This window comes from Beta vulgaris, chromosome 4, assembly GCF_026745355.1.
Source record: "Beta vulgaris subsp. vulgaris cultivar EL10 chromosome 4, EL10.2, whole genome shotgun sequence".
Taxonomy (NCBI): domain Eukaryota; kingdom Viridiplantae; phylum Streptophyta; class Magnoliopsida; order Caryophyllales; family Amaranthaceae; genus Beta; species Beta vulgaris.
The window spans coordinates 736,821-858,716 of NC_079205.1; the positions used below are offsets into that span (position 1 = coordinate 736,821).

Here is a 121,896-nt window from a genome sequence, read left to right on the forward strand (position 1 = left end):
TCAATAACTCAGAATTGAACAAAGCAACAATTACAAGAATCAAAGCATCAAAAAAAAAAGAAAAAAAAACGCACAAAGAATTGAAATTGCAATTGATAGATTTGAGCCAAAAAACAAGAATATTACAACTGCAATTGATGTTCAAAAACCAAGTAGCTTATTTCTTCAAATTTCTGGACTGCTAAATAACAAAGTCACTTAATAAATTGCGAAATAGATGGAGGAAGATTCAAGATCTGTTATGTGTTGATGTGCTTTGAAGAAATTGCAGTGATGATTGTAGAATTTGCAAAAAAAAATTGCATCAGTGATTGAAAGAGAAAGCACCGAAATTGAGAGAGAAATGAGGGAGAGAGGTGAGCGTGATAAATGGAGCTACTGATTTAATGAGCTAATTTGGGCTATAAATATGCTGATGTAGCAAATTATTGGAGCAGACGAGCAGTGATGGGTATCTATTTCGGGTGGGATTTATCCATTTAGTTGGGCCTGGGCTGGTCTAATTTTAACTTATAATTAGACCAGTCTTTCCTAATAATTAGTGAAGCATGAAACACTCCCTCACAATCCTCTATTCCTCTTAGACCTTGTCCTCTATGCCTCACCACATATACATACATAAATTATAATTTATAGATACACTAAACACATGATCATTATTCCCTAGATTATTCAAATCCAATGACTCTATGAAGTGGCTAAACAACTTAGGAAAACAATTCCTTCACCCCCACACGCATGGAAGAATTAAGAATAGTCAGTAATGTGCACAAACAAAAGCAACAACAGTAAACCCACCTACAAAACCTTGCTCATTTCTTTGATTCTCTCCTTTTTTTTTTCCACTTTTACGCGTCGCAACAATTTTCAAAAACCCCCATTTCAATTTCAACCACCATTTTCATATGCTTGTAAAAATCTTCAATTCATCGTGTACACTACTTAACCTAAAGAAGTTTTCAAATTTAGCTGAATTTCTCACCGGATTTTTCGCCGGGATTTCTGGAGCTCTACCCTAATTTTCAGCTGGGTAGTTTTGGTAAGGTATGTATGTTTTATAGTATAGAATTTGATGATTATTAACTTGAATTAGTGATGTTGTTTTATGCTGCTTAATTGATCTCTAGTTAGGAAATAAAAATGAATAACTTTAGTTTATGATGTTATTTGTTTAGCTGATGTTGTATTTTTTTTTTGATTGATTGTATATATCTTTTATTGGTATTGTGATTTGAGGTTTTTGAGTTTATGGGTAGTTACTAAATTTGATTTGTTTATGTGGGTTGGATTTTGTTTTTGATTGGGGGTTTTACTAATCAAGTGGGTAGTGTGAGAGATTTTTGTTTTCTTTTGTGAGTTTTTATGAAGATATTTATTGCCTATTTTGGTTGGAATGAGAAGTGAACATTTTGATTTGTGAAACTATCAAGACTTTGTTGGTTTTATGTGTTATGGATCACGATAGCTGGCTAAGCAAGGAAATGGGTATGGACATGATGGTATTGTGTCCCAGACATGCACTTGGCAATCGACGAAAATTCGCAGTTGGGTACTAGTGCAGTTGTTCACTTGTTGCTTTATTTGCTTGGTTGATCTGTAACAAACACTTGGCAATGAGTATCGTCAAACATCATCAGAAGTTAGACATTTTAAGCTTAAATAACTTGGTGATTGGAGTGTACCTGCTCAACTCGACTCTTATGCCTAAGGTCCAATTTACAAATTAGTTCCATTTCATTGATATTATACATCGTTGGACTAAATACTAGCTGTTATATTAGATAAATGTACTAGTAGAAACAAACTGTACTAGCTGTTAGTGGTTTGGTTTCAAGGTAGCTGAACTTTTTCGTACAAGTAGCTGACACGTCTGTTATCTATTTAAGAATCTTCAATTGTAGATTTTGTGAAAAGTTTAAGGGCGAATTGTGAAGAAAATAAACAAAGCTAACCCCCCAAAACAAGCGAACCTACCAAAAACAGCAACCATCTAACATAGAGTTTTCATACTGATGACAATATTTTGAGGCTAGTAGTGTTTTGACCACCCGTTCTAGACACTAACATCCACATGGCTGTTAAAACACTAACATCTACCTTAACGTTGTTTCTGAAAGGGATCTTAGTATCCATTAAAATTGAAGCTGGAATGGCTACAATGAGATCATTTTTCTAGAGTAAAGTGGAGAAATGTCGACATTAGGAAAAGGAGCATTCTAGAACCCAAACACGATGACACTCAGAATATGAACACTGACCAAAAACAATGAAATAGACAAACTCTAATTAGCTATAGGCACAACTCAAACTTGAGCACGAACAATATGATTGATCGCGGTTCTCTTTCCTTCCTCTTCCCTCACCCCCACTTCTATACCTTCCATTTTTGCTAACTATGTATCTAGAGGCTGACTGATTTTATAAGGAATTACACATTTTGAGGAATGGAAGTTAGACTACCTCCATCTTACTAAGATTTTTTTGATTAAATTATCCCACATAACACATTCTCTTTACCTTAAACAGAAATTTATTAACTCATACCAGATTATATTTATCCCCAAGGCCCAAACTAGCCTTTTATCAACTGTTTTTTTCCAGACCAATTGGCCTGTTACATTTATTTATCATTAAGAGTATGTGCGTAAACAGAATCTAGCAAGACCAATTACTTCTCAACTGAGTCCAATGCTCAGTGGAAATTGGAAATCCAGAGTTCCTTTGTCAGTAAAGGCCTCATTCTCGATATTTATGTCGTGTTGGAGATGCAATAAATCTGGTTTGCACCTTTTTCTTCATTGCGATGTGGCTTATTCCTTTTGACAAAGGCTGATTGGGATTCCAATTTCCACATGACTACCTTGAGCAGTGGGTATGTCCTTGTTCACTAATGGACTTCCCTTTGACAGAGGCTGATTGGCATTCCACATGAGTAGTGGTTATGTCCTTGTTCACTAGTGGACTTCCTTAAGATCTGTTGGTTTCAAGGGGGGTAAAGAAGAGAAGATGTCGATGGCTATGTTCTGGTGCCTTTGATTGGAGTGGAACTCTCGCATCTGTTGCGAGCTTCCTCACCTGATTGATTATATTTGGGGTTGGGTAGTATTCTAAGCTGCTTTGTGGGCCAAAGCGGCCAGGGCTTTTATGGATACTCTAATTACCTTACGTCAACATAGTTGGACTCACTTATAATTTGGAGTTTAGAGGATTTGTTGTCCTCTGACGTTCCTTCGTCGTTTTTAATAACAATTTATCTAAAAATAAATAGATTTGAAGTGAATCTTTCTGGTACGAATTTCAAATAAAAACTAAGACGTTCTTAGTGAGATGAAGCAAGTATGTCTTGACGAATAGTAGGTTAAGATAAGTGTTATTTACGAATAGTAGGTTAAGATAAGTGTTATAACATCTTTAAAGTGGAAGAACACTCATTTTGCGTGGCAGGAGAAGATTCTCGAGATTATCACCTTAAACTATAAAAGTGTTTGGCCCAGCACCCCTGACTCCTGAGTTACCTGTGTATACTTTTATAAAGTTGATTACAATGGTGAATAATCTATAGTAATGATAAATAATAATGATAGATGTAAACTATAATCACCCAACTTTTGGGTCAATGGAAGTATTTTACATAAATTACTAAATAGCAAAAAGGGAAAAAGGAAAAGTGTTGCATAAACACATACTACCTCCGTTTCAAATTAATAGTTACACTTTGACATTTTACACTATTCACAATTGCATTTTGACCCTCGTTTGTGATTTATACGTGAATAAAAACATAGTCATGTGGGATCTTGTTAGATTCGTATTAGTATGTATTTTATTAATATGTACTTTTTATAATTTTCACACATACAAAACTAAAGATATATGTCCTCAAAGTTCTGCATTGGCATGCGTGAAAAGTGTAAGTGTAACTATTAATTTGAAACAGAGGTAGTACATGAAAAGGGATTCAAGTATGGAAAACCATATATATCATTTGATACTCAAATTTGGAATGTCATATACCGAAGACCTCAACCTTATAAATTTATATATTATTGGACTAACCAACTATATACTCAACCCAAATAGATTTTTATATTTTTTAATCTAAAATATTGATCTCCCAGTTATATGGTATTGTGTTTTATGGAACACCTCTGGAGTTTCCCTGGTAAAAAGATTTCAAATAATCTTATTCTGTACTATATTGTATCTCTACATGTCCATCTCTCTTGTGGTATTAGTTCCTAATTTATTAGGATTACACCTCAACCTCGGTTTATAAGCTACTATTCTACACCATCTCTCTGAAATGCTACTTTGGGCTAAATACCTTGTAACCAATCATCAGTTGGACACTTAAAGAATCACATAAGACTAAAAGGGTTTCGTAGAGATGTACTTTCATGAAGTTTATAAGGACACATTAGCGTTGCATGTGTGCCTTCGTCAAAAGGGATATAAGGGTTTCCTATTATTGATACTAATAGTAAAGCGTGCTTAATGGATTCTTGATGGAGTTGTTTTTCACACAATTTGCATTCAAATTCTTTAACTTACAATTTTGAAGTCGCTTATTTATGTGAAGCAGCAGATGGTGTTTGCAATTAAGATTTAAGGGTCACCTGGAAACAGCCTCTTTGTTATTAAAAGGGTAAGGCTGCGTACATCTGAACTTCCTTACCATGCCTAGGCGTGAGCCACGTTGTGGCATTGGGGTAATGTAATGTATAGCTTAGACAATAGGCGATAATTGTCAGTTGGGTAGTGCAGCTTGTGAGTTGTGACTTAGTTTGGTTGAGCCGTAGCGAACACTTGTGGAAGCAATAATATTATCAACCAGCATGATGAATCAGAGGTACCCAGCTTAAATTTCCTGGTAGTTGCACTATACTTGTCTAAGTTGTCCCTGGTGCCCATGGCCCAATTTACTGCATATTATATCCATAATATATTTATTTGTATTAACTAGCATCGAAACCAATCGTCTTCAGATTAGAGCTTATGTATACAACTCTACATAGTATCTGTAAAAATTTAAAAAATTTATTGCAGGCCTGCGGCGAAGCCGTAATTAATAAAGACAAAGTGGAAAAAATATTGGGAGGAAAGGAAAGAGTTCTAGAGATCAAAGATTCTAAGAATATGATTGATAATCTAAAACCATGAAAAATACAGAAGTCTCCAGCTTAAGACACTAGTTCTATTTCATGAGCACCTTTAAAACTAATTGAAATGATTATGTGATCAATGTCTGAGACCAACTCTCTCTCTCTTCCCCTCCATTCTCAATCATGTTGTAAGAGGGCTGTTGAACTTTGAATAAAAAATGTGACAGGTTATGATATTCTTTATGGGTTGTCATCATGTCATGTATGCTCATAATATTGTACCGTCTTTTTGGGCAGCTCTTGAGATCTCTTGGAGATGCCAAATTCAATGGAGCTAACTAAGCATGACATAGATGTTGGGCCTGCTATGCAAGACGACAGTGAATTTGTTAGTCTGGTGACATCTGCTATTACAAAGAGGCCTGAAGCTTCAACCTTACATTCTCAGGCTGAAACAAGATCAGAATCCTTCATCTGGTGGATCAAAATCTTGATCTCCTCCATTAGTGCTGTAGCAGTTGTCCTCGTACTGTTAAAATGGGGAGTTCCTTTCCTTTTTGAGAAGGTATGTTCTGCACCATTTTCTGGAGTTTGTTCTGCACTTTCCTGTTTTGTGGTTTAAGCTGTTTCAGTGTGAAAACATTTTTAAATCAGTCTCTTGTAGAACTACAGCTACACAAATTCAACCTACCAGATGACACCAAAGAGGCATAGACTAGCCTGGCTGAATTTGGTTGGTTCAATGCAAGCAGCCTCAAGGCTATCAATCTAAAAGTTCAATTACATTTACAACTATGAGCTATCTTAATTTTTCTATGCAGTCTTTTTTCACAACAACTCCACTAAAAGATAACTAATATGGATCCCTTCGATCACAGAGTATGTGCGCGAGCTTAAGAGAATATGTAATAAGAAACGTAATATAAGTTCTAAGCTGACATATATGAAATATCTCTAAGAACAACAGTAACAAGAGAGGTGGGTAGGGTTGGTAATGACTAATTGACTAGTAGTGATTGTTAAGATAAAAACTTAGGGGCACAAACAATACACACACTCAAGTGGGAGGGAGAGACACACCAGCACACCGCATCGCCTGAGAAACCTAGAATACAAATGATTAAAGATGGTCCTTGACATGACTCATGAGAGCCTGAGATATAAGTCTTGGAGCACCACAGTTCCTGTGAAGGGTCGTATACTTTCTGAGTGCATGCCAGGGCGACCTGTTCTTCTTTTGCAATCCTTTGTGTAATATAACTCTAAAGTACCTGGAAATGAGAGGTAAAAGAACTGAGTGACAACCCCAAATCATCAGGAAAAAGGGGAAGAGGAGAAATAAGAAGCAGTTTAAGGCTAAACTGTTGTTGAGTATTCTCCTTGCCTACCAATAATAAAAAGCAACCAAAATACTTGTCATCTAGGTTTTTAAGAAGTTATAACGTTATTCATACTTTATCCATTATTTCCTGTTATGCAGCAGAGCACCATATGGCACGGTCTGTTTTTCTGAGCTCCCTAAATGCCTATTTATTCATATCTTCTCCAGTTGTATCCCAAATTCCGAATACAAATTTACAATATATCTGTTCTAAGCATCAAAGTAGTTCTTTCTGTATTTGTCCTGAAACAGTGAACTTTTGTTCAGAAAACATGATAATTTGTGATGAATTGACATATTGTAGAAATCAATTTGTAATAGACTGAAATCTGGAGTAGAAACTAAGGCAAGTGGATGAAGATTTGGATGGATGATCTGGAAATAGTTGTGATTGTAAGAAGATGAATATGGATAAGAAGAGAAATGAGTTAATTGTAATATTGATGCAATTAGATCATGAACAATGGTGTTTACAGTCCCAAGACATTCGAGTGGCTGGACACTCCCAACCTAAGCAACTAAAACCAAAGTTAACTCAATAATTTTGTGATTATCCTTCTATCCCTCCTCTCCTCACTTTATAGCAGATTTTCATACTCTTTCCTCTAACTTAATTGCTTCCTTATTCCTCAAGCTACTACTAAGTAATTAACTAATTATGCAATACCAAGAGTAGCCCTCTCCTTAGCCCGATTCATAACAAAATATGCTTATAATAAGTATCTAAAGTTCACCTTTGGGAAACAAAGAGGACACCTAGTTTCGTTTCTCAACTTTAATTGGAAGTGATGTCTAGTTAGATCGAATGCGGACCTTGAAACTCAGAACTCTCATATAATAATATGATCAGCTTTTATGAAAGAAGCTTCGCGTGACAATACAAGTCACCATTCTTATATCCAAGGGTTTAGCAAAAGAATCAAATACTATTTTCCTCTTTTACTGACCTGTTTTACAATCTGAGGCTCTGAGCACTCATAATGGAATAGCCCTAATTGGGTGTATCGATTGCATTTGCTTGGCAGAATATCCACACGGGGGTACTTTTAAAAGGAATACTTTTGTATGTCAAGGGACTTAGACTCTTAGAGTTAAGAGATTGTCGTGCTAGATGATGCCAGTGATAATTTGTATTGGTCATTGGACTCCTTGTAGGTTCATTATTGAGTCCGAGTGCTGTTGTTTGCCTTATTACGCTAGCAGTTGCCAATAAGTTAATATCCGTAAGTAGTTGAATGGACAATGTTTTGTCCTTTAATTGTTGCTGTAAATGAGCGAAGTGACTCTTTAAGCGAACAAATCTGATTCGAGCTTGGTAAAAGCTGCTTTTTGTTTGTCATTTAGCATGGACACGGATACAAAAAGTAGACTTTGGCAAAACAGACTTAGATATATTGGACCTGGAAGGATTAACCCGATTTGGACCTGATCCTCGACATAACCTGAATCAAACCAAACCCGAGTTGAATTAGTTTGACTAATAATGATTGTATATTGCTAACATATGTTTAATCAACCTGACTTGAAACTGAACAATTAGACCTGTCTGCCATGTCTAGCAACGTGGTCACCAGACATGAAAACACGTGATTTTGGGAATCAGATCAAGACATGGTATGGAGGACATATTAGCAGATATTTTTTTTATAGTCAAGGAATTAACACCCTTGTCGATGAACAACTAACTATGTTCGTGGATACTAGCTCGATTAAAGCTTGTTCATTAAAAAAGATTGTGTAGAGCTTGTTCATTACTCATGTATAACTGCCCAAAAGAAATCCTATCAAAAATTATAGTATTAAGCTTTTGATTTTGTTAAATAAGTTTAGCCTAATGAAAGCTTGTTTATGAGCCTGGTTCCATTAACAAATGAAGCAAATACCAACCAGCTTCAACAAACTAATTCTGAATGAGCCAAGTATTACATTTTTTAGCGCAACTGAAACCTTGAGATTGAACTTGATTACTTGATTATCTTGAATGAGCTTAAATATTAGACCCCTAAGTGTCATCTGCCAAATAATAGTGTTGTCTAACTTGCATCATACCATGCCATCAGAATGAGACAGAGGCCTAGATGTATGTGACCTTGGCTTTTTGATTGCGGAGAAGATGTTTATGTTAGATCCTTGACGAGTATTGGAGACTAGCTCCCGATGTTCCAGTCGATGGAAAGCTTAGTGATACATCCGAATTAGTTCCTTATATAATCAAATAGCTGATTTTTCCTTTTCTCATGAAATTTACTGCATGCCAAACCCGGATAATAGAAAGTATTGATATTAAAGTCTTCTGAACTGATGACTCTTTAATTTTTTGAGGGACTCCTAGAATGTTTTATTTGGTTGACTGCCACTAGATATTTTTATGCGTACTTCAAACACAAGGGAATTTTTTCAATAGTAGCCTTACCATATGCGAAAACTTCTGTCGGAAGGCATGAATATTATGCTATACTTATGTCACTATGATTTATGAAAGTTCCAACAAAATCTAGCTATGGTGTGAGAACTTATAAATCAATCTGGGGGTCCATGTTATTGTCCCAAAAGTCAAGAGATGGGCCTGTGCTTATAGTTGCATTGTTCTCCGTATTTCCAATCTATAAGCCATTCTGCACGGAATGCCTTCGCTGTACTACTTTTTGCAATATACAAGCAGGAAATTTTTGCCTCAAAGTTTTTGGTACTTTCTCTGCAGGTTCTTGTTCCAATGATGCAATGGGAAGCCACTGCCTTTGGCCGTCCGGTTCTTGCTGTGGTCCTTGTTACTTCCCTAGCAATCTTCCCTGTATTTCTGATTCCTTCTGGCCCATCCATGTGGCTTGCAGGCATGATCTTTGGTTATGGTCTTGGTTTTGTGATAATCATGGTTGGAACTACTATTGGAATGATTCTTCCCTATTTACTTGGATTGCTCTTCCGGGATAGAATCCATGTAAGAAATATGTTCCCTGCTTACATTTGATTTATTGATTATCTAATGTTGATTTTAATTTAACTTTCTTGTCTAATTAAGTCCACAATGTTTATGTTTTTGTACCTTGTTAGCAATGGTTGCAAAGATGGCCGGATAAGGCTGCTATGCTTAGGCTTGCTGCCGAAGGTAGCTGGTTTCATCAGTTCCGTGTGGTGGCACTCTTTAGGGTTTCACCATTTCCCTATACTATCTTCAACTACGCAGTTGTGGTGACAAGTATGACGTTTTGGCCTTATCTATGGGGATCAATTGCAGGGATGGTGCCAGAAGCTTTTCTTTACATCTACACGTAAGTTCACAGAAACTTCCACTCTGTTCTAATGCAAGGGTCTGTGGATGTCGATTCCATTGCCAATGAGGTCATCTTTATCTTAGAAGGGATTTTTAATGCTTCCCCCAATCACGTATAAAAGTATTACTGAATTGACCTTTTGCATTCTTCAAAACAATTACTTCATTTGTCTACCCCATTCTATTTTCTGCAGTTATACATTAGAGAAACTATACTCTTATAAAAGTTCTTTTAAATCTATCAGTGATAGTTTCACATTATCAATCGTTATTTTTAGTAACAAATATATGGTCAAAGATATCTGTTTTTGGCAATTCAATAGTTAAATGAGTTGGTATCTCGAATATTGACGCTGATAGCATTCATTTGCAGTGGGAGACTGATAAGGACGTTTGCAGATGTCAAGTATGGGAATCATCATCTAACATGGGTGGAGATTGTGTACAATGTTATTTCATTCATCGTGGCAATAATTACCATTGTTGCGTTTACTGTATATGCCAAGAGAGCCTTCGAAGAACTTAAGAGGGCAGAAGCTAAGGAGGATCGAGAAGAAGAAACCTCTGTTACCCGGATACAGATGGAGACGCTTTCCCTCGAGAGACCACCCAGATACATGGTGGTCTGATTAACTTTAACCTGATTTAGGTTTAGTGCTGTAAATAAGTTGTTGCTGTTCCTAGGTGGTATCATTTAGGTTACCTAATTGGAGTAGAAAAGGTTTGTACATCATCATATTCATAGGATTTTATGATCATATATCCTTGCTTGCTTCCACCCTCTTGGCCTCCTTGTTCAGATGAAAACCTGGAAGTTTTTTGCTTTTCCATACATAATAATTTGATCATTTTTTTCACCATATACCCTGATAATTTTTTTTTGCACCGTATACTCTTTCAAGTTTTCAAATTCATCATATATCCTTTGATCATATGCCAAATATGCAACTGAAGTTAAACTTCAAAGCTGTTACACCAGGTGGAAGAAAGAAAAGCAAAATCTTATCAATTTGCTGCTTGGTCTTATTGTTTGGGTATCATCATCTGAAACTACAAACTAATAGAAGCAGAAATGTGTTATTGGATGATATTAGAAAAAAGAAGCAAAAATTAACACATTATGCCGTCTACATTATGTAAAAGTTCCTGGGTCTGCTATTGTTTGATTATTTGCTCTAGTTTTTATGTCACTAGGAAAAGTATTTGAGCAATTTATTTTTGAAAATTTGACAACAACAAAATAGTAAAAGAGACAATATTTGCTCTAGTTTAAAATGTAAATGCTCACATATTGAAAAATTGATTAATGAACATACAAATATAGAATAGCAAGTCTGAACAACGAATTTTCCAAGATAATTAAATATGTACGAGCTAGGCCATCCCTTAATATTAATGAGGGGACTTGGGTAATATTTATGTTGTACGGCACCTTTTAGTTTTTATGTTATAATCGAATCTTTTTTTATGTTAACACAATTACTTCTAAACTTACATTTTTAATGTCCAACTACATCATATGTCATTAATTTTTTTTAATCTAACTTATACAAACTTTTAACTTTTGGAGAAAATTTTTGCAGTTCAGATTATTATTTTGGTCTTTACTCTTATGAACCAACCAAAGACCTATGATTTGATACAGAAGAAATTGGCCAAGTATTGTGCATAATAAAATTACTCTTAAATCTAGATCTATACAAATATATTAAAAGACGTGTGTGATAATGTATACGCGCCACATGTCACCTCTGTTACTCCACTATAATTGTCCAATGTGTACATAAGTCATGTCAATTAATAAAAGTAAAATTAGCTTGTAACAAGATTTGAACCCGTGACCTCTTGCTATTATAACATCAGACAAATGGGGTGTACACCTAGGGACATGGGAGGTCATTGGAAAGGAGCCATGTGGCTTGGAATGAATATGTCGATGCCTTTACGTTCATTTCGAGGCAATTTTGGGTTTCTCAAGAAATGAACAAATGGGGGTGTTCAATGGCTTTTTGAGGCAACACAATTGCGCCAAGCACCCGCGCGACGTTACAAGTCACGTCGGCACTCCTAGTAATGTTTCGGAAGATAATATGCCCAGTCCCGGAGAAGTCAAATAATGTCTTAAAAACAACCAAAATTGAAGGTTATAATACACGCTTTCAGACTTTACCGGGGACTGAGCTCCAAACGCCACAAGATGACTCCTAGGGGCCTGGAAGGTCATTGGAAAGGAGTCATGTGGCTTGGAACGAATATGTGGATGCATTTACGTTCATTTCGAGGCAGTTTTAGGTTTCACGAGAAATGAACAAATGGGGTGGTTAAAGGCTTTTCGAGGCAACACTAATGGTGCCAAACACCCGTGCAATGTTACAACTCACTTCGGCTTTCCAAGGAACGTTTCGGGAGAAAATATGGCCAGGCCCGGAGAAGCCCAAAAATGTCCCAGAAACAACCAAAATTGAAGGTTACAATACACGCTTTCGGACTTTCCCAGTGTTCGAGCTCCGAATGCCATGGGATGCCTCCTAGGGACATGGGAGGTCATTGGAAAAGAGTCATGTGGCATGGAACGAATATGTGGATGCCTTTACGTTCATTTCGAGGTAATTTTGGGTTTCCCGAGAAATGAACAAATGGGGTGTTTAGAGTCTTTTTGAGGCAATGGAAATTGTGCCAAGCACTCGAGCAATGTTACAAGTCAAGTCGGCAATCCTTGGAATGTTTCGGCACAAAATATGACCAAGCCAAGAGACGTCAAAAAATGACCCAAAAACAGCCAAAATTGAAGGTTATAATACACGCTTTCGGACTTTCCCAGGGTCCGAGCTCCGAATGCCACGGGATGCCTCCTAGGGACATGGGAGAGAATTGGAAACGAGTCATGTGGCTTGGAACAAATATGTGGATGCCTTTACGTTCATTTCGAGGCAATTTTGGGTTTCACGAGAAATGAACAAATGTGGTGTTCAAAGGCTTTTCGAGGTAACACAAATGGTGCCAAGCACCCGCACGACGTTACAAGTCACGTCGGCACTCGAAGTATTGTTTCGGGAGAAAATATGACCAGTCCCGGAGAAGTAAAAAATTGTCTCAAAAACAGCCAAAATTGAAGGTTATAATACACACTTTCATACATTTCCCTGGCCCGAATTATGGACGACAAGCAGTGCCTTCTAAGGACATAGAATGTCATTGGATAAGAGTCAAGTGGCTTGGAAAAAATTTATGGATGCATTTACGTTCATTTTGAGGTAATTATGGGTTTCACGAGAAATGAACAAATGTGGTGTTCAGAGGTTTTTCGAGGCAAGGCAAATGGTTCCATGTACCCGCGCAACGTTACAACTCACGTCACCTTTTCTACGAACATTTCGAGAGAAAATATGAACGAACCGAAAAAGTCCAAGTGTCCCAAAAACAGCCAAAAGTGAAGGTTATAATACAAGCTTTCGGACTTTCTCGGGGCCCGATCTCCGGACGACATGGGGTGCTTTCTAGGGACATGGGAGGTCAGTGGAAAGGAGTCATGTGGCATGAAACGAATATATGGATGCCTTTACGTTCATTTCGAGGCAGTTTTGGGTGTCACGAGAAATGAACAAATGCGGTGTTTAAAGGTTTTTCGAGGCAATGCAAATTGTGCCAAGCACCCACGCAACATTACAAGTCACGTCGGTAGTCCTACAAATGTTTCGAGAGAAAATATGACCAGCCCAGAGAAGTCAAAAAATGTTCCAAAAACAGCAAAAATTGAAGGTCATAATACACGGTTTCGGACATTCTCGGGGGCCCGAGCTCCGGATCCGAATGCCACGGGACGACTCCTAGGGGCTTGGGAGGTCATTGGAAAGGAGTCATGTGTGGCTTGGAATGAATATGTGAATGTCTTTACGTTCATTTCGAGGCAATTTTGGATTTCACGAGAAATGAACAAATGTGGTGCTCAAAGACTTTTCGAGGCAAGGAAAATGGTGCCAAGTACCCACGCTTTACAAGTCACATCGCCTAACCTAGGAATGTTTCGGGAGAAAATATGAACACGCTTGAAAAAGGCCAAAAATGTCCCAAAAATAGCCAAAATTGAAGGTTATAACACAGGCTTTCGGACTTTCCCGAGGCCCGCTCGCCGAACACCACATGATGCATGCCTCCTAAGGATATGGGAGGTCATTGGAAAGAAATCATGTGGCTTGCAACGAATACATGGATGCATTTATGTTCATTTCGGGACAATTTTGGGTTTCACGAAAAATGAACAAATGGGGTGTTTAAAGGCTTTTTAAGGCAACACATATGGTGCCAAGCACCCGCGTAACAACGTTACTAGTCTCGTCGGATTTTGTAGGAATGCTTCGGAAGATAATATGACCAGGCCGGTGAAGTCCAAACATGTCCCAAAAACAGCCAAAATTGAAGGTTATAGTACACGTTTTTGGACTTTCGTGGGGTCCGAGCTACGGACTCTATGGGAGGTCATTGGAAATGAGTTATGTGGCTTGGAACGAATATGTGGAGCCTTTACGTTTTTTTCGAGGCAATTTTGGATTTCACGAGAAATGAACAAATGGGGTGTCAGAGGCTTTTCGAGGCAATGCAAATTGTGCCAAGCACCCGTGCAACGTTACAACTTACAAGTCACATTGACAATCCTATGAATGTTTCGAGAGAAAATATGACAAGGCCCGGAGAAGTAAAAAATTTCCCAAAAAACAGCCAAAATTGAAAGTTATAATACACGCTTTCGGACTTTCCGGGGGTCCGAGCTTCGAACGCCACGGGATGCCTTCTAAGGACATGGTCACATGGGAGGTCATTGGAAAGGAGTCATGTGGCTTGGAATAAATATATGGATATCTTTTCGTTTATTGCGAGGTAATTTTGGGTTTCAGGAGAAAGGAATAAATGGGGTATTCAGAGGCTTTTCGAGGCAACACAAATGGTGCCAAGCACCCGCACAACTTCACAAGTCACTTCGACTTTCCTCGAAATATTTCGGGAGAAAATATGACCAGGCTCGGAGAAGTAAAAAATGTCACAAAAAGCAGCCAAAATTGAAGGTTATAAGTAGTAAAAACTAAGGGGGAGTTTGGTTGTAAAGGGGTAAAGGGAATGGAATCAAGAAAGGGGTAGATGGAGAAAGGAAACCAAAACCCTTAGATTTAATGTGCTGTTTGGTTAGTACATTGTCTTTCCTCTTTCTTCTTCTTGCTTCCACCATAACACCACCATATCCCCCCTCTCTTGATATCCCCCGCCACCTCTCCCACACCCTAGTGCCGCCGCTACCCCTCTCCACCCCAGTTCCACTGCCGCTGCCCCTCCCCTTGCGGTTACGACGTCTCCATCCCCTCCCCTTGTTGCTGCAACCCCGTCAATTCCACCTTAGCCCTTTGCCGACGCGACGTTTCCCCTCCCTTTGCCGCTGCGAAGTTCCCTCTCCCCTTGCCGTCACATCCTCCCCCTCCCCTTCTAGTCGCTGCATCTTTTCTCTCCCCTCCCTTTCTCTCAATTCTTCCATTTTTTCTAGGGTTTGTGGGTGGGTGGTTTTCACGTGTGTGGGTAGCTTGGTACAATTTCTGGTGCCGGTTGGGTGGCTTGGTTGGGCGGTTATGGTGCCGGTTGGGTGGCTTGATTGGGCGACGGTTGGGCAGTTCTGGTGCCGATTGGTGGGCAGGTGGAGGGTTGGGTGGTAATATGGTTGGGTTAGGTGTTAGGTGATTAGGTGGTCAAGGTGGTGGTAGTTGGGTGGTCAAAGATATGGTCAATGATGAATCAAGAAAGGGTAAGTGAAACCTTGGGGGGTGGGGGGAATGAGAGTAAAGGACTTTGGGAGTAAGGGGTGGGTAAAGGGAATCATTAAATTGAGCAAACAAACAACAAGTAAGGGAATTAAGTAAGTTGATTCCCTTACCGTTTCCAGAATACCCCTAACCAAACGCCCCCTAAAGGTGACCTAATCCGATCAAAATTTATTCAAACTAATAGTACCTCTGTTCTTTTTATATTACAACAATGCGTTTGGACACAATTTTTAAGGATTTGGAACAAATGAGCAGTTTAGCACAAAAGTAACTCTTTAATTAACTAGAATAGGAGAGAAATTATCCTTAGAAAATAAAAGCAATTTTATAAGAGAAAGTGAGTAATTAATGATGGTTTTAATAAGATAAAGTAAGGGCAATATTGTCAATTATTAAAGTTGCTTTCTATAACAAAATTGGAATTGTTACAATAGATGTGAAACTACTTAAAATAGTAATTATTGTAATATAAAAAGAACGGAGAAAGTATATTGTAACCTTGTCTCATGTACGAATCTATACTATGTAAGCTTCTGTGTATTATAGGAGCTTTAGTACTTTACCATTTAATACTACCATACATCATCTATTCTAAAATAAGTAAGATGTTGATGGAGAGTTGGAGACTGTAGAATTAAAGAAAGCAGAGAGATAGAAACAAAAAAATTGTGACCTATGTGCAGAAAGTGCCGATTTTATAAAAGATCGTCTAATTTTAATTTAAAATTAGACATTTTTTTTTGTCAGATGAAAAGGACTCATTTGAGAGGAGGATATGGGAAATTACTCAAATGAGTCCTATGAGGTTTGATCCTTATATCTCAGGGATAACAGATTGGAAGCGATACCACTACTCCACCACCTCAACCTCAATTAGGCAACCTCTTACTATTATAACATGACACAATTACCATCTCAATCAACTTTTAATCATGTTTTAAGTGTCCATATTATTATATTTGTATCTTTTAAATGTTGAGTTTTCCTTTATATATTTTAGCGGGAATGGGAAAAACTGCACATCATGTTCGGAAACACAATACCAACCCGGAGCAACGCCCGGGCCCAAATACTAGTTAATATATTAAAAGACGTTCCTAAGCAAGGAACTGCGCCACGTGGTACTATCCCTTACAGTGTTTAGTTTATGTAAACACGCATACAATAAAAAAAAGAAATAGATATACACTAAAGTCTTAACCAGCAAACCAAATAATGCTTAGTATTATATTTATAAAATAAAATGTTACTAATAAATGAATATTATAAATATCTAGGATATAACCCGGACTTAAAAACTAGTTAAGGATATTAATTTTGACTCTACATTATAAGCATTTTGAAGGGCCAAAAACCTGTACTAGAACGAAGTGCCAGCAAGAAATAAAATTCCTTATTATTTTCAAACTTTCGGTATCACACTTCTACTATTTATCCTCCATCACATCATTTACTCTGCCTTCTCCAACATTTTGTCTCGCTTTCTTTCCCTCTATGCATTTGGAATTTTTTTATTCTAAAGCTTAGCAACATCTCTTGACCTTAATGCCAATCTCAAGCGTGAAAGATCATTTTGAGCGGAGGGACTAATATTAAACAAAAACAAACCATACAAAAAATATATATAAGATAAAAGAAGCACAAGAGACATAAAAAATCTTTGAATAAAATACAAATCTTGAACAAGCTAATTTTTTTATTATTATGAATTGAGACACTAATAGTAATGCTAAACTTTGGAAAACAAGGTCACACTCATGCATATTACTCAATTTTTTTGTTTTTTTGGTTTTGATGCTCTTCATCGGCTAACAAATTGTTGGTCAGAAAAAACCAATCAATATTGATTCCATTTTGCTAGCCATCTTGATAAACCAAAAGGGCTTTCCCACTGAAAACATATAGTATCCCCAAGCCAACCCAACTAGTACACCACTGCCAAACCCCATAACTACGATTTCGGACATCGACAACATTCGTTCATTATCATTTTTAGGAACATCTTGATTATTAGTGGTGCTTTTTGCCCTTCTTTCTCCACACTCAGGTAATGGTTTTCCACACAATCCGACATTCCCCTGGTATGAATTATTCGAGAATGTATTGAAGTTGTTACCAATAGGTATAGGCCCCTCCAATAGATTGTTCGAAACATTGAAGCTCCCAAGAAATGTTAAACTAACTAATTCTTGAGGGATACGACCAATAAGTCTGTTTGATGAAAGGTCCAAATCCTGAAGCAAAGACAATTTTGCAATTGATGGAGGAATGTTCCCGGTTAAGACATTATGCGAGAGATTAAGGTTACGAAGTGAGTGTAATCCCCCTATAACATATGGAATCTGTCCAGTAAAGTTGTTGTTGGATATATCAAAGGTCGACATCGTCACAATAAGCTTTTCATATTTTTGTTGTAACCCATTGAATGTCAATACCATAGAGTACGGACTATATGAGTCCTCCAGGTACTGTGGATCCCCAACACCAGACTCATTCATATTGCGCATGGTTGCAAAATTTTTGATATATCTTCTTGGCAACTTGCCACAAAACTCATTGTTAGATAGGTCGATAATTTGTAGCATAGGAAATGGGTGATTAACCTTTGATGAGCTAGTTATAGGACCGTAGAAGGCATTGAAACGCACACTGAAAACTTGGAGATGTGGGAGGTTGTCTAGCCATGAGGGAAATTTATCTCTTAGCCTGTTGTTCCCGACATTTAGGAGTTTCAAATTTTGACATTTGGACAATGACTTAGGTAGAACTCCTTCGAGTTGATTGTCACTAAGATCTAGATACATCAATGAATCACATAACTTTGAGAAGTTTGCGGGTATGGTACCGTTCAGTTTGTTTGATTGAAGAAATAATGTTTCGAGTTGAGTACTAGTATTTCCAAGACAACGAGGGATTTCACCGGTCAAAATATTGTTTGATAAATCAAGTAATTTAATTTCTTCAAAATTGCAAATGGTTTTGTTTCCTGCAGAAAATAATTGTTCGTTAGATGGTATAGAAGATATCGAGATATGAAATTCTTTGACAAGAAATAATAGCATGAAGCTTCTATCAAACAACATACCCAATGCTCATAGAGTTTTTTGGTGTATCAATTGTAATTTATTATTAGTTAAAATGTGAAAACACAACATGATTAAGTATGGACAAGAAATAATAATTTTATGCAGAGTCTTAGGATGAGGATAAACAGCGGGGCATGATTTTTATCATATTAGTATTGAAGTTAATTTCATTGAAGATATTTGTATATTTTGGTTAATCGTGTGGGTCCTTTATGAGGTGTGTCATAAGTATGTAAATGGGCTATAGACCAAGAAATAAAAAGTAAATAGATAAATTAAAAGTGTTGCCATTAATATGAGGCAAAGATATAAAAAGTGTTGTGATAAATACAAAGAAGAAGAATATATAGTTTATAAAAATAAGAAAAGTGTTATGTACAATAATCTTCATATATGATACTTCCTCCGTTTCTAAATAAGTGCAACATTTCTTGTTTGCACGTTTGCCAATGCATTATTTTAACCATTAATATCTTCAATTGTCAATAAGTAAAAATTATAAAAAGTTGATATTAAAAAAATTCACATTCAGACGAATCTAATAAGATCCCACATGACTATGTTTTTCCTAAAATGTAAATCACCAAAGCTAATTAAAGTTTAAACTGTGAATAGTAAACACTATGTAAATGTTGCACTTATTTAGAAACGGAGGAAGTATATTACAAAAATACTATTGTCAAGTTGGATATCTCCATAATGCAAAAGTCATAGTAAAATACCTAAAACCCTTAGTGAATATGATAAATAAAGTTATATATCTCCACACATTTACTATTTCACACAATTATATTATTTTTCACAACAAATTAGTTAGATTGTACATTATTTTGCACATACAAAAATAATTCATATTATTTTGAGCAAGATTCTTTTATATAATTACATTTACTTTTTTAGGGATATATTTCAATAATGCAAAAGTGAGAATGGACCAACTGAAAGAAAACTAGAGCGAATATTTTCAAAAGTAACAAGTTTAATATACTTTCTTACCTGTAATATCATTGGGTATCACACCAGAGAACTGATTTTGGCTGAGATCGAGGGCCCGTAGCTGCTTACACTTGCTAATCTCTTGAGGGATACTTCCGGTGAAGTTATTCTGATTAAGCATCAACAACTGAAGATTAGAACAGTTTCCAATAGTCGCAGGTAACTTCCCTGATAGCTTATTATTAGAGAGATCAATGTTGAAAAGATTAACACAATCACCAAATTTCTCATCGAGACCTCCGCTAAGAAGATTGTCATTGAGTGAAACATCAATAATGTTTGGGAGGCCAAACAAGCCCTTAGGAATCGACCCGTTAAAGAAATTATTTCCCATGTTCACTTCTTCAAGTGACTTGCAACTTCCCAAACTCTCAGGAATTGGCCCAACCAACAAATTATCGGATACTCCCAAATGTTGGAGTTTGTCTCCTTTGCAAAGACTTGCTGGCAAACTCCCACTAAAATTGTTGTTACTTATATCTAGATATTGCAACTTCCCGTTTGTACCTAACTTTTGTGGGATACTCCCTGTGAAGTTATTCGAGTCTAATAAAAGTGATTCCAACTCCGGAAAATCTCCAATATAATCAGGTATACTCCCATATAAATTGTTTATACTAAGATCAATATATTTCAAACTCTTTAATGAACCCAACTCAAATGGAAGACCCCCAGAAAGATAGTTGTTACCAAGATCCAATGTTTGAAGCTTCTTAAGTTTCCCAAACTCCGGTGGAATCTCACCGTAGAAAGAGTTATACTTAAGGTTAAGGTACCTGAGTTCCGACATCTCAACGACCGATAAGGGAAGAGTGCCATTTAGATTGTTGTAGGAAACGTCTAGATAGCGGAGTTGGGTGAGGAGAGAGAGAAAAGATGGGATTGGACCTGTGAAACTGTTGTCGGAAACGTCGAGATAGCGGAGTTGGGTGAGGAGAGAGAGAGAAGATGGGATTGGACCTGTGAAACTGTTTTGGGAAACGTCGAGATAGCGGAGTTGGGTGAGGAGAGAGAGAGAAGATGGGATTGGACCTGTGAAACTGTTGAAGGAAACGTCGAGATGGCGGAGTTGGGTGAGGAGAGAGAGAGAAGATGGGATTGGACCTGTGAAATTGTTGTAGGAAACGTCGAGATGGCGGAGTTGGGTGAGGAGAGAGAGAGAAGTGGGGAGGGGGCCAGAAAAATCGTTCCATTGAATAGTGAGGTTTTGGAGGTTGGTGAGGAAGCCTATATCAGGGGAGAGAATTCCGGTGAGCTCTAAGTAGGAGATATCGAGAGAAATGACAGAAGAAGAAGAGGAGGAGCAAGTGATGTATGGCCAACTGCAGTGGTGTGTTGTGTTTTTCCATAAGGAGAGATAGCTATTCGTATCATTAGTAATGGCAGATTTGATACTTAGTAAAGCTTGATGTTCTGTTAGTGTTCTGCCATTGATGAAGTAGTGGAGGTGATGAAGGAAGACAAACAAAAGGAGGATTTTCATGTTCATTATTGTTTATGTTGTGTTATTGTCGTGTGTATGTTTGTTTTTCACTAATATAATAAGTAGAGCTCTTGAGTCTGTCCTGGGTTTATAAATACTTTGTGAAATTTCACTATTATTACTTTTATAATGTCATGAACATGAACCTTCCAACACGTTCACTCTATTAGTCTCTAGCTAAGAAGACTTCAAAGTTGACTTGGATAAAATGTGTAATGAACCTTCCAACACGCCAAGTCTTTGCGTCAAATATCAACTCAACCAAGTGTTGTCTGTTGTCTCTCAGTCATCAGTCATCACCCCATGTTCATCTTTTATCTTTCTTTTTTCACTAGAATTCTAGGAATAATTAGAGCAACCTTATTAGTGATCTTAAAATAATGGTCTTTGTTACACAATAATTTAATGGTGCTCTTATTGAAATAAAGATGGGAGGGGGTTGGCAGTTTGGCACTTAGGAGAGAGAAGGGGAAAACCTAATGATATTAGGGTATTGTTCATAGTAAGGGTATTTTGAGCCTAAACAAAAACCTCAGGGTATTTGAGAAATTCCTCAAATTTGAGGGGTAATTTGGAAATTACGCCAAACCTCAGGGGGTACATGAGGAAATTTCTCAATAAAAATTGTAATGGATCTTGGTACTATTTCTAGATTATATGTTAGACAATAATCTAGTAGTTTTACTAAAAACTACTGGAGTTAATTTGTTACGTATATTCATATATTGAGAAAAAAAAGGTATAATATAACTGATTTTTTTCCTTGAATAATGCAAAAGTGGGTTTTAATTCCCAAAATATGCCCAAAAATAAAAAATTCCCTGCGTACCGTCCACGTAGGACGGCACGCAAGAAACTAGTTTTTTTTTTGTTTTTGCCCAGGTAAACCGCTACTCAGAATAGCGGTTTATATTTATAATAAACCGCTACTCTAAGTAGCGGTTTATACACATAAACCGCTATCTCAAGTAGCGGTTTACCTGGGCAAAATTCTGGAGTTGGGGATAATACTACAAGAAAATACGTATCAACGACGGCTAAAAGCCGTCGCTAATGACAAAAAACAGTCGCTGAAATCACCGACGGCTAAAAGCCGTCGCTAATGACAAAAAACAGTCGTTGTTGTAGGAGTAGCGTTTATCACAATAAACCGCTACTTGAAGTAGCGGTTTATAAAAAAAAAATCAGTAAACCGCTACTTCAAGTAGCAGTTTTGTTGGAAGTAGAAAAAAAAAAATTCTCGCGCACCGTCCTACGTGGACGGTATGCAGGGAATTTTTTTATTTTTGGACATATTTTGGGAATTAAAACCCACTTTTGCATTATTTAAGGAAAAAATTCTAATATAACTTGTCATTTTCATGCGTATTATTAGTTGCTATCTCTATTTTTGCAAAATTTGTTACGTATATTCATATTAAAAAGATATAGATAAAAATGTTACTCATTGTCCCTAGTTTTTTTTTTTTGTTTTTGCTCCATTTCTTCTTTTTGGGTCAAAGTTCACCAACTTTGACTGTAAAAATTCATTAATATAGGAAAAAAAGAACATAAAATATATTGTTTTTGTTAAATTTATCGTAATTTTCTTTTAATATATATCATTAGTTTTAGTTTAAATATATTAATGGTCAAACATGGGTCTTTTGAACCCGCTAAAAAAGCAAATGATTAGGAACAGAGGGAGTGATAGAGAAGAGCAACCCTTATGTGTACGTGTATCTCGATGTTGTTTCCAATTGTCTAACTTAGAATAATGGCCTTTTAATCTAGCTTCCATGGCTTTTGCACTCACTATGTTCATTGTTAATACAGAAACACAGAGGCAAATTAAACTATTAGATACATGGATCTTGATGTGCCTTATCAGAATGAATCGGAGTACGTGAATGAGGAAGTGTGGGCAAATGTTACCACGGTAATTTTCATGTACAAGTCTTAATACGGATTTGTTAGTACATTCCAAAAATGCCTTACTTCTGTTGCCTACAAAAGTTCCACATAGCACTTTTTTGTTATAGTTTGTTCCTTGGTTCAGAATTGGCGTGTTCGGCACAAGCTTTTTAAGTAGCTTTTAGTGTCTTGATTAGGTCAAAACACTAATTAGAAAAAATAAGAGCGTTTGGCAAGATAGTGGTGTAAGTAGCTTTTAGTGGTACAAGTAGTGTTTTAGTAGTGTTTGTCAAAAGCTACAATTTGTAGCTTTTGGGTAGATTGTAGCTTTTGGGTAGATTGTAGCTTTTGGGTAGCTTTTAGTGGTGTATAAATTATATATTAAAGATTTATTTGAATTTATAACTAGTTATTCTTAAACAGCTACTTTGACAGCTTCTTTTATCGAACATCAATATTTTACACCGCTACTTGGACATCTAACAGCTAACAGTTACACACCAACCACTAAAAGCTAACAGCACAGCTAACAACTATTCTCACAGCTAAAAACTATCACCACAGTTACTGTTGCCGAACACGCCCTAATTAGTAATCACATGTCTTATTTTAAAATGCTTGGAAAAAGTTGGAACATTTCCATTACCTGCAGTGTTTTTGTGATTGGATTCCCACCATTCAACTACATGAAATTTACACTATGAAAAGGTAATCATGAGGGCTTGGAACCTATATAGCGTGGTTAATTTTTCTAAGTCACAGCTGGTACGCGTATGAGTACTCAATATGATACGTATCATGTTTAAATAAATACACGTATAAATCTCAACGTTCACCTTTTCAACCCAGTATCCTTATCCGTCACTGTACAACCTAGCTTGGAACTACTCCATATGTGACTTTACTTCAAACGCACGGAGTACTAATCAACATTTGAGTAAGTACTCTGATATAGTGTAACTTCAGCTCTCCAAACTTGCATCATGACTTTATTTCGATTTCGATTCTTGGATTATTTCCTATATTTTCGCTGAAAAGCGGATTTTTGATTTTTTTTTTTTTTTTTGGAGTTGAATATTTGAATTTGGCATAGCAGCAGGACTTACTGCTTTTGAAGGTTTTGGACGGCTTCATGTACCATGTACCAACAACCTGCATGGATATTTATTAGTTTACCCGTATTCCTTTTTGGGATGTCCCTTATTAATTTACCTTTTTTTTTTCTATTTTGAAATGGGACCACTAACTTTTCATCACACATACATTCAACTTTAACATAAAATAATAGTTTCTCTTTCCTTCTATGACCCACAATATTATTTCTCCTATAACTCTGTACAAAAGAAAGGATTAAACTAATAAAGACCGGAGGGAGTAATACCAATTTATACCATGTACCATCAACCTGCAAACCAGGCTGTTATTCATGTTACAAGATACTACGTAGGATGGCATATAGAAACTACGTCATGATTATATGACTCTCTTTACTGAGCCATGTTGCGATATATACTTGGAGTTGGGTTTGATACTCCAAAATATGTCATTAATGGCAGAGAAGTGACAAACTGGGGACATTGCCCGGACGGATATCGAGGTATCGAAGGGCTAGGACATAGGGTTGCCAAGCGTAAGTGTCGTAGTGACAAACGACAGTGGTCTGGATGGCGTTACTGGAGGTTGGGCTAACTAAAGTGGAGGAATGATAAACCTCTTTTTGCTAGATGTTTGCAAACATCTAGCAGGGGTAAAACTGTCAATATATATAGGAAATAGTTGTCAGTCAAACAAAAAAGTTATCTCGAAAATTGCAAAGTGTCAGTTAAACCAAAAAGTAGTCGCGAAGATTCCGATGCTGAAAAATAGTGTTCATGCTACTAAAACTAGTGTTCGTGTAACTAAAAATATTGTTCATGCAACTAACAAATAGTGTTCATGAAATATAAATCTTCTATTTCATGGGACCCATATCACCAAAAAGTTATCTCGAAAATTGCAGAGTGTCAGTCAAACCAAAAAGTAGTCGCGAAAATTCCGATGCTAAAAAATAGTGTTCATGATGCTACTAAAACTAGTGTTCGTGTAACTAAAAATAGTGTCCATGCAACTAACAAATAGTGTTCATGAAATATAAATAGTGTTTTATTCCTCTTTATCTGCTAGATGTTTGCAAATATCTAGCAAAAAGAGGTTTATCATTCCTCAACTAAAGTGATGTCGTAATGACCAATGTCTTGTTGGTGGTGACAATAGTTCACAACATAAGGGTATGGTAGCTCATCCTATATATGGCTTGCCGCTGCTGTATTGCCTGGTACAACCAACTTCTTCACCTTTGTTACCACATAATCTTGTATGCCATTAGGTACCTCAATGTTGTTCCTCATCATTCTTAATTCAACATCATTTGTCCCTAACTCCTTTACAACAAAATCTACAATATCATCCATGGATTGTGCACAAGTCCTGTACGTTTAATATAAATATGCATAATTTGATCTTAATAAATTAATAATTTCAAGGTTGATGCATACCTGATTAAACATTATTTATCGTACCTTTTAAAGTAAAGTCTATAATATCTTTGTGGGTGGAGAAAACTTGGATTCAACGATCAAACCATCAATAAGTTAAGCAAAAGTAGTTATAGCGACAGAAAAAAGGAATAGGTTAAATAGTTATATCCAACTAATTAATTTATTTTGTGCGTTTTTGGTAATTCTTTTACCACTTTTTACTTAATTAATTGACGGTATGACAAAAATGGCTTTCAAGGCAATCGACTTCTGTTTGGACAAGTCACCATTCTCAGTGTCCAAGTGTAGCTCGTGAGTCATAAGGGAGCCAGTAAGTTGTTCCGGATTGAACTTCGTAAAATCCTTAGTTTCTTGTAAGGTCGTAACCTTAGCCATCCAACGATCCTTAGGACCTTTCATACCTATTCCTCATATGTAATTTCTTTTCCAAGAGAGGTTAGCTCGTTAATAATATTAGTAAAGCGTGTAAACATCTCTTGAGTGGATTCCTTTATATTTCATTTGAAAAAGTTCATATTGATTCATTAAAAGATCGATTTTTTATCTCTTAACTTCACTCATACCTTCATGAGTGACTTCAAGAAGATCCCAAATTATTTTGTGGTTTTGCATCCCATGGCATGATTGTGTTTATGAGGTCTAAGACCACAATGAAGCAGTTTAATAGCAAGAGCATTAATTTCCATTTTCTCGAAATATACGTTGTCGAAATCAGTTGTGGATTTAGGAATTACATCATATTCGTCGTAGTGGTAGTGACTTCAAAATTGCCTACCTCTATGACTCTACGTACTTGATAGTTGTCGGCTTTGATGAAGATCTCCATTCTGTTCTTCCAGTAGGTATAGAATTTGCCATTGAACATCGGTGGTCTCTGAGTAGAGTACATTTCTTCCAGTTTTTCTGTAGTATTCATATTTTCCAAGATCTTGAACTCAACATGGTTTCTGTATTTTTAGAGTTCCTGCTTTGATATCAATTGTTGTATAATATGAGCACTATAAGAGGGGGGTGAATTATAGTGAGAGAATAAACGTAACTTTTTGCGGAATTGAAAGCTAGCTAGGGAACACAGGAGATTTTAGCGAGGAAAAACTTCCTAGGCCCAATAAGAAGAAACGGAATCGGCCACAATGGATTTTGACTCAAACTTTCCACTATAATAGGCCAACGACTCTGTTACAAACCTATTAATTCTCTCGGACTACAACCTGAGCTCCTAAACTCAAGTTCCCAACAACAGTTCCCACTAACTGTTGTTTCTCTCAAACTTCACTCGAAGTTCCTTTCTTCTCTCTTTCTCTTGCTTCACTCAAAACTTTCTCATACTTATAGGAATTCACTCAAACCCTTACCCAAATAAATACATTTTCTGTTAACAATGGAAGAGTAAAAACCAAAGATAGTAAGTATGATATCTCTTAGAAACAAGACACCGACATTTTAAACAACTTACGATTTTAAGCTAGGTCAAACACACATAAGTATTGGATGTACTAAACGTTAACGTAATCTAATACTAGTATTATTCCTTTGTTTTTTTAAAAAAAGGTTGAAACATATTGAATAGTTATTTAAATGTCCAAAAATTAAAATTAACCGAACATCTTTCTCTGTTTTAGCGTTATCTGCTAAAAAAAACTAGTCCAGTGAAATATTTGCAGAAAGCTCACTTCACCGGCAACAATGGAGGCAATCATCACTACTTTCCATCCACTCTCTCTCTTCTCTGACATCGACCCTTCTTCTTCTTTCTACTTTTCCTCAAAACCCAATTTCACAAAGCACTCATTTACCACTTTCCCACTTTCATTTCCAGCAATGATCACTCATGCGCACAAATACAACAACTCTCATTTTTCTTCGTCTAAACCCAAAACGAAGGATGCTCTTCCTCCCAGAAAAAATGGTAAAAAAAGGATTGTGCTTTAAATTGCTCTCTTTTGATTTTAATTATCAATCTTTTCTTTTTAATTTTATTTATAATTTTTTTTAATTGCTGGTTATTGTGCTTGATATTTCAGAGAAAACCCAGAAGCTGAATTTGCAGGTTTCGCCTCATAGAGCTGGTAAATTTACTTTTTTTCCCCCTGTATTTTGATTTTTTTTTCTATTTTATCTTTGAAATTTTGCTGTTTTTTTTTTCTTTATATTTTTTTTTGTTTGGGCGGGAGTTGAAATTTTATTATGTGGTGTTTGTGATTGATATTCTTTGATGTGAAGCTACTGCACTCACTTGTTTTAGTGTTTTTGGTTGACATAATTTGGGTGTAAAAGAGAGATAACTGTGTTGGATAAATGTGGATGGAAATTTTCTTTGGATAGTGTGATTCTCATTATTTGATTTTGTGCTTGTAATTTTAGTGCATATGTTGGCTTGAATTTTTGGATTTTCTTCCTCTTTTTTTTGTTGGGTCATTTGGAATTAGTGCTGCCTAATTTGCTGTACATTATGGTAATAACATAATTTACCACCTAGTATTGTTAGATTAGTCCAAAAGCGAACAGTTGTACCATGAACCATTTACCAAATTGCTTCTTTGGCTTGTGGCTTGTGAGGGTTAGCGAATCAGGTAACATTGCTTGCAATCATGAGGTAGCCTTAGAATGTTCAAATCTTTTATGTTCTGAATTATCTGAAGTAACTGTTGATTCAAATGCTGAGCACCTTGAAATTGCATATTCAGTTCCTTTATCTTCCTTATTTAAGTCGCAGTTTGCAGTTATCCACAGTGCTGATAGGTTGAAATCTAACATTGTTCACGCATTAAGCTTAGCCTAAGCCTCTTGTTTCCTAGCTATACGATCTTGTTTGTTGATACATAAATTAGAACTTGTCAAATCACTAATGAGCTGATGCAAATTCAGTTGGTTGAAGTAAACATTTTTGTTTGTCTGGATTAAGAAACCACTTTTATGCAGTGGTCCATGTAAGTTGCTGTTCAATTGAAAACAGCCGCTCATTTTAGGCTGAACACAATGGTTGATGCTAGTGAGTAGGCTATCAGGAAGTTTGTTGTGATTTTTATGGTTCTCCTGGTTTGCTTTCATGTGTAAATCCAGTGGCTGCTGTGAGATTGATGCGGATAGAGTTTGGTGGTGCCTTCGCTGATCTTCTAAATGAGAGAGGAAAGGGTTCAGGGAACAATGAGATGGAATATGTTGAGAGGACTCTTGGATTTCGCACCAGAGACCTGGATGAAAGAGATCTCAGATTGGTCTTTTACTCTTGTTCTCTTTCTTCCCAAGCTTCAAATCGTACCTTTTTCTTAAGCAATAACTGTAGAAATATAGTCGTAATCTGATTTAATATCCCAGAGGCAATTGCTAAATAGTCTCAAGCTTGCATCCTAGGTTAGTGGATATCTGTCCTGGATAAAGTTGAGGTGTTGCTTCTTTCTTCAGTTTTCCGTGACATAGATGCAATCAATGAAGTGAAGCTACTGTATTGGTGCATTTTGCATTGTCCCATTGCTTGGTAACATGTTCCTTCATGGGTGCCTCCCCCATCTGAGGAATCCCCTCCAAAAGAACCTAAGAAGGACCAGTGACAATGTCTTAATGATGCTTATTGTTTTGGTGCAAGTAGTAGTAGGAAAAATGTAACTTGTGGGACCTTTCAGGACTCAAATGAGTTCTCCGATATACTACACTGTGCACTATGCTAAGAAATCACTTAGCTTGGACAAATCATAGTGCTAAAATGGAGAAATTAAAGGAAGAAAATGAACTTTGGTTGATTAATAAGAGTAAAAACAACAAATGTAAATGATATTCAAGCTTTCAAGAGGCTTAATTCTCTCCCAAAGTCCAAATTGAACTACTATGAGCTCACCCAATTTCTCATCTATTTTCAACATAACCACCCTTCTTACAAAAGCTCTATATATATGTTGTACTTCTTCCCTCTAACTAACCCTTTAACTTATTCCCCAAGACACCCATACTAACTTATAAAGCTATTCATGAAATGCCCCTGCTCCATAAATCATTACATAGCACACTATTCCTATAAGAGTCCAGAAAAAATGACTGATAATGTGACTCCAAAAAAGTAGATTTGGGAGTTGGGACTCAAGCGAGTTCTCTTTGTGGAGATACTCTATCATCAAGCTTCCACCCAAAATCTGTAGATATTTATTATTCTGTTCTGAATAATGCTGATATAATACAGCATTACAGCTACTTGCTTTTCTTGCATCTGGACCTTTTTTGCCAATCAGATGAACCTAAGGACTAAAGGTTTTATGATGTAAAGCAGTAGTAGCTTTTGTATTGGTCTACAGAAGTGAAATGACGCTTCAAAAGTTTTAAGTTGACAACTTGTCTTTGTAGGTCACTGACATTGTTGGTGGTTCAATTCGTTGGAGAAAATATCTGGATTATCTTATTGTTTCTTCATGCCATGATGAAAGCTCCTTTAGGAACATGGAACCTCTCCTGCTACAGGTATATTGCCCAATAACATTTTGCGTGGCAATTTAGAGCTAAAGATATGAAATCTGGCATATACTGGAATGTCGGAGTTCCTTATTGTCTCAAAGGCTGTTATCTGTTCAAATGTAGTTGCTATACTTGTTATATACGCTCCGACCCATATCATATGTTGTGTATTGATTTATCTTTAATTTTAGATCCTCAGGATTGGATGCTATGAGATTGTGAAACTGGAAATGCCACCATATGCTGTTGTTGACGAGGTTAGTTCTTACTCATTCACGGTACTTGGATATTTAGTTGCATATTGTTGGACTCATAGAGAGTTTCTGGCTGAAGACTTCCTTGCGCTTATTGCTTTTCCATACGCTTGTAATTTGTATGTCCATGTAGACAGTGCGTATTTGTTGTAGCCTAAAAACATGCTAAAGTTGAGCAAGGGGATGTCAAATGGCAATTAAAGCTTTAATAACACCTTTAAGATGACTTGTGCAGTATGCACACATGAAGTCTTATAACTGCAGAATATTGCACTATCTAATTTTAAATTGTCAAATGAGATAAGATCTAATTTTACTTGTTCTATAGGTTCAGAGACTTGAGTCTAAATCCATGTCGTGTTCTTACTGTTGGATTATATTGCAGAATGTGAATCTTGCCAAGTATGCTCTTAGACCAGGCGCAGGAAACATGGTGAATGGGATCCTCCGAAAGCTAGTTTTCCTTAAGGTTCAAAGCTTTCTTGTCATTAAATCTATATTTGCAAATAAATGAGATTTTTTTTCTTCAATCAGAAAATACTTATCAGTAGTATATATCTTGTTCCCAGTAGGTGTGTGCATGTGTATTGTTGTTGTTTATAGTTTAATAAACTGTTTGTCTTGATATGGTTGAAAACAAAAGCTGTTTCTCTTTATAGGATAATGACTCCCTTCCTGTACCCAAATTGGAGGGTGATGATCGTTCACAAGCACGTGCCCTTGCTACAACTTATTCCCATCCCGTGGTGAGTTTCTCAAGAAATACTGCTATTTAATGTTACATATACTTGTATACATGAGAATACGAGGCAATAATCATGCAGTATTGTCTGTGCTCATGATCCCGACTGTCCAGAAAGTATGGTTCTATTTGTAGATGTGGTATTTATTTACGTTGACTGATGCCTGAAGATGGTGCTATACTTCTAAAATTTAAGATGTACAATTTTCTATGCTGACGAGTCTTTTCTCCCTTTTAATACCTTCCTTTCAGTGGATGGTAAGACGGTGGACCAAGTATCTTGGGCAAGAAGGAGCTATCAAATTGATGATGTGGAACAATAGTGTTCCGAGTTTCAGCTTGAGGTTTGGGGGTTTTATTCTCTCTAATTGCCAACTGCTTACCTAAGTCATAAAGATCCCTATGCCACTTTTCTCTTGTTAATACATATGGTTTTCTTGGTACTAGGGCCAATATTGCAAAAGGATTAACTCGAGATGACCTTGTTGTGAAGCTCAACATGCTGAAGGTTACTGAATCTTATCTCATTAGTGCTATACAGGGCCTTCTTTCGATATCTATGCGCATCACAACACTTTGTCCGCAGGTCCCGCATGAGCCTTCCTTGCATTTGGATGACTTTGTCTGCATCAGAAGTGGGATGCAGGTGCTGTCTTGTAATAATAACTTTTATGTTTATTATGAAATGATTGATATCTTAGGAGCAATTACATCTTGAGTTGTTTTCTCATATCCTAGATTGTGATACAAACTGGACTTCTAAAAGAAGGTTTATGCTCAGTCCAGGATGAGAGTGCAGGTCAGCACATCTCTGTCCCATTATGTCCTACATTTTCAAAGATAGTGCTTTTGACCTTGTAGTAATGTGATGCCGAAACACATTCAATTTTTTTCATGCAGTAAAACCATCTAATCTGATGCCATTTTTCTCACGTTTATAGAAATCCCAACCATTTCTCCTCAGTTTTGAAAGAATAGAAAGGAAGATAAGATGTGAAAAAATGTGACAGCCCAACCCAAGTTTACATCTATACTTCGCTGCAGGTCTAGCTGTTTCTGTTCTGGATCCACAGCCTGGTGATCACATCATTGATTGCTGTGCTGCTCCTGGAGGGAAGACACTCTTCATGGCATCTCGCTTGAATGGCCAAGGTATAGTGATAACTTAACTACCAATGATGCTGGTTCTGCATTCTAAATGTGTAGCTTTTCAGGTATGATATCAGCAATGGACATAAATAAAGGTCGGTTACGGATACTTGAAGAAACAGCCAAGCTGCAGCGTGTTGATAATGTGATCACTTGCATCCATGCTGATCTTCGCTCCTTTTCAGTAAGTCATTGCAAAATGCGTACTAGCTTTGCTTTCTGCCTCTTCTTCTTTGTTGAAGCAGTTACTTTCTATTCTTTTCAGGACAGCAACACTTCGAAGTTTGATAAAGTTCTTTTAGATGTTCCTTGTTCGGGCCTGGGTGTACTATCAAAAGTAGGTGGTTGCTATTTTGTTGCTCATATTATCTAAATATTTTCTTTTTCTTTTTGTTTGAGAAGTCTGTTGGCCATCATGTAGAAAAAAAAAAAGTCAGTATCTAAAAGAGGAACTCGTGGTCTCTATCTACAAATACATTTTTACAGAGAAAATTAGATATGGTAGATAGTACCATAAATACATAAAATTTTCTTATGGCACCATGAACCATTTTGATGGTACTATAAAACCTATAGATGGTGTACTAAAAAGTGTAGCAATAAACCTTCTAGCAGTACCATTGAAAGGGTTCTTAGTATTTTATTGATATACATGCTCATGTTTAGAATTTGTCATTGTGCCCTTGATAGAGTCCATTATATGTCGAAGGTTTTTCAGTTCTTGTATCTAAGAGCCTTGTTCCAACTTTATATTTTTGCTGAAGAGGCCGGATTTGCGTTGGAATAGAAAGTCAGAGGATATGGAAGAGCTAAAGAAGTTGCAGGACGAGCTGTTCGATGCTGCTTGCAAGTGAGATTAAGAGCTATCTTTGTTTTTGAAGAGCTTGAGTTTGACAGTCCTAGAATTATTGGTTATTTCCCCCTGTTGACTTGTTTCACTCATATTATTCCCTTTTGTCTGTGGGATTGTTTAACATCTACAGGCTGGTCAAACCAGATGGCGTGCTTGTGTACAGTACCTGCTCCATTGATCTTGAAGAAAACGAAGATAGGGTTTCTGCCTTCCTTCTTAGACATCCGGTAGGAGCTACTGCACTGGCTTTATATAGTACTCCTAGTTTCCACCTCATATGGATGCTGACAGATAGATACGTTCTTTTCTCCTTCTCTATTTTAATATATTCTTTGTTGGGTGATAGGACTTCCAAAGAGATTCTGTAAGCAGATATGTTCCATCTGACTTTTTAACTGAAGATGGGTTTTATCGCTCATGCCCAGTGAAGCATTCAATGGATGGAGCTTTTGCTGCACGTCTAGTTCGACGGCAGAAAGCATATGAAACGCCATGTGATGTGGTAGCTCCATAGACGAGTAAAGAGATAGAGAGATAGAGAGAAAGGAAAATCAGCTGATGAGGTAATTCCAGAGCCATTCAATTTTGATCATTTCTTAAGCATTCTTTTGCTATTTATCTGTCATCAGTTGTCTTGAAAGTTATGCTTCTGCATCTGGTGCAGCTTTGCTCTTTTATTTTGGAGTGATTCTATATGGAAAATGATTCCTGTGAACAGATGAGAGGGCCGCAATTAGGCAACTTCACTTGATGTGGCCTCAGGCCAACACCGGTCTATTGTTCATTGATGAACTTGCTTTGCATTCAGCCTTTTTCTTTAGTTTGCAACTTTGAGCAAAAGTCGAATTGGTTTGAGAGGTTTTTCTTCAGTTTGCAACGTCAGCCGAGCTTTCGCTTGTGCGAGTGTAAAATGATCAAGTTTCCACTTCCACTGTTAGCTAGCGGCTGCACTTTACATAGCACATTATTGTCTTCATATCTTCAAACAATGGAGCAAGACTTGTGAATTCTACACTAACTACTCAGAAAAACAACTGTTTGTGAGTTTTCAATCTAATTTTCAGTTGCAATTTAGATTTTCACAGCGACTTTCTCATTGAATATTGTGCGCATTGCAGAGAATGCTCGAAGCTTAGGGTGACCATCCACCAGAAGGCAGGGACCGTGAAGCTAACTTGGGTTCATAGGAAGTACTAAACTTCGAAGTTTGCTTATGCTGTATAATTCGACCCGGCAAAATCCAGAGGACTATACAAGAGATTTGGTGATTAACTGATTACAATGACAATTGAATTGATATAATTAGCAATTACTAGTAGAGAAAAGAAATGTTAGAGCCTACGTTTTGATTTATTCTCACTCTTGTATCCATGAAAACCACAATATGTTTCCCTAGGAATTAATTGCTTGTATCATCTTTTTTCAATGTTTGAAATCATCAGAACTTGAGATGAAATATGTGACTATGTGAGATGGAATTCAGTGCTCCATTGACCATTATACTCATTAAAATAACTCCTGTCAATAGTTTCAAATTGGTATATTAACCACTCGAATCGAAAAATGTTTGAGTAACTCTTAGAGTTATCAATCTTTTTATACACATTAGAATAAGAGGGTTGACAACCCTTAGAGTCACAGCGGTCACTCATTCAATCTCTACTCGAATCATTAGCATATTGGACTTGTTTAGTTTTTCAGAATGACTTTTGGATTATCATCACATCCTATCTAGATTTTAGAATTGTAACGATGTCCTTTTTCCTTTACCATAATTATTGATGAACTTCCCTTCAACCTCTTTTTTTCCCGAATATATCTATCCGAAAGTAATTTCGAGTGTGCTCTAAGAAAAATGCATATATACTTCTATAAAATAAAAACTAGAGCCAATCCGTTCTAATCACATATACATTTGAGGTCTAACAAATTCAAGCGAAAAGCACGTAACCTTACCTAATACTCTCTTTATTTCAAAATATAAGTCATTCAATTTACGAAAATTATCTTTCACCACAAATATGTCTTTGTTGCGAAACAGAAAATTATAGAGTACAAGATAACAGTGGACTGATTTCAATTTTACTAGTTGTTGTGTATTACTACTTATGGCCAAAGCCATATTTATACTACAAGAATTATATACTTCAAGTCAACATATGTACGTTACCCTAGTATACAGATTTAGGAAAAACTTACCATGCATTAAATACATGACATCCACTTTTTGACTTCATAAAAGTCTTATTATAATATGCCACATATAAATTATAGAGATTATACCGTTAGATTATCTTGAAGAATGTTCAAAATTCGACCCTAAATATCGTGTGTGCGGCGTGCTTCATATTTTGAAACGGAGGGATACATATAAAGTGGGCCAAAATTACAAAATTTGGGTTCAATATTTGCTTTGTTCATCTTCCTTTTAAAAAAAAAAAATGGCGCAGTGACTGAAAACAGAGCTAAGGAAGAAGAACAAAATGAAGAAGCTCATCAGAGTGACGCCATTTTCTCTCTCGTCCACCTTACTACGAACCCTAACTACTTATCATCATTATTCAACATCAACAACAACTAATTTCTCTTTGAAAAATGTAACAAAATCAAACTTCGAAGAAACCCTAATTGACCTCACTACGCATGTAAAATCTGCCGATTTTGTCGCCATTGATCTCGAAATGACTGGAATTACAAGCTCACCTTGGCGCGAATCGTTCGAGTTTGATCGGCACGATGTTCGATACCTTAAAATGAAAGATTCTGCTGAGAAATTCGCCGTTGTTCAATTTGGTGTTTGTCCATTTCGATGGGATTCTTCGAAGAATTCCTTCGTTGCTCATCCGTTAGTTTTTCTTCTCATCTTTATCTCTCTTTTTAACTTAGAAGATTGTTTTGATTGTTGAAATTGCGATGGAATTTTTGTTGGTTTTTTTTGTGAATTTTTAGTGGTTTTTGTTTTTTTGGTGTGCTATGTGTGAGAGTAATTGCATGCTTTGTGCTTTGTTTGCTGAGCTAAAGCTATGAAGAAGTGAATTTTTTGCTGCTGTGTGAATTTGAACTAAAGAAAGAAGTGTATGAAAATGCTGTCTTTTCTCTCTTGTACTGTGCTGGAATGAAAGATAGTTTATGAGCAAGCGAAAAACTTCGATTTTATGAATATCCACAGTCCCATATTGATATTGGTTAATGACTAAGTTAGCATTGTGACAATGTGTTTTGCCTAGTGTAAAGGGGTAATAGTCATACTTGCTCTCCAATACTATAATGACATAGATTTTGCTCTAATATAGTAATGGATTATGATTTGATTTCTTCAAATGCAATGCTTTGGATTCAATGATGAGAAGATTGTGGAAATACCCGAGTACTAGTATTGTAAAGGGTCTTTTAGGATTACTTTGTTGTATCCTAAATTATGAGGGGTTCAGGCAGCTTGACAATTGCTTTTGGATGGGGGGAGTATGATTTATATATTAGAGTTCATAAATTTGCTAAAGAGAATGGATGATGAATCTCAACTTTCTTGGACGTTTCTGATCCTGGGATGGTTATTGTCTGCATTCGCACTTCTAATTCCGGTTCTAAGTATGCAGATATTGCACTTTTGAAGGATACCTTCATGCTCAGGGTTGTATTTTTGTTTCTTTACTTTTAGAGGTATATCTGATATTTCCATTTCGTAACTAGGTGTTTATATTAGTGCCTTTGATATAAATTGCTGGTTATTTAAGGACTGAAGTAAAGTGATATCCATAAGTAAGTGCAGCAGAAAGCAAGTCTAAATTACTAATTAATTTAAGTAATTGTTAAAAGCTCAATTGGCTGTAAACAATAAATAGAGATACTCCATCTAATAATTTTACAATGGTTCATTGTCAGGCATAATTTTTATATATTTCCACGTCAAGTGCTTCCCGCTGATGGCCCATCATATGAATTCCTGTGCCAAACAACTTCGATTGACTTCTTGGCAAAATACCAGTTTGACTTCAATGCATGCATACATGAAGGTAATGTAGAAGATGTCAATTTTAGTTGGAAAAAAGCATGAAGGTTTTGTTCAATTTCCTATTCATAGAAATTTCAGATAACATGACTTTATTAGAACTATTTGTTTGAGATTTTGTCAGTATGATGTCATTATTGTGGTAAATTTACACATTGTATAATCTCAGGCGTGTCTTATTTATCTAGACGACAGGAAGGCGAGGCTTTGAGTCGCTTGAATTCAGTATATAACGGGAAATGGGCAAATTCTAATGAAGTTAGAGATTTACCTTTGGGCAATGTAGCTGATATTTTATTCTCCGAACGGAATAAATTCGGCTCAGTGATTGGCATGATATGTTGCTACAGAACAGAAATGCCGAGCTTCCAAGTGCTGTTGAATCTAAACAACAATTTGAAACCATATTTTTTAGTATGCGTCCTGCTCTTCGATTGAATGGATTTACTTCTCATCAGCTGAAGTTGATTGAATTGGTAATCTTTTGAATGTTATGTGCCTGATGCTTCATGTCTTGTTAGGCTTTCTTGTCAATGTATCGTTTGTATGCTTAATATATATCAAGCTGAACCAAATTTCAGCATTTGACCTTTGATATGTCAATGTAATAGCAATTATGTGACGACTTTCTTATAAAATCCGACTTTTAAGCCATCTTTTAGATGCTTGTCCTTTTTGAGCAGTACATAAATTGGCAGTTAGCCGTTGCCAGTTGGTACTTAGGATTTCTGATATGAAATATATTTATGTTCTCCTGGAGTATTTGCTCTTATTAAACTCTGAAGTGTCTATGCTCTATTGCTCTATGCCTTAAGCATGACTTTTATTGTTTTAGATGCTGCTTTTCAATAAATTTATAACATCTTGAATATGTAGTAATGATCTGCAATTACAGGTTACAAGGAAGCACTTCAAGGATCTTGTTTTTGTGTGTGCTCATGACGGCAGTGCCATCTTGCAGAAGCTTATTGTTTTTGTAGAATCTGACAATGATAAGATCAACCTTCTGGTGAGGAACTTCCTTCATTGTTTGTAGAGATAAGTTACTTTCAGTGTTTAGCAGACAGCAACTTGGTATGTGGGGAACTTTCTGCTTTCTGCATGTGTAATTGTTCTGTTTGTTCTTGTAGGAGGAGGTGAAGTATGGGTCTCACCAGCAAGCAACTCGGAAAATAAAAGCAGCTGCAGGTTTCCGGCATGTCCTTGACCTTCTCGCTGCTGAAAAGAAGCTAATTGTAGGTCACAATTGCTTTTTAGGTACGTCTTCTTCTTGTTGGTCACTGAAAGGAGAAGTTATTGCATGGTCCGGGACACTTGGTAACCACCATTCACATAATTTAGTAATTATCCTTCGAAGCACTTGGTAACCAACATAATTGTGGGAGCATCGGTCGTCCAGCACCATGATATAATTTTTGTACTTGAAGGCCTTCCTAGTATCTTTTCTTGTCATCTTATCCATTATAATTTTTTGCAGATATGGCACATATTTACCATAAATTTTTTGGTCCTCTTCCATCAACTGTTGAAGAGTTTGTTCTCGAGATCCACAAGTATTTTCCTCATGTTGTCGACACGAAAATACTTTTAAATGCAGACACGAGCCTTCAAAAATTCTTGAATAAAGCCAGCACGTCATTGGCCTCAGCATTTTCTCTGTTGTGCCCTGAGATAGCCTCCGGACAATCCTCTAATGGTGGTGTACATCCATGTGTGAAGGTGGAGGTCCAGGTTGATGACATGAGGTTTGGCACTTAATGCCTTGTACCTTTTAGATTTGTTTGAATTTATTGCTCCTTTGGCAAAGGTGAGCCTAATTCTGAGGGTAATTTGTAAACTATATTGGCAAGGGGGCTGCTTCTGTATACTCCCTGTCCCGTAATTATTTCACACATTGGATTTTCTTGGAGATTAAGAATAGTTATCAAATGTAGGAGGACAAAAATGGATAGTGGGTAGAGAGAGAAAAAGAAAACGATGTTGGAGAAGAGAGAAAAGATTGGTCGCTTGGAGAGAGAAGGTAAACAGAAGAGTGTATCTTTTTGGGGCACCCTAAATAAAGGGGAAACTTAATTTGAAGCTGAGTGAGTGAATTAATTCGTGAAATTAGATTGTTTTCGCCAGTGTTCACTGCACTTCTACACATGTTTTATGTGAAACCATCTTACTCCCATGTTTTCTTGCAGGTCCTCAAATTGGAACTCTGGGGCTAAGCATGAAGCTGGCTATGATGCATTCATGACTGGGTGTGTCTTTGCACAAGCATGTCATAATCTTGGTGTTGATTTTTCTTCTGAGAATTTAATAGCCAGTGAGAATATTCATAAGTATGCCAATCTGCTCTATCTTAGTTGGAACAGTGGAGACGTGATCAATCTAAGCACTGGTGATATGAATGAAATTCCCGTTATCAGTTCAGCTAAAAGGAGGTTTCTTAACATTTTGCATCCTAACATAGTTTTGATTTGGGGATTCTCCCCAAAACTCAAGGCAAGTGACATAAAACAATGCATCTGTAAAGTGTTCGGTATATACTCAGTTGCTTGCATCTATAACTTGGATGAAACTGCAGTATTTGTTCAGTTTAGTAAGGCAGACTTGGCTGTTAACTTCCTTGCCTTGAAGGATAGGTTAGAAACGAGTGATGATTCTATCTCTCTCCTACATCCTTTATCAAAGTTGTTGGAAGGTGGGAAAACCTGTGCTGCTGGTTATGAAGTTTATAAGGATATCTGCAGCTCCTCGATTTCAAAGGTCTTGTTTGCAGAGCAAGCTGAGGCTATTGGAATTAATTGGAAGACCAGATTAATGGAGCCGGGGATAGATGGACAGAACCAAGATCCAGAAGAATTGACCGAGAAAACAGCAATGTCAATCCTATCACCGGGGGCTTCCAAATCGAAAAAAGATGATCGAAAAAGCTCCTCTAAGCAGAGTTTGTTTGACAAGATATCATACACTTCTGGTTCTGAAGCCGACAGAGAGATGAAAGTAATTAATTCTTGTAATTTGTAGGGCTTAGTACAATCATTGGAAGCTTAGCCAATTTGATTAGATTTCTCAAATTCATACTCGAGTAAAATATACCCCTGTATCATTTCAACAGTTGTATTCTTGGCAATAATAGAAGAAAATTTTGATAGTTCCTATATTGATTTATTCATGTTCCAGTTGCCTGTTGAAATTTAGCAACTTATTCATGTAAATTGTTGTATTTAGATGGATTTTATGGTATAAGTTCATCCACCATATAAACTGTCAGCTCTGTTTGCAGGAAATATAAGCAGAAATGCAGAGAAGGGAATCAGTTAAAAAAGAGACAATAACAAGCATTAAAATCATTATCAAAGTTCAATGGTACTAAATCAAAACAAATTTCCTCAATCTAAGAACAACATGAATCAAAGAAAACTGAAAATATACCCTAAAGTTCTAAAGCAATAAAAATTAACCCTAACTGCTAAAAACTTCCTTAATCCATGAATAGGTAAAGCACGACCACGACACCCATGAACATCGTCAGAAAACAAGATGTGACAGACAGCATATCACTGGAGTTGGTAGCGCTGGGTCCCCATGAGTCGGTAATCATCCCATCTCCGCCATCACGGCCTCCACTCGGTCCTTCAACAGAGGGTGCAGGGGTACTTGCAGTGGGGTGATGAGCAGCAGATTGCACCATGACACGAATGATCATCTTCTGACCTGCTTGACAGTGGCTTGTTTTCCCACTTATGAAGTAGACAAAACCCGAATTATCAAACTCAAAAACTGTGTTTCCATCATTGAATTTCAAGATTGGGTTGTGCACATCACAATCCTCATACGCATCTCTTTCAACCAGGAGCACAGAGTCATTTGTGTACTTGAAATCTAACAGTAAAACAAACAAACAAACAAACAATATAAGTTTCACAAACTGTAATTCATTGAATAGTATCATATCAGAGAAAAAGTACTACAAAACTTATAAATGCAAGAAACTAACATCTCAAAAACAACCAAATTGACCTTAAATTCATAAAAGTCAGATCCTTTTAAGTAACTTTCTTATGAGAACTTACTAATAGTGTCTCCAATGTGAAACCTGTTTTGCTCTGCCCATTCATTGTAAGTCTCGAACTCGCTTCCATCGGGCTTAATCCATCCTCTTTTACCTCCTACTTCGTACTGAAAGCAGGAGACATGCAAGGTAACCAAAGAGCTGAAAAGGATGAACAAAATGAAGGAAAAGTTGAAAGGTTTGATTGCTGAAAATGAGGCCATTTTCTTTCTTTTTTGCTTATAAGATCAGAAGATTTTTAGAGCAGAAAATTCAGAGTTTAGAGCAGAAGAAGTGAAGGGAGTAAAGCAGCAAATGTTAGTGTGAGTTAAGGTTTGAAGTTTATATAGAGGAAAGAAAATGGCGGTTAAGGTAGTTATTTTTACTGGTGTTATGGTCAAAGTATGAGGAAGTGGAGGGAAAGTGGGGAGAGTTAAGAGGGGAAGTTTTTTAAGCTCATTGACACGTTGTTTGGACTAATTACATAGGGTTTGAACGTGATCATGGTCAAAATATATTGTTTTTGAAGGTTTTTTTTTGGTATCTTTGAATATAATCGATATTTTTTCATAAATTTCCATATAGTAATTACTTTGAAATCACATACTTAAATCTTTAAAAAAAACAACAAAAAGTTACTTAGATTTTAATAAATGTAAATACAATTAATTTTATTTTATATTACATATATAAATGTAAATACAATTAATTTTAGATTCTATATATAAAGTTTCCCTTAATTTTTTTTAAAATAATAAAGTTTTCCTTAACTTTAATATAGTATATACTAGCCTTATAATACGTGTGAAAATATGTAATATAAAATAAAATTAATTGTATTTACATTTATTAATAAGAGATTTTTAATTAGTTTATCCCAATAAATAAGAATATATTTATTTTTTTTCAAAAATTTAGCTTAGAGAGAAGTAAGTGACTCTGTTGTGATTTTTCATTGTTTTCAATTTGTTGTGCCTTTTTTATTTTTTTTAAATTAATTAGATAGTTACATATTTTTTGTTTTTATTTTTTTATTTTTTCTGTCCCATTCCCCATATATAAACTTATTTTTATAGAAAAACCCAAAGTTATGTTAAATATCAAAAAACAATTATCTCAATGTAAAACTTAAACTAAAATTAAAAAAAAAAAAACTTAATTGGGAAGAGATATAAAGCATTTATTTTGTGTATTAAGTCTATTGACAAGCGTGAGAAATCAAAGTGCGGCTTGTAATGGGTATGTGGGTGGAGAGCCTTATGCAAGGGCAGTCCAGAAAAGTTCTTACCTATTTTCATTATATGGTTGGGCCTGATATGCAAAGAACCAAACCCGACTTGAAAAGTGAACAGACGGTTGGGCATATACAAAGAACCAAACCCGGCTTGCAACCGGTCCTATCTGACATGTGTCACATCCGAAATAAAAAGACCTGAACCGACATGAACCTAACTTGTGAAGAACCCAAAATCAATTCGACTCGAAAATAATGATATGACCACCTATAATGATCCCGGAATTTAATTTCTTAATTCACCTGACTTGCTATCGACCCGACTAGTTGCCCACTCGACCTCATGTAACCCATAACCTAAATATATCCAACTCATTAATTATAACCCGACCTGGGACAAAATAGCTTATTACTCGAATGTTTTAAGATTGAAAACAAATTCGATATTTATAGAACATTAGGCTATTTAGTTATGAGTTTGTCTTCTAAGAGACCGCATATTTTAAAATTAAAACTAGGCAATGATATGCCCAATGTTTAAAACAGAATTAGCTTAATAGTGACTAGGTTAATTTTATATTAAAATTAGACCCGTCTCTTTTATATTATTAGACCTGTCTCTTTTAATAATTTTTGTTTAGTTATTTGAGAGTTTTAAATACAACTATGTACTCCCTCCGTCCCAATTTATTTGCTACATTCACTTTATCACAAAGACCAAGGAGGGAGTGGGGACCATTGCCATAATAAGAATTAACAAAAAAGCAAATAGGTAAATTGTGGGACCTATGTACTATATATGGAAATATTTACAAAAACCAAGGAGGGAGTGATGGCAAATTTGTAAATAAAGTGTGGGACCTATGTACTACTTATGGAAATATTTGCAAATGTAGCAAATAAAATAGGACACACCTAAATGGCAAAATGTAGCAAATAAATTAGGACGGAGGGAGTAATTCTATGGCATGAGCAACATACATAGATTACGTATTCCTAATGCAAAACCATTACTCTTTTTAGGCAACTTAAATTTGAGTCCCGTACAATAGCAAGAGAGCCAATTTTACTCATAAATTATTTATGACTTTCACCAATATAGATTGGTATATTTATTACAGATGAGGTTTTCTAAATAGAATTTGTAATTGATGTTACCTTGTTACATCTTTGTCCAAATTTAGAGGTTCCTTGGAATTATAAAACACTACCAAAATTTGGCAAAACATGACTTTTTTCTAATTTATTTTGGACCACTAACTACAACATTAGATGATCAGCCTTTTGTCCTTGTATAATATTAATAAGCTTTTATCTCCTTCATGATTTTATAATTCCTAAACTTCTTTCTAAACCCAACTTTTGAAGTCCTCGAGAGGAAGATGCATCTTGAGTTGATGTATTGTGCGACTTATCAGATATATTATGTCATATAGTATTTTTCCGTTCTCTTTTCCGATTGAGATATCTCCTTCCGCCCAAAAAAGATTAAGTTATATATGCTACTCAAACTCTGACTATACAAGGGATTCACTAGTGATCATATTTAAAGGATCACGTGTAATACAATGCAGACAACAACAGGTCCAAGTAATATAATGGGTACGTTATAATAATTTTCCCTACATTTCAACTTGATCCTTGTTTGAGATTTTCTATATCTTATGTGACAATTTTTTTTTATAATATGGTGGAGCTAGTATTTTTATAATCATATCTACTTTCATGAAGATAGCCTTTTGATATGGATGATCTTTGCAAAAATGTAAGGCTTTAGATACGGTTGACTTAAGAAGCCTTTTAATTAAGAATGGATTCATTTGTTTGTATCTGAGTACAATCACAAAAACATACAATCATGTTAAGATTATTATTCTCGGAGTAATTTGAGTGTATGCGAGCTAGTTTATTTGGTAAAGTTTTGTGAGAATATTACTAAATATATATATCACTTCTCGTTTATGTCATTGTCCTTTGTAGCTCTTTACACCTGAAAAATAAAATAAAATTTTTTTTATCATGATTCATATACTAGTTTGGATCTTTGTTGATTTTATCTTGAATCATTGCTTTGTTAGCCATCATTCTGATAAAAGATTACCCCAAGATATTGTTGATTTCAGGATTTTTTTGGGTAAGCATATATATGTGTAGAAGATTTCACACACTTACATGTAACATATATATATACTCATGTATTTTAGGGAAATACACTTAGCCAAAGATAGTACAACTTTTAAGTTAGTCTTATTATGAGAAAGATTTTTCAAAAATTTTAGTTGGTAATAAGTTCATTATTGTTTTACTTTTTGTTGTTGCTGTTGTAGTTATTAAGATCACTAGTGACCTAGAGATCTGGCATGTTACAAGAACACAAGTTACGAAACTACAATTATCCGATATGGATACATGTCCAAGTGATACTCCGCGGTTTTCCTAATATTTTGCCTGATCAAAATAAACATTATAGTTCTCATTCTCATGATTCTGACACAACACCTCTTGCTTATTTGAGGTGAAATGAAAAGTTCATAAATCATAGATAATCTGTTTCTTATTTTCTGTGTTCATAACAATTGTTTTATTATGATTATTTACAGATATAGATATAGATATAGATATAGATAGACTTGTGATATTAATTATATGGTGATGCTTAACTATGCATGTTAATGATAATTTGTGTACTTATTACTCTTTTAATGCCCGTCGAAATTCATAAAAATCTTATGTACACTTTGTTTTCTTGTTTGAGGTTATTCTGATCATGATGAAGACACAAGGAGCTAAGCTAAACAAGTACATGATTCTATCAGCTCTGGTTGATGGAAGTGTTGACAGAAGAGAGAGAGCACAACCCAGCATAAGCTAAAGAAAAGCCTTTGCATGTGTTGGGAGTGTGCTTTCTCGTCTTCTGTCAACAACATCATTGTCATCTTATGCATATGCTTGGAGATCAATGTATGACTCTCTCTAAAACTTATAGTATACTCCATCATATCATATATATGTTACTTGGACTCGCGTACTCATGTCAGACATAGCCACATAGGTATGTGTTTAAAAGTCCGAATTTGCTATTTTCTGAAAACTTTGCATGATTTTGGCCTATTAGAATATGTAAGGAATGCAAACAAAAGATTGTTTACATTCTTTACAATATGGTCAAGGCCATAATTTTCTATTAGATCATACCTAAAATTTTAGTGTTTATGCTCTAGAATCTTGAAAGTGCACATTTCAGAAAGAATTAATATATTTCACTGCAGCAAACAACTCAATGTAGCAAAAAAATTTTAGCAATTGTATAGAAAGAGAAGTGTAGTCATCTTTTCATTTTATTGAGTTACTGTGAATGTTGTGTACAATTGTATCTAATGAGAGTTCATACTGACAAAACTAAGAAATGTGCAACATAGTTCAACAGAAATCTTGAACTCAAAATACTATTAATCTTTGATTACAAGACTTACAGCTTTGATCAAACTATGCAGCAAAAAGTATAAGTAGAAAAAAGAATTGAAAGAATGAATCTAAAAAGTGGTATGTTATTTCAACAAATCTCTTTCAAGTCCTGACTAGACTGAACTGTAATCTGAAACCGATCTTCTGAACTCTTGCTATCTTCTTCATCATCAGAAAATATATCTGCTAAACTGAGTGGAAGGCTGCTCGAGAAGATCAACGTGGGCTTCGACTTAGGAACGAGCATAGGATCAGCCTCGTTGTTAAGAATTTGAAGCACCCTCCTCATGTTAGGCCTCTCCAAGCAATCAGGATTAGCACAGCTTAGCCCAACAAGCAATAACTTCTTCATTTCTTCCTGATCAAACTCCCCTTGCAATCTCGGATCAGCAGCTTCAATGAGCCTTCCTTCAGAATGCAAACCCCATACCCAATCCACTAAGTTAATCATCTTCTGATCATCATTTTCTCTCTCTATTGGCTGTCTCCCACAAGCCACTTCAAGAGCCACAACACCATAACTGAAAACATCAGTTTTTTCAGTAGCTTTCCCATACTGCAGATACTCAGGAGCCAAGTACCCCATTGTTCCGGCTGTTAAGGTTGAAACCGGGCTTTTATCATGCTCCATAAGCCTAGCTAACCCAAAATCACCTAGTTTAGGGTTGAAATTCCCATCTAACATCACATTGCTAGCCTTGATATCTCTGTGTATGACTTGCTGCTCACACTCCTGGTGCAAGTATGTCAGAACTGAGGCTAAACCCACTGCTATATTGTATCTTTGAGGCCATGGGAGTGGGTTAGTATCAATTATTATCTCAGGATATAGCACTTTGTCAAGGCTTCCATTCGACATAAAGTCATAAACAAGCAACAATTCACCTTTTTCTACACACCATCCTTGAAGTTGAAGCAAGTTTTTGTGCCTCAAACAAGCGATAATCGATAATTCAGCTAGAAACTCAGTTTTACCTTCATGGGTATGTTTTGATCTTTTTACAGCTGCAACATTTCCTGAAGTTGTGAAATATGCTTTATAAACTGTCCCAAATGCTCCATTTCCTAGAATTCTACTTGAATGAAACCCTCTTGTAGCTAATTTCAGCTCTCTATAACTAAACTCCTTAGGACCAGTTACCATTTCTGCCTTCAAACTCTTCTGTTTCTTGATTGTCTTCCATTTCTTGATTGAAAAAAACCCAAACACAACCAGAACAACACAGCAGAATACAGGACCAGATATTACCAGGCCTAAACCTATCCTCTTTCGAAGATTTTTCGAGCTCGATCCAAGGCTTGGAGCAGGAGCAATTATCACAGAACTATCAGACACATTATGAGTCCTAAACTTAGGTCTCCTTGGCAAAAAACCAAAAGTTTGGAAATCAAAACTCTCAATCAGATGAACTTCAGTACTTCCCTCAGTAGAACCTGAAAATCCCACATACATATACTCCTTCAAATACTCAGAAAGATCGATTTCCACCTCTAAAACCGGGTTTAAAGGCCTAGTACTAGAGTAACCCATATATATTTCAACCAATTTTTCCTCATTCTTGTAATCAACCCACACATTAATCAAATCCCCACTCTTGAGATCAATCCCCTTTGACACTACATTAGTAGTTTTGATTGAAATTAAGCTATTAACATCAAAACCCACATGATTATCATTGGGATCATTTAGAAAAGGATCAAGTTTTGTATCGAATTCGATCGCAATGAATCGGTTCTTGGTTAACTCAGTGGAGTTTACAAGACCCAAGTACCCACCTGGGCTACCAAGAGTCTGATTATCAGGAGAGAGAAAGAAGGCTAACCCATCACCAGAAGATGAAGTAGGATTAACATTACTCACAGAAAATGAGAATTTAGCAGAGAAAGAAGCAGTTATATTTGTCTCAGAATCATAAAATGGAATTGGGTTGTTGTAAATTATTGACCCAGAACTTGTAGTTGGAACAGTAACTTCTCTAGTTAAACCCACTACTCCATTTTTAAGATAAGAATCACCCAACAAAGTGAAATTTCTTGGGTTGAATGATAAAAAATGGAAACTTACTGAACTAGCTGAAGTTGGAATTGTAAGAAGAAAGAAAATAAGTGTGATAATGACAAAAAGAAGGTTTATTGGAGATGAAATCATGGTTTCTGTGATGAAATTTGAAGTGGGTATTTCAATTTGTTCAAGAAATTGGATGAATTTTGTGAAGGAACCTGGTTTTCTTGGAGAAATTTATCATTTCAGAGACTGAAAAACAGGGGAAAACAGGTTTTTTTTAGAGAGAGAAAGAGTTCGTGGGGAAGCAAGGTTTAATTGATGATTTTTTTGTGATGAAATTTGAAGTGGGTGTTTTAAATTTGTTCAAGAAATTGAATGAATTTTGTGAATAAATCTTCAGAGAATGAAAAACAGGGGAAAAACAGAGTTTTTAGAGAGAGAAAGTGTTGGTGGGGGAAGAAAATGGGGTTTAAACGGTTGGAAAATGGGCGCGTGGGGGTGTCGGTTAAAAGAGAAAAAAATAAGTAATGGTAGATTTTTGTGTATGTGATTTTTGGACTTTTTGGCAAGAAGAAAAATGTGTAACGGTCGTTTAAGAACTTTTTTGGCGTAATTTGATGGTATAAAATTAGAAGAGATTGACGTTTTTGTTTGATTATTACACCACTAGTATTAATTTTTTTGATGATAGGATGAGGATCGATCCCATAATCACTTAAAATCAGGAAAAACGAAGGCAGTATAAAGTATAAAGAAAGGGAGGAGGTCTAAACCTATAATATATCATTTACAGCACTTCCATCTTAACCACTAAGCCAAAACATCCTTAATAGAATAAAATTCTAACTAATTGAGCTGTCGCTCACTTTCACACCACTAGTATTATGATTGGTGATGTGAAAAGAAGGTGGGTCCAAAGTTGCATGAAATTCTGTATAGTTTAGAATCTAAATTAAATGATTGAAATGCATGGATTTGTGTATTTGACCAATAAATTAATGCACCAATGACCAAACTAATTATGCCAGCTTATGGCAGGAGCTGCTATGTCGATGATATAATACTTTATGGTTAGGGCCACAGTAATGGTAATGTTGGTGCAATGTTATCCTAATTTCAACAAAAACATAATGTAGTTAAGATTAGTTGTCAACTTGTGGTTGGTGGGTATGAGATTTTTTTTGCAAGGTATGAGATAGTTTATATGAATTAAGTTTGTAAACCTGCTTGAAAAGGAAATGAAATCGAATTAGGTCTATATTGTTGTTTTTTGCAACTTTTTTATGTAATAAAAAAAATTAATTTAGATATAATTTAATCTCAAGTTTTAAATATAAAAATATAAATGTAGAAGTATATTTGATATTATGAAAAAGCTTGTAATTATACAGGTGTATTGCATTACACATTTAAGCATAGCTTGATGGTTATGCGTGATATACACACTTCGTCGTGTGTCATACATATATTCTTAAATGTTTATGAATTTGTGAATGAAGGAAAATTATAAGCCCTACATTTGAAAGTTTTTTAACATGTTTAACTTGAATTAGTTGTATTTATTACACCATTTTTTAGAGTTTTGATTAACTTAATTTTATATAGGACAGTTTCATATCCTAATAAATACAATATACTTGATTCTTTTTTTTTTTTTTAATTGCACCATTTCGTTTTTGGCACTATCGATCGTCGAATTTTGTTAAAGTATCTGGCATCATTGTTTGAGGAAAAAACATAATCAAGTGGGATCTTTTATTTGATTTTGGGAGATAGAAGAGAGAAAATTGTTTCAGTACATGGGCTAGGGTATTATCTAATACCAAGTAATCATAAGCCACTAACCTACAAGTTCATTCATCATAGACTCAGGTGTACCATGTGCATAGTACATCCAAGACTAATTTTTGTTCATTTGAATCTCTCCTTTTTATTACTTTGGCTAATTTTTATTATTTTAATATTCATAAACTAATTTTCTAACTAAAAAACAAAATTTAGTTATCTAATCTAATACTACCTCTGTTTTTATTTAGTTGCAACACTTTCTACTTTTAGGTGTTTTTTATTAGTTGCAACATTTCCCTTTTTAAGAAAGCTTTTGGGATAATTTGTCTATATTACCCCCTCTCTCTCTCTCTCCCCATTTAATTAAAGTACTAGTAGTATGGACAAGTGGGTCAATTATACTCTCTTTTTTCATTTCTTAAAGTTTGTGTAAAAATGTGAATCTTGCAACTAAATAAAGACAGAGGTAGTATAACTAGTTAACATCAGAAGTACGATTTTATGACAATATTTTTATGGATGAGATGGAAAAAGAATCAGGTAGCTTTGGGGCCCGAGCTGAGGGTAAGAGATCGGCAAAATGAGAAGTGAGTCAGTGAGATTATGAAGTGGTCAACAATTACAAAAACTGACATGGGCGCCAAGGTGAAGGTCCCTCATGTGAACCACATAAATAGTTAAATACAGCTAATGTAGATTTAATCAACTAGTCGTTGTAATCTGGAAATTAAAATCTATACATATGCCATTTTTCTCAATTCATTTCATGACTTATTTTGTTGGTGCATTCATTTCATGACTTTCACAGTTAATATTGGAAATTTGGGATAATTATGTACTCTCTCAGTTTCATTTTAATTGTTACATTTTGATATTTTACACTATTCATAAATTTCACTTTGACCATCATTTTTTATTTATATGCGAATGAAAATAGTCATGTGGAATCTTGTTAGATTTGTCATAACATGTATTTTATTAATATGTACTTTTTATAATTTTAACAAATACAAAACTAAAGATATATGTCCTCAAAGTTTTGCATTGACATGTGTGAAAAGTGTAAGTGTGTAGATTAAAATGAAAAGGAGAGAGTATATAAAAGCCGCGCGACTTGGTGGAGCAGGACCAGCGGGTCATGCATCGAGAAAATTGAACAGTCTCACCCTATATTATAATTTGTAAAGGCAAGTCAAGTTGAGAATCATGTCAATTTAGGCCGTTCAGGGCCTTTACACTTAACTTATACTTCTATTAGGTTATTCATATCAATCAAGTGGTATTTTATTTAATTCTTCTTAATGTATAGTACTTTTTGTGCAATTCAAACTAGTATATCGAATGGCGTGTACTACACAAATGTTGCATCCAACTTCAGAAAAGTCAAAATTAATTGAATAGCATATACTCTTAATACTTCATGTCAACTAACCCAAGGACACAACACATAATTAAGGTTAAGTAATCACCAATGAATACAGAAGGTCCAACGCTAATTTGACATTTACAAGTTACTAATCTCCATTCATAATACTCCGTGTCACCTTAAAACAGTACACTCTAAGGGAGATATAAGGTGTTCAAGACAAAAACTTCAATTTACACAAGAAACAATTCAATTGCTGATTCATTCCTAATTTTCCTATTATCTGAGCATTGGTTGCTAACTTGCTAGTTGCTACAGTTAATGGCTTCCTTCAAAGTTCAAAAGCAACAAAATTTCGGCTTCAGATCTTCAGACCGGAAATATTACACGCACCAGAGGAATCTAACCATAGCTCCTAATGAAGGTTACATTACTAAGCTACTAAGGGTCTTTAGAGTATGACCAGTGTATATAAATAAGACATATATACAGCTATAAACCGAATCCCCCTGATGCATTTCTTTGTGAGAAGTTATCTTCCAGCTAACACGTAGCGATGTCTGGGTTCATCAGAAAGTGCCCTTCGAGACCTGCTGAACCAAACAAGCAGTTAACTCTAATCGACAGCAGCAGATGAACTATATAAGGCCTGCTGCCGGACATTTATGACATAAACAAAGATAGATTTCACAAGATAGAAACAGAGAAATTGTTGATGGCCATGTTAAGATTAACTCGAAACAGCTTTTTAGATTAGACATGTAATTAGTACGCCAAACTTTACTGGTCCTTCTACAATAAAATGCCAACAGTGCAGCCAAATTTAAGCTTGGCTGAGCCAAGACTGAGCTCCAGCATATTCCGAGTTTACTTAAAAGGAAAGAAAGCTGAGCAGTCTATTTAGAATAGGGTTAGTTATCAGAGAAGCAAAATTGGAACGATATTTACCTGCACCCAAAGCGAAAAGCAAATCCTTTGCCAACTCTTGCTGATCAAAATTTCTCATTTACACATGGACTTCTCTTATTTTTGTGGTAATCTTCGAGGCAGAAGAGCTGGAGGAGAAGATAGATGTTCTTAGCGTGTGAAATAGCTCAAACTGTTGGAGCATATGCAAATTTACCTTCATCTAAACTGCAAAAGCTTCCAGGCGGAAATATCACATCTGGATCCAAGTGTTGCAAAGATGATAAAGCCAATGCCACTGAGCTTTTACTGCAAAAAGTAAGCAATAGCTCAGAATTCACAACTTTTGCTGAATTAACTGATATACAATAATAGCATATGCGTGAAGCGTAATTATTACCATTGCAATAAACTAAACAGCAAAATGCAGCAGATAGACCAAAAGTCCAAATCGCATATAAACGCTTCGCATATAAACGCCTCAACCATTACTTCATTACAATTTAGAGAAACCAATGTCAAAGACAGATAGAGGCAAAGAGCTACTAACCTGGCCCAGGTCGGTATAAACTTCTTGTTTGGAACTTCATCTTCTTCTTCCTCTTCATCATCTGAACAATGGTATGGCGAGATATCATATGACTGTTCAATGCTGGATCGGTCGGCTGGCTTGACGTTTTTATCAACATTAGGTGTTGAACTCTCAGCCATGTCAGCGGTGCCTAACTGTAAACACAATCACAACTTTTTAAAAGCGACATTTCACCAGATACAAAGGGATAACAAAGGCAGATTATTATTCATCTATGCCCAATAAGGCATCTGTTAACCCATCCCTATAGCCCCCTGCACCAGCATCTGCCTTTTTTTTGACCCAAATCTATTTCGTCATTTACCCCTTTGGTCAGCATTTAGATTTTCATAATTTCATCTCACCCAAAATCACAATACACGATCTCACTTTCATGGACCATCACATGCCAAATCCCACTTTTGTGGTACTTAAAAATTGATTTGCAAGAGTCACATATAACATAATAGAGCAAAGAGGCATGATTTTACCTTTCCAATGGCAGAGGATTCCATTGACATATGGTGATTATTTAAGGTCGCATGTACACCATCATCTTCCATTATATGATCCCCTAACACAACTGAATCATTCACTGGCTGCCCTGAATTAGAGTCCTTTATTGGATGCGCATTTTTATCCTATAAAGATTGCAATGTTTAGACCAGTACGAACGGCCAAAATAAAACTTATTTCTGACGAACATATTATAGAAGGACATGGACGTACCTCTGCTACACATCTTGATTCCTCTCTCCAATCCTGAAGTTTTTGCTCAGCTTGCTTGTGCTGTAACCGTGCCTCTTCAACACGCCTTCTTTTCCTTTCCTTTTCTTTCTTTTCTTCTTCTTCTCTCTGCCTCTTCTTGGCTGCATTTTCAGCCTCTCTTTTCTTTCTTTCTTCCTCTTTCATTTTTTTCTTCCTTTCCAGCTCCTTCATATTTTCTTGCTCCACTCTAGCTCGTTCAAGCTTCATTGCCTCTTTCTTCTGGTTGCGTTCATTTTCTCTCTTTTCAGCAGCACGTTTGGCAGCCTCTGCAGCTTGGAGAGCCTTGACTTTGACGTCTCTCTTCTCTGCACAACCACAAAGAGATCCATATAGGAAGACCTTCAAAAATTATAGAATGCCTAACTTCAAAATGTTGATAGTTCAGAACAATTTTAAAAACGGATATATCAACAGCTTGTAGAAATGCAGCTAACAAAGGAAAGCTCTTCAAGATAGTACAGTAATTCTCATAATTGCACATCTGTAAAAAGATGATGATGCCACAGTTAATCAACATAGAAACACTTTGGCAGTCAACATAGACAAGGATTTCTAGCCGAAAAGATAAGAACAAGAGAAACAGACTTGCAATAAATAACAGAAACTGGCATTTGTCCGTTGCTGATTCTACCAAATTCCCAGTACGACGTAAGCAATATGAAAAAGGAGTCCACCATCGTTTGAAAACCTAAAAAAAATTAGAGTACCAAGAAATAAAGAATAGTTGTATTACCAGGGATGACTGCAGCTGCTTGCTTTTGTTGAACAAGTGGCAGGAAGGATTTCATGTTAGACACAATGTTACTTAGCTTCTGTTCCTTCTCTGACAGACTTTGCCCTCTGCTTCTTAAACTTGATTTTCCCGATAATTTGGGTTTGCTGAACCTGCTGCTCTGTGTTTTGGTGTGCTTCTTGCTGCTGTTAGCACCAACTGAGTACTTCTCGTTTTCCTTCCCCAACCTTGTCCGCCTGCTTTTCCTCTGAGCCATGCCACTCTTCTTACTGTCATTATGCATCTCATGGATGTTGCCGTCGGTGCTTATAGGTCCTAAACTACACTCAACTACGTGATCTGGAGCTAAAGAGCTTTTATATGGCATAGAAATATCACCAAGCGGTTCTTTGTTGCCACTATTTCTTGTACTTGAACAGGCTATCTTATCTTCACCCACAGATTCTAAACTACCATTCTCAACTGCATGATCTAGAGCCATACAGCTCAACTTCTGCACATTGATATCAAAAGGTGGTTCCCTGCCGGCACTATTTCTCATACTCAGATCTGTCATTTTCACACAATTGTCAACAGCATCATCTAAATCTTCCTCGCTGCTTTCAGGATCCTCCAGAATGGGGAAGCAAGTAAGCTCCAGATTACTACTAACTAGCTTATCTGAACCACCAGATTTTGATGTGATACCTTCAAAACCATTCCCCACCGGTGACAGAAAAGGTTTCCTGATATCCCATCCATGTTGATTACCAGAGAAAGAAAAGAGATCGGAATGAGACTTCCTCAGTAAAGCCCTTTCACTGTATAGCAGGTTGCTTCGTGGGTCAATGTTTTCCAGAAGCCCGTTAGGAATTGAGGAGTACATACCTGGTGCTAAGTACAATTTGCAGGCAGTAGGAAAGGGAGATACAGGAGTTTTCAAGGATGCAGAATTGCATATAAGCTCAGGCAAGCTGGTCTTGTCCAATATGTTATCTCCAGAATTTTGTGCATCAACTGTATTCTCACCTATAACAAAACCCTCAAACTCTGGTCTAGTTTGATCTGCTTCAGCTACATTCATATACTCCATGAGTGGGGAACCAATGGAATATTTGAACCCATCCACTCCCTCAGGAGATTTACATCGATCCACAGCCATCACAGGATCCATGACCTTTCCTGCAGTATTCTTGTCGACCACTTTTAGGTCATTCACCAATAAGTCAGACACCCTACCACTGCAAAAAACAGCACTTAGTGAATTTTTCTTCACTTTTCCATCCTCAGCCAAAGAAGCTGATGGCTCTGGGATTAAACTTTGATTCACATCTGAAACATCAGATTTTGATAATCGTAAGATATCAGAATGAGACTTCCTCTGTAAAGCCCTTCCACTGAATAGCGGCTTGCTTTGTAGTTCGATGTTTTCTAGAAGCCCGTTAGGTATTGAGGAGTACATTTTTGGTGCTAAGTACAATTTGCGGGCAGTAGGAAACAGTGATACAGGAGTGCTCAAGGATTCAGAATTGCAAATTAGTTCAGGCAAGCTGGTATTTTCCAAGATGTTATCTCCAGCATTTTGTGCATCAACTGTATTCTCACCTGTAACAGAACCATCAAACTCTTGTATAGTTTGATCGGCTTCAGATACATTCATATACTCCACGAGTGGGGAAACAATGGAATATTTAAACCCATCCGTCCTCTGAGGAGATTTACATTGATCCACAGCCATCACAGTATCCATAATGTTTCCTGCAGTATTCTCATAGACCAGTTTTTGGTCATTCACCAATATGTCAGACACCCTTCCGCTGCAAAAAACAGCAGTTGGTAAATTTGTCTTCACTTCTCCATCCTCGGCCAAAGAATCTAATGGCTCTGGGATTAAAATCTCATTCACATCTGAAACATCAGATTTTGATAATTGTTGTTCACATGTGCTGGACATGACATTTCTCCCTAAGCTAATTTCAACCTGTCCAGATAAACATGAATGATTTTTAGATTTTTGGCCGCCAGAAGAACTACCAACATCATTTTCCATCCCAAAACGGCTTTGAGCACTTGCTTTTCCACTACTCCGAAACTCCAGTGCCTTTTGACGGGATCTGGACCTCTGTATCCTTGCTAATGACTGCTCTTGTTTATGAGAATTTGAGAGACTCGTGTCAGTCTGGTCTTCAGGTGACATAGGGATATAATTAAATCCCATGCTGCCATCAACATGAGACGGAGAAATGATGCCAGCCATATTTTCAGTGCCGTCAAGATGAGATGGAAGGACAGTGTCAGCCATATCTTCAGTGCCATCAGCATGACATAGAGGAGCGACACCGGGCTCATCTTCATCAATACCACTACTAGAGGCACAGTTTACAGCACAAGTTTCATCTGATATCCTTGCCAGTAACTCCTCTTGTTTATGAGAATTTGAGAGCCTTGTGTCAGTCTGGTCTTCAGGTGACATGGGGACATAATTGAATCCCATACTGCCATCAGCATGAGAAGGAGAAATGATGCCAGCCATATTTTCAGTGCCGTCAAGATGAGATGGAGGGACAGCATCAACCATATCTTCAGTGTCATCAGCATGACATAGAGGAGCGACACCAGGCTCATCTTCATCAATATCACTGCTAGAGGCAGTTACGGCACAAGTTTCATCTGGTATCCTTGCTAGTGACTTCTCTTGTTTATGAGAATTTGAGAGCCTTGTGTGAGTCTGGTCTTCTGATGACATGGTGACATAATTGAACCCCATACTGCCATCAACATGAGAAGGCGAAATGATGCCAGCCATATTCCCAGTGCTGTCAAGATGAGATGGAGGGACAGCGTCAATCATATTAGCAGTGCCATCAGCATGACATAGAGGAGCGACACCAGGCTCATCTTCATAAATGCCACTGCTAGAGGCACAGTTTACATCACAAGTTTCATCTGGTATTCTTGCTAGTGACTGCTCTTGTTTATGAATATTTGAGAGCCTCGTGTCAGTCTGGTCTTCAGGTGACACAGGGATATAATTGAATCCCATACTGCCATCAACATGATACGGAGAACGGATGCCAGCCATATTTCCAGCGCCGTCAAGATGAGATGGAGAGACAGCGTCAACCACATCTGCAGTGCCATCAGCATGACATAGAGGAGCGACACCACGCTCATCTTCATCAATACCACTGCTAGAAGCACAGTTTAAAGCACAAGTTTCATCTGGTATTCTTGCTAGTGACTGCTCTTGTTTATGAGAAATTGAGAGCCTCGTCTCAGTCTGGTCATCAGGTGACACAGGGACATAATTAAATCCCATACTGCCATCAACATGATACGGAGAAATGATGCCTGCCATATTTTCAGTGCCGTCAAGATTAGATGGAGGGACAGTGTCAACCATATCTTCTGAGCCATCAGCATGACATAGAGGAGCGACACCAGGCTCATTTTCATCAATACCATTGCTAGAGGCACAGTTTACAGCACACGTTTCATCTTGTATAGCACTGTTAGCTGCTTTTATAATTGGCTTATCATATAAAAAGCAAGGACCGCTAGGATAAGAGGGAAATGGTCCAGGTCTTGGAAGCAATAATCCCGATATGAGCTCTTCCTTGTTTAGACCTGAGCAGAAATCAAGCAAACTAAGATAACCAACCAAAAAAATTCTTTATAATGTAACCAATTGATATGGTTAGAACTAGCTCCAATAATTCATAATTCCAAGAGCACGTGTTGCAACAAAATGATTCTTCACTCACGTTCTCAATTCTGATTACCAACACTCCAGCATAGCAATGCGTGATACAATAATCTTACTATAACGACAATGATACACCTTTCCTACCAGCTGCCTAATATGGTTAAAATCACACTAGAACACTTCATCATTTACAATTAGGTGTTGAACTTAAGCTTGCTAAAACCTAACATTGCACTGTGGAAGTAACTAATTACTGTTTCAAAACAATTCTTCCACTTTACTTTGATTTGTCAACTTCACCAGAAAATTCATCACTAGTTCTTGTTAACTCTTGTAAACTTTTGTGCAAAGCCAACACAGAAGAGCTGTCACAAAATATGTGCAAAGACATCAATTGATCACTATGAATAGAAGATGTCGATTTGCATTTGCTCGAATACGAAACTCTTTTTTCATACAAAATGTAACATATATCATATCCACCAAATCAAGTATACACTGCAAATTGCCTTTATAGAAGCAGGATAAGCGACAATCGACTCGACATAAAACCCTAGCTGCACTGATGTAAGGAAAGACCTTTTATACTCAGAGAACTAACTACATTTCCATTATCTTATCAAACGAACAAAAAACAGCAATTCAAAAAGTGAAGAAAACGCGACAAAGTTATGCCAATTGAACAAGCATAAACTTCAATCAACGAGCAACAATTCTAACATCAGCGAGAACTATTCTTACAATTCTTTAATCGTACTCGAAATATTAAACATTTTACCTTAATTGATCCACAAATCCCCAAATTTAAAGCAAAAACACCATAAATTTCTGCAAAAACTAAAGAAAATGAAAAAATACCAGTGAGATCTGAGGTTGAAGATTGAAAATCGGAGTTGAGGAGCCAAGGAGGAGGAGGAATGCCTTGAATTAAGAGCTTGGAAAGAAGATTTTGTTCGTACAATTGTTTCTGGTGCTTCAATTGCTCGATAATCTGCCTTTTTCGATCGAAGATTTGCACTAATAGCTTCTCAATCGTCGCCATTCTTGAGTTATTTTACTGAAACTCCATGGAAATTCGTGAATTTTGATGAAGATTAGGGCTTATTTCGGTGTTGTTTGTGGAGGAGAGAGAAAGAAGTGAAAAGCGCGGAGAGAAATTTGAATTTTCATATAGAGCAACAAAAGCTGGTGAAAATTTTGTCAAAAGGAAGAATTTATTATTGTTATCGGTTAAATTCTTGAAGAGTGAAAAGTAAAAATGTTTGTTTACATTTTTTTTTGCCATAAGTGAAACATATGATTTTGAAGATAACCTAATGCATAGTCTTGGCCACTTTTATCCAATTTATTTTCAGTTCAATTCAGTTAAATTCAATTCCTCAGTTCATCAGTTCAATTCAATTAAATTCAGTTCCTAATTTATTTAATAGCATTACTATTAGTTATAATTTTAATTCAATTTAGTTGCAACCAGTTCAGTTGTTTTATGCCGAATATAACAGACATCAAATAAAGATAAACTTTGTCTATCTAGTGGATAATCTAACTATTACAATTAGAAATTAATTACTAATATAGTACGACTCAAAAATGTTGTTTTATATGCATAAATGCATCAGACGAGCAAGCATTGTGCCTAGCTACATTATTCACAAATCGCAATGGGCTTTTTACTAAGATAGTAGTGACAGATCTACAAGTATTTTGTTTATAAACTAGGCAATACTTGAGTAATGCTCAGTTTTTTTACATTATTCATGATAAAAAAAAATTATCTCCTGATCAAATCATTTCAAAGATCCCTGCTAATTAAAAATAGAATCAAAAATAAGGCAAAATCATTTATTAATTGATATCTATATCAATGTTGCATCTATTGAAGTTTGATGCATTTAGGAGAGATTTTTGAAGGAATCTCATTAAGGGAACTTTGAGAGGGAAAAAACTTTAGTGTCTTTTATAATTTAGTATCACCCTTAAATTTTTTCCTGATGTAGTATGTGATTCAATCCATTCATTTATCATCTTTTGGATTATCCCTGAACTCTATTATCTTCAAAATAGTTGACATACATCTTGCATTTCTCACTCAGTTGAATGGAGTAAAACATTTTTAAAAAATTTATTGAGTCTTTCAAACAATCTTAAATTTTGAACATGATATGACTATATGAGTACAAAATATTTTCTCTTGTTGTGTTATATTTAATGGCCCAAATTTATGTAGCCCAAGTAAAGAACAAACTTTTATAAACTATACTCTCTTTGCTACCCTCTTGTTGGAGTATTAAGGAATGTCTTTGTTCTTATCTTAAGTTTGAACAACGTATATTAAGTCAACTTATATGGGTTAGAATTCTCTTGAGAATTCCTTAATTAACTGACTGAATTTATTATAGATGACGTTTGACTTTCAATTAATGAAATTTCTCTTTTAAAAAGAAAAACTGACTTAATGTATGCAAAGCTTAAGTAGTACCGACATTACTTGCTCAATAGCAATGCTGGATTGTTGGGCATCATTATGAGATAATCAACCAAGATCAATGTAACTATTCAACACAAGAAGCTATATATAATACACTAGCCTTCCTACATTCATCCTTGCAGTACTAAACTTTCTTAATCCACTATTTCGATCTCTTCGTATTACTCCTCTATGAGTTTATTATATAGTGAAAGTTTTATTAGAGTACTCACCCTGATAATATCTAGGGGTTTTGTACCTTGTTATTTATATAGTGGTTTTTTGACTGCACGTCGTCCATCAATTTTTAATTTCTACTTGAAGATTTTTCCCACGTTAGATATTGTGTGCTCATTTACATTACTTTTCTTGCCATGTATTCCGATCTTTATTATTTTCTCAATCTCATTTTTACTTCCGCTTGCACTCACTACCCTAAGTCCTTACACCTCTATTTTAGAATATACTCAGGGTAGTGAGTGCGAGTGGAAGTAAAAATGAACACGTTAATTAAAATAATTTTGATACTTATAAGAGTATTAATCAGGTCAAAGTAAACATAATGATATAAAACTTAAATGTAGTTTTTTCTATTTCTAGCAATCTCTTCCAATGCCTTGTGTATTGATTTTTGAAGAAATAAGATCACATTCTTCATCAACATCTCCAAAGTATTACACTACAAATAAAGTTGGAACAAGTTTTTGATCAATTGTATATTTATTCATAATAATGGTAATTCAAACAAAGTTGATCACTTGAATTGAGCAAAAGGATCAAAACAATCTACCTCTTGAGCACCACCCTCAAAAGTATCACTAGAAGAAGTTGAAACTCCAATAGTAGAAGAAGAAGCAACAAGAGGCAGATCAAAAGCATGATCATCAAACTCTAAGATATCATCATTGCTACAACTCCCAACATCAAAACTCATGCTATTATTAGTTGGACTAAACCCATGCTCACTACTACCACCAACACTAATATTCTTTTCAAAAGTACTAGCAGTCGCAGTAGCAGTAGTAATAGTAGTAGTATTTGTTGCTTCATGGTTAATCCCAAATCCTACTCCAACAGGAGGAGGGTTGGGACCTACCATGGTTGGCCTCATCATCACTGTAGGACTCACTAATGAGTGCCTTGGAAAAAGAGTTTGTGGGACCCTTTGACGGTCCCCACCTTCCAGCATTTCGCGGTACCTATTAAGGTACCGCGAAAGTGGACCAACATAGTTATCAAACCCTAGCCTAGACATGGCCCATATTATATCATCAGCCGTGATTGTCTTACGTTGCTCGGTGTGGCACCGGTCGTTGGCCTCCTCGGTGACAAAGCTTATAAACTCGGACACACATTCTTGGACCGTTTCCTTGGCCTCGTCAGCTATTTTGGCGTGCGAGGGAAGCATGCGACGCATCACACGGATAATGTTGGCAATGGGCATGTAACGGTCTTGTTCCCGGTATTCGATTCGTGGCGTCGGTGGTGGTGGACGTGGGGGACGACCAGCTGATGCACTAGGAAGAGTGCAAGTATAGGCAGCTTGTTGGTTGGGGTTGCTAGGAAGTACGTTGGTTCCCCTAGTTGGTGATGTTGGGGCTACATATATGAGAGATCATATAATTAGTTAGATTACATATAGGAATAATGTTGATGGAAAACAATAATATGATGGCTAAATTGCCAAATATATGCCAAATGTATTGTTTTGAATTTACAACTTAATTATATTTAGAGTTCTCTTTCATTTCTCTAACTTTTCAATTCCACCTTTTTACTTTTGCTAGTTTTGTTATTTGGTTGATTAGTCCCATTTTATTCAGGAAATGGGCTGGATTGGGTATCAGTATAAATACAACAAACATTCTATTAGATCTAATAAGTACCTTCTATCAAAATTGAGAAATTAATTATATGGCTGGAATCGTTAGTATTATTCTTTTCTTTATTACCCATGTCTACTATTTATGCAAAATATCATCACCTATTTCTACTAAGAAACTGACTGAAACCCCAGAAACGAAGGAGACTAAACAGGCCGAAGGAGAGGGATTCACCAAAGAGTCTTTAACACACATATTGACCATACATTGATGCCTTTTACATATTTGTAAAAAATACAAAAAGTTAATTAGTATTCAAGAAATACATGTTGAAACAAATTTAACGAGATATCTCGTTTTGTTACATATAAATTACTGTAGATTTGGTTAAACTACATATAAAAACCGTTGTATAAACATATATATATATATATATATATATATATATATATAATATATATATATATATATTTATATATATTATATATATATATATATATATATATATAATATTATAAAATAATGAATAAAATTTTGACTAAATGTTGATTAAAGGTATCAAAATTTAAAGCTATATATTGGCTAATGTGAAGGTTAAACTAAAAGACTATCAAAGAACTAGAAAAGTATAATGTATATTGACTAATCTTTGAAAAGTATAATGTAGTATATTGACTATTGGGTGTTTTGACTGTTGAGTTAGTTTGAAGGAAAAGGAGTTGACAACAAATTGAAGGCAAAAAAGTGAAAAAGCAAAGTGTTGAAGTCAAAAAAAATCAGTACAAAATTTATGGACCAGTTTTTCTTTACCCTTTCTCCCATGCAAAATTCGCCTGAAAACTATGCCTATTTTTCTCCATATAATTACTCCACAAACCAAAAAAGAAGAAGAAAATGAACATATGCAGAGAAAATAATAAAAAAGAACTAGTAAACTGGAGTAAATAATTAATAAAATCTTAATTCACATGTAAATTAATCATCTAGTTAATAAAATCGAAATTAATAACAAGAAAGATATACTAACTTTCATTAAAAAAAAATCCAGAAAAGACTACAAACCAATTAAAGGTACTTTGAATTATTTTATAGTACATTGTTTATTCTAAAAATAAAATATTTTTACTTGTTTTTGTTTTTTAAAATTTTTATTCTACTTGTTATACATCACGTTATGTATGTCATTTTGTAATACAAAAAATAAGTTGTAAAATAAACTTCATTAAGAAAATAAAGCAAAGAAAACAACAAAAAAAGCATACAAACAACAAAAGAAAATTTGGAAATGAACCATATAATAATCAACTGATTTTGTTTACCAGTTGGTTTTGATACTTTGGAGATGTTCATCATGGTGAGATAATTGTTGTTGTTGTTGTTGTTGTTGTTGTTGTTGTTGTTGTTTGAGTTTCCACCCTGCATCTCTTTCAGTTTTCTCTTCTCTAAGAAATGCTCTTTAGTAGACTTTTTTTTTTTTTTGGATGTGTGTATGTGTGTATGTGTGTTAGTATTTATAGAATTATTACATTATTTGGCACCTAGTGCTAAAGGGCCGTTTTATAAAGGGGAGGGGGATTAATCTTGTGATTCATGGCCATGTATACATACATGACCCTAGAAAATTGTGGATGATTTTAGTCTAAAGCATAGGAAATGAGGTTATTATTCTAAGATTATTGCAATAATAAGGACATTTTAAAACCTTTTGGATCGAATTTATATATCCTAGGTAACACAGACGTAAATGAGACAATATAACACGTTTATTTTACCAAAGTCATAGTTGTATGCTTATATTTTTCAGTATATATATAATTCATTTTTAATCATGTAAGTTTCAATAAGTATATTAAAATATTATGATCGCAAAAAATAATGTATATTTTTAGTCCACAAAATTACTAAAAGTTTCATTATGAGGAATAATGCAAGGGCTCTTTTGACTTTTGAGTTCGAAGTTTTTTTTAGGACTAGCATATAATAGTTGATGCAAAATGACATATTCTTAAAAACTAATGCCATTTAGTCTTATAATTATTTTTCTCCTTTTTAGTCATTTATATGAATTTTATTTGTTTATTAATATCAGCGTACATATAAATTACCAATAAAATATAATTAAAAATATTATATATTTACGTATATGCTAACAAATTTCTCATGATTGGAAGTTGGATTATATTCCAATGTTATGATTTATTTCCGTTTGTATAGTAATATGTAACTGAATAATACTGGTAAATTAGTATTAAAAACATATTTTATGTCAATTTCAGTGAGGATTCATTTGTTGTCATATAGGTATAGAATACATAATGTGGTTCGGGTTTTCTAAAACATACATGTTTTTATGCATTAATATCACGATACTTAATGTATATTAGCTCGTTTTGAATTAAACATGACTAGAATGATTCAAATTAGGTCATAACGAACATATTACAATAATTGTCTTTTCTAAATATAACCAAAGAAAACAAAAATAAAGTGTGTATATTAGACAAAAAATATTCAAATCAAACCACACCTATCAAACCTTCAAGTTTAATTAACATACAAATGCGATCATCTTATTTCAAGTGAAAAAAACTGACATGATTTAAAGTAAGTGTTAAAATTCATTCATGCTGATTTTACTATCAAAAATTTAGAAAGATATAATTTGCACCATAAAATCCAAGTTGAAGATAGTTGAACTTGTATTTATATTTTCTATAACAAAAGATGATTACATACTTCTTGCTAATGATCACATGTGAACAGTTTGCATGCATGCATGGTTTAAAAAATTAGCTGCGTACGTCCTTTGACTGTACTACACTGCCCTCTACATATGATCTGAAACTCATCGACGGCCATATATCGGACAATGATGCATGATCGATGAAGTTGTTTTTTTTTTTTTGGATCTCCTTTCGGGAACCCGTGGTAAGATGAATATCATCTGGGCTGCCCTCGCACAGGACCACTCATGAAATAGCTCAACAATGCGTTATAACTTGTTCCAGATTTTATAATTACTTATGTTCCGTAAGTGTAAAAAAAAAAAACTCTTACACAAAAAAAAGAAAAAAAAAAACTCTAATGACTTCTTGTCATTTATTATATTGAGAGTAAAATTGTTAATATCAATAATTGATAAACTGATAGTAGTAAATTGATGTATAATGAATCATGAATACTAGTAATATCGATGAGATTCAATATCAATTCTTAAATATCACATTTTAAGATTTTATCAATTACTCAGATGACATTCACATGCTTGATCTGATAGCCCTAATGACATCAATGTCTGTGTTGAACGTTCATATTTTAAGCAAACAAAAACTCGTCTTAAAGCCTCGAGTTTAAAAACATTAGTAATTTTCAACCTAAAAACAACTATGATGGCTAAGATGGAGAGTTGTATTGCCACATGATACAATTGTTGTGTTACCACTTGATAATACAACCGTTGTGTCACCACTTGATAATACAACCGATGTGTTGCCACTTGATATATATAAAAACCGTTGTATTTAAAGACGATCTTGGTGATTCTAATTCATGTAGAAATCAGTGAAATACCAGGCTGAAGATATCTTACCAAGACTTCAGCTCAAACTAATTCACAATGATGCAGATGGGTTTTAAAACCAAATCTGAAATATTACACTTGAGATTTTATTAGGCAAGATAAACAATAGTAATGCTAACTACCAACATACATATAAAAGTCACACTAAAAAAGATAACCTCAAATTGTTCAAAAAATACCTGTACAACAGTTAGAATATACATCCACATCCAAGGTAGCAGAATCAGATCACCTTTGCTCTCTAAATTTTGGTGAGACTGGGAGTTACACTAACAAAATTCACTCAGTCTCCTGTATGTACCACTAATGTGTAATATCCACCATAATAACTTATCATCACCATCACCATCACCACCACCACAGCCGCTAAATCAATCTACTTTTTTTTACGCGCCATAGGTAAAAAGAAGTGTCTTATGTACAAAATATCCAAGAACACTGAAATTTACAATCTACTATTAGGTTGATGAAGTTTCAATTGCTTGCTAGAAGTTTCTTTGCTGTGAGTGTGCCTACTTTTCCTTTTAAGAAATCTCAGTGGCTTGTTATCGGTATCTGAGCTGTAACTCTTCATGCTTTCGCTCTTAATTTTCACATCTCCGTTGCACGCAACTGCTTCGGTTAATGCTTTGACAGAAGTTTTACTGTACGTAGTAATGTTGGTCACAATGGCATACACTGTACTGTCGTATTTTGGGGATAAATTCGCCCTTCTCTCTATTATCTCATACTGTCCACACTGAGAATCCTGCACTGCTGCTTCTCTTAGTTTCTGAAGTATTGCTTCCTTGTCATATTGGGGACATTTTCTTGAAATCTGCATACAATCCCATTTGTCAGCCTCAGAAGAGTTCGAAAAAAAAAAATGACGAGAAAAAGAGTTCATAATACAAAACCAAAGCAAGGCTATACACCTATTAAAAAAGGATCACATAATAAGGAATGAATATCCATATATCTTTGTTCTGTGGAGAATGGTCAAGTATATAGCCTTTTTTTGTAAAGAAAATTAACAGTACCACGATGTGAATACTCACCAGACCCAGTAGCCGAATAAACTGAGTTGCCGATTACTATGTTGGTGGGTGTTATATATACCTTCGGTTAATATTCTGAAGGAAATGGGATACTGAGCAAGAAGCGACCATAGGATTCACCAAGAATGGCTTAAATGGAGAGGGGAAATTGGGAGGTTTTGTACGACAGTCGTGTACCTCTAAGGTTATAAGGAAAATTTTATAGGAAAGATCATATTAGGAAGACGGAGGTCGCATACATGCACATGTTGAGATGGATGTGGGAGCACATCAAGGACAAGGATATATTCAAATGAGGATTGGGGTCCCAGAAATTGAGGGTAAGACAAGAAAGAATCAATTTCAATGGTATAGACATGTGAGACGTTGTCTAGAGGACGCACAAATCAGGAAGTGGTTGGGGATCCAAGTATACAATAGATTTTGGAAGAAGTCAGGGGAAGCCGAAGATGTCTTAGATGGGGGGCATCAGAAATGATATGAAGAATTCAGGTTTGTAAGAGCATATAGCATTAGGCAAAAGAGATTGGAGCTAGAGGACCCATGTAGACAGGCCATCAGAGATTAAAGCTAGACTCATGCAGGCGATTCCATTATAATGGGATTAAGCCATTGAAATTGTTGTAATTGATTTACAATGAATACTCAAGAAATTGCTGGTATTCAAATTCTAAACTTCTACAACACTCTCTTCGGGTGAAATCAGTTTTTCGTGAAAATACTTCACATACAAAAACATCAAGTTGGTCCCAAATTTTCTGCCAAGAAAATTATATAATTGGTGAGAAGTTGATACACTTGTATGGAGTTGGGGACAAGACCCTTTGTGAAGAAGGGAGGTATATGAAACTTGGGTCTGAAGTGATATGAGGTGAAGAGTGAGGGGAAATCGGCAGTTCCGCCCCCCAAAATAGAAGGTTTTCCCGAATTCCGGCAAAGTGATAATTATATTATACCTGATTTTCTTACTTGGTGTGGGTGTAGGTCCTACAAAAAGTGAAGTTACCAACCCCACAAGACTCATGGTACAAAAATAGAGCTAATTAAAATTTAGCCAAATACTGTTTTAACTCTTCTCAAAATGATTTGCTTATGTGAACAGCAAACATGGTCGAGCACACAAGAATACAAACCAACTGAAGACATGAGTTCAGCAAGATCAAATAAAGTGTTGTTATCAGGTTTGAAGCAAAAATGAAACCCAAAAATGAAAATCCAAGACTTACTTTAAAATTGACGGGGATTTGAATATGTGCATAGCGACATCTGCAGGCATCAATGAAGTTGATTTTCAGTACCACTTCAAATGGTTCCACGATCCTCACAGACCTCCTGTAGAAGAAGAACAGCAAAATAAAACAAAAAAGAAAGAGTTCAATAACGATCAACAGATCACGTTCCTTGCATATGCATGCAGAAAGGCCTCCTAGTGAAATAGTGAATGGTTTACATTTAACGACACCAACTTTTATCACAAGGGTTAAAATTATCATAAATACTAGACGGTAAGGCTACGACTAAAAAGGAAAAAGAAATCATTACTCACACCAACATCGATAATTGAAAGTTAACTCCCATGTATGAGATACAAAAACAAACTTATTGCAGCAGAGACATCATTCAAATTCATTATTTATAGGGGTTATACAAGATGATATGTAAATAATGAAGAGTGTCAGTCTAACAAACAGTACGAAAGTCCTAATTTCATTAAAAAATACAAGCATACCTCTTCAGCACAAATGGCTGCTTGTCCAGCACAGCACCTTTCAGATCTTGCCTGTCTGCAAAAGAAACCTAAGATGCAAAAGCCGAAATTATTAGCCACCAGTAAAATTAGAGAGCCTGATGTTGAGCTAACAATATCATATAGGCAACATGTAACAGAAGACAGCAGATCCGATCCTTCCTTTGCTTTGAACTAAATGTGCCACATAATGCTCCCTTGAGTATAAGCCAAATTGTGCACTTCTTCCTGATTGCACAACTTTCCTAATCTATCTTTAGTGCAGACTTTACAATTTAACATCAAACCTTTGCCCAAGACTACAAGTAAATCCTTCATACAAGCAAAAATGAAGAGATGAGACTTATATCCACGATAAGAAGTACTGAACAGAACCAAGCATTGGCAATAACTTATATATTGGTGGGGCTGATCTTCTTGTCCTTTGCAACAATAATCTGAGCAAAAGCTAAGCAATAGTGATCTACAGGGGGGTGGGGGAACTTCCACATCTTGAACAGCTCAACAGTTCACAGGAGTCAGTTGTCAAAACAACTAGAGTAGGATTTCAGCAGCATGATAGGAGTATTCGATAATAAATTTACCTCAACACTTTTAACAAAAGGCAAAGGAGCTTTGTATCCGTGCACACTTTCAATCTTGAGATTCCAGTTCATGTATCTTTTATCTACAAAAGAGATAAAACATTACAAAGGTAGGATCAGGACTTACTCAAGAGTCTAGCAACACATTTGATCAATATAGCAAAGCAGATATTACACAACGAAGATCATCACACCAGACACTTATTCCACATGATTCCAAAAAAAAATCAAAGGAATTTGCAAGTAGTCAAACCCCAGTAATTATGCTAAGGACTATTTATAAACATCAATATCAAACAAAGAAGCAAGGAAAAGGCATGTTGTTCAGCAAGTAAAACAATTGATACTTCCCTTGAAGCTGTAAGCTACATCTTTACATAGATATAACTTTTAGAAACACATCAGTACTTTCACTGATGAAGAACACACAAAACAAAACGGAATAAACTGATTACTGAAGCACAAAGTTGCTCCAAAGGGATTTATTTTGGAACTTGGCAGCTAATCTAACTTTCAAAATGAGAAAATACCCAATGAAATCTTTTAACAAATTATGTTTCATCTCACGACTTTTCAAATTTTTTCATGGATGGTAATATGAATAACTGTTTTGTCTTTATCTCGTCTCAAACAATCAGCAGCAATAGAAGAATGAAATAAGAATTAATCCAAAGAATAACAATTAGTTCTATAAAATATCCAAGATTGTCTTCTCTGAAGGAAAAAAAGAACTTAAAAGATACCTGAGCTCACAGCTTGAGTGAGACAGATCTGGAAAAGGTCTATCCTAACGAATGGAGGAATTCGTAGAATAAGACTTTCCATGACACCACCAATCACCTGAATTTTATATAGATAAATTATTTCAGGTAATACTTTGGCGGGAACAGAAGCTACTGGGAACCAAACCCAGAAGCAACTTGAACAAAGCACATACCTTGTCTACAAGCCCACGGATTACGAGACTTGCTTTCTTGTCCTTCGGAGTTTTCTGCAATATAAAAGAAGTTATATGTTACTTAACGCATTTAGCTACAGAGAGTTCACACGTTGAAGATAGTGGATAGTGAGTAGTGACTGAACTTTAGTGTTCAAGTTTCAAACAGTAAATGCCTTACCATCCCTAACCAGCAAGACCTTGGAAGACTTTTCTTTCCAATATGACAAACATTAGAAGTTCAATTACTATTAAGGAGAAAGGAATGATCAATTCGTTCACCCATTTTTTTTCAATTTTTCCTTTCCAGGAGCAACTGGGACTCTGATCAATATAAGCACAGAAAGTAATAATTATCATGTACCTGAAGATTCACTATAACAATCTTTCCCCCTCCACGAAGACATTTAAGAGGTAGGTTGCAAGCAGGAGTAATCTGCAAACTGCATCAAGAAGTAACAATGATGGTCAAACCACAGCGTCACAGAACGGACTAAAAGACTAGAACTCAATTACCACAGAAAGTGTATCGATGCTGGTAAGATAATTTCAACATTTACCTCTTAACAGATTATGTAACTATAATTCTTTGGTATAAAGGCCATTCAAACACCAAACACACTGCATAAGTTCAATTGACTTCATGATATGCAAGAGGAAGATAGAGAGGGTAAAGTGACAGGGAGGAAAAAGCACTAAACTTAGTCAATGCAACTCCGTTTCTCAGACAAGATTATTAAGAAGCCCACTAATGGAGTTTAGCTTGTATTTCAGATATCTTTTGTTTCCGACACTACTTGAGTACCCAATTTGTGGCCTTCCATTCAAGAATGACATTTTCTAAATAATCAACAGATCCAGCTGAGGAGAAAGATCACAAATTGACAAGAAAACTTATAATTACCTTGTCCCTAAACACAACACGAGATCAGCCATCCTGCAGTGCTTTTCAGCTGCATCCATCTCCTTTTGGGGTAATGCGTCCTGAAAGGTAGAGTGATTGGTGAATACCTCTTCTTTGTCCTTATAAGGACTATATCGATAAATATTAGATTCCAGCCATCAGAACCATCCACTCATGCTTATGGCTATCTTCCAAACTCTTTTGGTCAGTGTGTCCATGCTATGAATGATAACTCTCACAACCTCTTGAATTGTTACAATTGCAGCTAACCATCATGATAGTAAAGATACAATCAATAAATATTCAAGTCAAAATTTAAGTCTGAGTTTTGCAGCTGAAACCTACGAAAGAAAATAAGATATCAGGACGCAAGAGAGCATACCTCCCAGTCAAGAACAGTATCTCTTAATCTTGCACCACAACCTGCATCAGAACAACGCCGGGGAGTTTCCTTCAATCCAATTGTTTCAACCTCAAAATCTCGTACATATCTTCCAATTTACATTCATTTAAAAGGATTAGAAAAGGTGAGTTTGTATCAATATAAAAGTCAACCTATAAGGAAAGAGAAAAAAAGGCCATATAGCACTTCTCAACTGCGCGGAGTAAGTGACATCCACAAACATGGTGGAAAAATAAAGAATTATAAACTACTTACTCCATTTCAAAATACTTGACACGGTTTGACTTTTCCACTATCCACACACTCTTCTTTGACCATCTTTTATGATTTCTATGTAACAAAAGTTATAGTCATGTGAGATCTTGTTGGACTCGTCTCGGCATATACTTTCAAAGTATCCCCTATTAATAATTTTTACTCATAGGGAATTGAAGTTATTACTAGTTTAAAAAAAAAACATTGCCAAGCGTGTTGAGAGAAGTGTCTCAAGTTTTTTTTTTTTAAAAAGGGTGTGTCAAGTATTTTGAAATAAAGGAAGTATATAGAAAAGAGAACCTCCAAAAATATATCAAGACTTACTCAACTCCACAGGATGGGCAAATTTCCATAAAGGAGTCCCCATGCAACTCTGCAAGTTTATCCCGTGGTATACCGGACCGAAGATGGAGACCATCAACATTCTAGCATTTCAAATGAGATCACTTAGCTTAATCATTGAATGTTGATACAATTAACTTTTTCACTTCTGCAATAATATTCAAGCATGTGACAAAAAATAAAGGAAAGACAAGTCATATTGACCAAGAGGACATCCAATGCATTTGCCAACCCAAGTATATTACACAATTACTAAAACAGCCCTGATAATACAGAAGATGATTATGCAATTGTTAGGTAGCCGAATAAAGTGGCAGAATAGGAGAAACAGATCAATACTACCCTATTGGCCTATTTAGGCTGAATTTTGGTCGTCTAGGATTGAGTCAAGCCCAAAAGGGAAAAGAGTCATTGTTTTATGTTATGATCATCCCTCAAATCATCAAACAAGTTCTTTATACCCCCTCCGGCCCTCCGTAAAGCCTGTCTTTGGGCAACATAAACACTGGTTGCTATAACATGTGAACCAAATACCACAATAACTGAGTTAGCAAACAGACAGTCCTTCCACGCAACCTAAGATTGTAACCTAAGTACCACACACTAGCAGCGTGGCAACTAGTGAGGTGCTTGTTCTAGGAAGTAGCTCAAATAGACATTCTCACAATTTCTAATGTAGCAAGTCTTCCATATGTAAAAGCTCCAAAAGAAAACAAACCTGACTAATAACGAACTTGAGGATACTAGCCTTTTCTAGCTCAACCAAAGCCATGTGGGTTATACTAGGCATTGCTCGATTGAAAGGCAAAGCTGCTTTAGGTAAGGCCTTGCCTTCACGCTGCCACCAAAATAACCATAAGAAACATCACTAATCAATCACATGCATGAAAGATGAAAGTTGAATATATCCGAAATTATAGAAAGCCTGAACCGACAAAATTATTTATATTCAGCATAAAGTTGGGAAGGCCTCATGAAATGAATCAAAAAGGCGTTTCCAAGTTATATACATTTTAAGTGATCATGTCAAATTTTCCAACTACAAGTCTTTAACAGATAGGCATAATGGCAGCCAGAATTTACAGACTCAGTAAAACCTAGAAAGTGATTCCAGTTATACAACAGGTCCCCTTTACGATAGTCACATGATCACATCTATGTTTATATCATAAAGATCTGCACAATTTTTTTCGATAGAGAACAACGAAGTCGGAGCATGATATAAATTTGAAAGTTCAATATCATCATAAACAAATGAGAGAAGAAAGATAAATATGTAATCCTCTTGGTGCTATAAGGACTTATAGACATGCGAACCCTAAAGTCTTAGGATTTGTTCTCCTAAGCTTATTAGAAATAATTTCAGATAATCTCGAACAAGTTAAGATAAGTTCCAATAAGGCTTAACAAGTTCAATTCACAGCAACAATAAGTCCAGAGAAGTCAAATTAAGATAAATAGACCATAACCTAAAGCTTTAGACCGCCTGGGGTTTCAGTATGCATATGAAAATAAAGAATACAATGCTTTTGTAGCGAAGTATCAACAAAGGGAAGAAGAGAGTGAGAGACAGAGCTAGTCTACAATCTAATTTGACATTTACTCAACGGACCATGGGACTGAACTCGTAAAGAGTGTTCCCATATAAGTTTTTCAGAAGTCATGTCATTTGACATGTAAGGCAGCTGATAAATATGTAAAAAAAGTCTGATTTTAAAAAATAGTCATAAGACCCATACTACCTTACTTCTTAGAAACCACAAACTTAAAAAGTCTGATATTGATCCATTAGGCTAAATTCTCCTTGAAGTAATCACTCACTTCAAAACTTGCTTTTTCTTGAGGTTCATGACACTGACATCAACATACATAAATGACACAAATGTAGAATATTACCTGAAGTGTCCAGATGCCCTTGGGACCTCGAAAATCAGGGATACCGCAAGAAGTAGATATACCAGCACCTGTAAATACAACCATATGCTTACTCTGCAAGAACACATATGAGGCTTAGGGAAAACAAGAAAAAGATGAACACAAATATCAGGGATCAATGATATATTTAAATCTTTGAAGCTCCAACCTTTTGAATCATATTTGCAAGTTGTTCTACCTGTCAGACCAATGAGCAAGATTATCGAAGTCAGTGTCCACAAGAGAGACATACTTGCCAGAAATTATTTTGGAAGCAACAAGAAATGACCATTCACGTCAAGCTAACATAAATCACATGGATACAATAAGAATGTGCATTAGTGGAAGGATAGAACGAAGTAACTATTATCATATGTGAATGGCCAGATAGCCAGCTTAACATTGTAGAAGATGCATAAAAAGGGAAAAGGAGTAGAGAGTGTGTATGGCAGGGAAATATCTAATGTAAATCATGTCTTGAGAAAGCCAGTTAAGCATGAGAAATTGTCCTACATGTCCTCGACGTCAATAAGTATCACATGGCAAGCTTCTAGAGTAAGTTGTAATCAGGATTAAAGATTACAATTTAAAACCTCAGCACTGTCCCGCTCACACACCTTTCTATTCAAAAGATGGAGAATATGGGAAAAGAAAATTTACAGTTTGAACAACGCAGTATATCAACTGGCCTCTGCAAGCATTATAAATAGATTGAACAATGAACATAGGTTGGTGTTGCGTATATGAATGGATCCAAAGAGTCCTCTACCAAAAATGTGGTTCAAAATGATTGAGGTCTCATTGTGAAAAATGAAAATTGAATCCTTAAGGTAAGGATTTCATCCCCTTTCAATCTGTCAAGTGTTTGACATTAGTACTTCAGAATGAAGAGTCAACGTATAAAGTGACATTACTCTAACTAATACTCGCACTGACAGATTAAGAACAAAGCACTAATCACAAATTCATACAGATCCTAACATTAATCTATTTTACTTCAGGAAAATCAGGCATGAAACTTGCTTTTATGAAAAGTACAAGAATTTCTCATAAGTTCTTCAACCGTGTCAAAAACTCGAACCTTTATCAATCAAGGACAGCAGTAGCCACCTTTATTATTGCAATAACAATACCAGCAAGGAGAATAAAATGACAAAACACGTTTTTCCGTAAACTCACTTACATGCTATAAAATTAGTCCGCAATTCCACCTACATTAAAGGATCAGCTAGTTGCAAGAACAAAATCACACTTACATATCAGGTAGGATTCAAATGCATATCACAAAAATGGACATAGAAACAAAAATTTGCAAGAGCTCACACAATCAAATCCTAATCATGCTTGCACTATTCCACAACTCCTTGGTTAAACTCCTTGGACTAAGCAACATTATATCTGATACTATAATGTTCACAAACATGGAAGTTAACCATCTACATTCACTCCTTTGGATCAAAAAGACGAAACGAATGCGACGAATTTCCTGCATATAATGGGTTCTCATCCAAAACAATTCAAATACTGCAAGTGTCTGCAACAACCTCAACAAATGAGCAAAGAGTAGTAAGACCCAAGTGAGCAAATCATAAAATATTATAACAAGTCATTGAACCCACATAATTTCTACACAATCTCAGCCCAAAAACCTAATTGCATTACATGGGCATTGAATATTTAGATCAAAGTTTTAAACTTTACTATTAAATAAGTAACAGATGCAAAAAAAAAGAAAAGATCAAACAAATGAAAATGACATGAAACATAGAACCCTAAAAGTTATAAAAACCCTTACTTTTTCTTGCAGAATGCCAGGTGATTCAAAGAATTCAACCATCCCAACTTTACCCACATCTTCAATGTATGAAAGTTTTTCTGCGTAGCCCAATGACATGCTGGTTTTTGTCCTTGTAAAACCCTCTTTTTTTCACCTATTTTTTCTGTCTAATTCTCTTTCTCTCTCTTCAGTCTTTTCTTGTTAAGGGTGAAAGAGAAACTATTTGATCAAACAATTTCAATAGAAAGAAGAAAGAGTTTCTTCAAGTACTATTCTTTTGTTGTTCAGCAATTTCTGTTGAAGGAAAACTCAAGAGCCAAAATAAGCAAAAGTTCCCTGCAGAGAGAACATTTTTTTCAACTTAGGTTCAAAATTACGTAGGGGTCCCTGATTTTATTCTCTTTTTGTTTTGATTTCTTTCTATTTTTTCTGCTTCCATCTTTCAATAGTGAAAAAAACTAATTCTGATCTCGGACAATGCATATCAATGGATGTTGTTTCGATTATGAAACGGGTAAGCTTTTTATGTTGGAAGTCGCGATCGTGAAAGTTTTGTACATTATTGATTTCTTAGTCTCTCTAGTCGAGTGCGCGCTGGTCGGTCTTTCGACTGGATTCTTGAAAAGTCTTGCGTGACCGTCATGAAAACCCTGCAAGCAGCAAACGTGAACTACCTGGAGTGCCGAGAAAACCCCCTGCGACGCTTTATGAAGGATTTAGAGAGAAGAGAGAGAGAGAGAGTGAACAACGATGTTCATAATGTGTTCATGTGTCTTTATTGTTATATGCTTATGGTCGCAAGATTAAAACTCGTAAATTGTAATGAACATTTCTATTTATAGCAGATATTGTAGTTGATTTGTCTATTGAATGACAGAGCAATATGTGGCAGATTGACTCACTTGAAAATTTAAATATATCTTTTTTTTTTACTGATGTATAGAAACTCGATTCTAAATTGTTGATAAGTTTAAGATGGTTAAAATGATTTTTTTTACTACGAATCAAGTAAATTCATTAGAATCAATTCAATGCTTATAACTTGAATTTACGGATTCAAAAAAAAATCAATTTAAATTGAAATAATAGCTAAATTCGGATATGAATTAATAAATCTAGTTTTGATGAATGAGAATCATTTTAATTGATACTACTACTTCAGTAAGAGTTAGATAAGAGAACATGGCTTTTGTGTGTTATGCCAACAAATTGAATCATCTCAGCTACTAATTAATTTTGATGGAGAGAAATTGCAAGATTATGGTATATTTTAAGTTAAAACATTATTCTTTTGGTTTTTTCTTTCTCAATTAGGATTTTGATACTATTTATATTTCGAAAGACTTTTCTCAAATTTTCTCAATTTATAACAAAAAATACAGTCATGTGGGTATTGTTTGATTCGTCGCAATTAGTACTTTATTAATATTCAATCATTATAATTTTTTACAAATTTATAATGAAAGATGTTTAAGTTAAAAAATTCACAATTCGATACGAACACGTGATAGTGAGAGTGATAAAAAAACAAAGGAAGTGTTTATTATGTGGAGGGGAACTAAGGGGGCAGCAAAAGTAGCAATGGGTGACGAAATGCAGGCGAATCAGATCGAGATGATCATAGTAAAAACAGTCTAGTGGAATTTGGAAAGACCAAGAATAGAATTATTGCTCATAAACTGGCGAAATTTTGGTATGAAAATGGGGGAAGAGAAGAAGCTGCATTTTTGTGGCGCCAAAATATGTTGTACATGATTATATCCAAGAACTAGTGAATCCAATGATGTGATTATCTTCGTTAAAATTGCAAACAGTGCATATAATAGGTGCAAAGGTAGCTATTTTCTCGTGACAAACATGACATTTGTGAATGCTTATACATGTACACAAAGGAAATGAGGCGGGATTTGTGGAGTAAGTTAACATCATAGAGACTATTAAGCATAGTAAACTCAATAAATCAAATGAGTATAAAATGGCTTAATAATGAGGATTTTCGACTTGTTTACTCACGACATGGTATATATGAGTTGAGTTAGTATTGTTGTTTCTAACACATACATGACACATTAAAAACCATTTTACACAATTTCTAAACAAATTACAATAGTACCAAAAATATCGTGAAAAATTGTATCACTTTACTAACACATTCATTATATAATTAGTCCTAGAATTTTTATCAAGATAATAACCCAATTCTACCCAAACAAATAGTCAAATATTTAAGTACTTGGAGTTGGACCAAACAAATACTTCCTCAGTTCTGTTTTAAATTGGGTGAAATTCCAATTTATCGCCATTATTTAAAGAAAAACACAGTCATGTGAGATCTTGTTAGATCAGTTTCGATGCATACTATTAAATTAAAACTTTTTTATATTTTTTACGTGTGCACAATTAAAAATATTAATGATTAAAAAAGTACGTTGAGTTGCGTGAAAAAGCAAATGTTTTATTTAAAATAGAACGAAAGAAGTAGTATAAGATTATCACATTAGATAATCAGATTTAGATAGTGTGAACAATAATATATTTACGTGCAAAGAAAACGTGGTTTGCTTGATCTTTTATTTTCTATCTGGAACCTTGGACTTATAGGATACTCCATGTCTTTGATCATCATTTTGGCAGCCATACCTTTTGGAATATTGTGCGCAACATGTCTCCAACTTCGATTCTAAGTTAGTATTTGTTCCCATTATCACTCACCTATCTAATTGGTGAATGCTGCCTTTAGGCTTTACGATCTTACGATCGTAATATCGTACAATCTGATCCTACTAACTGACGCAGTCGAAATTAATGGAGAAAAGCAAGTGCTAACTCGAATCAAGAACACATGTAAAACTCCGGAATCCATCAGAAAAGAGTATAAACTCTGTGATATTATTAAAAGTCAAAAACTGCCTCCAAACATTGACCTAATAATGTTTAGGAAATAACGAAATTCGGAAATAATTAAAATGCCTATTTCGGGCCTTAAACGAACTCGTTGGGCCGTTTGCTTCCGAAAAGGTATCACAATAAGCAATCGGACTCCGTCGGCCCAATTAGCGCAAATCATTTTAGGCTTTTCATCGCGCTTCTTTATCGAACTTATCTACCAACCGTCCTACGTCACTAACTTATACGATCTAAAATAAGATCCTAATCTTGAGAATGTGCAACAAAGTATCATGTACTTTTAGGCAAGATACAATTTTTAAAAATATCATAAATTATTGTAATTCAAAAGTTAAGATCCTTGTGAATTAAATAATATAAATCAACCCAACTCTAAAATAAAACCAAAAAAAAAAGTCAACAATTTGCACGAAAATTTAAAATCAAATAGAGTTGATTAAGAGTTTCATCAATGCAAAAATAATGCTTGTACAAGTTAAAATACTTGTAACACAAATTATTAGAATAGACGGTCTAATTTTAACATAAAATTAGACAAACCTAATATTGAATTTTTCTAACAAGCCCGTTGCATTTCACTCTAACCTAACACTATTCTAGGTTCCATTCTCTTCTCCTTTCTTTATTTTCTTGATTCTCGAACTACAATAGACAATTTCAAAAAATAACTCGGTAATCTTACGAAATGAATTAAATTAACCACTAAATGGATTAAGCTAGTCACTGAATGGGTTAAAGAATATCCTTACTGAATCAATTAATCTGGTCACGAAATAAATTACACTGCTCCCTAAATCGATTAAACTAGTCACGATATAAAAAAAGTGGCATGTTCTCTTCTTAATATGAGCTTGGACCATGCCTGATATTAAATTAAAAGTAGGGCGTAGGCAGTCTCTCACACGATAACTATACTTGTAAATCAAATAATATAAATAACCCCACCCTATAAATAAAACAAAAAAAAGTCAATAATTTGCACCAAAAATGAAAATCTAATAAAGTTGATTAAGAGTTCTATGTATCAAAAAATGATGATTGTATGTGTACCCGCTCTTCTCTTCCCCATATTAGCCGGCACCTCCATATAATGCCACCATTAAACTTCTCCACTCAAAAAACCAATCAATCTTTCTCTTTCTCTCTCATCTTTTTCCTCTCTCTACATATTTTTTTTGGGTTTAACTTAGAACACTAAGTTGGAATTCTTCATCTTTCTGACTTTCCAGGTTCAAATTTTACTGCTTTTCATGCTTTTAATGTTATATTTTTATCAATTTTTTAGTTGGTATTTGATCAATCTATTAATCTTATTATATAGTTGCTATGTCAAATGTTGGAGGATTAAATTTTAGTTGGTAGGATTTGTTATTTGTGATAATATTAGTTATTGAATTTGTTTGGATTTATTTAGATCAAAGAATTAGTAGTGATGAAATAGGTAATTTTGATACCAAATTTACTCATTTTCACTCTGATTATATGTTGATTTGAGTTATCTTTTATCTTAATTTTGTTGTGATGGGAATTATTTAGATTCTTGGGTAACAATGTGGTAAAAGTTGACAACTTTGTTAGTAAGATATTGAGTATCTTTTTTTTTTTGGGGGGGGGGGAGAATGGTGGGTTTTTCTTGGTTATAATCATGGTAAAGTTGACAACTTTAGTTCATTATAGAAACGATTATGGGATAGAGAGATTACTTTTAGAACTTTTGTGTCATTGGTAATGATGCAATTTTTCTCTTATGTTTCTGGGGGGAGGGTGTTGTGTTGGGTGTGAAAGTGGTTAATTGTGTTAGCTTGGAATAGAGTGTGAAAATGACCACATGAGGATTATTCACGGTGTGAAACGAATGAGAATGGATACAAGGACAAAATTACCAATTCGCATTTCTCGGATCACTATTTTGGGGGTTAGCGAATTAGGTAACACCAGCGTGAGTGCGTGACCACATGAGGATTATTCACGGTGTGAACGAATGAGAATGGATACAAGGACGAAATTACCAATTCGCCTTTCTCATATCCCTATTTTGGGGGTTAGCGAATTAGGTAACACCAGCGTGAGTGCGTGACCATGAGAGATGACTCCATTTTGTTGTGTTTAATCTAGATGGTGTATGCAATAAACTTGGTCTTTTGTGCTTTGATGTTAGTCTAAGGGAGATTGTCAAGTTGATCATTTTCTAGCGTAGAGTGGTGGTTGACCATGAGGGTAACTTACAGTAAGACTAGTATTGAGTAGTTGCCTAATCTGATGAGTTAAATGGTGTTCTTTGGGTTCTCCCCGTCTTTACTTCATGAGATTAGGAGACCTTGAGAGTCAACTTGAAGTCTTCCCTTAAAAGGGTTAGACATTTGACTTCCAATATCCAGCACTTCAAAAATGACATCACCATCCTTCAATAAACCAGTCAAAAGTTTTATCCTTTGAATTGAACATAAGGACTAAGAATTCATTTATATGTGTAGTACTTCCTATGACTTTTATCAGTTTACCACTTGCATTTTCAAATTCAAAGTTCATTAACTTTGACCTTATTATTTCACTAAATATATGGAAGTAGTACTTCACAATCCACATCTTCATGTGAGATATTGTTAGATTCGATTCAATTTGTAGATTTAAGATATCAACTTTTTATAATTTTTATTATTATGTAGTACCTCCGCTTCTAACTGATTTACATAGTTTTCCTAATAACCAAGGAATACGGGATATGAAGGGTAAAAGTATGGGAGATGGAGAGGAAAAGTTTGTGAGAGAAGAAACGGTAACCATTAAAGTTAAATGCATCACATGGAGATCGGATTGGACAAAAGTTGTAGGGGCCCACGTCCAACAAGGGTTAAAAACAGTATGTAAATTGAAAAGAAACGGTCTGAAAAGAAAGATGCGTAGATTAAAATGAAACCGAGGCTGTATTAAAGATATCAATGTTCAAAGGTCCATCTTCCAAACCGTAAAAGAAACAAAAGAGTAAACTTATCAGAGATGAAGGGGGTTATTTTCTAAGTGAGATACGTAGCCTCGATCTTTTCCATAGACTGTGTCCTCAGTGGGAGTGGTCAAGTGGAGGTTGTGGGCCTGTGGCTTATGTCTTGGTCAATGTTTGTGTTATTCATCATACTATGGAAAAGTGACATATTTCTTGTTACGATTTTCAGACAACAGGACACTTTTTTCTGGCAGTAGTCAGTTTGGGTGCAGGAATAATTTTTCTTAGATAGATAGAAATCAACTGACAAGAATTAAGAATTTTAGGAGATACCACAAGTTAGGAATCTTATAGTTGTATCCTACAAGGGTTGTCTTAATTTGAAATCAAGTCTGCGTTTTACAACTACTGACTTTTTACTGTTAATAGTCACTCACTCCCTAGAAAGGCCCCTTTGTAGCTCCTAGTGACATCTAATTTCTCCAAAATTACTCATCAATTTAACAAACAGAAGTAGAAAATTCTGAGCTCTTGAAACTAAGGTAAATTGTGCTAATATATAGATTTATCATTTGTAGCATTTGAAACAGACGTGCAAGAAGTTATTGTTCAAAGCACAAAGAGAGAGAGAGAGAGGATGGAAAGAATGCGAACAAATTTGTGGAAAAGTAAGAAAGTAAGACTTATAATGGATAAAATAGAAAAGTCAAAACTATGAGGAATTAGCAAATGAGTGAAGCGTAGAGGTACTCATAATATATACTCCCTCCGTTCATGAAGTTCTACTCATCTGCTTTTTAGTGGTCTCTAAGGCATAAGTTTAACTATTAATATCTTCAATCTTCAATTACATCTTAATAGATTTTTTCTTGTTTTTTCTTTTTGATATGGACGAAGAGAAGAATTATGAACATTGAGCTGGATAAAGATCCTAATGGGTCCTGAATTATAGTAGGTTGTACAAAATTAAAATAAATAGTCTAAGATTGATTATACGGAGAGATTACACAAAATGACATGATCACATTGCTTTTATTGTCAGTCCTAATTTTGAGTTTACTTTCTTTTTTGTATTCTCACCTGGTGCTGAACTGTAAGAAGCTCATTCCTTAGTTCTATTTCTTCAGGCTGTAGTACACGTATAGCCATTCAATCCATGTCCAGTTCTTTGGATCCTTCGCAATTGACAGATAATATGGGTGCAGAAGATAGAGTCCAGCTGCTTCCTGCAGTCAACGACAACCATGGAGGTGTCACTGTGAATATGGAGGATCCTATGGATTCCAAAGTCTTCCTTGGAGCACTTAGAGCTTCAATGTCTCAATGGAAGCATGAGGTATCTTTCATCCTTATTCTTGATGAGTATGAGTTGTGCTGTCACTGCATTGCCAACTTGTTTGTTCTTATTGCTGATGAGTATTCACGCTATGCTTTGGCAGGGCAAGAAGGGTGTGTGGATAAAATTACCCATTGGACTTGCAAACCTTGTTGAAATTGTGGTTAAGGTACGCCCACAAGCAGGAAACACAGAGAAGGAAACTAGATTGACACCAATTAGCTTTACAGACTTCTACATGTCTGTTTTTTTTAGACTTCAATCACTAGAATAATAAACTTTTTTTTCTTCGATAAAAGCGTAATCAACTATTCCTGCCTACATTATGGATTCATAGTATTTTTAGCTGTCGTTCTGTAATTCTCTTATGTTGATTATAGGAGGGCTTTTGGTACCATCATGCAGAGCCAAATTATTTAATGCTGGTTTACTGGATTCCTGAAACTATTTCTACAATTCCTGCAAATGCTACACATCGCGTAGGAGTTGGTGCTATTGTCTTAACAGAGAACAGAGAGGTAATACTTTGTTCTCCTTATCTGATATATGTGCAATCGCTTGATCAGTTCATTTCCATAAATCCATTGCGGCGCTTTCTCCTACATAAACAAATGATGGTCTATATGATGTGGAAATGCTTTAGAAGAATCATTAAATTGTTATTCCTCTCCTTATACAATGGTATTAGTAGGGCTAACATCTATATAGCACATTTCACAGTCCTGAAAATACTTAGTCATAATCTAGCCTTCATATTATCTATGATTAAGATAAAAGAAGCCTGTGCTGTTTTTTTGCCTGATCTGAATACCATGCTTCATATTAAAATTAGTTTGCTGAGCTTGATGTATTGGTGTTTACAGATGCTTGTAGTACAGGAAAATAGTGGCAGATTTCAAGGAACTGGTATCTGGAAGATCCCTACAGGAGTTGTTGATGAGGTACATCATGGAGAAATATCTGCTCTCCATTTCCAGTAGTTTTGCTTTACCCATTCTGTGAGTTTCTATAGGCATCTTTAATGTGTAGGGTGAGGATATATTTGCGGCAGCAGTCCGAGAAGTTAAAGAAGAGACAGGAGTAAGTGGTCTTTTAATATCTTCCATTCCAATTGAGAAAAAGAGACTCCAATCTTTAATAATGCAACTCTGCCTCTTCAGATTGATACAGAATTCACCGAAGTAGTAGGGTTCAGGTATGTCCTTTATATTCTTCCGGATTCTGGTAAATGCAAGTTTGAACTTTGAAGTACAGTACTTTTTAGTTTCTATAAAGAGGGTTGCATGAATGGAACTTGAAAGATGATAATGTGCTGAAGTAATTCTACGTTTGTACATGTTGCACTCTTGTGCCTTGCTTGATTTTGGTAGTATGCATACATTGGACTGTAATTTATCAGGTGGACAGACCACAGAAACCTTATGCCTTCATTTGTACTTCAATTGTTATGCAGGCACACTCATAAGGCATTCTTTCAAAAGTCAGACTTGTTCTTTCTTTGCTTCTTGCGCCCTTTATCTTTCAAAATTCAGAAGCAAGATTTGGAAATTGAGGCAGCTCAGGTACCAACTAAACCATGGCAACAATCTTATCTGTTGTCCTTATGTGTTCTTGCTGCTGTGTTGTTATCTTCTCCCCTTGAATTCCTCTTACTTGTTATGGGATCAAGTTGGAGTTTCGTGTTGTGAAAATTTGATATCATGGAGTTGATCATTTGCTTCTTTCTTTTGAAGTGCTAACCAATATGTAGTGCGTGCCTGCAAAAATGCTTTTGGTGCTTTAAACTTGCTTAATAGTTAACACTGTTACATTAGGGTACTTTATTTCAATTGATCTTTCTGTGGCAGATCCTATATATATACCTCCCACTAGATTATTATTAAAACTAAGAGCTGAAAATCTGGTTTTTACATGTATGGTTGCTTTAGCTTTATATGAACTTTAACTCAGCTGAGAAGGCAAAATCTTTGCTCGCTGTCACCTTATTTATCTTCATGTTAAACCCTCCTTATGAGGGGAATACGAATGCATCTGAATGTAGAATATAACTGAAGGTGCAGGCTATTATAAACATCAATATACTTAGCTGAAGAAACTAGATGCCTACTTTAGCTATTCTATTAGAAATTCTGAATATTGGAGTCTGTATCGACTTGCAGATTCGTTGAGCTATCCGTTTTATGATTTGGTGAATTAGCTATAGTAACATGCGCTTCTGTAATTTTCCATCCTTGCTTATATGGCATTAACTCTGAACTTGTTCAAGGAACACGGTTAGAAAATATCTGTAGTAACCTTAAAAAGACTACCTTGCTGTAGAACGGGTTCATTTTGTAGGGGACATATAGTAGACTGTTACCATAGATATCTCCTGCAATTGCATTTGCCATTTGCGCGCCATAATAATCAGCTAACAAAATCTTTACCCTTTCTTTTTGTAGTGGATGCCATTTGCCGAATTCGCTGCACAACCTTTCGCTCAGAGCTCTAGTCTTTTCAAGAACATAGTCAATCTATGTGCAGCAAAGTTAGACAAGAATTATGCCGGATTTTGCCCGGTACCCTCAAAAGATAATAAAGGGCCTTACATATACATGAACACCAGAGATTTACATCAACCAGATCACACAACTACAAATCGACTATGAAACGTCGAAGTTGGATTATATTGTAACATTCTTGATATAACTCCATATATTATTCAGGTTATTCTGTGTCTTCTATCTCCTCCTGAATCTATTGTAATACCTTCATTTACTTGGAATTTTGATGCTCAAAAATATGTTTGAGGGAATTGCAGAGTTTGGATGAAATTCTTTGGAGATTGTAGGGAAAATGTCTAACCAGGAGGATAAAAAATTGTAATAGAAAGTGAGCATCATATTAGAACATTCTTTCAGATTAACTGATGTGAATGTAAAATATTGTAATATCTGATGGTTAAAGGTATATTATATAAGCTGTGTTTGTTGCATATGTTATGAAAATAACTTTTTTCTGTTTGGAATTAGTTATCACGTTATAATATGGTTTAAATTGTAAACTGTTGTCAAACTCTAAAAGTACTTGAGCATGTTGCTGGTGAAACGAAGTTCATTCTGAAAATATAAGATGGATTGGTTCTTAAGCAAAAATATACTTTTCCATCTCTCTTAAGAGAAGAGTGTCCTAACTCTTTATTACTATATTGCAAAAAGAAAAGCACAGTTTCCTTTCATCGTCGTATTAAAAAAAGCTCTATTTAACGAAACATATTATAACTGATTTTTCTTATAAATTTTAAAAGAAAGATACACTATCACTATCACTATTGCATAGTGAGTGTACTTAATATTTCATATTTTGTGTTCTGTGTTATACAAATTTGTATGTTGCCATCTTATTACCAAATTGGAGATATCTTTTTGGTTTCTTTTTGTAGTAGAAATTAGATCTGGGCATGGACATGGGCTAAGCTTAGGGCAATGCTGGGCTGGGCTGGGCTGGAGACAGTCAGTGGTGGATTGTGGCAGGTCATCCCTATAATTTGCAAATTCTGTCCACGGGTCTGTAGGCCGGGCTCGTGCCTTATGTGAGCTTGGCCCGTGTCTTATGTTATTTTTTGGATTCTTGACGGGTTTAGACTAAAAATAAAGTGAAGGGACATTCGGCCCACGGACTGGATAAGCAGGTCGTGCCAAGTTGAGCCTAAATAATATTTATTGAGTGTGGCAGGCTCGCGGCCCACATAACGCACAACAGGCTTGGGTCGCGTGTCAGCTTGGCCCATACCTGCCTCTAATAGAAATAAAGACACCATATTCTCTTCAAATTCTCTGTGTCTATTAAAATATCACTCCTGAGTTTTTAGAACTCAAAAATTATATGCATTATTCTGAAACAATTACCAAGTGTCAACAGCTTGATTTGATTAATTTATTAGGAGACAGAAATGAAGACGTTCTGAAACAATTTTGTAATAAATGTTGTTGCTGAATTTACTGTTTAGCAGTTGGTTAAAATGGAGATGAGTGCCGCCAAAATGAGTTGGACACCAATAGAGTTAAGTTAAGTTAACTGTCAATTGGGTCCAACGGCCAACTCATTCCTTCTCATTTTGCATGGTCACATGTCCACCCTATCTTTAGATAGTTTTATGTGCCTTCATTTCTTGCATAAATTAGCTTATGGTCCCCCTCCAATTAATTCTCACTAGTATCTGTTGCACGCGATGCGTACGTGACATTATATGTAAGTGATTTCGTAGAAGTTTCTAATCTAATTGTCGTTCAAATAATATTATTCTATTTTTATGTTTTTACTAGTGCAAATGTAATATGTAACTACTTTACATTTCTTTTTTTTTAAAAAAAAAAGAAGAGAAAATGCAATTAATATTTGTTTTTTGAAGGAGAAAATGCAATTAATAATAACTGTCTTTTTTAGTATACTCACTCTTATTTAACATGGTGACCTTTTTTTATATATAATAATCTTTTTAAATTTTAAGTTATATTATACAATTAATATTTACCATAGTGATTGTTTTTTTTATTAATATAGTCACTCTTTCTTACATTAGTTTATCATGATGAAAATTTAACTTTGTGATGTAGTAACCTTTTTCTTTCACATAGTCAAAAACCTATATATACTCATCTTATATATCTATTTTGTTTTAATATAGTGACCCTTTTTTTTTCATAAATCACATGAATTAGCATCGGGTTCACACTAATTTAGTGTGGACCAAGTTCATATAATTTTTTTACTACTCTATTTATCACCAACTGATTTTATGATGGAATCCTACCAACCTTGTACGTGGTCAAACTTACGAAGTTGACCCATATATAAATTAGGAAATAATTACCGTATATTGAAGAATTATAGAAATAATGACTAATATATAGATTAGCATATCATATAGAAGACCCATATCAATTAGCATCATTTTCTTAATATATTCAAATGATTCACACCAAACCTAAGTCATATTGTAAATGATTATTATGTAGACTAAATCTGGAACTCGCAAAGACCCAAGTTTTTCCACAATTTGAGCCGTGAAGTACTCCTGCTTCTATGCAAACTTTGGAGCCAACTATTGCATCAGCATTTACCCAAACTACATTTTGTTATGTATACCCGAGTTCATCTATGGAGTAGAAAGTACTCCACTTAAATTTAATGCTTTAGAGAGTAAGTACATGTGTATGATATATCTATATGTATACCCGGCTGTATCGAGTATTAAAATACAAAAAATATACATTTTTTTTACATCAAGAAAACTTGCATTAATTAAACAATAACGGACAAACTATTGCTAATACAACTAAACATAAAACAAATAAAAACCTAAAAGAGCTTTAGTAGCTCTTACACGCCCTAAAAACATAAACAAATACAACCGACAGAGAGTCGCATATTAAGGAAGGAGTCGTTAGTCGATGATTGTGTTGGTGGAGTCAAAAATCTGATAATGGATGGAAGAGGTAGGAGAAGCGAATGTCGAGCACGATCCCGACAACGAACAACCAATGGCGAGCTAGGTTATTGAAACCGATTCAACTACGGGGGAAGGGGAAACCGACGAAACAAACAAAGAAAAAGAAACAGGGGGTGGGGAGGACTTACCAACGAACAGGGGAGGGGGAAACCCGCGACGAAGACGATGGCAACACGTAAAACCCCACGGAGGAGCGACTATGAGAATAGGGGAAACACGCGACGCACCAGATCTAGAACAGTCGAGCCATAACCAAAAACAGGGGGCTCAACGGCCGCCGTGAGGGCGCAGAGGCGACTCAGGCGGCTGAGGAGAGAGCTCTTAAATTCTCCCTAGGATTTCACGTTTTTTTGGAGATCATCATATTTATAAAAAAAAATATTATTATAGACAAAGTGACCATACTTTAAGTCTTTACTAGATGGTCAGATATATAATCTATCACTTTCTTCATTTTAAATTAATTGCAACATCGAAGAGGGTGATACAAATTTTAAGAATGCACATGACAAACACAAATTGAGAGAAATAGAAAGAGAGTCATGTGATGAGATGAGAATAGAGTTTTAGGCTCTTAGGCTCTGTTCTTTGGAATTTATTTTCAATTTAGTTCAGTTCAATTCACTTCAATTAACTTACTTTACACATTTTGCTTTCTTTACGTTAGTTATCCAATTCAATTCCTCTCAATCCAAAAAAACGGAGCCTTATATATATATATATGTAAGGATTTGACCTTTTTTTATATTGGGAAATAAGTAAATAGCATGGTGTTTGAACTTTGAAATCCTTAAGAAAGTGCAATTACACACTTTTAGAGTGGTTAGAAATAAGTGATTTGCATGAGATCACTAGGGTCCATATACATTAACATTGGTGATGTAATTAGTGGTCAATTCTTGTGGGGTTGTTTTGCCTTGTCATCTCATATGCTTTTTCACGTGTTATGTCCACCAATCACCAAACCAACCCCTTCCAGCTCACCTGCCTATTGCCTTTTAATTGGTTCTTTTTTCATCTTTTTCTTTTTCTTTTTCTTTTTATGAGGTAACCCTTCTAATTGGTTTATTCCTCCACAAACGATTATGATTTCTTTCTATTGTTTGGTCATTTTGATGGAAGCATAGGAACTTTGTTTTAATGTTTCTAGAGTATTTATGTAGATTTAAAGGTGTTTTAAGGATACATAATACTCTTCATTTTAACTCAAGTATCTGTGCTGCATCTTTGACAGTCGGACATAGATTTAATACTTTGATAATTCGTTTTGAGCTAAAAAACTAAAAAGTTAAAAAAAATAGTTGAATCGAACACTTGAACACACGTATTCATACCTGACATGAATATTCGAGTCCAAACAATATAACTAAAACTATACTATTAAAAAATCAGAAACCTTACTCTTATATTTTATAAATATTTAAGACCATTTTATGTAGTGTCATTAATAATGGAGTTATCAACACGCAACAAGAGTAAATCATTGAGTCAACTTAAGATTTGACCATACTTATTGTGATTTAGATCTACTTAAATATTTGAACCATTGCACAAGTTTTTTTATTTTTATTTTGTAGAAATACTATATTTTAAAAATCACATAAATCTCTCACTCAAAACTTTGGATTCTTCAAATATATCAATGCACATAACTCTAATTTGAAGTACTATTATAAATTATAAATAATGACAAAGAATTTAGATATCATGACCAAAAAATACACATAAATAAATCACCATAAATTATCTTCAATTTTGTGTGTCTACAATTTCTCAACCCGAAACGAAAATTACAACCAATTAATCATTTAAAAAATAAAATCCTACAAAAAAAAACACACACAAAAAAAACAACAAACCAAAAAAAATAAAAATTACACAACAATAACAATTTGGGAAAACACCATCATAAATAAAAACCAACATTACAATCTTCTTCTTTTTTCTTTTTTACTTTTTTTCAATTTATAATAAACCCAAATTAATTATTTCCCCTACTTTTTTTACCTCATCGAAACTATGTCGTTTCACATCATGACACAAAATCCCACCGACACTATCACCATCCAAAGAAACCCTAAGTTTCTCTCTCCTCCATTACTCGAATCATCCGCCGAATCATCTGCACTCGGCTCATCCGCACTCGGCTCATCAGCCGGCGCATCAGCCGACGGTGGCGCCGGCGGTGACTTATGATGCTTCTTCTTCGACGACTTCGGCGCCTCAGCTTCCGGCGCCGGCGCCGGAGCCGGCGAAATCTCAGCCTTCTTGAAAATCTCCTTCGGCTTCAAAACCTTATCAATGGTGTAAATCGCAACAGGCTGTTCATCAAGCAAAGTTCCAGTAACTTTCGCGGTAACAATCTTCGTCTTCAAAGTAACAGTTCTTCCTTCATTCTGCACAGTAAAATCGAACTTTCTTTTACCGTCAGTCGCTAAAGTGTTCATCAATCCATTGCTAGACTTCAACATTTGCATCGAGTAATAAATCGGAACTCCATGGAAAAGCAACAACGAACTCTTCTCATCTTTCGTTAGGTTTTTAAATTTCGGCAAAAAACTCTTAAAAACGTCGTCAATTGGACAAAAAACCGTCAATCCACCTTCGACATTGTTAGTATAAACTTCCAAAGCGTCGGGAAAATCCGTCAAAGTATCGGCGAATGATTTACATCCGTGCGCCGACATCACGTCGGTGATGTTCTGTAGCTCCGGCGCCGGCGCCGGAGCTAAAGCGTCGGGATTAGATAATACATGACTGATTTGAATAACAGAGATATTATAAGGAATTTCTTTGATTGATTTGACAAAAGTTGAATCTAGGGTTAGGGTTCCGTCGTCGGAGTCGGCGTCTTTAGTGGCGGCGAAGCCGACTTTACCGCCTTTGAGATCGGTGATATTGACGAAACCGGAGGTGCCGGGTGCGGAACCGGTGGCTTGGTACATTGTGGCGGCAAGGGCGGTACCATCGGTTATTTGATGTAGTTTCTTGGCGCCAAAGTAATCTAAGAGTACATGGAGGGAAAGGACATTTTTGAGGGAGGAAATAGGGAGGTGTTTGGCAATTAGAGCGTTCATAGCGGCATTGTCGACAGCTAGGACGGTGATGGTTAATCGAGTGTTAATCTCCGCGGCGAGGTGGGTGGTGGTGAGGTAGTGGTTGAAGGTGGAGAATTCAGGGGATTTGGCTAGGATTTTGGTGATGTTATGTGCATGGGATGTGGTTGTAAGGAGGAGTAGGAGCAATGCTCCTAAAACAAGAGGTTGTTGCATTGTGTTTTTTTTTGCTTTTGGTGTGTGTGTGTGTGTGGAAGTGGTGAGAAATGAGAAGAAATGAATGAGATTGGGAAATTGAAGTGTGTTTAGGGGGGAGTAAAGTAGTGGAGTTGAGAGGTAGAGTGAGTGAGTGAGTGAGTGAGTGAGTGAGTGAGTGAGTGAGTGAGTGTGAGTGTGAAGTTGGGTGGAAAGTGGGTTTAGAGTTGTGGTGGATTTACAATTTGAGCCATTATGATGAATCTATTGAGATTTTATTGCTAGGATTTTGGAGTTTATTGATTATACCATGGAAAAACCATGAGAGAATAGGGATAGATTGTTGTGTGGTGCAAGTGTGCAACTAATTAGATTTTTTATGTCAATTAAAGATTATGAATCAATTAATTTTTGGAAATTATTGTGCAGGGTAAATTGTTATGTGGCTTATGTGCTCCTATTATTTGGGAATTTGTGTTGAAACTGAAAAGGTTACTAGTTATGTTTATTTGTTGATCAGATGTAGTTATCTCGTTGTAAATTTATTTTTTTCAATGTGTCGACAAGGTAGCTAGAGGTTTAGAGATAGTGTCAAAAAAATACATATATATTTGGTAATAAAAATAATGATGAGAGTAGCAAAATTAATAAATGAAATATGAACAATAATTTGCCCTTCTAATTAGAGACTTCACCAAAATTTATAAACAAGGGATCATTTTCTTCAATCTTAAAGATGAGTTGTTGTTGTTATTATTATCATTATTATTATTATTATTATTATAATGACGTATTGGGTTAGTACAATTAGTATTATACTTGTCTCAAATGCTCCTATATTAATATGTAAGTCATATATATCATCAATAATTTCGATTTTATTCGATCTATAAAAATTTAATGATAACGCGATGGTTCTTTTCGAGGCAATATTTACTATTGTTGATCAAGGCAATCTACAATTGTCGTTAAGATAATATTATCTTATTGACGATAATCTCTTGGTTACGACGAATATTATTCACCTTCTAAAGATAAGTGTCGTGGTAATAGTATATTCCTCTATCATTTACTCGTAAGATATGATGTTAATAGATTTGTATATCCTCCGGATCTAATGTATTAAAGGTTGCATTTATTTAAAATAAACTAAGCTCCGTTAGTTAGAATAAGATTATTATATTATTATCTTAGGTGCAAATTGTGCAAATTAGTAGGTGCACACTTCTGTAAGAGAAGAATGAACATATACTAATAGATATGTACATATGTTCATTTGACTTGTTTGTCATGTATATATATTTATTTGACTTGCTATTCATGTTCATTTGACTTATTAATCATGTACATGTGTGCACCTTCCTCACCATACAGACGTGTGCACCATCGTCCTACCAATTATGCGAATTGTCATAGATTTATAGTGATGTAGCACACTGTTTTGGCATTATATATGAATTATCAATTTTTGTTTTCATTCGGTGTAAGTTTTTCCTATAGAACATGTCATAGTCGATCATTTGTCAAGGAACGACCATGGAATAAGTAACCTATTTTGAATTATTGATGGACAATTATATATTTGTGACTATGTGAGTTAGGTTGGAATAATTGTTCCATGGATTATTATAAGGAAGATTTGGTTCTTGAATTTAATTATGAGTATGCTCGAAAATGTGGAGTAATCATCTTTCATTAGTCATTAGTGCGGAAAACAAAGGTGATCTATGATGGAGGGTTACGTGTGGAATTATGCAACTTTCTTATATTGAAGCTGTCAAAGCTCAACATGCAAAAAATGGATTTTTTTTAATAAGTTGGTTGGTTTTATTACCTTTTTTTGCTGTTTTTGGGTGAATTGGACCCCATCAAGGTTGTTTTCTGGACTGATTCATCTGACCCAATCATGTGAACAAAGTGTATAGATGTTTTTAAAGGAGAAAATGTATATGTAGGAATACAGGATTGATCGTGTGGAGGGTTTTCTAACCTTCTTTTTATCTTATCTTATTAAAGAAAAAAAAATACAGGATTGTTGTTTTTCTTCTTTCTTATTCTTATGGTTAGAGTGTGTTGAAACTTAAAACTCGAAACATGTATTAAATTGAAATGAGTTGCAATAATACTACTACTAATGACATATATTGACATGCTCTTATGTTGGCAGCGGATTACTAATTTGATGTCATTTTCCAATGGAGTGTGGTAATTGTTATTTGTACGCACATTTTGGGATCTATATAAGCATTATATAAATCATTGGGCAGATACTATATATATCACAAATATTCTCTTATATAGGGTGTGTTCTATTCACCTTAAAAAATTAAACTTTAGGTCCAATAAGTTCGGATGATATCAGATCAGGTGTAATCAGGTTTAACACAACACTGAAAATTAAGTTTCAATTTAGATTTTTTAAAGTGAATATGATACACTCATAGTCTTTTTAGTCATAGAAATATTAACAACTTTCATAATGTATTTGGGTGTACATCAGCACATGTGTTTAGGTATAAGTACATCCAATACTATTTATTTATTACTTATTTATAAATTATTTGAAGGTAGTGAGTGTTTTATTCAAGTTTTTTTAATTCTTATTTTAACTAAAAAACTTATAGTAGAATTATATATGATTTCATTTGCTACGTATTTGTTATATGAAGTATTACATAATCTCAACTGAGTTCCTGTAATAAAAATTAAAATAATTTGATAGAGCAAATCCTAAAGAGCAAAAAAAAAAACGACATTAATTATATATACTACTATATACACTCAATAGTGTGATAGATTTTGCAATTTTCATGCACCAATAGATGTACAACAAACTTATTGTGCTGCCTTCATTCAAGTTAATTCTATACAATTTGTCTCTCTAAATGCTTGGGACTCTATATCAGGTCTTGTATGAGGATAGTCCCAAAGTTATTCATCTTATTAAAAAGAAAAACTATACATCTTGTAATTTGAAATTATATACAATATCCATGGATAATACTATAAAACTTTTGCTTGAGAAACTAGTAAGACCAAAAAGAGATGTAAATAGAAATACAAGAAAGGCGATCTTCTTTGTGAATAATCAAGAATTTAATTCAAAGCCTCTTATATATAAAGCTGGCTGTACTTTTTTTATACCCATATGAGCCGCGAAGGCAGTCTAAAGTACAAAGAAGGGGAGGGAGATTTAAACCCGTAACCTATCGTTTACAGCACCTCAATCTTAACCAATAGGATAAGACATATTTGATATAAAGCTAGTTGTATAACTGTAAAGAAAGATTTTGGATTCTCTAAGTACAGTACAAGTACTAAAATTCACGTGGTAATGGCATCTCTTAGACAGAAATCAAGGTCACATAATATATAAACAAAAAGAGTATTAATGCCGTAAACAAAAACACTCCATCTCAAGCATAGCATAAAGACTTAAAGAGCTTATGTTTTTTTATTCTTGCACTTTTAGCGCTGCCCAAGCAAGTAGATACCCCTTGGTATTGTGGGACCCCCTTATAAGAAACATATGCAAAATTTGGTTTAATTAGATTAATAATCCTAATCAATTAATTAGGGCTTTTAATTATTGTATAGTAAGTGAATTGGATTGCATTGTTAAAACTTAAAAAGCCAGGTGATCAATAACATAGCATAAGGACAAATGCCCTTTTAGGTGATCATGAGTAAACAAAAGTGAATTATCATCTCATGATTAGAGGAAATTAAATGAAATCCACCTATTTTAGGTTGTTTTAGCCTTTTGTTGTCTTAAAGAAATTTATCAAATAAGTACGAAATAATTTGGCTACAATTATTACATGTTCCTTCTTATTTGATGCATATGAGCTACGAAAGCGGTAAAAAGAAGGAGAGTGAGATTCAACCGAGTAATTTTAGATTTTAAAATTGCACGCAAAAAGTATACTATATAATCTCGTTGTATAAAAACCTTATACTAACTGATTTTTCATGTCATTGACGACAAAATCATACTATATTTGTTTATGTTTCATATGAATGAGTGTTAGGTTAATTAGCACCAATCATGTCATTTATATGTGCAATGTGCTAAGTATGATCTTCATATACTAAGTACTAACATAATCGTCGATTAATAAGGCTTCTCCTTATTATGTCAAACTTGAGACATAAAATTAACTAGCCTATTCTTTTGGGCAGTTATAAAGGTATACCATAAATAATAGTAATACTTCTACAAGAAAGCTTAATCAAGCTCACCAAGAAAAACAATTCAATTATGAGGAAATTTCAACTTTAAAAAAGATGGATCATGATTTATTGATTTTTTTTCTTTTTATTTATGTGACTCACGAAAGCAATATAAAGTACAAAGTAGGGAAGGGGGATTCGAACCTGTAACCTATCATTCATAGCACTTCAATCTTAGGGTGCGTTCTGTTCAACTTAAAAAATTAAGTTTCAGGTCCAATAAGTTCAGATAAGTTCAGATAAGTTGCAATAAGGTCTAATAAGGGCAATAAGTTCCAATAAGGTCTAATAAGGTCCAATAAGTTCCAATCAGGTTCAATAAGTTTCAATCAGGTGTAATAAGTTTCAATCAGGTCTAATAAGGTCCAATAAGTTCCAATCAGGTATAATAAGGTCCAAATAGTCAATGTTTAATAAACATTTGTATTATTGTCCATTATTTTGTTATTCATAATTTCATATCACTATTAGCTAATTATGTTATTATTAGAATTTCAATTAAAGTTCCACAATGATTATATAGTATTATACTTGTATTAGTGTCTATTATTTTATTATTTATTTGTATTATGTCTATTATTTTATTATTCATTTATATTATGTCTATATTTTATTATTCATATTACTATTAGCTGATTATGTTATGATTAAAATTTTTATTAAAGTACCACAATGTATAGTATTATACTTGTATTATTGTCTATTATTTGATTATTCATATTGTTATTAAATAATATTATAATCATGGTCAAATAATTAAGGTTAACAATAATAATAATAATAATAATTATAATATTTTGCAATTCGTCTTTAAATAACTAGAGATAACATGTTTTCGTTACTAATAACAATGAAGAAAGGAGTTAATGCTATCTACTTACCTTCACATTAATGCAAGTGAAGTGAGAATTTTTTATATGTGCCAATTTCCACTTGTTAGCAATAAATGTTAATTAACTTTTGATTTTCTACTAGTGTTTTATAAAATCAAAACAAGACTATTAGATATATTAGTGGTGAAAGTTATGTATAGGCAAATATATAAATAGTAAATTTTTTTGTTAAATTAATTATCATAAGAGATAATTAATAATCATTATTTTTTAAAGGACGAATTATAATAATTATTACTCCATAAAAAATTTTGAGGGGTAGTATTTACGTTAATGGTAATATTTATGTTATTCATGGTCAATGTTTTTGTCTAATAAGGTCAAATAAGTTTCAATCAGGTCCAACAAGGTCTAATAAGTTTCAATCAGGTTCAATAAGGTCTAATAAGTTTCAATCATGGCCAATAAGGTCTAATAAGCACCAATAAGGTCCAATAAGTTCCAATCAGGTTCAATCAGGTCCAATAAGTTGAATCAGGTCCAATCATGTTTAATAAGTTCCAATAAGTTCAGTTCAGGTTTAATAAGTTCAGTTCAGATAAGGTCCAATAAGTCCAGGGCCAATAAGTTGAATAGAACGCATCCTTAGGCTAAGTTCAGTTCACCTGAAATTTTCTGATTTGAACTTATCTGATCTGAACTTATTTTTTCTGATCTGATCTGATCTGATCTGATTACAAGATCTTATCTTTTAGATTTTTCTCAATATATAAGAAAAAATATAGTCATGGGAAGTCTTGTTTGATTCGTGTCAATGAGTACTTTATTAATATTCAATTATTATAATTTTTACTATATATGTAATGAAAGATATTTAATAATATAATGATTTTTAAATATAAGCATGATTTTATCTTATCTGATCTGATCTTAAATAAGCAAAAATAAGGTGAACGAAACATAACCTTAATCACTAAGTCAAAACATATTTGGTACCATGATGTATTGATATGAAGTTGGCGGAAATGTCAGTTGGTGGAGCCCAAACAGCCAAATTCAGACAAGAGTATTGTCCACATATATGAACAGAAAAATCAGACATAGCCAATTAAGCCAATTAAGCCAAATAAGCCAAGTAAGCAAGTTAATTTGTGCAATTTTATTTGCCCTTCGCCGACGTTTTTCTTTGTGGCTCATGGTTGGAAGCACGATAGGGTCCTTGACGGTTGCAATTTCACCCTCTTGTTTCTCCTAATTTTACAGATATTAGTGGTCAGTGGAGGTATTCAAGTTTGGAACTTTACTCAAAAATATTTGTAATGTACATTTGTAGTCCCAAGCTACGCTTGATCCAATTTCCAATATATAGTTGGGACTGCGTCTTCCGATCTTGAGGTTGGAGACTAAAGGGTTCAATTTTTATTAGGGGTACTTTAAGAGTAGGGATTTCAACAACCCTTCCCGTTTACTCTCATAGTGTAGCCCGCTAACACGAGTTGGGTGGACCTGTACGAGAATCCAATCAGGTAGGACAATTCATCTTACTAATCAAAAATAAAAATGTACATTTACAGTAAGTATCAACCATCAAGCCAATGAAAAGATAAGAAGAAGTATTAGTACTAGTCGACGTGAATGACCCGTCTTCTTTATGAAAAGATAGGAAAGCTAATAGAGTGGCTGGTTTTATGGCTTACAATGATCATTCCTATCATACGCTTTTGCATCAGTTTCCTCCTTATTGTATTGATTTTTCCCTCTCATTCGTAGATATTTCTTGTTTGGCAACATTCAATATGTATATAAAACCAACTTCATATTATTTTTGATGTTCAAATGGTTTTCTTCAAACTGTTTAAGTTCTTTTTTAGGCGATATCCGTTTTACTTTGTTTTCCTTTCAAATAGAGGACCGTTACTCTTTTATAACTGTCTTTATCTTTGAGAGAAACGAATAATATATTTTCAAAACGAGCTTTTGTTTCATGTCCTACAAGGTCTTCAATATATTGCAGTGAAGGGTACTGATCTTGTGTATGTTAACTTTGCAGTTGTGCTTTAAATTTCAACCTTTTCAACTTATTAAAATAACCCAATTATAAGTCAATTTTCAGCTCAATTAATGGAAATTAATCTAGTTAATAGAAACTCATCATATGTTCATTAGAATTACACCACCAAACATAAACAAATTAGTTAAAAATTACCAAAAATCAATCTTAATTCTTAACTAGTACTAGTCATTTTAATTAGCAAAGATCAATTAGAAGCCTAACTCTAATAAGTATAATTTATTTCATTCAAATATGAATCAATGGCAGACAACATAACCTAATTAAGCAATTAAATTACAATATTCTTGACTATCGTTGGCTCTAACGGTAAAGTTGTATTAGGGAAATTGTGCTAGTTACTAAAATAATCATCTAATCTTTATTCTTAGAAAAATCATCTACCTTGAAGAAAGGAAATCATGGCACATCAAATTAAAGGAGTCAAAAGTTCTAGAATCTCTTTTTATATTTTTTATATAAATATAAAAGTAGAACAAATTCTACTCTTTTCCCAATTACACTTCTTTTATGTTTTTCATGGTCCTAAAATTTAAGAGTAGTTGTTAATGTTTTCAGATTGCTTGACAAATTGTTAATTCTTTTTCCTCTTGTCAATTCCACCGCAAATCGATAGTGACCCACATTGAAAACAAATCATCATAAATTAGATTGGGTTTTTCTACGTAATTTCTTTGTGTTTTTCGAAATTCTACGTTGTATTCTTAAACTCTCTAACGCCACGCAAAATATCCTTATTAATAAATTTTATACTCTAAATTTCATTTAGTCTATAATTTATCAGATCATATTTCAAACATCAGTAATCTAACAATGCTATAAAATCCTCCTCTATTTCCACAAGGTAAGAAAGTCCCCAAATCTACTGTTTTATATCGTATATAAGAGTATTTTGTGTAATGTTAATAAATCTTAGGGGTACAACATGAAAATTTCAAAAACATCGGGTACAACATATAATTTCGTAAAATCAGGGGTACTATGTAGAAAAACCCTTTTTTAGAACGGTCCCTACATTTTTTGTACTTATTTTGTATTTTGGCTGTTATAATTATTATTATTACTATAATAATAATAATAATAATAATAATAATAATAATAATAATAATAATTGTTTCTCTGTTTCTCTTTATTTTTCTGTTTAGAATCTTTTTAAGAGAGAAAAGAAAGTTAAAGTAGGAAGAACAAACAAACACGAAAGGAGTAATGAAATATCTAGTCGATAATGAAATTAACGCAGTATTAATGAACTAATGAGAAAAGAAATCAGATTTGTTGAGCATCCCTAGCCATTTATTTAGGTTATAATCATCTTCTAATAAATTTTTCTTGTGGAGAGTACCTCATTAAATGAGATTTCTTACAAGTGCTTAGACAACCGAAAAATTTGCTGTGAAATGGTCGGTGAATAGCGTATCATCTCTAATTTCCATGAGCTGTGAAAGTCGTTATACAAATAAATTATGGAAAATGATGTATCATGTAGTAGTAGTACATGAACATCACCAAGGAAATTTGGTTAGACTACATGATTTGTGGTCGTTAGTTATAATACTCTTAACGCAAAAATTATTAAAAAAAAGGTATAATTTAAGTATAAAAATAAATTTAGTTATTAAATAGATTAAACTATTCACCGAAATAAATTATCCTGGTCACTATTGGGCTAATTCTCTTTTTAATATTGGGCTAAACATTACCTAATTTTATTTTAAAATAGGCGGTCTCCTATAAGACAAATTCCTCTTAACATGTTAGCTAAGGCTAGACAACTGAAATGTGGTTTGGGTACTTCGGGCCATGCCCACAGTTGTTATGTGTATTCACGGCCCGTTTGGTAGTCGTTAATAAATTGCGGTAATAGGAATGAATTTTAAGTGTAATTTTATTAGGGAAGCACCCTTAAAATCTCCATGGGGAGGCATTTTTTCTCCATGGACAAGCAATCTCACCCCTAAACTTGTGTTTTTGTCTCTAAGGGGAAGCAATTTTCATTACCACTCATTACCACCCTACAAGGTGGTATTGGATGGGAATGAAAATTCAAGAAGGAAAGTAGACACTTTAGGATAAATTAGCATTACCATGGTAATGGACAATGATATTTTCCACAAATTTACACAAAAATTCATTCCCATTACCACTATTTATGACCAACTACCAAACGGGCCGTCAGGGTCACTCGATCATGAAGTATTACCTACGTTTTTAGTTGACTCGTTTAACTTTTCAGGAAATTTATTGTTAGTTGACTCATTATTACATATTTCTAATCACTTTTTGACGGGAAAATGATACTTTTGAGTTGGTTCTTCTATATTTTACCCTCTTAATTTGTATTTTTCTCTTCTTTTCTTAATATGTATGCAAAAAACAAACGAATTAACTAGAAAAATAGAGGAAATATATGGTGATAATTTTGTGTAAATACGTATGTTAGAGAATAGGGAATGTGACCCTAGCTAATTTTTGTTTTAACTTCATTATATTTCAGTTCCAACTCTATAATTAACTTTGTTGTTAAATTGATTTCTTAGAACATTATTAGCTTGATGATCATATAGAAATTGGGTTGTTCATGTTACCCTCAAGAATGAGTAAAACAATAACCCATTCCTAAAAACTCAAAATATAGCAAATGTGTAAAACAATTAAACAAAGTATCAAAGATCTGGATATGTTTCATAAACTTTAATAATTATTGTGTAAAAAAAAAAATAATAGATGTTAAGATTTATATAAACAATAAAATTTGCTTGTTCAGTATCACATATTGACAAAATAAAAAAGTCACAGGGTTCAATTTAATAAAAGTAATAAATAAATCTGGTTACATCTAAGCATGACAAATCGGTTCTAAACTAGCTATACTTCTCCGTTTTTTATTACTTGCATCGTTTTCCATTTTTGATAATTCTCTATTACTTATATCGTTTCTATTTTTGGTAATATATATTCTCTCTTGTAGCATATAAGGCTTTTTTTTTTTTAACTCTTTTAACTTTAATCCTTGTGAAAAGAAACTATACAAGTAAGTAAAAATGAAGTATAAAATAATAAGTACTAGTATATGTAATGTATACAACATCTAAACGGAAATCTCGGCCAAACCTAAAAAAATAGGCCCATGTATAGAGAGGTCTTGTAGTGATACCGTAAGATATCTTGTATACTTTCTCCGTTTTATAATATTCGCTACATTTTTCATCGTAAGAAGTTTCACATTTACTGGCTAAACTTCCTTTTTTGATAACAAACTCTTTCTATCTCTCTTTCTCACACGGGTCCTTTTTCTTTTTTACTCTCTACCTCTTTCTTCTCCAAAAATTGCCTAAAAATCCGTGAATTGAGAAATATAACGAGTAATATGAAACGGAGGAAACACTCTGCCTCTATCTGTCTTTCTTTTAGTGATAGAAGCTTCTGTCTAACTTTAAATGCTTTTATTCTCGTATGGTTATAATGGTAGTAAAAGATTGGTGATTGGACACTAAAGACATGTAGTACAGCACCATGAGTTAAACCAATAAACAGTAAGAATATAAGCAAATTCAGTAAGGGCAAAAACGAAAGCAGATTGACGTACTTATCTAGCTGATAGTCTCATAGAATATTATATGATATGATAGTATTATGATAATAGAAGTTTAGTTTTCGGAGATAAGATTATAGTGAATAAGATAGAATTAGGAGATATAGAATAACTATAACTATTGTAGAACTATGAGTCTAGTTGGATATAACAAAAGGGCTCATATTAGGAAACTACCTCTAAAATATATCTTATTCCTAATACTAATCAAACACCACTTATCGGAAATATTCTTAAGATATTATTTCCATAAGATAATAAAATATATACTATCATATCTTTATTATCCGTAATATTCCTACTATTATTTCTCTAACAACCAATAATAGACTATCTATCATAAGTAATTTTGACCTTTAATATCTTCAATTCCGTATTAATAAAAAATATAAAAAGTTGATATTATGAAACTATACATAATACATTGAGACGAATCTAACAAAATCCCACATGTTTTTTTTTTATATATACAAATGAGAATATTCGGTCAAAAATTTTAAAGTTTGACCTACCAAAAATGAAGTACGCACTATATTATGGGACGGAGCAAGTATGATATTCTAGTAACTCGAATAATTATGTTATTCTCAACCAGAATATACTGGTGCAGTTCCAGCTGAACTGTAGACTTAAATTTCGTCTACTACATCTACAGCTTATAGATAACTTAACTTGGAACCTAAGTTGCACGGACAACACTGACACGGACACGAGGACACGGGAAAAACCAAATTCTAAAAGTAAAAAAAACCGTGGAGGAAACGTTAGAGAACATGATATTTTACAGTGTTGATCGTAGATTAGGCTATATTTTGAGAGGTTTAGAGATATTGAAAGGAAAAAGTAAGGTTGAGAGGGAAGACATTTCTTCTAGTAATAAAAAGCTATGTATGATCTCGTTTAAATTTACTATTTATCTTCAAAAGAAAATTCAGAGTGTCTGAAAGTGTCATGAAGTGTCGGAAATTAAACGCGACACGTTGACCCAAAGAGAGTATCCGTGCATCACAGGAACAATGCAACATGATGGTGGTTATCTAATATATCACCAGGATACAAACCTCCACATAATTCAATTGCTATATAAGAAGATCAGATGTTCTAAGAAAGTCTGAGCAACAAGTCATAGTAAGAATGAAGTGTCATTATAAATATAAGATCATGTCTGAATTTATATCCGTCAACAAAAGATCAAGACAGTTCAAATAAATATGACAGATTAGGCTGGTTTTCTCAAGTTAAGACTAACTACCAGCAGAAAATATAGTACAGTAAGTTGCATTACAATCAGAATAATCCCTCTGCAAGGGATTCATCAAGATCAATTGGCTCTAAAACACGAAGAGTAGCAGACAGACTAGCTCTATTCTCCTCTAATTTCCGCTTCTTTCTTGGGTTGCGCTCAAGGAACTCTTCCTCCTCTTCAACTCGAGCTTTTTCCTCGTCGATAGCTATAATAGACTCAATCAGAGGCTTGTATTTTTGTAATATCAAAGCCCTTTCAACAAAAGGAACTAACCAGTCCACTTTTAGGCCTAAAAGTTGAAGGTCAGACATGACAGCGCCGATTTCCTCAGCTAGATCATCAGTCAAGGTCCTCAGTGTAGTATCTTGGAGATCTTTTATCATCTTTGCTAGTAATTCTAAGGCACAGGCTAAAATGCCTTTGCTACGCACAAAACCCTTTCCAACTAGGTTGCAATGCTTGTTCCAAATTTGCAGAGTTACCAATAGGTCAGACCTGATCTTTAGACCTTGTAAGAAGTTGATGCTTGGCTCACATAATTCCGTTGAGGCCTACAACAACGCGAAGGAGGCAAGACATCTAGATCATTAAGTATTTCTTACAAATCAAAGAGGAGTTGCAGCTGTATAACAATGTTACAACGGCGTGATGCTTGCATAATGTTTTGTAGATAGTAACAAGTAACAAGCATGCTTACCATTACAGGAGTTACAGATGCATGATCTGTACCAAACACCTTGTCATCAGAGATAGTATTCAGTGCTGTGCATGAAGATCAAATTCAAGTCAGAATTCGCTAAAGGGTTGTAAAACAGCATTCATTGCATTAATATAATTCAGAAAACAGATTATAACAGAACAGGTTGTCAGAATGAGTAAATCATACTAGCTTAAAGTGGCTGGAGTTACCTTCCTCATGGTTCTTATCAGAATCTAGGAGGTGGTGGGAAGTAGTTTTCGCTTGAGCGACTGAGGTTGAAGGTATTCCAGTACTTTGTTCCTCCAATCTTGGTGCACTTGAGACATGCTCTTCTGAAGATGCAGATACTTGACTGCTTGGACCAGGTTTACTTCACAAGTTAAAATTGGAAGTCACACAATTAAGTTCTCTCACTAGACCAATGAGAATGATCAGAAGCATGAGAAGGATCGATATGCATATTTTTTGAACTGAATGTGCATATGTTTTGCACCAGATGTGCATAGCTCACTTTTCAAGGTGTAAATATGTGCTCTTGAAAGATAAGATGCACATTCAGTTAAAAAAAATGCATATGATTGAACAGTTGTACACCCAGCTCAAAAAATATGCAAAAAAATCCTTCTTACTGGTGTAAGTGTAACTAGGTACGAAAGTATCTTACGAAATCCATAGTGGAGGTGGCCAAAATACAGCAGAAAAGCGAGGGAATGCTGAAATTAGAGCACAGTTATTTGTCTCCTCATACTTACACATAGCAACTTGAAGGTAGCCACTACTAGCACTTGGGAACAAGACATCATCAGATTTGCAGGAGCCAGAGTAAGTAGGGAAACAATTCTTCGGATAAACAATGCAGTTCCCTTGAATAACTCCTGAAAAATGTTGTGAGCTTGCAAAGAAACACGAATCAAAGGTGACAAACAAAATGTTGTCACCTAAAGTCACAACTTTCTCCCATTCATGCCGCCTGTCAAGCTTAAAAACCTTAAACTGCTGACAGTTCTGATACGCGAGCAGCAAGTATAAGTCATAATTGGAATCCACGAACAAGCGTTTCCTCCTATTACCTTCCAAGTTTGAGGCAACCGTAACAGCATACTTCACTTTCATAGAGTTGTAATCAATCCCATAAAGCTTCCCTTTACGCGAAACAGCCCAAAGCTTTTCTTTCCAAGTGACTATATCATCAGCATAGCCATCTATAGGTATGCTAATTCCCTTGTGATCTCTACAACCATCCAAGCGAAAGCATGCTAATTTTCCCTTACCATACAACACCACCACATAATAATGCTTAAATTTTCGAGATTTATGTAAAGGATCAGACCATAATATAACTTTATCAACATGATACACATCATCATAATCATAATCATACTTAAGCGGAGTAGCATCCATTGATCTTAGATTAATCCCTTGGCTGAGTTTAATGGCATCGAAATCAGACATAATAATGTTTTTACAAGGAACGTTTCCTTCAATTGGAAGCCTTGTAAGAGGATGACATAGACGTAGTTTATGTGGTTCCAAGGTATTAGACTGTTCAACTGCGACTAACCATGGGTTAGTAGAGTTAGAGTACTTACTGTGGCGTTGGCGGAGAATATAAACGGCTGTAGTAACGACGACTAAGGGAGTGTCGTGATGGATGTAGTTCACAGGCAGACGTGGATAATCAGACCTACGAATGCAGGAAAGTGTGCATGGAAGTAAGGTATGCAAGCGTAGAAAAGGGGGAGGAACAGAAGATCTCCAACTCTTACACACAGCACGAAAATTCAAGATCGACGAATTCGAGTACTTAGACTTCAGAAGATCAGATATTACTGAAAGAATGTCTGTTGGAAGGTCCGACCATGACAAACTCCCACGAACACGACTTGTGCACATTGTCGTTAAGTGTTCCGGTAGTTAAACAGGTGACGGTCTTATTATAGCTTAAGTTATAATAAGTTGTGTTTATGGATATAGATATATAGTAATCAATGATATTTATATATATGATATCTGAGATAATCATATCCTAATCATACTTAGTCTAGGAGAATTAAAGAATCAGGCATATCCTATTAGTATAGGATAAGGAAAATAGGGAAAACATAATGGACATAAATCATAATCAATCATTATTAGTTAGCAAACAAAAACTTATCCGAAAGATTGTAAACTCTGTAAAATATATATGATGATGACTCGAACATACTTTACCATATAAGACTAGGAAGAGTAGATCGATGCCATTGCTTACAAACTGCCTGGAATTGGCAAACTTTCGCTTCGAGTTTTAAGACATGAAGCTATGCCGCCTTCTAACAGTTCTTCAGGCAACTCTATGTAACCTCTATCACACGTAGATTGTACATTGTGATAGAGATAAATATTGACTTATCTAACTGTTAGTATTAGATATTATTCCATAGTTGTTAGCTTTCAAATTCCGTGAATATCATCTCTTAGCATTGTTCTATGTAACCTCTTGTTGTTATCCTTTGTATACTTTACTTATCTCATAGCTTCATATATTGTATAAATATGGTACGGGCTAATTAATGAGAATGATCAAGGCTACAAGCATGGCCAACCACTAACTTGACAAACTTGTCTAGAATATCGTTACATCAACATCCTGTTTGGTAGTCGTTAATAAATGGTGGTAATGGGAATGAATATCATTACAGTAACTTTGGAGCACCAGCAAGATTTAACTTGATAATTTACAGAGCTTTTTATAACAATCAAGGTTAATAATCCACCAGACGAAACACCAGTCATCTTCGAATCATATGTTAACCTCGAATATGTTAACTTCGAATTGTATGGTCTTCATCTGTACATCATCTGGTTTATACTTATCAGTCACACAATCACACCACACTTGGTTGCTTTTTTTGACTTTGACGCAAAGACTAGTATTCTAGCATACAGAAACCACTAGTTTCTGGATGATGATAATCCAAGTTCATCAAGTATTCTGGATTTATCCAATGTGTGGTTTGGAAATACTTGGCACCATCGCATGTTTACACTTTTGATTAAGTCAAGCTTTAAGTCGTCCTAGAGTACTGAACGTGTTGGAACGGTTACATGATTAGACTGCACAAATTTCATTGCTATTTATGTTCATGCAAACCCAGGAGTACAGTACATAGCAAAAACAAGAAAACAAAAAATGAAAATCTTTCTTTTCTTTGTGCTCCTTCATAACCTCAACTTCATCAATGGCATAACATTATTATCAGAAGAGAAAGCTTTACTAAGTATCAAATCTGCCATTACTTATGATCCGTTTAACTCTCTCTCCTCGTGGAAAAACACAACACACCACTGTAGTTGGCCATTCATCACTTGCTCCTCCTCATCTTCTGCAGTAATTTCTCTCGACATCTCTAACTTAAACCTCGCAGGAATTCTCTCACCTGATATCGGCTCCCTCATCCACCTACAAAACCTCTCAGTTGCATCCAACTCTTTCTATGGCGCAATACCATCTTCTCTTTCTCTCCTTACTCAACTCCGCTATCTCAATCTCTCGTATAATGACTTCACCACCTTCCCTTCTACTTTCTCCTCCCTTAAAAACTTAACCATCCTCGACCTCTCCTATAACCATTTCTCTGGCAGGATTCCTCTGGAGCTAGGAAACTTAACCAACTTAATATATTTATCTGGTGGTTTCTGCAATTTTTCTGGGGAAATTCCAATGGAGTTGGGGAAACTTAAGAAACTTGAATTTTTAAGTTTTGATGTAAACACTCTTTCTGGGGGTTTACCCTTTGAGTTGGGGTCAATGAAGAGTTTAAAATATATGGATTTCTTTAATAATATGTTATCTGGTGTGATCCCAGAGTCATATTCCATTCTTCAGAACATAACCTATTTTAATCTTGGTGAAAACAAGTTACATGGGAGTATACCTGATTTTATCGGAGATTTCCCGGAGTTGGAATTCCTCTCCCAAAGCTAGGTACTAATGGGAGGTTGCAATTTGTATCTATATTTGGTAACAATCTTACTGGGAGTTTGCCAGTAAGTCTTTGCAGAGGAGACAGACTTCTAGAATTGCTTGTATCCGGTAATCGGTTGATTGGGCCAATTCCCGAGAGTTTGGGGAGTTGTAAGTCACTTGTATACATGGACATTGGAAATAATTTCTTAAATGGGTCGATTCCTAAGGGTTTGTTTGGCCTCCCAAACATTTTTGTAATTGGGCTTAATGACAATCATCTTACTGGCCGAGGTTTCGATGAGAGTACTAGTCTTTTTTCAGTTAGTCTTATAGGGTTAGATCTCTCCAATAATCAGCTAACCGGGGAGTTGCCTGCTAGTATTGGAAACTTTTCAAATCTTCAATATTTATCACTTGATGGGAACAAGTTCACCGGAAGTATCCCTCCGGAGATTAGCAAGTGTCAAGCGCTACTTGAACTTGATCTCAGCTCAAATCAATTCTCCGGTGAGATACCTAATGAAATTACAGGTAATATAATATTGAACTTACTAGCTACTCCCTCTGTTTTTTTTTATCGTTCTAATCTTGACACTATTCATACTTGGAGAGAATCTTCTCAATTTTTTTCAATTTATAAGAAAAAAATATAGTCATGTGAGATCTTCTTTGATTCGTCTCAATTAGTAGATTATTAATATTCAATCGTTATAATTTTTACTAATATATGATGAAAGATATTTAAGTTCAAAAATGTACATTGGAAGATGTGTAAATAGAAAGTGAGAAAGATAAAAAAAAAACAGAGGGAGTACTTTTAATATACACCATTTTGTTTTTTCTTTCAATTCTTCCACTCTAACTTTTGTATCATTGAGATATTCCACTTTGATCATCTTTTTTCATTTAATATATAAAAAAATAGATGTAATTATGTAAAATAATTCGGATATACTCCATCCGTTTCCTAAAGATCTTCCCACTTACTGTTCCTACAGATACCAAGGAAAATCAAGTTGTGTGGGGCATGGTGTGAGTAAAATAGGAGAGAGAAAGGGGTTAAGATAAATAAACAAATATAAAGGGGTTAAAGTAGGAGAGAGAAAGGGAGTAAAATTGAATTAATAATGTAATGGTAGACCATATGATAGTGACATGAAAGAGTAAATAGGGAAATTTGTTTTGCCAAATAATGAATAAAGCAAAAGAGGGAAGATCTTTTGGAAACACCCTTAAACGGAAAGAGGGAAGATCTTTAGGAAACGGAGGGAGTATTTATTTACAAATTATTTCTCATTAGTTGTATGTATAAAATAATAAAGGTATGGGATATGCAACCTTGTTATATTCACTTATTTTTCAGGTGTTCTCTCCAATAATTATATACTATACTAATATAAGACAATAATGTACATGACCAAAATTCAAATATACTTTTCATATGTTTATTTACATATAATTGAATGAAATTGTGAAATTAAGATGGTATAAAAATTATCTTTTTTTTTTTGTTAAAAAAATTTACTTCCTACGTTTCTTTTTAGTTTACTCACTTCACTTTGGGAGAGAACTAATGAGATAGTACAAAAGTATGAAAGAGAAACTGAACTACTAAAGTAAGAGAGATAAATTAAAAAGTGGGTGAATATATTGAAAATTAAAGTGGATAACATGGGTGGAAAAAGATATGAGAAAGTAGATGGGATTTGTTACCAAGAATAAAAAAAGCAATAGTATGTAGATTAAAAATAAACAGAATATAAAGGAAAGTGTGTAGATTAAAAAGAAACGAATAGCGTATTTAACATGTCAATAAAATTCTTATGCCTTACTTCTATATAATGTGCAAATTAAAAACAATGTACAAATTAAACTAATTTGTTGTGAATAATAGGGTCGGATCCATATATATTATTAATTGTGTAAAATAGTAAAGATATTCAACTTTATCATATTCCCTCGAGTTTTTAGGTTCTTTTCATATTTTTGCAATACACCAATATATGAAGATTTATGTACATGAACAGAATGTGTAGCTTATTTTCATTTTTTTTAACTTATATATTCCTCTTTCTCATATTTATCACAATACTTTTTATACCTTTTTCCATACATTAATCATACTCCATTATACATTTCCACATTCCAGTGCCAATAAAATACAAATGGTACACAAAAAAAGTTTTCTGAGCATTAGATTACATTTTTTTTAATATAAGCGCTCTTTGCTACTATTATTTAAAGTCAATGAGTTTCATATTTTTGTTTATTATAGACAATTTCATGACAAATAATTTGCCTCAGGTAACAAATCCATTTGCAATTTGGATGAAATTAGCTTACTTGATTTATCAAACAATACTTTGACTGGGGAAATACCGCATTGTCTTGGAAATACTAGCGCTTCACTTGAGGCATTGAATCTCCAATTAAACAAGCTCAACGGAACAATACCACCAAATTTCTCAAACTGTGATTCTTTAAAGTTTCTACATCTGGGTGACAATCAACTGGAAGGGGTTGTACCCAAGTCTTTGTCCAAGTGTCGAAGTTTAAACTTTCTAAATCTCGAGAACAACAAGCTAACGGGTATATTTCCTTCATCGCTAGATAGCCTTCCACAACTCCAAGTTCTCGGCCTGCGTTTTAATGGCTTCTATGGTCCTATAGCTAGCTCATCACCAAAGGTTAAGCGTCCATTCCCAAGGCTACAAATTCTCGACATCTCTAACAATAATTTTGGTGGTAAGTTACCAGAAAGATATATCAAACACTTTGAGGCCATGCTCAATATGAACGAGTCTAGTCGTGAGGGTCCTGAATACTTGGAAGTCGGCTACTCCACGACATCTTCGATCGTGTTGACATACCATGGAATGCAACAAAACTATCTTAACATTTTTATAACGATGTCGGTCTTGGATATGTCCAACAACAACTTTGTTGGGCAGATTCCGGATGTTATAGGGCGATTACACTCACTTCGTCATCTTAATCTCTCGCATAATCTCTTAACCGGGAACATACCTCTATCAATTGGAAAATTATCTTTGCTTGACGGTTTGGACCTTTCATCAAATAGGCTCAGTGGTCGAATCCCTCAAGAATTAGTTAGTTTAACATTTGTTGGGGTCTTTAATGTTTCCAATAATCTATTGGAGGGGCCTATACCTCGTGGTAAAAACTTTGATACATTTTCAGTTGATTCATACAAGGGGAATCCCAAATTGTGTGGACAACCATTGCCAGCGTGTGGAGACAGATACCCGAAAGTTATCATCAATGATAGTCACAATACTACTGAAGATGATAGAAGTATTTTGTCAATGTCAGAAATCATTATGATGGGATTTTGTAGTGGTGTGCTAGTTGGGTTGGCGTGGGGATATTATATGTTTTCAATAGGAAAGCCCTTTTGGTTTATCCGGTTGGCCAACAAAATGGAATTGGTGTTGCTTGATCTTTTCGATGAGTACTTTGGTAGGCGAGGTAGAACAACAAGACAAAGGAAGATCTGAAAAGATGAGTGATAAGCATGAGTATAACCTTGTTATCCATAGTTGAGCAGTATTTTAAGTGTCAATAAATAATAATAAACTAATTGTCTTGTTTAAGATTTGTATTTTTATTCTCAAAACTATCTTATTTTTTATGTAGTTGAAATACGCATGGAGTTGGATTGGCACGTGCTGTTTCTAATATAAAACCATTTTGTTCAGCTTCCACTATTTGGAATCTTTGATATCATTCAACTAAATTATTGTGAATAATAGGATGTATATATACTATTAATTGTGTAAAATAGTAAATGTGTGGAGATATTCAACTTCATAATATTCACTTGGGTTTTTAGGTTTTTTAGTATGAGTTTTGCATTATGGAAATATCCAACTTAGACAATAGTATTTTTGCTGTATACCAATAAATGAAGATTAATATACATGAACTAAATGCATAGTTTTCATACTTTTTTACTTACATATTCCTGTTTTTCATATTTATCGCAATACTTTTTATACCCTTTCGCCTCATATGAACAGATACATTTCTAATTTAGGCACGGACCATCTATTTGTTTATTATTTCTCATTCTATAACTATGCTCCACACCCTTGTTGCAAAGATGAAACAATAACAAAATAATAACCCCATCTACACACGCATGATATACTCTATAAAGGACCCACATGATTATGGAAATATCCAACTTAGACAATAGTATTTTTCAGCAGAGTCTAGCAAGGCCAATTAGATTCACGATTAGTTGATTTTCGATGATTCTTTAGGTTTAATTTTTTGTTTTTTTGCTAGTGTGAATTTTGATTGTTGTTTGCAATGTGCATTTTGTGCGTTGAGCTTAAAGGTTACTGGTTAACTAGGTTAGTTAGGGTTCAAAAATAAACGAAGCTGACTATCGTTAGTCATTAAGGACCATCTGTGTATTTGAAAAATATTAAGAGACATAGGATGAATTTCGAAAAGTGCACATGTTTATAGTAAATAAATTTTCTTTAGGGATATATGGTGAAAAATCCGTTAAAATTAAATTCAAATCAGTATGATAGAGAAGGTGCACAAAGAAAAAACCTTCTGTAAAAGTGGTGCAACTTTAGCTATACGAAAGCGAGTTCATAAGCTAGTCCTTACATGAGACTGAGCTCATCAGTCGATTCCTGTACATGTACATACTTGCTAACTGTTTTGGCAGCTGATAGAATTTGAATCAATGAGCTGCATACTTGGTTGCATAAAGGACTACTTTCACAACCACAATTTTTTCTCCAGAATAAGAAAAGAATCTTAGTTACTACTCACTACATGAAGCTAAGCATGATGAAAGTTACAACTCTGCACACAATCCATCCCTAGGCATATCTTCCATCAAAAATTGTTTGAGTTAATTAATATGCGTGTATAATGTCAACAGCAACTATGTGGATCCCCTAGTTACTACCAAAAGACTTTCTTCCTCATCAAAGCTCAGCTTGTTTCGACACCGAAAAGATGTTACATAAACAAATAGAGGATTGAACCAAGAGTTGATCTAGATCCTGATATTTGCGAAGCTTCACAATGTAAGTCTCATGGCTTATCCCAAATTTCAGAAGATTTTTTATAGAGAAAGTCTCCAACTATGACTATACAACATAATAAACCTCAGCTCCCACATGCTGCAGTGTTTACAAGAGCTAAATATGATACTCCATTACCAGGTAGAAGTCATTCTAGTAAGATTCATGGGGTATTTGCCACTTTCACTATGTTCAGTGGAACTACAGAAGAGATTGACACAGGCCCATTTTTCTTTTGCAGAGGAATTGAAATATCCACTATAATTTACCTTTGGATTAAAACTATGGATTAAATGAAGATGGCTTAGTCAATTGTTTGTGATTTATGAACTGTTAAGTAGCATACAATCATGGTATTATATATGTTTGAATTAGTATACTTCAATAGTAACTGAACTACCAAAAAAAGTCATTTTGCCCTATATAATCATGTAACTTGAACCTTCTGAGTTTCTTCCCTGAAAGTGGCAACAACTAAGCTATTAATGTATCAGAAACACAAAGCAATATCCGAAATTGCTCCTCATTAGTCATTATATCTTGCACTTACACAAGAGCATATTGTTGTAGTCGAGGATATCTAAAAGTTTCAGACACTAGCATTCCATAACTTAGAGCTGCAAACTATATAACTTCTAGTTTAAGAACCAAACACCATAGCAACAACTCAGAAAAATTAGTTGCACCATGAACATGAAAAATATTGCAAGCTGAACTGCTGAAGTAGGAAATTAGTAGCGACTCGTGAGGCATATGAAGGAATGTACATCCTCAAATTGAGAGCACCCATCTAACCATGCAAGAAGTGCTAGGAACAAAACTCAGCTCCTCTATCAAAATTTAAGGTTCAAGCAACAACTAGATGCATCATTTGTATGATGCACCAACAACAAGAGACATGTAATTCTCATTCAAATACTACATCAGAAGATAAAAGATATACCATTGAAAGGAATATTCCATAATTCTAAATTCTATTCATCTATATCATAATATCATTTGAGTACAGTGCACCAAAAGTTCTGAAGCACAAAAACTACCCTTCTACTCAACAATTCCAAAGTATATAATTAATTTGATACAATTTTGTAACAAAGGAAGCATATTATAAAGACTTAAAAAATCCAATCTTACCAAAATGAAATGTGTTATACACAATTTACATAATATAATAATTTAGGTTGTTCATGCAAAATCAAACTCTAATTTGAGCTTATTCTGAACTCTTTATGTATATTTAAATCTCTGTAGAACTTTAATTTTGTAAAAGATTAAAATAAAATTCGATAACATGACAATCCTACATAAGCGATCTATGGCTTCAAAATCTTGAGAAGCTCTAAAATTCCTCCTTTATACTATATCTCTAAATATATTGATTATAGATGGTTAAGAGAAACTTGAACCGAGAAAAAATAAGAAGGTTTAGGAAAGATTATGTATTTCTTAAATTAGTGACAACCCATCTAATTATAATTTATACAAAATAATATTATACAAAAATTCTACAATACAACCTGCCAAGTTATCACAAGCTCAATCAATCATGGTGACTTGAAGTCTACTAACGAATTCGAAATCAACAACATTTTTCCAGTCTTTGATTTGCTGGTACTTGGTAGTGAATCATAGTCATTTACATTGACTTCAATCAGCAGCCGTATGAAGCATGTAATGTTTGCTTTTTCATGTCTCCAACTCAAAACTCTAAATTTTTTTACTAGCAATTGTGGTCTGTGAATGATAATAATCCAAGTGTACAAATATTCTGGATGAAGAAATTTCGAGTGTATAGACTTTACATCAAGTTAAGCATGAAGTGGTCCTACAGTGAACGTGTTCGAAGGTTACATCGTGATGAATGTACTGAAATTCCATTGCTATTTCAGTTATTAGAAAAATCAAACTGAAAAAATGGAAAAGGTTTAGGAAAGATTGTGTATTTCTTTCAAGAGCCCTTTGGGCTTGAAGTGTGGATGCAATATTCCATTGAGAAAGGCGGGGTGGATGAGATTCGAACTCGTGACCTTTTGTCACGCTGGCTCTTGATACCATGTCAAAGGACCATCTCAACCAAAAGCTTAAGCCGATAGTTGAGGCCCCAGGAATAGATTTATACTCTATCACTATATGTGAAGGGACCAACTCAACCAAAAGCTTAAGCTGATGGTTGAGGCCCCAGGAATAGATTTATACTCTATCACGCCCCCTCACGCAAGAGCCCTTTGGGCTTGAAGTGTGGATGCAGCACAGGTCTCCCTCATACCTGGCGCTAAATATTCCACTGAGAAAGGGGGTGGATGAGATTCGAACCCGTGACCTTTTTGTCACGCTGGCTCTTGATACCATGTGAAGGGACCAACTCAACCAAAAGCTTAAGCTGATGGTTGAGGCCCCAGGAATAGATTTATACTCTATCACTATATAATTATAAAGATTTGTATTAGAAAAGTATGATTATAAAAGTTAAAAAATTCAACCTGTCAAGTTATCAGCAACAAAAAAATGTTCATTCATGGTGACTTGTCACTTCAAGTCTACTAAAGAAGCCAAAGAGTTAAAAACAACAACAAAAGCTTTTCTTCTCAAAAAATGAAAGATATATGAGTCCTTTTATTATTTAAATATATCTATTGACCCATTCTTTGATGTGCTTGTAGTAAATCATACTCCAATATCTTAACTTCGAATCGTATGGTCTTCATTTGTACATCATCTGGTTTATATTAGTTGCTTCTTAGAAGAAAAATAAAATAATGCATATAAAAAAGAATCTAATTATAATAGTGTCCATATAATACGATATGTTCATTTATGGTGACTTGAAGTCTACTAAAGAAGCTAAAGACTTAAAAGGTTTTTTTCTCAAAAGACAAAAGATATGTGAGTCTTTTTATTATTTAAATATATCTTTGTCACTTTCACGATCTATTGTGCAAGTCTTTGATGTGCTTGTAGTAAATCATAGTCCAATATGTTAACTTCTAATCATATTTGTACATCATCTAGTTTATATTAGTTATAATGTTTTATTTTTAGGTCTCCAATCCAAAATTCTAACCATTTACTATAATATTTACTTGCTTCTTAGAAAAAAAAAAATAGCGCATATCAAAAAGACAATCTCATATATAGTATCCCATAGGATACGAAATGTTCAAATATATTTGCAAAAAAAATATAGGATAAATTTGACCATTAAAAAACAAAGGTTGCAACTAATAATAACTGAAAGAAACATAAAGAATATTACTAATAAAGTAATAATAACACATGCGAAATTGACAAATTGTATCTCCATTTTTCAATTTATAAGGATTAAGAATATATATAATCAAGTCTAGTTTAATAAAATTAGACTCTATACAACCCAGTTACTGAGGGGGTGTTTGGTTGAGCTTATTTGGATGGATTGGAATGGATGTCATACTATTAAAAATCATACAAGTGTTTATTTGAGGTAATTTGGTATGGAATCTCATACTCCTTGGATTCTAATTCCACCCCAAACCCCCTGAATCTCATACCCACCAACCCCCAAAGTTTCTAACTCCATTCCTACAAGTATCAAACCCTAAAGTAGAGGAAGAGAAATTTCAACTACCTATTTCTTCTACTCTAGCATTGTTCATCTCCTTCGCCTTCTACTTTCTTTTATTTTCTTATTTTTTGGGTATTTTTTTCTTTTTCTTTTCTTCTGGTTTTTTTTTCATTTTCTTTTCTTCTGGGTTTTTTTTTTCATTTTCTTTTCTTCTGGTTTTTGTTTTCATTTTCTTTTCTTCTGGGTCTTTTTTTCTGGGTCTTTTTTTCTGGATATTTTTTTTTCTAGGTATTAGTTCAAGCATGACTATTTACTGTATATTTTTAGTGCTAAATTTATACTTCATAACATTCTTAGAGTTAAAAATAAAAAAATAAAAATTTAAACTAGACTTAGAAACCATTCCAAGATTAGACCAAACACTTTGAATGGACATATGATCCATTACAAGATTGAACCAAACAATTTAGAATGGGTATGGGTATATGAATCCATACCACCCTGATATGTATCTCCATACAATTCCATTCCAGTTTTATGAACCAAACAGGCCCTGAATATATTGTGTATGATTTATGAACATATACTTATCAATGACACAATCACGCCACAATTGGTTGCTTTGTTTAAACATTGACGCAAAGACTAGTATTCTTATTCTAGCATATGGAAACCACTAGTACTAGTTTCTGGATGATGATAATCCAAGTTCATAAAGTATTCTGGATTTATGCAATGTGTGGTCTGGAAATACTTGGCACCATCGCATGTTTACACTTTTGATCAAGTCAAGCTTTGAGTCGTCCTAGAGTACTGAACGTGTTGGAAAGGTTACATGATTAGACTGCACAAATTTCATTGCTCTATTTATGTTCATGCAAACCCAGGAGAACAATTATTAGCAAAAACAACAAAACAAAAATGAAAATCTTTCTGTTCTTTGTCCTCCTTCATCTCCTCAACTTCATCAATGGCATAACATTATTATCAGAAGAGAAAGCTTTACTAAGTATTAAATCAGCCATAACTCATGACCCACAAAACTATCTCTCCTCATGGAACACCACAACCCACCACTGTAGTTGGCCGTTCATCACTTGCTCCTCCTCTTCTTCTTCTTCTGTCATTTCTCTCGACATCTCCGGCTTAAACCTCACCGGAATTCTCTCGCCTGATATCGGCTCTCTCACCCACCTACAAAACCTCAATATTGCAGAAAACTCTTTCTCTGACCCAATCCCTCCTTCTCTCTCACTCCTCACCCAACTCCGCTATCTCAACCTCTCTTATAATGACTTCACCACCTTCCCTTCTACTTTCTCCTCTCTTAAAAAGCTAACCATCCTCGACATTTTAAGCAACAATTTCACTGGCCTTCTCCCTTTATCGGTCGTTGAGATGTCGGAGCTCCGGTACCTTGATCTTGGTGGAAACCACTTTTATGGTGAGGTTCCACCGGAGTACGGTCAATGGGAAAACCTTGAGTACCTTTCTTTTTCTTGGCGGAATTACTACTACCTTGATTATGTTGATTACAATAATATTTTCTCTGGTGGGATTCCTCCCGAGCTAGGAAACTTAACCAAGTTAACAACATTATATGGTAGTATCTGCAATTTTTCTGGGAAAATTCCAACGGAGTTGGGGAAACTTAAGAAACTTGAAGTTTTGAGTTTTTCTTGGAACACTCTTTCTGGGGGTTTACCCTTTGAGTTGGGGTCAATGAAGAGTTTAAAACATATGGATTTCTCACATAATATGCTATCTGGTGTGATCCCAGAGTCATATTCCCTTCTTCAGAACATAACCGATTTTCATCTTACTGGAAACAATTTACATGGGAGTATACCTGATTTTATCGGAGATTTCCCGGAGTTGGAATACCTCTCCCTAGGGTGGAATAACTTCACTGGGAGTATTCCACCAAAGCTAGGTACTAATGGGAGGTTGCTAAGGGTAGATATAGAACATAACAATCTTACTGGGAGTTTGCCAGTAAGTCTTTGCAAAGGAGACAGACTTCAAATTTTGTATGTATCGGATAATCGGTTGATTGGACCAATCCCCGAGAGTTTGGGGAGTTGTAAGTCACTTGAAGAAGTGGCAATGGGAAATAATTTCTTAAATGGGTCGATTCCTAAGGGTTTGTTTGGCCTCCCAAACATTTCTGTAATTGGGTTTAATGACAATCATCTTACTGGCCTATGTTTCGATGAGAGTACTACTCATCTTTTTTCGGTTAATCTTTGGACCTTAGATCTCTCCAATAATCAGCTAACTGGGGAGTTGCCTGCTAGTATTGGAAACTTTTCAAATCTTCGATATTTATCACTTGATGGGAACAAGTTCATCGGAAGTATCCCTCCGGAGATTAGCAAGTGTCAAGCGCTACTTGAACTTGATCTCAGCTCAAATCAATTCTCTGGTGAGATACCTAATGAAATTACAGGTAATATATAATATTGAACTTACTAGCTACTTTTAATATACACCATTTTGTTTTTTCTTTCAATTCTTCCACTCTAACTTTTGTAAATTGAGATATTCCACTTTGATCATCTTTTTTCATTTAATATATATAAAAAATAGATGTAATTATGTAAAATAATTTGGATATATTTTTTTTACAGATTATGTCTCATTAGTTATATGTATAGAATAATAAAGGTATGGGGATATGCAACCTTATTATATTCACTTATTTTTCAGTGTTCTCTCCAATAATTTATATACTATACTAATATAAGACAATAATGTACCCAAATTCAAATATACTTTTCATAATTTTATTTACATATAATTGAATGGTCAAAGTTGTGAATTGAAATTGTGAGATTTAAGATGGTATAATTATTATCTTTTTTTAGTAAAAAAAAATTACTCCCTATATTTTTTTTTAGTTTACTCACTTCAGTTTGGGGGAAAATAAACCAAGGAAGAAGTATAAAAGTGTGAACGATAAACTAAAAAGTAAGAAAGAGAAACTAAAAAGTGGGTTAAATATTAAAAAGTGGACTAAAATATTAAAAAGTTGATAACATGGGTGGAAAAATAGGAGAAAGTAGATGAGACATGTTATCAAGAATAAAAAAAGCAACCGTGTGTAGATTAAAAACGAAAGTGTGTATACGTATTAAAAAGGAACAAAGTGCATATTTAACATGTCAATATAATTCTTATGCCATACTCCCTCCGTCGCATAATATCCTTTTTTTCTATTTTTTCTCATAGGTACCTTACTTAATCATATTATATTTTCACACTAACAATAAGTTACAAGTGGTACACCAAAAACACTATATGGGAATTTGAGTATGTTGTTCGATTGAAGCTCTGTGCAACTATTTCTTGTTAAAGAATTTTATATCTCAATATCTTCCAAACAATCTAACAAAGAATTATTTGCCTCAGGAAACAAATCCATTTGCAATTTGGAAAACATTCACACGCTTAGATTATCAAACAATATTTTGACTGGTGATATTCCTCGTTGTCTTGGAAATACTGGTACCGGGCTCAGAACATTATTTCTCCAATCAAACAAACTCAACGGTACCATACCCGCAAACTTCTTAAAGTCATGTGATTTATTGACTTATCTAGATCTGAGTGACAATCAATTAGAAGGAGTTCTACCTAAGTCATTGTCTAAATGTCAACGTTTGGAACTCCTAAATGTCGGGAGCAACAGGCTAACGGGTAAATTTCCCCCATGGCTAGACAACCTACCACATCTCAAAGTTTTCAATGTGCGTTACAATGCCTTCTATGGTCCTATAACTAGCTCACCAAAGGTTAAGCACCCATTCTCAATGCTACAAATTATGGACCTCTCTAACAATAATTTTTGTGGTAAGTTGCCACGAAGATATATCAAAAACTTCGCAGCCATGTACAATATGAACGAGTCTGGTGTTGGGAGTCCACAGTACATGGAGGACACTATTGACCATCCGTACTCTATGGTATTGACAGTTAATGGGTTACAACAGAGATATGAGAAACTTATTGTGACGATGTCGGTCTTTGATATCTCGAACAACAACTTTACTGGACAGATTCCAGATGCTATAGGGGGATTACGCTCGCTTCGCAATCTTAATCTCTCGCATAATCTCTTAACCGGGAACATCCCTCCATCAATTGGAAAATTATCTTTGCTTGACGGTTTGGACCTTTCATCAAATAGGCTCACTGGTCGAATCCCTCAAGAATTAGTTAGTTTAACATTCGTTGGGGTCTTTAATGTTTCCAATAATCTATTGGAGGGGCCTATACCTCGTGGTAAAAACTTTGATACATATTCAGTTGATTCATACAAGGGGAATCCCAAATTGTGTGGACAACCATTGCCGGAGTGTGGAGACAAATACCCGAAAGTTATCATCAATTATAGTCACAATAATACTACTAAAGATGATACAAGTATTTTGTCAATGTCAGAAATTATAATGATGGGGTTTTGTAGTGGTGTGCTAGTTGGGTTGGCGTGGGGATATTGCATGTTTTCAATAGGAAAGCCCTTTTGGTTTATCCGGTTGGCAAACAAAATGGAATTTGTGTTGCTTGATCTTTTCGATGAGTACTTTGGTAGGCGAGGTAGAACAACAAGACAAAGGAAGAACTGAAAAAATGAGTGATAAGCATGAGTGTAACCTTGTTATCCATAGTTCAGCACTATTATAAAAATAATAATAAACTAATTGTCTTGTTTACGATTTGTATTTTTATCTCAAAACTATCTTAGTTTTTATGTAGTTAAGAGAAGCATGGAGTTGGATTGGCACGTGCTGTTTCTAATATTAAACCAATTTGTTCAGCCTCCACTATTATTTGGAGTCGTTGATTTCATTCAACTAATTTATATATTGTGAATAATAGGATCTATATATACTATTAACTGTGTAAAGTAGTAAATGTATGGAGATATTCAACTTCATCATATTTACTTGGGTTTTTAGGTTTTTTAGTATGAGTTTTGCATTATGGAAATATCCAACTTAGACAATAGTATTTTTACTGTATACCAATAAATGAAGATTAATATACATGAATAAAATGTATAGTTTTCATATTTTTTTACTTATATATTCCTGTTTTTCATATTTATCGCAATACTTTTTATACCCTTTTGCCTCATATGAACAATTACATTTCTAATTTAGGCATGGACCATCTATTTGTTTATAATAGCGCATTCTATAACTATGCTCCACACCCTTATTGCAAAGATAAAACAATAACAAAATAATAACCCCGTCTACACACACATGATATACTCTATGAACGGACCCACATGATTAACCAAAATATAAAAATATTCGTTGAAGTTAACTTTAATAGTTAAATGATAAAACTCATGTCCCACTTTATCTATAGTCTAAGACACTGTAGAAA

At 34.8% G+C, this 121,896-nt stretch overlaps 15 protein-coding genes across 28 annotated transcripts; 7 read left to right on the plus strand and 8 right to left on the minus strand.

Annotated features, from left to right (window-relative positions):
- The first annotated feature begins 632 nt into the window (after positions 1 to 632).
- Positions 633 to 10,614, plus strand: LOC104891874 (uncharacterized). Of its 5 annotated transcripts, XM_048642457.2 has the most exons (6): positions 633 to 1,044; positions 1,466 to 1,709; positions 5,400 to 5,667; positions 9,185 to 9,421; positions 9,535 to 9,752; positions 10,128 to 10,614. In XM_048642457.2, the coding sequence occupies exons 3-6, from the start codon at positions 5,419 to 5,421 to the stop codon at positions 10,381 to 10,383; spliced, it is 960 nt and encodes a 319-aa protein (XP_048498414.1). In that variant the 5' UTR covers positions 633 to 1,044; positions 1,466 to 1,709; positions 5,400 to 5,418; the 3' UTR covers positions 10,384 to 10,614. The 5 variants fall into 5 exon arrangements, with proteins under 5 accessions (XP_048498414.1, XP_010675957.1, XP_010675956.1 ...); XM_010677655.4 differs by lacking the exon at positions 1,466 to 1,709 and having other exon boundaries at positions 633 to 1,039; XM_010677654.4 differs by lacking the exon at positions 1,466 to 1,709 and having other exon boundaries at positions 635 to 1,044.
- Positions 10,615 to 17,236: 6,622 nt separating this feature from the next.
- LOC104891975 (receptor-like protein 38) lies at positions 17,237 to 21,196 on the minus strand. The gene is made up of 2 exons (XM_010677763.3): positions 19,641 to 21,196; positions 17,237 to 18,544 (listed from the first exon to the last, which is right to left on the minus strand). Exons 1-2 carry the CDS (start codon positions 21,127 to 21,129, stop codon positions 17,382 to 17,384), a joined length of 2,652 nt encoding a protein of 883 aa, XP_010676065.3. The 5' UTR covers positions 21,130 to 21,196; the 3' UTR covers positions 17,237 to 17,381.
- A 5,928-nt stretch (positions 21,197 to 27,124) lies between these two features.
- Positions 27,125 to 34,450, plus strand: LOC104891873 (uncharacterized). 5 transcript variants are annotated; one of them, XR_007273117.2, is made up of 19 exons: positions 27,130 to 27,462; positions 27,578 to 27,622; positions 28,617 to 28,771; positions 29,889 to 30,002; positions 30,188 to 30,253; positions 30,636 to 30,719; positions 30,910 to 30,996; positions 31,245 to 31,336; positions 31,440 to 31,500; positions 31,579 to 31,638; positions 31,731 to 31,791; positions 32,037 to 32,144; positions 32,207 to 32,325; positions 32,407 to 32,478; positions 32,906 to 32,991; positions 33,125 to 33,221; positions 33,341 to 33,557; positions 33,659 to 34,034; positions 34,113 to 34,450. XR_007273117.2 is itself a non-coding variant. In XM_010677653.4 (18 exons), exons 1-17 carry the CDS (start codon positions 27,240 to 27,242, stop codon positions 33,506 to 33,508), a joined length of 1,698 nt encoding a protein of 565 aa, XP_010675955.2. In that variant the 5' UTR covers positions 27,130 to 27,239; the 3' UTR covers positions 33,509 to 33,557; positions 34,113 to 34,450. The 5 variants fall into 5 exon arrangements, 1 of the variants encoding a protein (XP_010675955.2); XR_007273118.2 differs by having other exon boundaries at positions 33,713 to 34,034; XR_007273119.2 differs by lacking the exon at positions 29,889 to 30,002.
- Positions 34,451 to 35,378: 928 nt separating this feature from the next.
- LOC104891872 (poly(A)-specific ribonuclease PARN) lies at positions 35,379 to 40,145 on the plus strand. Its single transcript, XM_010677650.4, is given in 8 exon segments — positions 35,379 to 35,839; positions 36,877 to 37,007; positions 37,173 to 37,316; positions 37,319 to 37,479; positions 37,899 to 38,012; positions 38,134 to 38,260; positions 38,481 to 38,748; positions 39,190 to 40,145. Coding segments are annotated over 8 exon segments (2,136 nt in total). The 5' UTR covers positions 35,379 to 35,477; the 3' UTR covers positions 40,019 to 40,145.
- Positions 40,146 to 40,311: 166 nt separating this feature from the next.
- On the minus strand, positions 40,312 to 42,647 carry LOC104891974 (early nodulin-like protein 21). Its single transcript, XM_010677762.3, has 2 exons — positions 41,068 to 42,647; positions 40,312 to 40,876 (listed from the first exon to the last, which is right to left on the minus strand). Exons 1-2 carry the CDS (start codon positions 41,267 to 41,269, stop codon positions 40,476 to 40,478), a joined length of 603 nt encoding a protein of 200 aa, XP_010676064.2. The 5' UTR covers positions 41,270 to 42,647; the 3' UTR covers positions 40,312 to 40,475.
- A 2,935-nt stretch (positions 42,648 to 45,582) lies between these two features.
- Positions 45,583 to 48,250, minus strand: LOC104891871 (probable L-type lectin-domain containing receptor kinase S.7). The gene has a single exon (XM_010677648.4). The coding sequence runs from the start codon at positions 47,891 to 47,893 to the stop codon at positions 45,833 to 45,835; it is 2,061 nt and encodes a 686-aa protein (XP_010675950.2). The 5' UTR covers positions 47,894 to 48,250; the 3' UTR covers positions 45,583 to 45,832.
- A 2,790-nt stretch (positions 48,251 to 51,040) lies between these two features.
- LOC104891869 (uncharacterized) lies at positions 51,041 to 58,759 on the minus strand. Its single transcript, XM_048642461.2, has 8 exons — positions 58,425 to 58,759; positions 53,882 to 57,487; positions 53,110 to 53,453; positions 52,872 to 53,021; positions 52,360 to 52,535; positions 52,027 to 52,118; positions 51,852 to 51,958; positions 51,041 to 51,493 (listed from the first exon to the last, which is right to left on the minus strand). The coding sequence occupies exons 1-7, from the start codon at positions 58,606 to 58,608 to the stop codon at positions 51,927 to 51,929; spliced, it is 4,584 nt and encodes a 1,527-aa protein (XP_048498418.1). The 5' UTR covers positions 58,609 to 58,759; the 3' UTR covers positions 51,041 to 51,493; positions 51,852 to 51,926.
- Positions 58,760 to 60,787: 2,028 nt separating this feature from the next.
- On the minus strand, positions 60,788 to 61,989 carry LOC109134727 (negative cofactor 2 complex subunit beta-like). The gene is made up of 2 exons (XM_048641668.1): positions 61,920 to 61,989; positions 60,788 to 61,632 (listed from the first exon to the last, which is right to left on the minus strand). Exons 1-2 carry the CDS (start codon positions 61,987 to 61,989, stop codon positions 60,788 to 60,790), a joined length of 915 nt encoding a protein of 304 aa, XP_048497625.1.
- A 3,586-nt stretch (positions 61,990 to 65,575) lies between these two features.
- LOC104891867 (NAD-dependent protein deacetylase SRT1) lies at positions 65,576 to 75,851 on the minus strand. Of its 3 annotated transcripts, none has more exons than XM_048642462.2 (14): positions 75,355 to 75,851; positions 73,729 to 73,758; positions 73,542 to 73,634; positions 72,364 to 72,483; positions 71,628 to 71,728; positions 71,028 to 71,136; positions 70,646 to 70,725; positions 70,106 to 70,184; positions 69,742 to 69,795; positions 69,548 to 69,644; positions 68,805 to 68,887; positions 68,203 to 68,270; positions 67,700 to 67,805; positions 65,576 to 66,253 (listed from the first exon to the last, which is right to left on the minus strand). In XM_048642462.2, exons 1-14 carry the CDS (start codon positions 75,451 to 75,453, stop codon positions 65,882 to 65,884), a joined length of 1,491 nt encoding a protein of 496 aa, XP_048498419.1. In that variant the 5' UTR covers positions 75,454 to 75,851; the 3' UTR covers positions 65,576 to 65,881. The 3 variants fall into 3 exon arrangements, with proteins under 3 accessions (XP_048498419.1, XP_010675947.2, XP_010675944.2); XM_010677645.4 differs by having other exon boundaries at positions 73,542 to 73,609; positions 75,355 to 75,391; XM_010677642.4 differs by lacking the exon at positions 75,355 to 75,851 and adding an exon at positions 74,220 to 75,327.
- A 3,437-nt stretch (positions 75,852 to 79,288) lies between these two features.
- Positions 79,289 to 85,494, plus strand: LOC104891865 (nudix hydrolase 2). 4 transcript variants are annotated; one of them, XR_789866.4, is made up of 10 exons: positions 79,289 to 79,472; positions 82,312 to 82,520; positions 82,624 to 82,689; positions 82,901 to 83,038; positions 83,384 to 83,461; positions 83,550 to 83,600; positions 83,681 to 83,715; positions 83,974 to 84,082; positions 84,962 to 85,225; positions 85,321 to 85,494. XR_789866.4 is itself a non-coding variant. In XM_010677639.4 (9 exons), exons 2-9 carry the CDS (start codon positions 82,341 to 82,343, stop codon positions 85,166 to 85,168), a joined length of 864 nt encoding a protein of 287 aa, XP_010675941.2. In that variant the 5' UTR covers positions 79,290 to 79,472; positions 82,312 to 82,340; the 3' UTR covers positions 85,169 to 85,494. The 4 variants fall into 4 exon arrangements, 3 of the variants coding, with proteins under 3 accessions (XP_010675941.2, XP_048498422.1, XP_048498421.1); XM_010677639.4 differs by having other exon boundaries at positions 79,290 to 79,472; positions 84,962 to 85,494; XM_048642465.2 differs by having other exon boundaries at positions 79,293 to 79,472; positions 82,390 to 82,520; positions 84,962 to 85,494.
- Positions 85,495 to 89,730: 4,236 nt separating this feature from the next.
- LOC104891863 (fasciclin-like arabinogalactan protein 1) lies at positions 89,731 to 91,432 on the minus strand. Its single transcript, XM_010677637.4, has one exon. It carries the CDS (start codon positions 91,281 to 91,283, stop codon positions 90,039 to 90,041), a length of 1,245 nt encoding a protein of 414 aa, XP_010675939.2. The 5' UTR covers positions 91,284 to 91,432; the 3' UTR covers positions 89,731 to 90,038.
- Positions 91,433 to 103,123: 11,691 nt separating this feature from the next.
- LOC109134750 (F-box protein SKIP23) lies at positions 103,124 to 106,829 on the minus strand. Its single transcript, XM_019248816.3, has 4 exons — positions 104,602 to 106,829; positions 104,147 to 104,307; positions 103,935 to 103,999; positions 103,124 to 103,788 (listed from the first exon to the last, which is right to left on the minus strand). Exons 1-4 carry the CDS (start codon positions 105,828 to 105,830, stop codon positions 103,279 to 103,281), a joined length of 1,965 nt encoding a protein of 654 aa, XP_019104361.2. The 5' UTR covers positions 105,831 to 106,829; the 3' UTR covers positions 103,124 to 103,278.
- A 155-nt stretch (positions 106,830 to 106,984) lies between these two features.
- LOC125496817 (leucine-rich repeat receptor-like serine/threonine-protein kinase BAM1) lies at positions 106,985 to 107,904 on the plus strand. The gene has a single exon (XM_048642469.2). It carries the CDS (start codon positions 107,110 to 107,112, stop codon positions 107,902 to 107,904), a length of 795 nt encoding a protein of 264 aa, XP_048498426.1. The 5' UTR covers positions 106,985 to 107,109.
- LOC104891847 (receptor-like protein 9DC3) lies at positions 107,901 to 111,611 on the plus strand. The gene is made up of 2 exons (XM_048642467.2): positions 107,901 to 108,417; positions 110,191 to 111,611. Exons 1-2 carry the CDS (start codon positions 108,072 to 108,074, stop codon positions 111,402 to 111,404), a joined length of 1,560 nt encoding a protein of 519 aa, XP_048498424.1. The 5' UTR covers positions 107,901 to 108,071; the 3' UTR covers positions 111,405 to 111,611.
- A 4,854-nt stretch (positions 111,612 to 116,465) lies between these two features.
- On the plus strand, positions 116,466 to 121,179 carry LOC104891862 (leucine-rich repeat receptor-like serine/threonine-protein kinase BAM1). Its single transcript, XM_048642466.2, has 2 exons — positions 116,466 to 118,948; positions 119,911 to 121,179. Exons 1-2 carry the CDS (start codon positions 117,421 to 117,423, stop codon positions 121,125 to 121,127), a joined length of 2,745 nt encoding a protein of 914 aa, XP_048498423.1. The 5' UTR covers positions 116,466 to 117,420; the 3' UTR covers positions 121,128 to 121,179.
- Positions 121,180 to 121,896: the final 717 nt, after the last annotated feature.

Bases quoted from the DNA above. Each gene is read 5' to 3' on its own strand.
- LOC104891867 (XM_048642462.2), bottom strand. From the start codon at position 75,453: ATGTCATTGGGCTACGCAGAAAAACTTTCATACATTGAAGATGTGGGT. The intron at 69,796-70,105 runs GTACATGATAAT...TTTATATTGCAG, and splicing joins TTGTTATAGTGAATCTTCAG to AAAACTCCGAAGGACAAGAA. The intron at 69,645-69,741 runs GTATGTGCTTTG...TATAAAATTCAG, and splicing joins TCCGTGGGCTTGTAGACAAG to GTGATTGGTGGTGTCATGGA.
- LOC104891863 (XM_010677637.4), bottom strand. From the start codon at position 91,283: ATGCAACAACCTCTTGTTTTAGGAGCATTGCTCCTACTCCTCCTTACA.
- LOC109134727 (XM_048641668.1), bottom strand. From the start codon at position 61,989: ATGGGTAATAAAGAAAAGAATAATACTAACGATTCCAGCCATATAATT. The intron at 61,633-61,919 runs GTACTTATTAGA...TCATATATGTAG, and splicing joins TTTCTCAATTTTGATAGAAG to CCCCAACATCACCAACTAGG.
- LOC104891847 (XM_048642467.2), top strand. From the start codon at position 108,072: ATGGACATTGGAAATAATTTCTTAAATGGGTCGATTCCTAAGGGTTTG. The intron at 108,418-110,190 runs GTAATATAATAT...AATTTGCCTCAG, and splicing joins GATACCTAATGAAATTACAG to GTAACAAATCCATTTGCAAT.
- LOC104891869 (XM_048642461.2), bottom strand. From the start codon at position 58,608: ATGGCGACGATTGAGAAGCTATTAGTGCAAATCTTCGATCGAAAAAGG. The intron at 53,022-53,109 runs GTACGTCCATGT...CAATCTTTATAG, and splicing joins AATCAAGATGTGTAGCAGAG to GATAAAAATGCGCATCCAAT. The intron at 51,959-52,026 runs GTAAATTTGCAT...CTTCTCCTCCAG, and splicing joins CTTTTGCAGTTTAGATGAAG to CTCTTCTGCCTCGAAGATTA.
- LOC104891862 (XM_048642466.2), top strand. From the start codon at position 117,421: ATGAAAATCTTTCTGTTCTTTGTCCTCCTTCATCTCCTCAACTTCATC. The intron at 118,949-119,910 runs GTAATATATAAT...TATTTGCCTCAG, and splicing joins GATACCTAATGAAATTACAG to GAAACAAATCCATTTGCAAT.
- LOC104891865 (XM_010677639.4), top strand. From the start codon at position 82,341: ATGTCCAGTTCTTTGGATCCTTCGCAATTGACAGATAATATGGGTGCA. The intron at 83,462-83,549 runs GTACATCATGGA...TTTAATGTGTAG, and splicing joins CTACAGGAGTTGTTGATGAG to GGTGAGGATATATTTGCGGC. The intron at 84,083-84,961 runs GTACCAACTAAA...TTCTTTTTGTAG, and splicing joins TGGAAATTGAGGCAGCTCAG to TGGATGCCATTTGCCGAATT.
- LOC104891874 (XM_048642457.2), top strand. From the start codon at position 5,419: ATGCCAAATTCAATGGAGCTAACTAAGCATGACATAGATGTTGGGCCT. The intron at 5,668-9,184 runs GTATGTTCTGCA...CTTTCTCTGCAG, and splicing joins TTCCTTTCCTTTTTGAGAAG to GTTCTTGTTCCAATGATGCA. The intron at 9,422-9,534 runs GTAAGAAATATG...GTACCTTGTTAG, and splicing joins TCTTCCGGGATAGAATCCAT to CAATGGTTGCAAAGATGGCC.
- LOC104891873 (XM_010677653.4), top strand. From the start codon at position 27,240: ATGGAGGCAATCATCACTACTTTCCATCCACTCTCTCTCTTCTCTGAC. The intron at 30,997-31,244 runs GTGAGTTTCTCA...CCTTCCTTTCAG, and splicing joins CAACTTATTCCCATCCCGTG to TGGATGGTAAGACGGTGGAC. The intron at 32,145-32,206 runs GTATAGTGATAA...GTAGCTTTTCAG, and splicing joins ATCTCGCTTGAATGGCCAAG to GTATGATATCAGCAATGGAC.
- LOC104891975 (XM_010677763.3), bottom strand. From the start codon at position 21,129: ATGAACATGAAAATCCTCCTTTTGTTTGTCTTCCTTCATCACCTCCAC. The intron at 18,545-19,640 runs GTAAGAAAGTAT...TATTTTCTGCAG, and splicing joins GATACCCAATGATATTACAG to GAAACAAAACCATTTGCAAT.
- LOC109134750 (XM_019248816.3), bottom strand. From the start codon at position 105,830: ATGTGCACAAGTCGTGTTCGTGGGAGTTTGTCATGGTCGGACCTTCCA. The intron at 104,308-104,601 runs GTAAGATACTTT...TAACTTGTGAAG, and splicing joins CCACCTCCACTATGGATTTC to TAAACCTGGTCCAAGCAGTC. The intron at 104,000-104,146 runs GTAACTCCAGCC...CTTCATGCACAG, and splicing joins TGATAAGAACCATGAGGAAG to CACTGAATACTATCTCTGAT.
- LOC125496817 (XM_048642469.2), top strand. From the start codon at position 107,110: ATGAAAATCTTTCTTTTCTTTGTGCTCCTTCATAACCTCAACTTCATC.
- LOC104891871 (XM_010677648.4), bottom strand. From the start codon at position 47,893: ATGATTTCATCTCCAATAAACCTTCTTTTTGTCATTATCACACTTATT.
- LOC104891974 (XM_010677762.3), bottom strand. From the start codon at position 41,269: ATGGCCTCATTTTCAGCAATCAAACCTTTCAACTTTTCCTTCATTTTG. The intron at 40,877-41,067 runs GTAAGTTCTCAT...TTTTACTGTTAG, and splicing joins TCACATTGGAGACACTATTA to ATTTCAAGTACACAAATGAC.